The following is a 120,259-nucleotide window of genomic DNA, read 5'->3' as shown; positions in this document are numbered from 1 at the left end:
GGTAAATGGTACATCTGTCTGTTTAATATCCGGATCCGAGAAGTACATCTATTTATCCCGAATATCTGCATCTGTATCCGTATATCGGAATTCGATATCCGGATTCGTTTAATTATTTTTTAAAGTAATTTTTAATATTTATTATTAATAATACTATCAAACGAGTGAAATACCGAATAAATGCTCAAATATAATTATATTTACCTTTTTGATATGGCTGGTTGATAAAAAAATAGTAATCACAGACAAATTCGGTTACTGGATTTGAATTCGAATATGAATTCGGACATTCATATATGAATTCGAATATTCAAATTTACCGAATAATATCTGAATTTGAACAATATCCGCCGGAATCGAATTCGGTAATAGATATTAAATATCCGTCGAATTTGAATCTGAATTCAAATAGTTTATATTGTGATCGAATTTGAATTTGAATATAGCCATATCCGTTTCGAATTCGATCCGTTTACACCCTGTTTGTGACATAATGGTTGTTGTTGGCTGTCGTGGTAGAGGGATTAGTTATTCTAGTATGTAACATGAAATTGGATTTGAAATCGTAGACTTGTGACATATAATACCATCCGATTGGGTATCGCATTTATACTCGATGAGTGAATTAAATATGTTTTGGGTTTAGGATTTAGGGTTTAGAGTTCAGAGGTCAGGGTTTATTAAACGAGAAAACGGTTTCTACACATAAGTGTAGATAACTTATCTACACACTAGCTTAAAATACAATGGAGGCCCATATTGTTTGGGTGATCCAAACCATTCATTTGATTGGCCCTCACATAGATAGGGTGTTCTACAAAAAAACAGCTCCATAGGATCATCCCAACCCTTCGAAGCGTGGAGGCAAATAATTGACAGATTTGTGAAGGTTTATACACGTCCATCTTACCTCCACAAATCGTGAGGTTGGGATGATCCTATGCAGCTGATTTTTTGTGGACACCCTGTCTATGAGAGGGCCAATCAAATGAATTGTTTGGATCACCCAAACAATATGCCCTCTACTATATTTTAAGCAATTGTGTAGATAACTTATGTACACTTGTGTGTAGAAACCGTTTTCTCAAACGAGACTTTAGTAATTTAAATTCAAAATCTTCAATTAGGGGACTTATCTTTGAAGGGAGATTTTTCGCCATAATAGATTTATCGACCCGTGTGATTGTTTAATGACAAAACAACGCCTTTCTCACACGCATTGACGAGCATAATCAAAGTACCAAATGGATCCATCGATCGTTTGACGGCACAAAACCTAATGTAGAAGAATATGCGCACACATCAATGTCAATTTCCGTAAATTAATACCGTGTCTTAGATCCTTTACATGGATTAATTGAACTTCTTGAATTATAAATCAACACTCATATTTATTTTCAAGAAAATTTAATTTACTCTTCAACCTTTTTAACTATAAATAAAACCACGTTGGTAAAGGGTATACTAGGAAAGAAAAAGTACTTATATGGAAAACATATTCCTTTTTTAACTTCTTTTCAGCATACCATGTTTAGATCATGGACTTCGCCACAGATTCAAAGGACCCTAGATATGCTCTTAGCCACTCCACCAGAAAATCTCTCCATATTACCATTTTTATCTCACTCGTTATCCCGAGGAATCTGAGACTAATATCATGGAGATACGGTGCGTGCACTTTAGAAATGACAGATGTCCATGTAACGCATGCTAATAACAAACGCTTCAAGGGCCACACACACCTGTAAAATAGGTTATGACCCTCGTCATCATTTACGAAGGTGGTTAGACCCAATGGTATTTGGAGAACTGTAGGGGATTTGAGGAGTGACCCCTCAGTCTTACTCGACTTTTGTCTTCCAATCTTAAAATCATAGTCTATAGTTTCAGGATTGCCACAGAGACTTCCCACGAAATCTCATTTTCTAGTTAAAACTTAAAACCCCCACATTGAACACTAAACCTAGGGTCATCTGCTCAATGATCAGAACCATTTATGTCATGGGCGTTGCCATGAATGAGCCATGCATCAAAATTCACTCTCATTGGGCGCTTCTAACGCTTCAATTTGTTGTTGTAAAATGGCCATGTAACAGTCTAAATTCATGGCCACAAATTGGAGGGTTAGAATCTTCCGATGACGTTGATTTTGTCGCATGGCCCATCGATTAGCAAGGACTAACAGATATTTTGTCTTCTAAAGTCTAACATATACTTTGACCTGCTCATTGTTTTCAATAGAACCAAATAAATGTGCTTGCATCATATAAGCACCTGTTACTAGAAAAAAAAAAGGTGATGTTATATGATTGATGCAAAGATTATCAGTACGTAGAAGTACTGATGGAGCCCACTTGTTCTATGATCCAAACCATTCATTTGTTATGCATGAAATCTACTCCCATCAAACGATCTCAACTCTCCAATTTGTGGCCACCAATATAGACCACCGCTTATTTGTCGACCCACCGTCCATCCAGTGGATATAATTGGAGGGTTAGAATCATCCAGTGAGAAGGTGGATTTTGATGCACGGCCCATCCATAGCAATGCCTATCACATTATGGCTTGTTTTTATCATGGAACAAGTGAGCCCCACTTGGATTTCTAGCCACTCGTATTTCTCAATCCACACCTCTCAAAAAGGGGAAAAACACTCTTAGGTCTTACCACAGGGGTGAAACTTGGGTCCAACCCAACCTGAAACCGACTGGTTCAACCCAATTTCATCTCGGGTTGGGTTGGCCTTTCGCTAAGGTTGACAAAAGCCAACCCGTATTTTATTCCCGGTTAGGTTAGGGTTAAGGTCTCGGACAACATGATATGACCCATGACACATCCCCTTATATTAACAAGGCTGATATTGGCACTGCCATGTTTTAATAATTGCACAAACTCAACTTGTCTTTTCTTTAATAATTTGATTGCGAGCTTTTTGGGTACAATTATAGCGTTTTGACAGTTCTTTAAATAATAAAAGACAAGATGAGTTAGTGCAATTATCAAAGCATGGTTTTGCTGTTATCATTTCTCTAAATGTTTCTTGAATTTATACTCGACCCGATTATCCAATCATTTTTTTTCTTTCAGGCCAACCCAAATCCCCACTCGACATGGTTTGGAAAATCCGGTCAGACCGATTGGGTTAGAGTTGAGAACTTTAAGGCGGATTGGATCAGGTTAGGGCTTAATGCTACGCCAGCTTGGATCAGGCTTTGCCCAACTCGTCCCAACTCGGTCCGAGTTGCACCCTAACCGAAGAGGCAAGCCACGTGTTTTGTCTCTCTCCTCATCTCTTCATAATATCCGCCTCACCACTCCCTCCTCGCACTCTTCACCTCTAACCCTACTTCCAAAATCCACGTCAGCAGACGGAATCCGTCTCCCATGGACGGCGCGGAGGAAACCCTAAGGCGAGATTTAGCCAACAAGCAGGCTGCCGTCGACGCCCAGGCAGTCGCCGTCAGGGATCTGAAAACCGGCGGGGCGCCGAAGCCGGACATCGAAGCCGCCGTGGAGGCACTCAAGGTTTTGAAGATCGAGACGGAGTCGATCGCCGGGAAACTTCAGGCCGTCATCGCCGGCACAAGCTCCGGCAGCCGGGAGGCTTTCCGGCAGGCGGTGGTGAACACGCTCGAGAGGCGACTGTTCTACATACCGTCGTTCAGGATCTACGGCGGTGTCGCCGGGCTCTACGATTATGGCCCGCCGGGCACCGATGTAAAGATGAACGTCCTCGCTTTCTGGCGCCAGGTAAGCTATTGTGCGCTGCTTAAGTGTAACTGTTAAGTGGAGAATCTGTAGTAGTTCATTATTATTTCCTTTTTCTGTTACAATCTAGTACTAGACTGGTTTGGTGTGCTCGTCTTTTGGGGTCTGTCGTCCCATGTATGTAATGGAGTTGGTTTTGATTTAGTGTTTGTAGGGGCGGATCCAGGAATTTACCCTTGGGGGAGACTAATTTACACTTGGTCTGCATTGGTCATTTGGGGTGGCGTGGGCATATAAAAGGGATTTTGCTAGTACTATAAATGGGATTTTTTTTGAATGGTTACTATAAATGGGATTTTGCCGTACTATAGAAGGGATTTTGGAAGTCAGTCATTGGGGGGCTGTGGCCACCCCTAACTTATATATGTCCCTTTGCTCCTGAGTGTTTGTGTCTGTCACGGAGTCCAGTTAGTATAATGCGGAGTCAGTTGTGGAGTTGTGGTAAGAATATTCAGTTGGAGAATTGTATTCTACTTAGACTCTTTCCTCATAAATGAAAGACAAACAGTTCTTGAGTTTAGATTTGGCCCGATGGAGTATGAAGATCCGACTCATAGCCTGTTGGGCCTGGGTGGCTAGCATTTGACGGGAGCCAACCCCCCAAAGGATTGGTCCAACCAGCCCTCTTAGGCAAGAGTGCCCACCAAACATCTTCTACTATCGTACTTTTGAAGACGCAACGGGACGAGTGCACTTCCTGGTCATAATTCCAACCATGTCCCCATGCCACAAGGCACATTCAACTTAAAGAACATGACGGTGTTTACGTTCAACAACACCGTTTTGTTGTGGTGTGGCCACGCAACATGTTGGTGGTAAATTCCATTATGTTTAAAAAATGATGGCATGGAAAGAAATTCAGCACCATTATTAGATCTCATAGAACAAACTTTACGATTAAATTGGGTTTAAAGCAGAGAAAAAAGGATTTTAGAAGAGATTATGTCTCATATTTGAATTAGGTAAACCTGCATACATCACGTAAAATATCTACGATTGTTAAAAAATAATGAGCATCAGAATGAGAAGGTGCGAAGTATCCACCTCAAATATCACAATTAACTAAACAAAATGGTTTGGATGAAAGAGTGCTCCCCGTAAAAGGTAAACATGTTTGTTTTACCAAAGGACAAATTTCACAAGTACATGAATCATGAAAAGAGATATCATAAACAAATTTCGATAACTTATGAAGAGTAGTAGTTGAAGGCAGGCAAGTCCCTGGTGCCAAAGCTCTGGACGAGTGGGAATGGGATGCCGTGAGTGTAGTGGGTTTGGTAGAGAGGTGGTAGAGGCCACCGTCTTCTTTAACCACTCCAATCGTCGTCTTCATTGCCAGGTCCTGAAAAATGCAGAAGACAGGAAAAAAGGTCACCTAGTCAATTGAAAGAATGAATTGACATGCTAACAGAGAGGGGGTTAAAGTTAAACAAGGGAACACATAAAACATATTCTAGATGCATAATAGGATTGAGATCAGTTGATCCCATGTGATATTGATGCAAAAATGCCATTATGTAATTTAACGGGTTGTGAAGAGTTGGTTATGGAAGAAGAATGCAGTAAATGAAGGGAAGAGACCATGTGGTCACTGACACCTGAGTTGATAATTCGGGAATGTGGATTTGAAGAAGTAGAACAACAAATGGATGTGCCTGCAACATGTGTCATAGGCTGTGCATTACCACCATTAAGCATCTAGAGGATCTGACTATATTGCTCAAGCGTTAAAGGAGGTACGACGGGCTGTTTGTAGTTTGATGACTGCTTATCACGTTGGGATGCACGGTTGGAATCAATGAGAGTGGCTGAATTGACTGAATCCGAAGCTAACCAAGTAATGATGATTGCTACAATGACCAATAGTCGAATAAGATTCAGGGACAGTGCATTTGAAATGACGAGAAAGCGTGACGGAAATGTGTCGGGAATGCGTTTGAATCTTTACCCAAGGAGTTGGTGCTCGGATACCATGTGAAACTTTTTAGGTGAATCGTGTTTCATTTATTCTAACATAGAGTACAATGAAATATGCATACAAGGATGGGTTTCCCATTTCAATGGGATTGTCAAATATAAATCCCCTTTATCGTGGGATTTGTATCTCTCTCTCTCTCTCTCTATGTACAAGAGTAACATTGCCTCATTGACTGACGTGTCTTTCTCATAAAGACACAACCTTACTAATAATATCTATCTATATTTGTATACAACAATTACATTGCTTATTTCTTACTAAAAGACACACCCTTCCTAATACTCACCTCAATACCCAACTTGCGATTAAGATTTTGAAATTGCGCTTTTCCCAGGGGTTTAGTAAATAGATCAGCTACTTGCTGGGCATTCAGATGATAACACCTCATGAATTTGTTCGTGTTAAAACATCTTATGAGTTTGTTCTAGTTTATGGCTTTGACTCTTTTAGACTGTACTCTGACCATTTGGGGTTTTCGGGCCTCTCTAGATGCCACCCAATTTGGTCTATAGTTATGAATAATTTAATCTTTTTTGTGAATGCCCCTATCTGCTTGGAAGCCATTAACTAAACCTTATAGCTATTTCTTGTAAATAATTGTATTTAACTTCAAATCCATTTGCATATAAGATTATATGCGAATAATTTAGAGATATCTAAAAGGGCCTTTGTCTTTGAGTTGCTTATAACACGTAATTAATAATATTTTATGTTGGTATTGCATTTTAGAGTGTAATTATGTTATAACCCTTCTAAATTGGTAGTCATCAAACATATTGTTCCATGGATATCTATATTTAAGTTATGTGGGAAATGTCTTGTCAATTCATTCCTTAACCCACATAAATATAATTACCAAGGAAATTTCACAGCTAGCAATTTCAGTGTGGATGCAGTTGCGTAACCTTGCATCTTCTCTGAAAATTGCTACCTCTGTAAATACTAGCTGACCATATGCAGGTTTGATGATGAAATTGGCCCTTTATCATAATGTACAAAAGTGCATGCAAATACATAGCAGTTTAACTGTAATTGTGAAATCACACTATGCAACATATCATCTGTTGCACTTATCCATGCTTGTTTTGGTGCCATCTTGAGGATGTGTTGGCATGGGGTGTATTGGTGTACCCATTGTTAAAGAAGCTCATGAATGTGGGAGGCTGCTAAACTGTTCCTGAAACTGGACACTAAAAACAGAAAAAAGGTATACAATTATGCTGTTAGTCTAGAGTCTAGACGCTAGAAAGACATTGCGTTTAGGCAAACAAGAACAGTAATAAAATACCTATGGTGGTTTGTGATGATCTCAAGCATCTATGTGCGTCAAGATTAGGGTTATTATGATCTCCAGTTAATGGGCATCTAACTCTCAAATTCTGTTATATCTTTTTTTTGAGAGATGAAGGAAAAATTCATTACGAAAGGAAGAAAAATAGAAAGAGAGATGGCTGAGGTAGCCTTAGAACAAAACTGCAAAAGCAAAGGAAAAAAGAGAACTAGACAATCAGGGAGGTAAAGTACCCAACACAAAGCGATCCTATACACTTCCTCCCTGGAGTGTTCATCTGTCGTCTCGCTGTCACACTTTCAATTGTGCTTGGACTAGGGATTAATTTCTTTAATCAAATCTCTAATTGCTATAGTATTCACCTACCCCTAAGGTCCCGGCTTTATCGTTGCTGCTCAAGAAATGGCATTAAAGGAGTCACCTTCAACAAAGAGAGCCAAAGTGCTCCAATTTGAAAATTTGAAGCCCATAAAGAAGAGTAGAAGCTTCCACCTCATTAGAATCCTCGATACGAATAGGCCAAGGGAAAGCTTTTACAACTATGCCGCGGTTACTTGTAAATCACTTCCAATTCTGCTGGTCCTGGATTGCCTTTAGAGCTTCCATCGAAATTAAATTTGATGCAAATAGGAGGATAAGTCCATTTTTTGCTACCACCTTGTCTTTTCTATCATGACTCTCAATCAATGTTCATTCAGTTCACCTCTCTGACCAAAAGCCTCAAATTTCTTCGTTCGAGTGCTCATTTGTTTTTGCTTGTGCAAATTTTTCTGGCATTACTGGAGCAGTAGAGCAGGCGTATGTTTAAGAGGATCCTTTTGGGGGGCCAGATCTGACAATATTGCGTAGTGGTTGGGCTATGCTAGCAAACCTCATTGACTAGGATATTGAGCAGCATTACCTTCAAATAGTGTAAATAAATTAAGATGTGGATATGTCTGCATAGTTGAGTAGAATTACATTCAAATAGTGTAAATAATACCAAAAATATGAAAATAATAACTGGATATCTTTCCAATAGCCATGTTGACGAGTGTTCGGCGCGGCACATTTTTAGAAAATGGAATGTTCCCGACTCCTCGTTACATAGATTTAGGAAGTCACGACTCAAGACAACATTTGTTGAAATCTATTGCATTTATTGTATCTCAATATTCTCTACATGTTGGAAAACTCTATGTTGCTATGCATTTTTATCATGATTCAAACTTCTAGAAGGACTGTACGGTTGTTGCTAATTTTTGCCATTGCTTTTAACTTTCATGACCTTACTGAAAGAGAAGAAACATTTTTCCCACCAGCTTAGAGTTCCCACAACTTATACTTCAGAAAATCTACGCTGTTTAGTATGTTCTCATGGTCACTGTTGATGGTGAATTTTTATCTTTTCTGCCATTTTCATTTTCAGCATTTTGTCATCGAGGAGAATATGTTGGCAGTGGATTGTCCTTGTGTCACGCCGGAAGTTGTCTTGAAGGCCTCAGGTCATGTTGACAAATTTACGGATCTTATGGTTAAGGATGAGAAAACAGGAACATGTTATCGGGCTGACCACTTGCTCAAGGATTTCTGCAAGGAGAAACTTGAGAAGGACCTTACATTGTCAGCTGAGAAAGCATCAGAGATGAAACACGTTCTTGCAGTTTTGGATGATCTTTCTGCAGAAGAACTAGGCGCGAAGCTCAAGGAGTATGGTATAACTTCTCCGGACACAAAGAACCCTCTCTCCGAACCTTACCCTTTCAACCTAATGTTTCAAACTTCAATAGGTCCATCTGGCTTGAGCCCTGGGTGAGAATTTGAATCATATATCTGTATAGTGATAACTTTTCTGCAAGAGGCTTCTTTGTTGGGCATTGAGATGTTCCTCACATTTTGTGATTTGACGATGGTTTTGTGTGTTGTAGGTATATGCGTCCAGAGACGGCACAAGGCATATTTGTGAACTTCAAGGACTTGTATTATTACAATGGGAACAAGCTTCCCTTTGCTGCCGCCCAGATTGGCCAGGCTTTCAGGAATGAGGTTTCTTATCCGTTCTTGACTCTTGTTTCTGGTACGACTACAACTGTATGCATGTATACATACATAGGTATGTATGTATGTGTATATGTAGTTAATATGGAAGTGGATATTCTTGCCTAATTAGGTAGGTATCTCAACCTGCTAACGAGCCATTATGAGTCCACTGCCTCAAATTCCTCTTATTGAGCAGTCATTTTTATAATAATTGAAAACCTTTCTCATTTGGGTGAATTGTGATTGAGAAGAAATCGGAGGATAAGGAAGTTTGCTTCTTCTAGTAACTGGAAAGCAATCTTTATAAGTAAAATCGAATCTGAATTTAATCTTCTGATTTTTTATTAAAAAAACAATGAAAAATTAAACAACGTGAGAAAAAGAGAAAATGATAATGGAAAAAATAAGGGCTACTAAGAACCTAACTCAAGGACTAATCCAGTTCAGGAAAAGTTTCACTTTCCTTCTTTTTTATTTATTGGACAAATTATAAGATCATGAAATACTGAAGTAGGTCTTGTTGTCATTGACGGTGACTTTGTTGCTTAATCGTGGATTTCCCTGTTCAATGTTTTTACTCGTTTTGGGACCCCACTTGATTATTTTATTCTTTCTGAATATTCAGCATTTTCCAGTGAATGTTTGGAATCAAGCTTTCGGCAGCCAAAATGGCAGATTGGCCTTCATGTTCACAAGAACAAAGTTCTTTTGTTTGTGAAGTCCCTTAATGTCTTGGAAATCACGCACCCATGTTTTCCAGCAATGATAACTTGTTTTCTTTTTACTGATCAAAATTCTTTAATTTTCTAAAATGTTGAAATATCTGTGATATTTAAGAAAGAAAAGAGTCTAACAAGTTCATGCTATGTACATGTATGCATGCTCAAGAGATGCACGCTAGGCACATAAAACTGCGGATGCCTAACTATCAATTGATGTCGCTGAGCTCCTAATTCTACCTCTAGTCTCATGGAGTTGACTTTCGCTGGTGCCCAGATATCTCCTCGCCAAGGTCTGCTAAGAGTTCGTGAGTTCACTCTAGCGGAGATTGAGCATTTTGTGGATCCTGACGACAAATGCCATCCGAAATATGGTGATGTTGCTAATTTAGAGTTCTTGATGTTCCCAAGAGAAGAGCAACTGGCAGGGAAACAAGCAAATAAACTTTGCCTTGGTGAAGCAGTTTCAAAGGTGGATTTCACTTTGGTTTTGTAAATATTCGTGAACCAATTATTTCCCTTAGCTGTTGTGATACGGATTGTAGGCCCACATGGAAATAAATCCCTAAGAGTCCTAATGGCAAATATTACTCTTATTGGGCCTACAATCCACATCATGTTGTCTCTGTTGTTGAATATTTGGTGTTCTTTAGCTTATATATCATCACTCACATCATATGACCTCGTGTCCTGCAGTGTTCCTGAACAACTATTTTATCTATTTCCTTGGTTAGGGGACTGTAAACAATCAAACACTCGCATACTTCATTGGGAGGGTATACCTTTTTCTGACGCATCTTGGAATTGACAAAGAACGGTTGCGTTTCCGGCAACATCTGCCAAATGAGATGGCTCACTATGCTGCTGATTGTTGGGATGCTGAGATAGAGTGCTCCTATGGCTGGATTGAGTGTGTTGGTATTGCAGATAGGTCTGCATATGATCTGCGTGCTCACACGGTAAGGTTTGAATGAACTATTAATTCGGTAATACAATAGTTACAATCATGGATTTAAATTTCGGTTCCAGTTTAAATTTCGGCCTTGGCCGAAACTGAAATTTCGGGCGAAATCCTAATATTTCGTCCGAAATCCGGTACAAAAAAGGAATTAATTAATTTTTATGAAAATTTGTAAAAATATTGAATTTATTTCCAAAATTTGGGAAGTCCGAGCAAAAATTTCGGTTTTGGTCTCAGCCGAAATCCGAAATTTCAGATTTTGGTCGAAATTTAAAACCATGGTTACAATCAGTGGCGGAGCCAGGATTTATACATAAGGGGGGCAGGTTATACATACATTATACATAGGGGGGGCAGCTTATACATAAGACTGGGCCCAATTGAGTTGGGCCTATTAAGGAGTTTGGCCCAACTCAACAGGGGCAGCTGCCCCCCTTATGCTACATGTAGCTCCGCCCCTGGTTACAATCATGTTTGACTAACAGTAGTCATCATTACCTCTCCTTTAAAGACCCGCCTTGTATTTGCCTTTTATTTCCAAAAGAACCAATCGTAGGTCTTAGTGAACTTACGTTTCACTGTCGTGTTCCATCCTTCCTGAAACTCTTTTTTGTTAGCTATTTCATACAATCCACTAATTTAATTTGAGTATAATACTCATGGGAATCTGTAATGCTGTATAACAGGAGAAGAGTGGTATCCCTCTCATTGCTCACGAAAAATTTTCAGAGCCTAGGGAGGTGGAGGTATTGTTCTCTCATTAGATTTATTGCTCACTATACACTCTTCTTAGAATACGTTAATATCATGGTTGGTTCTATTAATGTGGTTGTGTGAATGACTCGTGATGTTTACAATTCAGAAACTAGTCATAACCCCAGTAAAGAAGGAGCTGGGTCTTACCTTTAAGGGTAAACAAAAAATGGTGGTTGAAGCTTTGGAGGTAAACTATGGAGCACTATCTTACTCTCTGTTTTGAGTTATAATTTTAAATATTCCCAAACTGAACTTTTTTACACTACATTTCTTATTAGTTCTGTTTATGTGCAGGCCATGAATGAAGTGGAAGCTATGGAAATGAAAGCCGCTTTAGAATCTAAAGGGGAAGTGGAATTCCAAGTTTGCACTCTTGGGAAATCAGTCACGATCACAAAAAGTATGGTATCTATTTCTAAAGAGAAGAAGAAGGAATACCAGAGGGTCTTTACACCTTCTGTGATCGAACCATCTTTTGGTATTGGACGGATAATCTACTGCCTTTTTGAGCATTGTTTCTACACAAGGGCTAGCAAAGATGGGGATGAACAATTGAATGTATTCCAGTTCCCCCCTCTTGTGGCCCCCATCAAGTGCTCTGTCTTCCCATTGGTTCAAAATCACGAGTATGAGCAAGTGGCCAAACAGATTTCCAAATCACTGGCTGCCATTGGGATCTCTCATAAGATAGACATCACAGGTATGCTAGTAAAATTAAACAAGGTAAACATATGAATTGCTCACTTGCCAAAACAATAAACCATATAACTAGCTACTGCTGAGAGGGATAGAGATATTTTTGCATTGGTCAGAAACCTTGAATTGGACTGTTAATTGCATGAACTTGAGCCTCCATGACAGCTCATGTTTGTTTCCTATCTTTAGGAGCATGGAAGTAAACTCCCTTGATATGTACTCTCTGCCAGAGCCCTGAGACGAAATTCCTCAACCTCTTGATATTGAGATCGTACTGATTTTCCACATGAGCTTTAAAGATTACTTAGGATGATGCTCATACTTTAGAATCTTGTGATCTTTGGGCACTTTGGGCCAATAACTAGAATTTTTGAACTCTCCATTTCTTTGACGAGATTTCTGATTTGGTGCACGGATCGTCTATTATCTTCAATCACATTTTAAGATCTGCGAACAATGTGGCAGATAGGTTTGCAAGGAATGGGGTGGGGAGGTCCGAGCTGGAGATGTTTGACTTTCTTCCCCCTTGAGCTTAATTCTCTATCTTTTCTATTTTCTCTTTTTTTGTACCTCTTTGTTTGCTCTTGCTGTATTTCTCGGAGGATCATCTCGGTCTTCCTTATATATATATATATATATATATATATATATATATATATATATAGAGAGAGAGAGAGAGAGAGAGAGAGAGAGAGAGAGAGAGAGAGAGAGAGAGAGAGAGAGCGAGAGAACGGTTCCTCCACACATGTGTAGATAAGTTATCTACACACTAGCTTAAAATACAGTGGAGGGCATATTGTTTGGGTGATCCAAACCATCCATTTGATTGGCCCTCACATAGATAGGGCGTCCACAAAAAATCAGCTCCATAGGAGCATCCCAACCCTATGATTTGTGGAGGTAAAATGGACGTGTATAAACCTTCACAAATCTGTCCATTTTTTGCCTCCACGGTTCGAAGGGTTAGGATGATACTATGGAGCTGATTTTTTGTGGACACCCTATCTATGTGAGGGCCAATCAAATGAATGGTTTGGATCACCAAAACAATGTGGGCCTCCACTGTATTTTAAGCTAGTGTGTAGATAAATTATCTACACATGTGTGTAGAAACCATTCTCTCATATATATATATTGAATCTCAAGCTGATGCTTCAGATCATAGCCAAGGTGTGGGAAGGCCAAGATTCGATAATTGGAACACGCAATATGATACACTCTCAAGGCCCTAGTTTTCTAGAGAATTTTTGAGGCAAACACCATCCAATTTTGAAATCGCTTCATTCTAAGAAGCTTTTGGTAAGGATTCTGAGCAAATGGATGACTTTTCATAGAAAGCGTCAACGGAAGGATGCAGACGATCTTCGAGGTGGTATTCTCAGATGGAGAGTGGGGGACTAGAGGTTTAAGTGATGTGGATTCATAAACACCAGTTTCAGAATGGCATGCAAGAGTTGCTCCTTGGTTTACCCGCAAAGAAGGAAGGATTGAATGGAATCTATTATTGAAGTAATCTTACCATGGAAAAACATTTGTCCTAATCAGGGGAGACAGTTTCCTATCTACATGCACCCATTTTTTTGGATCCAGACGATCCTACAGAGATGCTGCTTTAATGGAAGCCACTTGATCGAAAAGCATGGAAGAAAATGGAGGTAAACAGAGTCAAGGTGGAAGTTGAGGAGAAGGGATCGGAAAGGAGAAGGTGCTATCTTCAAGCATGTGCAGTGCGTAGGTATCATCAAACCCGAGTGGTCAAAGGATGAAGCAAAATGGTGGATGCAAAGTGATTTTTGGGGATGATGCTAAAATTCCTACAGATCATTGGGAGATGTTTTTTCAATGACAAGGAATTTTATGAAAAAGAAAAGACATGAAAACCCACGACCGAGATGGTCAATACAAGATAGATAATAAAAGGTAAGAACCTAAAAAGGGAGCAGACACATCTTATCCCGGGAGGTAATCCAATAATTCAAGACTATTCTTATGAGCCCCCTCCCTGGGCATCGTATCTACATCACTAGTTGCTAATCTCTTCACATGGCAGAAGGGTATAGCGAGTCCTCCACTCGGTCCTGAATCTCTTCAAACCAATGAGCGAATCTCTAGGGTCTCGGTTTACTTCCCTTTAGCCACCTGATAACATTAGGAGTCTCCATCCACTATAGTTTGGTCCGTAAGGCTGAGATCTAGGAACCTTAACCCCTAAAACACTGCTCTAACATCCGCTTCGTTAGAGTCTGTGACTCTGATAAGACCTGAAAAACCCCACTACTAAGACTCGTGTTCATCCCTTAGCACGCCTCCTACTCAAATTGGTTCCTGGTTTCCCAAACTAGAGCCGTCAAAGTTTTAGGAAAACCGGGATCCGGTGGTTCCCAATCTTGAGGTTGCATCGATAAGTGATCTGAATAGGCACATAACTCCATCCACCCGTATCATAGGTCGTGAACTTAAACAAATCTCAAAGACAGAAGAATCCTTACACAGGAGCTAATTAGCGCTATTATTTTCCAATAAATGTACCAAGGGCTTTTTACTAAGCCTCTAAAAGACCTTTGGACGGGTGGTAAATTCTAGTCATCTGCTCGGAGTTAAAGGTTGTTTCCTTCGCCTCTTTACCCCTTTTGCGGTTGTATGAGTTATATGGAAAGAGAGAAATTGAACGGCCTTTGGTAACAAGTGGTCTTCTTGTGGCCATTTATTTGGGGTGATTTTAGTCTTCTTCTTGTGGTTGTTTGTTTAGGGAGATTAAATGCACTCTTTGCTCGTGGGTCATCTTGAGCAAGGGGTTCAATGTTTGGCTAGAAATTGTTGGGGATAGTGGGAGCATTATGAAGAAGGAAGCTAAGTGGATTTCTGACCGCATCTTCATTCCTTGCCAAGTGGTGACTGGTAAGGAGTGTGGTATCAGGTTTTCGATTTCTTTGGTATCCATTAGGTACTTCCTCAATTGTTCAAGGATCTTTTGCAAGGATGGTGGATTCGAGTAATCTGCTCGGAGTTAAACGATTGTTTCCTTCAATTCTTCACCCCTTTTGCGGTTATATGAGTTATATGGAAATAGAGAAATCGGAGGATCTTTGGTAACAAGAGGTCTTCTGGCCGTTTCTTTGGGGGGAGATTAAATGCATTCTTTGCTCATGGGTCATCATGAGCAAAAAGTTCTATGTTTGGCTGGAAATTGTTGGGGATGGAGGGGGCATGATGACGAAGAAAGCTAAATGGGGTCCCCCAGTCCCCCCACCCCCAACTTTGGCAGGGGAGTAAGCAGGGAGACTTTGTATGTGGGCCAATCTCTTCCGACTTTGTAAATTTGTATTTGCTCTATGCTTTTAAATGATAAGAAAATGTTCACCGATTCAAAAAAAAATTGCCGATGACTTGAGACCCAAGGTACTCTTTTGCAAGGTTGCCAGATCGGGAATCGAAAGCGGGAATCAAAACGGGAATCGAAAGCGGGAATCAAAGGCTCCCAGGAAAAAATCCTACTCAAGGTTGCCAGAGCGGGAATCGAAGGCTCCCAGGGAAGAATCCTGCTTCCATGAGTCTTTTGTACCATTCACACACTCCAGTGTATGCAACTATGCATACAGAAGCAGATGTGTAGGGAGAGAAAGACTGTTACATGTGCAGTCATCTACCACTGGCATGATGTGAATAGTAGTTATGGTACATAGCAAAACCATCACCCATGTGGAAAAGACAAATAATGCCTCTGGTTTTCATTATGATTTGCTATATGCCGTTTTCAAGTAAAGGTCATGGGGCAGTAAAAGGACAAGAACACCCACCTATTGTATTGATAATAATGGATGTATGGATGTGTGATGAATGCTTTTAATGTTGATTGTAAAACCCGCTGGTGTCTAGGTTGCTTCTCGATGGATGGTATTCCTCCATGAATACTGATTCTCCTTCCATCTCTACATCCAAATGGTGAATGGACGGTTGCTTATATGTTTATGTTGGTACCTCATACATATGCATCATCATTGTATGCATTGATCAATGGATACATGCAACTGACCATACATGCACTAACGTGGTTATGATTTTGCATGCCTGTTTTGTGGATTTATGTGATTGGACTCCATGAATGAGTGGACTGATGATATGAAAATAAACATGCATGTTTGGATCTGACCATGGTTCCATACAGGGGTATGCATGCAAGTTTGAATTTTATTTGATGCATAATATGTAGGTTTTTTCTCCATGCATAGAGGAAATTGAAAGAGTATGATGCTACAGGTACATCGATAGGTAAAAGATATGCGAGGACGGATGAGCTTGGTGTTCCCTTTGCCATCACCGTGGATTCTACAACATCAGTTACCATTCGAGAGAGGGATAGCAAAGATCAAATCCGTGTCAGCATTGACGAAGTAGCATCGGTGGTGAAGGAGGTGACGGACGGACAAAGCACATGGGGCGACGTGAAATGGAGGTACCCAACTCATTCATCCACATCTATAGTTGAATCAATTTGATTTAGTCTAATTGATGGTAATAAGTTAATTTTTCTTTCGAGACTTAAAATTTTGAGTTCTATTTACGAAATTTGCTGTGTATCAGAATCAACTGGTATATAGTCAGAAAATATGCAAACAAATGAGGGGAAAAAGAATTTTGCTCTTGGTTATAGCAAAAATGTATGGAAACAAATGTATTCTTTCCTTGTGTTTTATTGTTATAAGCTTATCCTGGTCTACATTTCCTTCATGCTGGTGCTGCTGTTTCTTATAAAGTAGAAAATGCTGACCCATATACCTTAAACAGCTTACCTTCACGCATGTTCGGCCATGGTTGTGCATAACGGGGCTGTTTGGTTTGCGGATAGTGAAGCCAAATATTTTCGGCCATAGTTATCACAAAAATATAAGCTAATTCTTTGGTTGTTGTTCCTTTGAACAGGATATGCCTTGTCTAGGCTAATTTTGGTTTTTGTTCCTTTTATTTCAGGAACACAAGTATGATGTTCCTTTCTTTTCTTTGTAAGCTTAAGCCGATTCTTGTGAGGGCGACTTGTTCTGTTGGGCAGTTAGGGCAAGCTGTTTGGTTGCCATTAGATCGGAATGGTGATCTTCTGGATCCCTTTTTTCTACTTTTTTATTCCCAAGTAGACAGAGCTGGAGTTGCAATTAGGGGTGTCAATGGACTCAGACGGTATGGACTATCCGAATCCAAACTCAAACGGACAAGATCTAGACACATTACCAGGTTCCATGGACACATTTTAGGACACTATCATAGGATCCAAAAGTATTACCGATCGGATCTAGACAGTTAACAAAAGCCCGTGGGACAATCCTAAATCTGACTTTATTATCCTATTTTACGAAAATAGTATTATTTCATGGGTATTTTAGTAAAAATAAGCCATATGCATTTTTTTTTAATAATTCCTATTTTTACTATTTTTCATTCATCTCTTAAGTCTCGATTCACCTACTTCTCTTCGTTCTCTATCCATTGACCCTAAGTCCATAGCCCACTGCTTCGCTGCTGTTGTGGCTCACCTTCACAACTATCGCTCACGCTTGCCCTCTTTTGAGAATTTTAACTGGGTAAAATGTAAGTAGGACCTACTAGGATATTCTGATGGACAGTTCGAACTGATCCGACCGATAAGAGGTTTGAATAGATTGTGACTAAGACATAGGTAGATCAGATCCGAAGTAGATCGGTTGACATCCATTATCCCGAGAAATTGGATCTAGACACATTACCAGGATCCATGAACACATTTTAGGACCCTATCATAGGATCCAAAATTATTACCGATTGAATCTAGACAATTAACAATGGGACAGTCCTAAATCTGACTTTATTATACTATTTTATGAAAATATCCTCTAATTTTTAAGTATTATTTGAACGGTATTATAGTAAAAATAAGCCGTTGCAACTCACCCTACAACTACGGGTCACTCTCACACTCGCCCTTCTCTTATGAGAATTTTAACTGTGCAAAATGTAACTAGGACCTACTAGGACCACCCCGATGGACGGTCTGATTTGAAATGGATCGTGACCAAGGCACATGAAGTAGAATCGGAAGAACACTCCGAATCCGATCCGACCGATAAGAGATTTGAATAGATCGTGACTAAGACAGGTGGATACAATCCGAAGTGGATCCGTTGACACCCCTTGGTGCAGCAACACTTGTATTCTTGTATTCAGAGTAAGAAACTTTTAGCTCTGTTTGGTTGTCTCCCCTGCATGGAGAATGTAATGTTCCTTTCTAGGAACATTGATGGAGTATTATGGATCGGATGGATGTGTAAGGATTGGGCCGTGTGGGGCCACTTTTTGTGTGTTTGGACATAGTCCATCGGGCCGGATCATGTGGAGGTGGTCCACTTATGCGGCCTATGGAATGGGAGTTCCTTTCCAGGGCATGGGACCAATGGGTTATCTTGCATTAAAAGGAGCCAGGAGATGGGCATCTATTGGGGCTGTCTATACGTTCAGGCAGAAATGATATCAATACCCTCTCTCCTTTGGTATATGCTAATACTGGTGAAATGGGAAGACCACTATCATGGTTTTATTTCTGCCTTGGTGCTAAAATGATAGGGGCACCCATTTGTGAGTGTGGCCATCGTTGGGCAAAACCCACTCTCTTTTGGTCAAGTTCACTATGGCATTCAAATGATATTGGCACCCCATGTGTTGGGGAGTTGAATGATTTTTGTTGCTATGTGCATTATTTCCGAGTCTTCATCAAGAAGTCCAGGGTCATGCAAGGGCCTTTGGCCATTCTCATCACAAGTGTTGAAATGATAATGGCACCCACATAGGCCTTGCAAGGGATGCTCTGTTTTTGGTGTTATTTCATCTCCAATTAACAAACAGACGGTGGATTATTTGGCTATAGTGGACCTTCCCCTTTGGTATTGAATGCAATGAGCATTCTTCCTCTCCTCTAATCTTCCTCCTTGAACAGTGAGTAGTGTGGATCACATTTCAACAACAGCCCAAGTATCCATCTCAGTTTGGGGTGCGATTAACGGTCCATTTTTTTTTGTAAATCTCGTGAATATCAACTCCCAATACTATTATAATTAGAATGATACTTGACCATGTGATTTCCTTGCAACACCGTGATTGTATGGATGGTTGTGCATGAGAGTAATGAACTTTATACGAATGTTCAGCTCTGCGCATATCGTGTGGTTGTGTCGTTTAATATGTTGAAGAGCTCTGTAGTTGGGCGTGCATAAATTTAGAAGGAGATCAGCAAGGCCTCTCACAGAGAAGACATGGATGTGGCCTGGCATAGCGAAGTGGAGTGGGGAGTGAAAGTAGTGTAGTGTGTTGTTTTTAAAAGTGTAGGGGAAGGGTTTCCAATTAATTACCATCAAATCTTCATCTTGAGTTTTCAGTTTTTTTATTGGAAACTGACTCTATTGCCAACTCTACAGAACTCAGTCCGACCAGAAGAATTAACGTTGAGAGAAAAATGCAACCAGATGCAATAATACAAGCTATTTATGGCCTAAAAATGTGATAATCCAGCAAGAATTAACTCTCACCTTCTCAAGTCTTTCACTTTGTGCCCATCACTCACAACTGGCCCCACTAATATTCAAAGGAATATTTATTCATTGGTTTCCAAACATGGCCTAAAAATCATGTAGAGGTTTATTTTCACCTGTTTAAGTTTTAGTACTCAATTGAACCACTATGTTTGGTATTTAAAACATTGAGAAGAATGCATTTAAACAACCTTCTGTATTTCCAAAAGTGTTTGGGAAGAAGAGGCTTACAAATGGAAATTGGTATACAAACGGTAATCTCCCTTTTCTCATGAAGGGTTGTCTTATTTGACGAACAGATGCAAACTGTATGTTTTATCTAATGGAGAAACTATCAAAAAATTATTATTATCGCTTCTAAGGTCCTTTCTGGATTGCAGGAAAAACTCTTCTTCCATTTTTTTTTCCCATAATATTTTTTCTTTTACCAATTTAGAAGAATATGCTCTATATATATATATGAGGAAAGTGAAGCTACACCGCCGGTGTAGCTAACTTAGCTACACAGCCGGCTTAAAATACAATGGGCCCACATTGTTTTGGTGATCCAAATCATTCATTTGATTGGCCCTCACATAGATAGGGTGTCCACAAAAAATCAGCTCCAAAGGATCATCCCAACCCTACGATTTGTGGAGGCAAAAATTAACGTGTAAAAACCTTCACAAATTTGTCCATTTTTGCCTCCATAGTTTGAAGGGTTGGGATGATCCTATGGGGCTGATTTTTGGTGGACACCCTATCTATGTGAAGGCCAATCAAATGAATGGTTTGGATCACCAAAACAATGTGGGCCCATTGTATTTTAAGCCGGCGGTGTAGCTAAGTTAGCTACACCGGCGGTGTAGCTTCACTTTCCTCTATATATATATATATATATATATATATATATATATATATATATATATATATATGAAAGGGTTCCTGCTAATATTAGCAGGTAAGCTTACCTGCTAACGTTAGCATAAAACAAGGTGGGCCCACATTGTTGCGGGGATCCAAAGCATTCATTTGGAATGCCCTTTCTTGGATAGGGTGTCCACAAAAAATCAGTTTCATTGGATAATCTTAGGGTGTCCATTTGTGGGGTGAAAAAATGGGCAGATTAGTGGACAAACAGTATCTGTCCATTTTCACCCACACATGTCTCCTATGACGATCCAATGAAGCTAATTTTTTGCACACACTCCATCCATGATGGGGCCTTTCAAATGAATGCTTAGGATCAACCCAACAATGTGGCCCGCCCTTGTTTTACGCTAACGTTAGCAGGACCCCTTTCCTTATATATATATATATATAGAGAGAGAGAGAGAGAGAGAGAGAGAGAGAGAGAGAGAGAGAGAGAAAAGTGTCTCTAGTCGGCCGACCGAAAACACAGTGGGCCCACAATGTTTGGATGATCCAAGGCATTTATTTGATAGGCCCTGACATAGATAGGGTGTGCCCAAAAAATCAGTTCAATAGGATCATCTTAACCCTTCGATTTGTGGAACTAAAAATTGGACAAATTAGTGAAGTTTTATACCCATCCATTTAAACCTCTACAAATCGTAGGGTTGGGATGATCCTATGGAGCTGATTTTTTGGGCACATCCTATCCATGTCAGGGCCTATTAAATGAATCCTTCGGATCACACAAAAACTGTGGGCCCGCACTGATTTTTTGGCGGACGGACTAGAAAACTTTTCTAGTCGGCCGACTAGAAACATCAACCCCCCCCCCCCCCCCACACACACACACACATATATATATATATAGAGAAAACGGTTCCTACACATATGTGTAGATAAGTTATCTACACACTAGCTTAAAATACAGTGGGGGCCACATTATTTGGGTGATCCAAACCATTCATTTTTAAGGCCCTCACATAGATAGGGTGTCCACAAAAAATCAGATCCGTAGGATCATCCTAACCATTCGAACTGTGGATGCAAAAAATGGACTAATTTGTGAAGGTTTAAAGACATCCATTTTACCTCCACAAATCGTAGGGTTGGGATGATCCTATGGATCTGATTTTTTGTAGACACCCTATCTATGTGAGGGCCTTTAAAATGGATGGCTTGGATCACCCAAACAATGTGGACCCCCATTGTATTTTAAGCTAGTGTGTAGAGAACTCTCTACACATATGTGTAGGAACCGTTTTCTCATATATATATATATATATATATATATATATATATATATATATATATATATATGAGGAAAGTGAAGCTACACCGCCGGCTTAAAATACAATGGGCCCACATTGTTTTGGTGATCTAAAGAATTCATTTGATTGGCCCTCACATAGATAGGGTGTCCACCAAAAATCAGCTTCATAGGATCATCCCAACCCTTCAAACTGTGGAGGCAAAAATGGACAAATTTGTGAAAGTTTTTACACGTTGGATGGGGCATTGCAAATGAATGGTTTGGATCATCCAAACAAAGTGGGTGCCTTATGTTTTGTGAGCACCACCTCATATAAGCTCATATCAGGCTAACCTCAGGAACACACTCTCTCTCTCTCTCTCTCTCTCTCTCTCTCTCTCTCTCTCTCTCTCTCTCTCTATATATATATATATATATATATATATATATATATAATTGGGATTTGCTAGGAACGATGCCGAAGGCATTTTGTGCGGGCTGGCTGTTGCATGACAGAGCAGCCACCTCAGATGAATTAAATGAATAAGACAAAATCTGTTGAAAAGTGAGCATTTGTGGCTGCTCTTTCATGCAACAGCCGGCCCACGAAATGCCCTGTACGATGGTCCCTAGCAATTCCATATTATTTAGAGGGACTCCACGTCATTAATTAAGGTCCTCTGAATAAAACTTGAATAGTAGTTGTTTGAGTTATTTTCTGTCGTGAGTAATTAAATAACGAAAAACTAGAAATTTTTGGAGACAAGGCACCGTTCCTAAGAAACTTCAAGCTAAAATCCACAATTTTTGTGGATTTTGGCCTTGATGTTATAAAGAGGGGACAATAATGCAGCCTCATTAGAAATGCAATAATTGCCCACGAGACACGCCATCGACTCTCCAATGCGTGTTAGCAACCAAACGTGGGAATTTTGCTAATGTGATACCCAATTGCCTGAGCCACCTTGGCTCTTTGCAACCAACCAACCACCCGATTCCGATATGTGATTCCGGCTGTCCAAATCAGGTGGCAGGCAGTCGTTGAGACTGGTTTATTCATTTTTTTCCTACTGTATCTAAATTTTCTCTGATCGGACAATGGTAACCGTCCAGTCTTTCTCCTGGAAATGAACGGCCCACAGTCAACAAAAACAGAAATTGTGTCAATCCAACGGTCACTACCATCCAAAGGATTGTTTAGGAATATCACGCTGTTTCTCTTCATTTTAGTACCGATACCAGTATGGAAATTCTCCTTTTGTCTGTTTCGCTATCACAGCTCATACGTAGATCTCATAAAGACACAAATACCCTTTAAAATATTAAAATAGACAAAAAGAAGGTACTAGGTAGGACGTCCTAGTTCTGAAAAGGGCATTTTTTTTTACAACTGATTGGACTTGACGAACTTGGCTTTTCTGTTACCCTAGCTTGTAGGAACAACAAAGGCTACGCCTAGCTTACATCGTTGGGATAGGTGATAACTGGTTTTTTAATGACACGTGGAAAGCTGCGACTGGCAGAGAAAGAGAGAACGAAGTGACGTGTACAAGACACTCGCGAGCCAGACAGCCCCCAGTTGCAGACATTGCGCCGAGCCGCGTGCGCTGAGCGCGGCTCGGCTGCCGAGGAAAGAACAAAATCTCGCACAGCAATCCCTGTACCTTTCAACGTGGAAAGAGAAACTCGGGCACGGAGATTCCCTCGTATCATCATGCCTCTTCATTCCATAATTTTGATAAGAGCACCTCATAATTTTGTCACTCCCCCAATTCCGTGGAAGGAACTTTTGCATGGGTGAACAGCCACATAGGCCTAATTTTTTAGCAGATTTTGTGTTATTCATTTGATCTGTTTGGTTACTCGGGGCGGCTCAGAAAGCAGTGGAATATGAAGTCAAAAGAAGTCCGAGGCGGTTGTTCCCTCCTCCAGACCAAGCTGTCAAATGGCTAAATTGCTTCAGTGACACTGTTTTGTTTTAGGGGCAACCATTGTATTTGCTTGGAAATACTTACCTATTAGAATAGTGGTAAGTAGTATCTGGTTGCCAACCATATAGAGTAGTTGTAAGGGTTGTCATTACCAATATAGATAAAGGCAAAAAAGGGGGAAGAGAGAGCATCATTCTCAAGAAATGCAAGCAAAATTCCACTTCTTTTGTGGTTCTCGGCTTCGATGTTATAGGAGCGGGACAAGGCTCACACATTAGCAGACATGCAATGTAGAAGACATCGCTGGTATTATCCACGGATTTCAATAGTATATTGGGAAATAAAAAAGGAGTTTCACATCCAATATTTTAAAGAACAAAAAGTAAAACAACAAAAATAGGTAAGATGACAATCTACGGGGGCAATGACACTGTTAGTTTAGGTTTGTTAAAAACTTCTGTATGAAGTGAAGTAGAAGATGGAGCCTAAGAAAACACTGCGACACATCACTTTTATTGGAACCCAAATTGAATTCAAATTTGGAGCTTAGCATGGAAAATGAAGTGTTTTCCGTTTCCTTCCCACCATAAGTAAACTCAACTGAACCGAGCCTAGGGAATATTGACAGCCTCATTAATAACTTGAGAAAAAAGAAGAAAAAGACAAAGAAATTAGAAATAAGATGAAAAAAAGAAAAAGAAATTCTAACGAGTCATGGAAAGTACAATTTCTTAGCAGCTGTTTTCTTCATAAACTGAGCAACTGCACTTTCCTGCATTTACAGGACTGAGAAATATAAATAACATTGAAGAAGAAACAAAATTGTAAAATCACAAGATTAGCCCTGCTCCATTCTATTTGCCTTTAGTACTCCTGCCACCTTAATGCAAGGGAATATGAAATTTGTCTCTTGTTTTTCCTGGAGGGCTCGTTTTGCCAACCCAAAAATGTAGGCATTTCCACCTATCCCAAAATGCCATTTTCCCTATTTTCCATTTAGGAGGTAAATAGAAGACTCGTTTCAAGTGGTAAAAAAATTGGTTGTGGATTTAACGGTAAAACAGAGTTTAAGCAATGCCATTGGGCATTTGGAGATTCAAAGCGAGGCTCATTAGACTGTTAGACTAGGGTCGGGTTTTCCATAACCCTACCCTACCTGAGAAATTATCTCGGATCGGGTGAGGTCGTGTTTAGTTTTCTTTGAAAAAAAACACTAGATCCATACACTCAACCCTACCCAAGATAGTTTCTTAGGTTGGTTCGGTCGGGTTTTTATTATTTAGTGTAGGATAATGACTAATTTCAAAGACTGTAGAAAGCGACAAATTTCATGCTTAAAATCTCTGAATTTATATCATCAAGTGTATAAATTTAAGAAAGAAACTATTTTTTTTTCACATCACAACATGATTAGCCCATTGAAAATAATTATGTCAATGAGAAAAGTGTTCCTACAGGATCGTGTAGATAAGTTATCTACTGCGTCGGCTTAAAATACAGTGGTCCCACATTGTTTGGGTGATCCAAACCATTCATTTGATAGGTCTTCACATAGATAGGGATTGCCCAAAAAATCAGCTCCATAGGATCATCATAACCCTCGTGTACTGTGGAGGTAAAAAAAATGGACAGATTTGTGAAGGTTTATACCCGTTCATTTAAACCTCCACAAATCGAAAGGTTAAGAGGATCCTATGGAGCTGATTTTTTTGTCACACCCTATCTATGTGAACACTCATCAAATGAATGATTTGCATCACCCAAAAAATGTGGACCCTCACTGTGTTTTAAGCCGACGGAGTAGATAACTTATCTACTCGATCATGTAGGAACACTCTTCTCAATATATTAGAAAATAATTTGCATGTTATTCAAGACATATTTAAGAAAGTCAGAGCCGGGCCGAGTTTTGGGGTTTTTTCTTTAAATCCAACCCATGATTTCTAAACCCAACCTGGGCTGTTTTTGGGCGGGTCGATGTGGTCGGGTTTTGCCACCCTATGTTAAACATATGCTTTGGATAACTTGGGTCCGCCTTGTTTCACATTATAAGAATTGATTTCAAGTGCAAAGCTGACTATTGGAGTCAAAATTATGGGCCTATTCGTTTGAGATTGTGACAACCGATTGGAGTCCAAAACCACTAGATCTCGTTTTGCAGGCAACTCTAATTTCTCTAGGAGCTAAACCATTTCCCGCTTCAAAGGGTGTTTTAGTAATTTGGGAAAATAAAAGCCGGTTATGAAAATGATTTCTGCGCTCTAATGTTTTGAACATGCGCTTCAACTTTTGTCGTGTAGTATTTAAATGGTTGTCAGAGGAATATTACGGATCTCAGAAAGCTCTTGAAGCCCTTAAATACTACACGACAAACTTGTGGAGCTCATGTTTATCAAAACATTGGAGCGCTGAAATCATTTTCCCTGTCGACAACGGTTACGAAGTATATTCGTCGTTGAAGAAAACTGAAGGGTATTTTAGTAAACTCATCACCCTGTCTGCTCACACGAAGCAGAGTAGCAATGATCGCGACACTGAAGATAAGAGAGAGAGAGAGAGAGAGAGAGAGAGAGAGAGAGAGAGAGAGAGAGAGAGAGAGAGAGAGAGAGAGAGAGAGAGAGGTGGAATTATTCCTTGGGTAATGATATATTCGCCCGCCTCTTCTTCCCAGGGTAGAATAAAAAAGAAAAAAATTGTGAGAATACGTTTCCCACCCGATAAGTGGTATCCTAATTCTGCCCCACGAGGAATGAAATTTTTATTAGAATTTTTTAATTTTTCCGATTATTAAATAGAGAAGTAGAATAGGATGCCGAATTTGATTTAAGATTCCGGCAATCCAAACATATTAACATAGGTAAAGAATTGCCTATTGATGTAATGGAAGATTAACAGTCTAGATTATACATAAATGTCCACATGTGGGACCTAAAATGATCCCAAAGTGACTCTAAAAGGGGTGTATCTACCACGATGACATTTTATATGGTGTAACCCTACATAGTCTAGTATTTTTCAAAAAGCACAAACCATAGGATGATCCAAACCGTCCATTTTATGGGCCACAACGTAAATAAGTTGTGTGCCACAATCATTTCCATATGATGATCACAGCCCTCCGATCTATATAGGTTTCTATAAAATGCAGTTCCTCTATAGATCGGAGGGCTAGGATCAATCTATGGTAATGATTTTTTGGGCACAGCTTATTTACATTGTGGCACATCAAATGGACGGTTTAGATCATCCATAGTTTGGGCCATACAATACTTTTAAAAGTACTGTACTATAAGGGCTTACACCAATTGAAAACTCGTAACCTAAGTACCTAACTAGTGTGTTAAATATAAATTCAGTTTTTTTTTTTTTTTTAAGTGACTTATCAGATATTTAACATAAATTTAGTGCAATTTTATATGGTGTAAGCCTGTAAAGTCCAATATTTCTCAAAAAGAATTGTACAGCTTACCCCTTTGGATAATCCAAACCGTCCATTTAATGAGCCCATAACGTAAATACGTTGGGCCTCGAAAATCATTACCATTTCCATAGGTGACCCAAACCCTTAGATCTATTGAGGTTTCCTTAATATGCAGTTCTTCAGTAGATCGTAAGGCTAGGTTCATCATATGGAAATGAATTTTTTGGGCACAACCTATTTACATTGTGGGCCATCAAATTGACAGTTTGGATCATCCTATGGTGTAAGCCGTACAGTACTTTTTGAAAATTAAAGGACCATAGAAGCTTACACCATATAAAAAGTGAAATGTTATCAGCACTACGGTATTTTGAAGGGGTCGCTCCTCACTTTATTAAAAGTACGGTATCGCCTGCACCATAGGATGATCCAAAACTTACATTTAGATGGGCCACAGCCTAAATAGGTTGTGCACAAAAAATCATTTCCATAGATTGATCCTAACCTTCAGATTTGAACATTAGAGGGTTAGGATCAACCTATGGAAATGGTTTGTGGGGCACATCTAATGGACGGTTTGGATCATTCTACGGTGCGGGCCATACTGTATTTTTAATAAAGTGAGGAGTGCCCTCATCAAAAAGCAGTAGTGCTGTCTCGCTGATAACATTTCCTCTGTTCACTTCTTTTCCCTGGTGCTGTTTTTCCTGAAAAACAGTCTCTTTTTTCCCTGACAAGGCCTTGATAAGACAGAATTTCTGTGTTCACTTCTTTTTCAGGGAAAATGATTATCAGATGTGGACTTTCTTATTTAAAGGCTAAAAATGACGTGGAAATTGACTTTTTTCACTTGAGATTTGCTTTCCGATTAAATATATCAGAAAGATGCTTTCCATGGAATACGAAGCCTTTTCCTCTTCATTTCTTTCCCTTCTGCCATGTCACCCGAAAAGAAAAGGAAAGGATTATAGTGAACAGAGGCTGTAAAAAAAACTCAATTATTAGTAATCTGGAATCTGTCGGTTTAAAAGCAGCAGTACTAACCGGCAACCAGAGAGAGGGTATTGTTATCATACGACAGACCAAGGGCAAATCAGTAAATATCCAAACGAGTCGGCTTAAAAGAACTTGAACCAGCAGAAGATTTCTTAAAACGCGAGAGCATCCGATCACAGAGACAGAGAGAGAGAGACTCAGACTCCATGGATCCGGACCCATTCTCCGTGAGCCTCCTCAAGTGGGACCCACGCGGGCCTGCCCCACCTCCGGTTCCAGCTCGGATGGTGGGCCCGGTGGTCCCACCACAAGCACTTTGCCGGCCGAGAGAGCTCGGAGGTCTAGAGGATTTTTTCCAGCCGTACGGGATTCGCTACTTCACGGTGGCAAAAATGGCGGAGCTAGGGTTTACTGTGAGCACTCTATTAGACATGAAGGACGAAGAAATAGATGAAATGATGACAACCCTCTCCCATATTTTCCGGTGGGACCTACTCGTCGGAGAAAGGTACGGCATCAAAGCCGCCGTCCGTGCTGAACGCCGGCGACTTGACGAGAGAGACGCCGTCCGGCGACACCATATTATATCCTCCGACGGCAACGATGCCCTCTCACAAGAAGGTAGGACCCACGGCGCACGTTATAGTTTTGTATTAGTATATGCTAACATGATCCACGAGCGCACAAGTTTTGCATGAGCCTGGTAGGAAGAAGAGTTTGTCACTATGTATCTTCTCCGATATAGGTTAGCCTCGTACGCTTTTCTTTTGCTAAACTGCGCTCTGTGCTACGATTGTTCAACCGAGCTAGCCTGCTATTGTCGTGCCAGGTATCAGGCACTCTTCTTCTGTCTATTCGAATCTACAGAAAGAAAGAGAGAAAATCCAACACTTTTGTCTTTTCTATGTTTTCCTTTTATTTTGTTATTTTTTTATTTTTTGCATTTGAGAGTTGTACAAAACTTGGCTGCGGCTGCGGCTGGGCAACGGTGCGCTGGAGGAACAGGTTCCTGCGCAACGGCCTAAAATAATTAAAGAGGAAACAGCGGGTGTGGAAATATCAAACATCAGACTGTGGAATTGATATTGCCACACCCCCTGCTTTTATAGTATTTTAATGCGTTGCGCAGGAACCTGATGAGCAACGTTGCGTAGCCAAGTTTTGTGAACGGGGGACACCAGAATACGAGAATTGTCAACGGACCTGCTCTTAAAAAATTATGAAGGAGGTGGGACCAAAATACAGGTAGGGTTATCAAAGTCTAAATAGGAGCCATCAAGTCTAGAAGGGGTTATCACGTACGTGAAAAGGGATTATCAAGTTCATAGTCTTGATAACACCTTGAGGCTCAATAACCCTATATTGAGAACTTGATACCCCGGGGCGAGATATGATAACCCTCTTTAGGTTAGGGTTTTAAATCATGTTTAGAACTGTTAACCGGTTCATAACCCCTTTTTAGACTTGATAACACCTAGGCACATTTTCGTCAGGTTTTTCCACAAATTCCGTTTTCGACCCCTCTAATAATTTTCCAAAAGAGTGTCCCCCGTTGGCAATTCTTGTATTTTGGTGTCCCCCATTCGCAATTTTTCCTTTGCTTTTTTAATATTTCAGTGGCTTTTTATTTTTTTAGGGAAATGATATCAGCACAACCACAGTTTGTCACTTGCACGGTTCTAGCTTGTCATTTCGTCTTTTAATCGGCTTGTGAGAGCTTTTTGGTAACTGTAATAACGTTTTGACAGTGGTTGTGCTGATATCATTTCTCATTTTTTATTTTCTGTTTTTTTCTGAATGATATTTACATCCCTCTCAAATTTAGGATCTGATATTAGCACTACCATGTTTTCTTAGTTGCACAGAGTCTCCTTTTCTTTTCTTATTTGACTGGCTTTTGAGAGCTCTTGGGAATTGTAACAACTTTTGACAGCTGGTTATATAATAAAAGACAAGGTCAGTATGTGCGATTATCAAAATGTGGTAGTGCCAATATCAGTAGTGCAAATTTGTTCTCCCTCACCATCTTGTACAATTCAGTGGGAATTGTACGTTGTTGTTCTTGTTGTTGCTGTTGTAAGATATTAGTTGCAATTTGTACAGATTAATAAGGGAAATGTTATCAGCACTACTGTATTTTGATGAGGGCACTCCTCACTTTATTAAAAGTACGGTATGGACCGCACCATAGGATGATCTAAACCGTCCATTAGATGGACCACAACCTAAGTAGTTTGTGCCCCAAAATTCATTTCCATAGGTTAATCCTAACCCTCCGATCTGAATGTTATAGGGTTGATCCGAACCCTCTATAGATCGGAGGGTTAGGATGAACCTGTGGAAATAATTTTTGGGGCACAACCTATTTAGGCTGTGGCCCATCTAATGGACGGTTTGGATCATCCTATGGTGCGAGCCATACCGTACTTTTAACAAAGTGAGGAGTGCCCTCATGAAAATACAGCAGTGCGGATAACATTTCCCATTAATAATATCAACACCTTTTATTTGCAGCTTTGCACATGCAAAAAACTGCATTTTCTCATAGTTTCAAATCTCCACCCCGCCATCTTGGTCTCCCCTTGTGTCGATTCCCTTTTAGATTGATCGCGTGATTCCCTTTTAGATTGATCGCGTCCTTGTCTGAGTCCACATTTTGTCCTGCCGAGTACTCATCCACTTCGACCGGGTAATCACGAGTCTACTAGGGTTTGCTTTGGCTTGCATCTACGCTTTGAAACAATTCATTAATTTTCTTGTCCCATAATGCGAAACAACCAATTACTCCAAAAGTTTAATCTGTTGGAGTTGGTGTTATTTAATGATTTATACTTTAACACTCTCCCTCACGCGGCTCCCCTCTGTTTTTGGGTTGGCCCTACACGTGGACTTATAATATGCAGAAGAGTTCTGAGTTTTCAACCCGGAATTGTTGCTCTGATATCATGTGAAACAACCAATTACTCTAAAAGCTTGGTTGTTTTACGTGCAACAAAACTCCGACTTCTTCTGAAAGGGATGCATTTATTAGATAAGAGATATGAGAGCTTTTGCCCGTTGCTCTAATACCATGTGAAACAACCAATTACACCAAAAGCTTAAGCTGTTGGTGTTATTTAATCATTTATACTTAGACACATAATTAATGTCTTCGTGATCATTAATTTTTTTAGGGTTATCTGAGGAGCCGGTGCAACAAGAGAAGGAGGCGGCAGGGAGTGGTGGGGGAGTAGTGTGGGAGGCGGTGGGGGAGAGGAAGAAGCCTCAGCAGCGGCGGAGGAAGGCGGCCATGATGGGAGAAGATGATGAAGATGACGAAGCTGAGGAGGGAGGATGTGAGAGGCAGCGGGAGCATCCGTTTATCGTAACTGAGCCAGGGGAGGTGGCACGTGGCAAAAAGAACGGCCTTGATTACCTCTTCCATCTCTACGAGCAGTGCCGAGATTTTTTGATTCAGGTCCAGAACCTTGCTAAGGAGAGGGGTGAGAAATGCCCCACCAAGGTACAAATCATTCACTCAGTTAAAACCATGTCCTTGGATTTCCCCCCCCCATTTGATAGAATTTTTCCCCTGGAATATTTTTTCCATAATTTTAAAGCTACTGCTCGAAAATGAAAGGTATATAAAGAAATATATTTCTCTAAGGTATTTAATGCTTGTTATGTATATTGGTAAATATTCCTTCCAATGTTTTAGAAATGTAAATTTCTTAATAGTTATTAAATATCTTATACATTTAAATTCCTCTTTAGGTATATAAAATACCTTATAAAATAAGGGCGATGATAAATTCACACCCCCTGTAGGATAATTCGCTCCCCTTTAACGGGAATTATGTGGCAAACTTTTACGCTTTGGGGGTGCGAATTTAGCATTGCTCTAAAATAAAGTGTATAGATTAAATACCTTACATTTCTTTGTATATATATTAAATATCATACATTTCTGTATATCTATTGAGGGGGCTGATAAAGTTGCCCCCCCTTTACAGTGTGCAGCCACAACCGGTACAACCTCACTACAGCTAGGAACCTTCCATGGGGCCCAACGATAAATGGCTTAGATCTTTGAAGAAGGTGGACACCTTAAAAAGTGTTTTTTTTTTATAAAAAAAAATCACTTGGGCCCACTTATTTCAAAGATCTACACCGTTCATTTGTTGGGCCCCACCGTCAATAGGGCTAGCTAATAAAATCATTTTCCTAGGATGATCCAAACCCACCAATCAGCCTCTACAGACTGGAGAGTTATGATCATACTATGGAATTGATTTTTGAGAAAAGGCCTATTTACTTTAGGGCCCTACTAATGAACGATCTGGATATTGGAATAAGGTAGGCCCCAGTGAATTTTCTATTAAATATATGTTATGTCGATTTGTACGTAGGTCACATATTTTATGTAAATAGACTGGGCCCTCTAGTTCAATGATCTAAACTTTTCAGTTATTAGGACCTGAACACAATGTACCGTGAAAATCAACTCCATTGGATAATCCTACTTGCTCGATCTGTACATATTTATATATGGTGTAGTTTATCTACTTATTAGAGGTTAGGATTAGGATCATCCAATGCGCTTGAGTTCTGAGGCGCAGTCCGGTAACATTGGGCCCCAACAACTGAATGGGTTGGATCTTGGAAAAAGGTGGGCATCATTGTATTTTTTGAAATATATGCTAACCTACGTAGGAACGAAACCATGTGAAACTATCAGTTACTCCAAAAGCTTAAGCTGTTGGAGTTGGTGTTCTTTAATCATTTATACTTCAACAAATGTTACTTTTGGTATTGTTGTACAAATTCGAAATTTTACTATGAAGACCTAATTTATAAGTGTAATTGGTTTATTTTTGTGCACTTACAGGTGACTAATCAGGTATTCAGGTATGCCAAGAAAGCCGGTGCAACCTACATTAACAAGCCAAAGATGAGGCACTACGTCCACTGCTACGCCCTGCACTGTCTCGATGAGGAGGCTTCGAACGCATTGCGGAGAGCGTTTAAAGAGAGGGGAGAGAATGTTGGGGCATGGAGACAGGCCTGTTACAAGCCTCTTGTATCCATGGCGGCACGACAAGGATGGGACATTGATGCCATCTTTAACGCCCATCCCCGCCTCGCCATTTGGTATGTCCCCACCAAGCTCCGTCAGCTCTGCCACATGGAACGCGGCAATGCTTCCGGCTCCACTGTCGGATCCATCGGCACCCCCTTCTAGCACCATCCTAACAGAGAGAGAGAGAGAGAGAGAGAGAGAGAGAGAGAGAGAGAGAGAGAGAGAGAGAGAGAGAGAGAGGTAGAGGTAAATCCATGACCCAATATTTGCTAACTTAATGTTTTTGAGTATTATGGCAGGGTAGTGATGAATGCGACTCAAGATGGTATAAATAGGATTCATTATAAAGTATGGGTATTTTTGTAACCTTAAAAAACCCTATCGAAAGTGACAAACAATACTCCTCCGCTTTTCATTCCATGCATATTCTCTATCTTATACTCAATGTGGCTCTGCATCAATTAATTTGAAAATCTCATTAATTTCTTTATCTCAATAAGAAAGTTCAGAAGATCTTTTAGGCCATGTTTTGCAGCCATGAAAATTTTTCCATGGAATATTGGTTTATCTAGTGGTAGGAAAGCGGCAAGGAGGGTGGGAGGGGGAGAGAATTGAGAGAGCATGAGCGAGGAGAGGGTGAGAATTAGGAAGTGGCTGAAAAACAGGGAAATGAAAAACTTCAAATAGATATTTATGTTTCCTATTTTTCAGCCACTTAGCATATTCTCCTCACTCCTACCCTCTCAAATTCTCTCCCTCTCCTACTCTTTCTACCCCTCACCACTTGGCAAATTAATATTCCATGAACAAAAATCATGGTTGACAAAAATGGCCTTAGTGTACAATTCATGCGGCAAATAAGGTATATGGCTAGAAGTTGTAGAAAGAGTAGTATAAATACACTAGAGTGGGGTGGCCCGGTGAAGAAAAGGGGACGAATATTTCACTTCTTTTGAAGAAATTCTATTAAAAAAGCTTATAACAGCCACTGATATACAGTATCAATAATCAAAATCTCAACCCTTTTCTTCATTGGTCTACCACCCTTGTAGTGTAAAACGAGTAGCATAAATACACTAGTATAGGTGGTCTGAGGAAGAAAAGGGGGTGAGTACATATTTTCTTCTGAAGAAAACCATTAAAAGGCATTAAAAAGACAATAGATATGCTGCATTAATAATCAAAATCTCAAGTAACAAAATGATATACTATATCACTTCTTTTCACGAAATTCCATTAAAAAACAATAATAACCATTGATATACTGCATTTAATAATGAATTAAATTGGATGCTAAGTAAGACAGAGAAAGAAGAGCAAAGAAGAAAACCAATAGAGCAACTTCTTCTATTGCTACCGCCAGACGTTACTACCATTAGATGCGGCTACGTAAGAGAGTAAGAACGACTGTTCCAAACAAAAACATGAAGTAAGAGGCAGAAAGGGAGGAGGCTAAAGATGGAATATTAGAGCCTGAGTCTGAAGTAGTAGGAGAAGGTGGAGGAAGACGATCCGGCGGTATCTCTCCTCCGTAGCCCGGTCCTCCTCCACCACCCGGTCCATCCCCGCCACAACCCGGTACTTGTCCTCCATTGCCCGGTACTTGTCCACCGCCAAAACCCGGCCCTTGTCCTCCATCGCCTGGAAATTGTCCTCCGTTGCCCGGTCCTTGCCCTCCGTCGCCAGGTCTTTGTCCTCCGCCACCCGGTACTTGTCCTCCATTTCCCGGTACTTGCCCTCCATCACCCGGCCCTTGTCCTCCGTTGCCCGGTTCTTGTCCTCCGCCACCAGGCACTTGTCCTCCATCGCCTGGGACTTGTCCTCCATCGCTTGGCCCTTGTCTTCCGTCGCCAGGTCCTTGTCTTCCATTGCCCGGTGATTGTCCTCCGTCACCAGGTCCTTGCTGTCCTCCGCCGCTTGGTCCTTGTCCTCCTTCGCCCGGTAATTGTCCTCCGTCACCAGGTCCTCCTACTAAATTGAGCAGTCCCATGGACTGGACATTCGCCCGCGCCATCGCATGCTTCGCCGGAATTGAATCTCCATTCATCGCACTTCCGACTTGCCAGACCTGTAATAGAACACAATTCTATCAAAACAGAAAATAAAGAAGCTGGGGTCCCCCAGCTTACCTACCAAAACAAAGAAAAGAAAAGAAAAGAATGAAGAAGAATGATAGAATAGGGAGAAAAAAAGAAGAAAACGATGAGTTAATTCGAAGAAACTCGACCTCCAAAGCCTAATGTTGGACTTCACGCATATTTGATCCAACGGCAGCCCACTTTTTAAGAGGTTGGGCTGTCTTTGGATCAAATATCAAGGGCATTACTTTTGTAGGGGCACCAAATAATTAATTTATTTATGGGAACCCATGGAAATATGAAAATCTAGTTGTAAGGGAAATCATCTAAATAAGGAAAACACAATTGTAACAACCTCATTGACTGTCGTCATGCCCTTCGGCAATGTAAGCGTCGCGAAGATTCTCATCATCATGCCGTCGAACTCCGCTTCTTTGTTAGAGACAGCAAAATCGATGTCGGATGGAATAACCTCCTGGTAAGAATTTATTTTGAAGGTATCAACCTTCATCTCTCCATTGGGATTATGGAATGCGATCAGGGCTTGGGTTCCAACCATGCCTGTTTGTGAAGGGTTTATGCCCCATGCAATCCAGCCATTTGGATCGGCGGGAGGGGCGACAAAGGCAAGATTCAGGGAAGAAGTGGCAGGAATATAATTCCAATGGATTGAAGCTCCGAAGGTCGGTAGGTCATTACAGGATTTGAAAACTCTGTCGTTTGAAAATGTGAGGGAAGAACATGCCGGTTGAGAATTGGCGGGAACTAGTGTAAGAATCAGTAAGGAGAAAATCCATCCTAAAATTATAACCCTGATAGAAGAAAACACAGCCATGAGAATGATTTCTTTCTCTTCCTCAGTAAAATCAGAAAACCATAGAGCAAGAAAGGAGAATAGAGAAATTCTAGAGTTTGAAGGGTTTTATAAGCTGTGAGAAGCACCCATGTTTCCTATATTGTGGGAGCCTTGACTTTCTTTATGGACTATTAGCTAAAAATAAAGAAGAGAAAATTTTTTACTAAAAAGAAAGCCAAAAAAATAGAAAGTATTTTGCTAACGTATGAACAGTCTACTTGTTCAATTCCACTACTGTTACCATTTATATAAAGATCAGTTTGGGAAACATTTATATGACAGCAGTGAATTCCCAAATTGCAGTTGGATCCGAATCGTGTCCATTGGACCCATATCCTAAGATCCACAGTTATTTTAGATCATGAGTCAGACGTAGTCACAACTCACAAGATCCAATGTAGCATCCGAATGGAGGATGGCAAATATAGGAACGTGCCCTTCATATTTTTTGGAGGAATGCTAAAGTGAAGGGTGCCCTTGCCAAAAAAAAAAAAAAAACAGCTACAAGGGCGCCCCCCTTAGACCATCTCAGCAAAGTGCATTTCTATTGACACCGAAAAGTATAAAATTAAAGGAATAATAAATTCTCTATGATGGGATGGTCCAATAGGGGCGCCCTTCAGTTTAGCGTTCCTCTTTTATTTTTTTTTGTAATTATTTAGAAAGTTATTTTTGTAACATTTAAAAATCATACTGAAATTGAACTTTCGTAATGTAATTAACAGTTTTAGAATTTAGATTATCTTTCTAGACACACCACGCTAAGTTTCACCTTGGATTTCATCTTTGAAAAAAAATTCTGGAAATTACATATAGACCTGGTTTGATAATGGCAAGTCCCTCTTTATTTTCACTTTTATAAATAGCAGTTATAGGCTGTTGTATCTCTCCAAAAGCTAACAACAGCGGATTTGTGGTGTAAACGGATCCACTTCGGATTGAATCCTCCACATGATCCCATGCCAAATGGACATTCCATCCATATGACTAAGGGCTTCAAAATAAATGGTTTAGATTTTCCGGCAAAGACCCTAACAAGGCATGATGGATTAGAATTATCCTAGGATTAGGATCATCCTAACAAGTCTTAATAGATCAAATCCATCAAGCTTGATGGCCAATGGCTAATGGGCCGGAGTTGTGCTCGTAATCGGATCAAAACAGTCGATCATGTCCGCATGGCAAATACGGGCCCAGAGTGGCTGTTAGGAAAGAGCCTAACAGCCACCTACGCTTCTAGCAAATTTTCCAGATACATCCACACAGCTCCAAAATTACTTGATGCCAGAGCAAAATATGGAATTTTTCTATGTAGACATCCGTCTCTACTGATATTGCAGTTCCCCTTCTATGCTAGTTATTATATGTATAAATTTACCTCAGTCCACAAAAAAAAAATGTAAATGGCTAGAAATTGTACTTGTGTTCAGTGATCAGCAAACAATGCAGCCTGTGAGCACGAAATAATAAGGGACAATTTCTTCATCTCAAGAAGAAAATTCAGAAGATCTTTTAGGCCATGTCTGGAAGCCATGAAAATATTTTCCATGGAATATAGTTTACCTAGTGGTGGGAGAGAGCAAAGGAGGATGGGAATTGCGAGGGCATGAGTGAAGAGAGGGTGAGAACTGAGAAGTGGCTGAAAACAGGGAAATGAAAAACTTAAGTCAAAGAGAGATTTATGTTTCCCATATTTCTTAGCACCATCTCCTCACTCCTATCCTGTCAAATTCTCTCCCTTTCCCACTCTTTCTACCCCTCTGTCTCCATTTGGCAAACTAAAACTCCCTGGGCAAAAAATTTCATGGTTGCCAAACATGGCCCTAGTGTACAAATCATGCAGCAAACTAACCGATACAATTCCGATGCCTAAGTTATCCTAGATCAAAATGGAACTCATTGACGAGCATATATAATGTACTGGATCTACAAAATAACACAACCCATTCTTTTGATTGTGACAATTTGCATCAAAGCTCTTACCACCAAATTTCCGATGAAGGTTTATCACATCCCTTTCCATTGGCTTGTGAGGCACCCTGAATGCCATTCACTCCACATATCTTAACAGTGATTTGCAACTTAGTCCCTTGAAGAATTCGGAAAGAACTTCTGGGCATCAAAAGGCTGAATCCTGGAACCAGAATCACGGACGTTGAAACCAGTTCCCATGTTCATGGGAGCAAATGCTGCAGCATGGTTCACAGAAGGTGTCAGACCAATACCCATGTGTATGTATATGGTACTTGAGAGGAGAAGTGTGCATGGGTTCTTATGAGTTAGCTTGTTTAAAAATTAATACTACATGATTATGCATTATAGGAACAATAAAAAGTGGTACTACAGGCAATTCAGTAAACATTTGCACAGATAACTGTCATCAGTTATGTACTTGGAACTAAATAGTGGCTAAATTGAAAGCAAAATGCATTTGTAATGCAAGGAAGTGTGCAGTAGTATTACAAGTGCTCTCATTTAGAGTGCTCAATAGTAATTTCCTTTACATTTATCACACGATAAGTTAAAGGGAACTCTTCTAGTTTTCTTATTAAACTGCTTTTTAGAAAACAACAGAATCACATAAAAAAGAGAAGTACATAAAGGGCAGAGATTGGCTAGATCTAGGTATCGCTTTATATAACTCAGGTAGGTAAAAAATTTGCCCCGTGTTCTTCACTGGGCCAGCCCCCTATGGTGTATTTGTGAGTTATGACTACCCTTTCACACTACAAGGGGGTGGCCCAAGGAAGAAAAGTGGGTGAATATATCATTTCCCCTAACTTATTGTCTACATCATTAGCCTTTTTAATAGTCATTGGAGTCTGACTAATATAGAGATCTGTGTTTCTTTTAGATTGGTAATGGTTCTAAAAGTCATGGGAGTTGACTGAAGGATAGTAACAATTCACAAATTCTCATCTCCTTTCTTATAGTCTCTGTACCTATTCTTACTTCATACCAGAGCGAGATTGAATGTTTCTCATTGTAGATCTCGATCAAAGACCTCAATCAAGGATCCATGCACAATTATTTTGAAAGATCTTTCTAAAGGGGCATAATGATGATGGAGTTTTGTAGATGGGATCCACAACTGTACAGCTGGACTAATCGAGGGAAGCAGTTAATTATTAAACACCTTCTCCTCACGGTACTATTTCCAGAATTCATTAGCCTTGCAAGGTCCTTGGTGACTAAAAAAGGATATCAGGTGTTCCATGCTACTCGAGTTAAGGTAGTGGTATTTTCGGCTACTGTGACTCCAACTATCAAGGATGCAAAACACTGGCCAAGAGCCTCTATCAGCAAGGATCAATTGTCAGAATCGAAACTTATTGCAACGAACGCGTAGAAGATGAAGAGTTCATGGAACTGGTGATACCAAAGGGATTTTTATTGAACATTGAAGAGAAGAGGAAATATCATTTGGTTAACTTGAATGTTTCCAAGCTGAAAAGGGCAGAGGTTTTGGAATTAGGAAGATGAAGGAAATCCTCGCATTGTGTGGGAAGTTGCAATGTAGATACAGTGATGATACAAATGGCTTGTGGAAGTTACTAATCAGAAGAAAATATGGGTTAGCCTCAGGGAATTGAGAGTCTAAATGTGTTTCTAGGTTGTTAGGTTCAGTTGCAAGGGCAACTTGTGGTGTGTATTAGTCTTTCAACTGTCATTAAGTATCGGGAATGGGTTGGGACTAGAATCCATTTCTGGTAGGACCCTTTGTGTAGTGCTAGTCCTCAAAAAGTCTCCTTAATGCCACTATTCGTATCGTTAGATCCATACTGGCTCGTCCAATGCAATATTGATATGAGGTAATAGGTTAATCTAATCCTCGTTCTTTTGAAATACAAAAAAAAAAAGGTGGAGATTAAAGCTTAGGTTGTTGTATATTTGTTGGGAGGTTAAGGATTGTCAGGTGTAGGAAGCTAGTCCAGAGGGGGTTTTCTTCTAATAGGTCTATAGGATTCTTGGAATAATGGATTGGTTGGTGTGAGGGATGAATCTGCACCCGCCAGTAGGTTGTAGTCTACCCTAGGTCCTCCTAGAGTTTTTTTTTTTGCTGGGTCACATGTCCAAACAACATTTTAAAGCTGGATCATCTAATAAATCGAGGATAGAACATCCTCAATAGATGTATTATGTGTGAAACACGTTGAGACTACATCTCGTCTTCTTCTATTATTCTCTTTCACTTACAAGCTTTGGTGTACATACGTCCATGGTTTTAAATTTCAACCGAAATTTTGGATTTCGGGTAAGACCGAGACCGAAATTTCGGCCAGTGTCCCAAATTTCGGCCGAAATTTCGGAAATAATCACCCAGAAAGGAAACATACTATAAATTAAGATGAAGAGAGTGGAAAAACACAACCCTAAATTAGGGAAGCGAGAAGGATTTAGCTTTTGAAGTGAGCTTCCCACTCAAACAAGAAGCTTTCGGTAACTATGGGAGGAACTACATTTAAGATTCCGTAGTGTCTGGGTGTCAATATCATGTTAAGGTGTCATTATAACTTTTATCAATTATGACTATAATATCGCTGGGATTGCAAATACCAATATTGATTGGGATCCTTTAGACACATGATATGTGGTGATGTCATGTCAATTAAGTGACAAAAGGGGCACACTTCCAATTTTCATGGGTTTGGAGTGAGTGGAGTTTCCATCTTTAAGTTTCCATCGTAGTATGATTTGAGAGTTAAGTTTCCTAATTGGGAGTTTATTGGCAATAAGGTTCGGCGTACTTAGGCTAATTACGTAATACCAATTAAGAGTCTTTAGAAAGAACAAGACTTTGCAAAATTGTAAAAGGGTCATAACTAAGTTTCTAAAGAGGTTTTGTCTTTTGGAATGTACCAGAAGGTTTGGTAGCTTTTAGTAAGTTTGAATTTAGCAATTTGTAGGAGACGAGTGTTATTTTTGTGGGGTTTTTCTTCCCATATAAAGTAAAGCCTATGGCTGGATTTCATAGGATTGAATGAATATTGATATTGAATCCCTCAAAGCCGGTGTGATGCCTCTTTCCCCTAAGGTGTGATGCCCTTAAGTCCCGGTGTGACTCCAGGATAGCCGACCCCAACTAGTTTGGGACAAAGGCATTGTTGAGTTGAGTTGAGTTTGAATGATTCCACTATGCAACCTGTTACAACCCTATTCTTCCATTTTCTGAAGCTAGAACATCCGTCCTTAGTTCATTATTAGCCATACCTCATCTGAAATTATTACCCAGACCTACCCGTAATATATACAAGTGTTACAGATCTGTCCAGACCTATTATCTGTGACAAAAAAGTCATAACAGTCCCTAAATTATCATACCACAGTTTACCCAATATCCCTAGTTACTTTCATAACCTACTTAACCCAGATCTGAATGTCAATCCTAAAGAAATTGTTATCAGTTGGTTGTTCAACATCAACAGGTATCAGAGTGAAGTATTAGTCCTTCATTAGTCCTGTATCAAATTCTCAAAAAGGCAAGCTTCCATGCAAATATACATTTGAAAAAAAATAAAGATAAATCATTCTTTTGTAACTGCACTCCCAAAGTAGGAACTAAACTGATAGACTAAAAAAACATTGATTGATAAAAACATAGCGAAAGAGGGGCATCGGAACGAACAAACCTTTCTCTCTCATTCTTTTCTCTCTATCATATTCAAACTTATCCCTAATTTGTCCAGTCTTTTCCCAAGCATCACCTTGTCTATTTTGTCCAAAACCAGGTTGATCCTGCAACCATGAAGAATAAATCTATGATCAATAAAGATACTACTTACTGAAAGTTCTAATGTGATGTAGACAGAAAGTTCCATTCTTATGATGGATCTTAAAATTTTGAGAACTATATAATGACAGTGATAGTTCGAGTCCCCACGGAGTTACCCGATGCACGTGGTTTACGGGTGATTGCGTGCATCCATAGGGATTAGTCCCACTCTAAAATTGGGTGGGGATACCCTATGTCAAAAAAAGAGTAGATGCCAAGTTTAATGCAAACTGTCATCCCAGTAGGATCTGAAATTGGCTTCACAGGGGTACCAAGTGTGTGGCCCGATTTCCATTGCATGTAATGTTGCTTTTCAGAGTTGAGGGCCAGAGCTAGGGTCAGGATGCCTTCCTAGTTGAAAATTTTATCCACCCTTCATTGGCATATTTCTTCTATACCGACACAAAAATCTAAACTTGTTTAGTAATGTAAGCATACTAGTGAAATTTCATAGTCATCTCATTCATATTTGTTAGATACAATAAGCTCTATAACTATTAAAATGCTTAAATAAAGAAAAAATAACAACAACATTTCTATACTATTGCAACACCTCCAATGTAACATTGTTATCGCAAAGGTGCATTAATCATTAAACTCGAAGAAGTAAAAGGAGAATAAAGAAAAGGGGGGAGAATTTTCTAATAAGTATCATAAGCGACCTAAGTGGGGCCACTCCACATCTATTTTGGCTAAAATTTTGCAGTCACTATTATTTTAGAGGATTTTTAATGATTTTAATTGAAGTTTAGGTTATGATTAAGCAGTTTTATGTGGGTTCTATCACCTTGTGTGGTGTGAAGCTCTCATGTCAGTACGTTAATGATATTCAATCAGATGAAAGATATGGCAAGATTTTATTTTATTTTTACTTATAATTTGAATTTCAAATTCAATGGTGCTGTTAGTTTGTTTCTACTTTTTATTTCCTGCACTAGTTATGCCGATTAAGAGCATGGAATTCCACATCCAATAAATTACATTCCAGTACAAACTGTAGAAAAACTGTAAAAGGTAATGCTCAAAACAGCATCAATATTTTTTCCCAGAAATAGAACTCCCATTTGGAAAATAAAAAACCCAGTAGAACGAAAATACATAAATAATAAGTGAAGAGAGTTTTACATATGTAAACTATTGTGGAGGTACCTTAATTTGCTCAGTATGGGATCGCCTTCTGCAGCAGAAAGATGAGAGATATAAGCACTCGTTGTATTTGAATAATTAGCTACTTGACATTTTTATCAAGAAAGAATGCAGAGCCCTAACTCTCTCTTTTTTTCTTTTTCTTTTTCTCGAATAATAATGTAAAGCCCTAACTACTTAACATTTCTATCAAGAAAGAAAGTAAAACCGAAAGAAAATGGTAAAAAATTATGAAATTAGAACTAACATGACAACATCAGTATAAAAGAAATTATCAAATGTGAGGATTGACCTGTAAGGTGAAAAATCTAGATCATCATCTTCGGCAGATTCGTAATTTGCATGATCTTGAGCAATTTTCTTGGAATAGCCTTCATCCCAATATAACCTTTCCCAGTTCTCCCTGAGTTCTTGATACAGTTCCATATATCTTTTGCACCAAGGCTCATGCTCCTTTCAGTTCAATAAATGAAGCACAGTCAGGGTCCAATTAAATACTAGAGACTGCATTTTCCAACAACCGCATGCAATAGACAATATTTTCATGAGGATCATACACATATGTCAACCATGCAATTCATGCAAGGAAAAAATGGAACATGAGATATGTCTCAAAAAGGTGATGAAAGGGAAACAAACAAGTTAAGATAGATAAATGCAAAGCAGGAAAAAAAATTCAGAATTTTTTTTTTCAAGAAAGTACTTGTATGAGTGCCATAGAATACAGTCAATACAATATAAATCATTATCATTTCAATAAAAAAAAAAAAAACAAAGAATGAGCATTCACAAAATTCAAAATTCAAAATTCAAAAAAAAAAAAAAAAACAGGAGAAGAATGAGTATTCAAAGAATATATTAACTACACGTAGATTCTAGTAACATCCAATTCAAATTGTAACAGTTAGTTCCACTTAATTGTGGATCGCATTGTCCATTCCAAAGGTCAGAATGGAATCATTCCCAAAGTAAGTGAATTCTGAATGGTTCAAGCAATGTAATCATCACGCATGGAAATCAAATTCAACCACAGGCTTGGATGCTTGTCATCTTAATTGAATCCAAGACTGCCATAGCTTTGTTAAGTTTAGTCACCAAAAGCATACGGATTCTACCTTGATCTAATCTAAAATAATTGTTCACCTTGTAGTCCACTAACCTTCCATGTTATTTTTATGCAATCTGAAACGAACGAAATATAGGGTTCCTGCCTGGATGATCATAAAGATTTGGGAGAGGGTAATTGAGCATAGACTAAGAAAAGAAACTAAGGTGTCAAAGAATTAGTTTGGCTTCATGCCCGGACGATCGACTATGGAAGCTATCTTCTTGATTAGGCGGTAAATGGAGAGATTTAGAGAAAATAAAAATGACCTTCATATTGTTTTCATTGATTTGGAGAAAGCGTATGATAGGGTTCTCAGGAGTGTTATGTGGTGGGTTCTTGAAAGGAAAAAAGTGCTTACTAAATATGTTGATGTGATTAAGGATATATATTATGGAGCAGTGACTCGTGTCAGAACCACGGATGGCACGTCTAGTGAGTTTTCAATTACAATAGGATTGCACCAAGGATCAGCTCTAAGCCCTTATCTTTTTACGCTAGTTATGGATGAGCTTACGGAGGGTATCCAGGATGAGATGCCGTGGTGTATGTTATTTGCAGATGACATAGTATTAATCAACGAAACCAAAGCAGGAGTAAATGCTAAATTAAAGTTATGGAGAATTACTTTGGAATCTAAAGGCTTTAGACTGTGTAGGATTAAGACAGAATATATGGAATGCAACTTTAGTAATGTAAGGAGGTGGGACGAGGATGTAGTAAATATTACTAGACAGGAGGTACCTAAGAGGGATATCTTTCGCTATCTTGGTTCAATTCTACATAAGGAAGGAGAGATTGAAGAGGATGTTAATCATAGAATAAGAGCATGTTAGTTAAAGTGGAAGCTTGCCTCGGGAGTTCTATGTTGTGCGGCGGTAAAATCTCTACCAAGTTGAAGGGAAAGTTTTATAAGACAGTTGTGATGTCAGCCATGCTGTACGGCTCAGAATGTTGGGCCACCAAAAAGCAGATGTGCATAAGATGAGTGTAGTGGAGATGCGAATGCTTAGATGAATGTGCGGCCACACAAGGCTAGATAGAATAAAAAAAAATGAAGACATTCGTAAAAAGGTGGGGGTGGCTCCAATTGAGGAGAAGATGAGAGAGCACCGCTTAAGATGGTTTGGACATATCTAGCGCAGGCCTTTGGATGCTCCGGTGAGAAGAGGCGACTTGTGCCAAATTAATGGAGTAAAAAGAGGTAGGGGCAGACCGAAAACAACTTGGATAGAAACATTGAGGAAAGACTTGATAGTTAGGAAAATAACAGAGAACATGACCTTGGATAGGATAGAATGGAAGAAAATGATCCACGTAGAAGAACCCAAGTAGAACCAGGATTAGAGCAGGGTAGATTCCTTTTACCATTTTCATGATATTTTTTTTCTAAAGGATTCATTTAGCTGACCCCAACTAGTTTGGGACAAAGGCTTTGTTGAGTTAAAACGAATGAAATATCAAATCCCTTTCATTAAGGATTTTGGGTCTTCTAGGTGATTTAATTAGGTATGCATGAACTTGTAGATTTTAACAACTTCTAAGAGTGAAAAAGAGGGGAACGACTAGAGCTCATGACCATGGGGTAAATGGGTTGATGAGGTGACACTCTCTTGAAAGTTGAAGAAGAAGCGAACAAGCAAAATCAAAAGGGTTTCTGGAATATTAAAAAAAAAAATGTAAAGAAAAGGGCAAATTGAAAGTTGAATAGACCATTTTATGAGTTGAAGCAAATTTGAAATGAAAGGTTAAAACATTGAATTGGGGGAATTAGGAAGGGACTGACTGACTCTTTGAGGACGAGGCGGGTTCGCCTCATAAACTGTTCGCGCATCTGCTTGCGACGTTTGTTGGGGAGATTATCCCTAGGGATTACGAATCTCTCCCTGGGAGGAACATTGTCTCCGATCTCGTGCATCTCACCGTCGATGGCCCACCACTCTGATTTGCCCTCCACTTTCTTTAGAGCTGCTCTGCCCCTTCTGGACCCCCCACCCATCCTGGCCCACCTCAGCTGCTGGGAGTTGAGGAGGAAGAAAGGCTGATTCTGCACCCGCCTTGTAAGCGACAGCATGATCGATAGAAAGGCGTGGCGATGGAGTTGTGGCGGTGTCAAATGGTCGAGGGAGAGATACAATAGCGAAGAAATGGCAATTAATATTGGCACTACTACCATTATTAAATAATTTCACAGACTCAGTTTGTCTTTTCTTTTTTAATGGGCTTTTGACAGTATTACTAGCCTACTAGGGGTGCAACTTGGGTCGGGCTCAACCCTAATCCACTTGGGTCGGGCTCAACCTGAACCCAACAGGTTCAACCCCATTTTGGATCGGGTTGGATTAGCCTTGAGGCCTTGCCAACCCGATCCTAACCTTCCGATCTGAATGTTAGAGGGTTGATCCTAACCCTCTATAGATCGGAGGGTTAGGATCAACCTATGGAAATGATTTTTGGGGCACAACCTATTTAGGATGTGGCCCATCTAATGGACAATTTGGATCATTCTTATATGGTATGAGCCATACCTTACTTTTAATAAAGTCAGGAGTGCCCTCATCAAATTGCAGGACTGCTGATAACATTTCCCAATCTTTTTATATGTGAAAAGATGGAAAATTACCTTGTAAAAATGCCAAAATACCCATGAGGCTCAAATGCTCAATGATATGCCTTGAATCAAGTGTGGACCCTACCCGTAAAAACATGAGTTGTAAAATTGTGGGCCCCACTCTGGGCTCAGATGGAGGTCGTGGGACCTACCCCATTAAAACATGAGGTAAAATGGTGGGCTCCACCCAATGCATGGTTGGAGTCATGATTTGAAATTTCGGTTTCGGGATAAATTTCGGACCTAGCTGAAATCCCGAAATTTGGTAAAGACACATGAGATGTCAATTTTTTTGGCCAAAATTTCAGCTGAAATTTGGGAAAGGAATAAAAAATTTATATTTTTTTTCAAATTTTGCTGAGATTGACTAAATTTCCAAATTTTCGGCCGAAATTTGGTACGTTTCGCCAATTTCGGTTTTAGAACGTTTCGGTTTCGGTCTTGACCGAAATCCAAAATTTTGGATTTTGACCGAAATTTAAAACCATGGTTGGAGTTGAGTTGTTGCAACCCACCCAACTTCTTATATTGGACACTTTCCGAATCAAGATGTAGGCCTTACAGCATCAGAATGCCACCACCAGTGCAAATCCGCAATCATAAGTTCAGAACCTTCAAATCCCTTTGATGGTTAAAATGTTGGAAAATTTTCCATTATTAAGTGGCCCAATTGCCAACTTAAACTAATTAGGTTCAGCGTAGTGTGTAGATAACTTATCTACACAAGCGTGTAGGAGCCATTTTCTCTTTCTAATTAAGGTTTAAGGTAATTAAGGTTAATCTCTCGTAAGGGCCCTAAATTAATAAGAGCATGGTGCATGAGAAACATAACCCTAATCCCTTTTTTTTAATGGTTACATAACCCTAATCCCTAATCATATGTAAAGAGTGGTTGCTTAATGGGAGCAACACATATTGAGAGTAGTAACAATGATTTAGGGTTCTTCTCGAGGTAGTCACTGATCTATCAAGGCGAAGCCCAAGATTCCATTGAAAAAAAAGCCCAAGATTCAATCGATCTAAGCATTCAAAGTTGGTTAGATTGGAAGATCCCTCCATCAGCAACAGACAATATTCACCGAGAGTGTCTTCAACGGTTGGATTGCACAGATCGCATAGAATTGCCATCTGATCATCATGGCCAGAGGTATAATCGATTTCCCCATATAAGTTTGATTCAAGATGGAACATAACCAAAAGTTCACATTCAATACCATCATAAGATGAATAGGCTTTACCCTTTCAAATCAGTTGTCAAATGCCATGCCTCAATCTGCAACATACAGTGAAATGGGAACATATTAAAGCCCAAGATTAGTGCCCAAGGATTATCCAATCTGCATTTTTTCTGCTATGGCCATTAATGTGGGGCCTACATTTGACCAATCCAGTCCAGACCACTGTAAACAATCTCGATCAGCACGTGAGCGAAATCGTATAATTCCTTACAACATAATTCAAAATTTTAATCTTACTCTCAGCTGGCTGGTCAACAATCCGCCAAAGTAAAACAAAAAAAATTACACTTGTATTGATAAAAGATACTGGTTTTTAATGGATGAGATCTTCCATCTGAATGGATCCTAATGTTGACATTATAAGCTTCCATCACCTCATCACTAGATGCATAGTAGCCAAGCAATGTAATTTACTAATTTACCCTTCACCAATGCTCATGGCAGGAATCTGGAATTATTGCTTTTGGCCCTGAAGAACTTGGACTATATCTTCTGTTCTTGATTGTATACCTTTTAGATATTCAGTCAAGACGCGCTGCTGGTAAGAACCTCCCTCCTGCAGAAAAAATGGATTGGAATGACAGTAGGAAGAGAATTATTTCTGAAAAGTATTTCAGGGTGATTCTTACTGTTCGAATCAAAGTCCGCTCAATGCGTTTCTTAATAACAGCATAGAATTCGTCGGGTGAAATATCTCCTTTTCCCAGTGTCAATCCATTGATCAACAGCATATTCCAGTCTTCCTCGGACGCTGCTTCAGATCAAGGGTGGTCATTTAGTGAGAGAATAGGGGAGTTTTGCCCAAGGAAAACCATGTCTATTGGAAATGTTTAAAGACAAAGGAAGAGGGTGGTCGTAGATCAGCACCTACTACAACAAATACACGAAGAGGGGATTCTATCCATCAAAAGAAAAGACAAACTCCGCCAACAAACTACATGATCTACACGAAAGATCCGACGAACTACGTGGGAAAATGGACCTTCTTTCTTTGATTTTCAGCAAGCATTTTTTTGAAGTCACAATTCAGTCCGGTTTCGGAAAAACTTGTAAGGGAAAGTTTCAGAATGTGTTGCTACACAAAAACTCCACATCAATCCCTACAGTCTGCTTAAGAATATCAGGATGTAGTGTTTCTCCACATTGTATAGAAACGAAAAAGACAACAATATGTAGGTTCAGCAACAATTCAACTACAGAAGGCTGCACACTAGCCAGAATTTAATATCAAGAATAATTGTAAGGTCTTTGGAGAGAATATCATGTAACTAGTTTTATTTAACCATGTCACTTATGCCCTGTTTGTTTTGGATTTTAAGAACCGATTTTGAGACTGAAACTTATAATCGGACTCAAAATTAAACGTGAATTTGAGTCCAATAATCAGATTCGGACTCACACTTGTCTCCGCTCTATCTTCTGCCACAATTGTCATTGTATTTTACATAAGCTTCGTTTCTTGGACCATTTTGTACCATATTGGGGTTTGAATTGAAGCCAAATTCTAGGCTTGCGTCTATATTTGAATTTTGAACTCGTCAAATTTCTAAATTCTTAAAAGTATACAATTGTATTCATGAATAAACCTAAGAGGAATACTAGAAAAATCACACTATCATAAAATTTATGTAGAGCGTTTATAAGTTGGCAACTGTAAACTTTTCATAGGTACTATGCTTAAAGGCGGAAGCTGAAACATAACTTCTTTGAGAATAACAATACCTTGGATTACAGACTCAAGGAATTTCTCAGTCCTTAAAACTTCACCCCCTGGACCAGATGCATAAAACAAGATTAATTTCACAAGAAAATTATAACCAATCAATGACTTATAAAGACTGGAGAGAGCAACCAACACAAACATAAATGACAAGAGTTAAAATGTGGGAAGTAAAAAAATCTGCAAAAAGAAAAAGAGAAAATGTGTTGGAAGCGTCATTGAAAGTCAACATGAAACATGTAACAAGCCTCGTTGGAAGCGAGCAAGAAGTACATAGAAAGAGTAGAATTGCAGTAGGCTATGAAAGGTTAATATAAGCAATAATTTCAAGTACAAAATAAGACTTCGTGGCTGATTAGAATTACAAGTTTTAGGAATTTACAGTTTCACATGTTTTATTCATGTATATTTAAAGTTGAGTTTTTGGAAAACAATCCATATAATTTTCATTCAAAACTTAAAATAAGTTTTCAAGTTTTAAATGTATTTAAAAAAAAAAAATGCTCCTTTAACATTATCAAAAGGAGAAAATATACTTTTAGGAAGACATAATCACCTAAATAGGAAGCATACTCTTGAGTAAGAAGAACCGCGTAGGAATTGTTCGGGAAGCTTTGCGAAGGGAGAAGAACTTGGCTTCCGAAGCAAGTTTCCGAGGAAGCGAGCTTCCCATCCAACTAGGAAGTTTCTGGTAACTATATTGAAAACTACATCATTCTTTCTTCTTGAAATCTGGAAAATCCCATGAGGTGCTCTGCATTGGTTGTGCCTTAGTTCACTTTTTACTCAATCTAATCCTCTTTACATGCTAATTGAAAGAGGATGTATGGAGACTAGACTATGGGGTTGTTGCGCATAAAATGTGGAGTGGTCTTTATGTGAATTTATGTGTCTAATTGTTGGCTCTTGTGACTAAGGGTGGGTTTATATGCATGTAAATGAAGGAATCACATGAACTACTATCTCTTCTTGTGGAACCATGTGCCTAAATGTCGATTGGTGTATCCAAGGTTTTAAATTTCAATTTCGGTTGGAAATTTTGATGGATATCTTGTAAACTCATGGAAACGTATGGAAAAATATGCAAGTGATAGAATTTTAAGATGAAACTTCAGAAAATGCTAGAATCAGCACAAATACAGACTTAGAAACCATCACAAACAAGATAGCCATACATGCGGTGAACCAACATCGAACACTTAGTGATATGTATTGTTGTGCATGTCTTATAAATTAGTCCAAACCACATTTCACATGTAATTCAAATAAATATTTACACATAATACGTATAATACATTTCACATGCAATTTATATAAATATGTTTATGTTACATGACTGTCATAGTATACGACTATTACACTTACGGTTTTGGTTTCAATATGCATTTCGGGTTCGGTATGTGTTTCGGTGGGGATAGAACAGTCGTTTTTTGTTGATCTCGATGGTAATTTAAAACCATGGCCATGGTTTTAAATTTCAGTCACAATTTTGATGCTGGTCGCTACAGAAATGGAAATATTTTGGTTTCGGTTGGAAATTTGGGTGAAAATCCTGTCAAAACATAAAAAATTATGAAAAAAATATGCAAATAATAGAATTTTAAGATGAAACTATAGGAAATGTAAGTACAAATACACACTTAGAAACCATCACATAATATTCAAGACACTCATCCATAATGGTTTAACAACAACAAACACCTAGTGACATGCACACAGTACATACCATATTTGGAGTGTAATTCATATAAATATGTATACATAATACATACACCACATTTAACATACAAGTCATATAAATATAATTATGTAACATACTGTTATTGTATATCACTTATACACTTATGCGTTTTGGCTTCGGTATGCATTTCAGTGGGATGGAAATAGAAACATTTCGATCGTTTCGTGTTGCTTTCAATGGAAATTTAAAATCATGATAAAAACTCCCAAAACATAATAAATACTTCCACTTCTAAAACCTTAGTTTGTGGGCCCTTAAAATATAACTAAAGTAACTTAATTAAAATAATGACTTAGTGAGTAAAAAATAAATAAACATCTAGAGTGGGGCAACTTATTGAAATTGATAGATTATCCGTTATCCAACACACCCCGAACACTTCAATTGAGTCACCCTATGATTCAAGAAAATTTATCATTCAAAACCACTTGGAAAATAATCCGTGAGAACAATCCCATTGTACTGTGGCACAAAGCAATATGGTTCAATGGAAACCTTCATCGTCACTACACCAAAGGCTTGGAAAATCCATTGTCGGTAGGTTCTTAACAGGAAGAAAACTGAAAACCACATTCATCTTTGTCAAACATAGTCCAGCAAACTATAATCATGCTACTAGAAATTGGCAGCAATCAAATCTCTCACGCTCTGTTTGGTTGCCGGGTTTTTTTTGTTCCCGGGAGTTATGTGGGAGAAAAAAATACCCTGGGAGATAGGTAGGAAAAAAAAAGTCCTGGAAGTATCCTGGTAAAATAAAAATCCCATGTTTGGTTATGTGGGAGAAAAAAATACCCTGGGAGATATGGTGGGAGAAAAAAAAACCTTTGTTTGGTTGCTTGAACTGTTGGGTAGAAAAAATTCTTCTCAAGCTTATTTTTTATTCCTGAGTTTATTTTTGTTCTTGGGGTTATCTTGGGATGGGATGAAAAGGCAATCATTACAAAAGTGGGATTAAAAAATTTACCCCACAAGTAATCATTACAAGAGTGGGATTAAAATAAACCTAGTGCTAAAAGGCAACCAAACATGGGATGGAACCAAAATTTAACTTACTCTCCCACAAAACTCCCAGGCACAAAAAAAACCCGGCAACCAAACAGAGCATCAAGCTTGCATTTTTTGCCACAATTTATCTTATTTTCGGTGAGAGAAGTTTTCAACTTATTTAGAGAATGAAAAAGGCATAAAGGAATTATTTTCATTCAAATCCTAGATAATATCAAGAAGATAGTTTCTTTCCTAACCATTAAAAATGGTGAGATTGCAAGAATCATTAAAATTATGCAAAACATTGATTGCATTGCCAGTCAAAATTAGTCTATTACAAGCTACTGCAGATAAGAAAAGCTAAGGTTGGACTAAATACAGGTTAATAAGGATGAGAACAACTATCCTTTTGTCCATTTAATGGTCTGAGAAAACATGGGCCATGATATATGGATCCAATCTGATTGACTGATTCTTTGTTAGTTGTAAAATGTATTTCTGACGAATTCACAGGCCCATGGAGAGCCTCCATTGTGTCAAATGAAATTCACATTCTATTAAGCACCATAACCCAAAAGTTACTAATGTATGGAAAGAAGATACTGCTTCTGCTGATCCTCTCTATAGGGTCGACTTACCCATCAATTCTAAGGAGATAATGCCTAGTTAGTTTCCCCAATCATTAAGTTGTATTATTTCAATTGATTGTAGGGTTAAGTTTATGCAAGAATATAACTGACTATCTCTTGTTTCTTAATAAATCCAGTATGGTCTTGCCAACTCCTATCTTATAAGGAAAAAAAAATCAGTGATTGAACATGTCAAGAAAGGCATGACCATGAAATTTTAAAATACTACCATAATCATAACTATGTCTTTATTAATGAGTAATCTATGGTTATGCCCCAAAATTAGAGTTCGTCTACTATACTTGAAACTTAGTAACCATATCTTTATATTGATTAAGGGACAAATGATTGCGATATGCAAAATGAGTAAATGGTATTGAACTCGAAGTACCTTTGTATGCATAGCTACGTTTTGAGAGAGCTTTGGAAGCATAGAGTTGCAAGACTTTTTGCAACATAGCCTCCAGCCCTGGTTTATCGCCGTCTTCCTTTGCCTACAAGGGACTAAGAACAAAATTAGAATTGTAAGCAAAAGATGAAGTCGGCAATAAGATTAGTTGTTGAGATTAGATTAAATTTTAGTGGTCTCATTTATTAATGGAATGAATTATAATTTCTACTTTCAAGCACCATATATATGAAGGCTTAGAATTTGTGGGGTTCGACTTCCAAACCCTGCAACTTCTTTCTCATTTCCACTTATCTTCATTCTTTAATTCTTCTCACTGTAATAATTTCTTATTCCGCTTATCCTCATTCTTTACTTTCCATTGTGCATCTTGGTAGATTACCTCCAAGATTTATTTTTCTGTTTTATAGTAACATGTTATTAGAGCAGGCTCAAAATCACAAGTCCCTTGGTCCGATCCTTTGTTTTCTTAAAAACAATAGATCTGAACTATCATTTACTTCCATGTTCCTTGGATTAGCCTTGTACTGAGCAAGACTTTGGGTTTCTTTTTCATGCACAAAATATCCATGAGGTTTCATGTGTTTTGTATCATAGTGAGCGCTATCGAAGGTGTCCTTTTTTGGTGATAAGAAGACGACTATGTGGTGATTCTATGCATTAAATGTGAGATTTACTATGCAATTTGTGTGGCATATTTCAATTTGTGTGTATGGAGCTCTTTGAAGGTTATGCTGCCCTATTTGTGGATTGGCTAGGCTCTGTCCTAATTGGTGATTGTACTTCCTTTGTGTGGATAGGCCAGTGTACTCTCTCGCTGCACTGTGTGGTGGTTGTGCTGCCTTTGTGTGGACTGGGTTGTCGTGCTTTCCTATTTGGTGATTGTGCTGCCTTAGTGTGGACTCTGCTGCTATGATACCAAAGTCCTTCGAAAACCTAGAGTATCAATGTATCAGATAAGGATATACTTGGACAAGGGTAAGGGATATGCCTTGGATTGTTGCATGGGTACAGATACGAGTGTCGGAATATGACACAGGTATCAAGTGTTGGATATTGCTAACCTCAGAAAAAAAGAAGGATTCGGGGATTCGTCTAATTTTAATTCTTTTACATGATAACTTGGTAATATGTTGAGAATTTTGGTAGATTAAGTAAATATAAATTTTATTTTCAAATACTTTTGTTGAACAACGCACCTCCATGGAACTCACGCATTTCTAAAAGAAAGCTATTATGTCATCATTGACGAAAACCACGCATTTCTAAAAGAAAGCTAAGCAGAAGCCATCACGCCCATGTTCCCTGTCCCATTTCATGGCAAAAACAACAATTCCCACCTCCGCAAAGGAAAATTGCACCTAAAAATGGCACAGGTTTCCACATCTAGGAATCGACCTCAACTCAAGACCATCTTTAAGTGGTTGCTTAACTTGTAGATCATCATCTGATCACAAACTTGGTTCCTCACTTCTATACAGGATAGTAATCTTTTAAAGGATCTCTCTGCTTCTACCCTTTTACAACCCTTCGCTCCTATCCATTCTTTGATTTTGCATAAATATATGATAGTCTAGGGACAATGCGTGTCAAAAACATCCACCATATTAGGTGTGGGCATTCATCAAGCTTTCAGCTTATCAATCATCATTGGTTCCTTGAGCTACTCCAAATCAAAACAAAGAGGCATAGCACCCCCACCAGCCCATCGTCAACTCAAGAACAAAGTCAGAGCTGGGTTTGGGAAGAGTAGTCTATAAGGAATTGGGATAACTCACTATGTAGTGATCAAAAACTAAGAATCTTCCTAGACCGTAAAGAATAGGAACAGGTTGATGGTTAGGCTAGGTAAACTAAGCTCTAGTTAAGGAGAGATCCACCAAAGAATGACAATTCACAAAGTCAGGTCAGACAAATCAACCATGCTAGGTGTAATCCCCACCACCACATTTGTCTCATGCACAAACTTAATAACGCTATAATCTTAACCTAGACACCAAGGCACTTAATCTTGCCCGAATATAGCTCATCTCCCCAAAACTCTCTAAGTCCTCCATTGGGGCCATAGACTGCAATGAAACCCACTTGAAATTCTAGGTCATCTGCCTGAACAGATTGGAAACTGAGAATTCATCAATAAACTCCTTCATAATCAGCACAAACTAGTTCCAATCAACAAGAATCCCACCTGAAGAATCCACAAAGTTCAGGTAGGACCAAGAAAATCTCGATCCACCTCCTAAAGCATGCACTAAAATGGAGTCACCACTTCCATTATGGATTCCTAAAGAGCAAAAGCAATCAGCTTCTATGAAGGGAATGTTTCTTTGATTCCTTCCCTCTTATTGAGTTTGCCTAGAAGCCTATTTTCCAAACAATTATCTTTATGGAGATATTACAATATGCTTTCCCCCCTACCCTGTGTCCACAATCTTACCTCTTCACCAGATCTTCCAACATCACCTCCCATCTTATGATAGTTTACCGAAGAAACAAAGTTGGCAATCTCCCTCTTCCTCCTCGCAACCGAATGATTTCTGGAGGAGGGATGCCTTTGTCCACCTTACCTTTCTCTCCTTCCAAAATGGCAAACAATTCGCTCACCTCCTCTCTCCCTTTTAGCAAGATGCCAAAGAATTGGCTATCCTGCATGACAATAGACTCCACCCAGTGGGCCCTTCTAGATCAATAGCCTCCACCACTAACAATAGCCTCCACCACTGAACATGTTTCCTCACATGGTACTTTTGTAGAGTGAGGAGAATCAGAACAAAGATTCTCACTAACTCAAAGATTGAGTGCATAAGCTAAGGCTTGGACCTGGTTTCGTGGGCTAAGAAGGCTTTTCCTATTTCTCTCTCAATCAAGTTTGGAGTCTTCACCTATTCTTGTAACGCCGATTTCAATTGGCAATGATTGTGGTACTCTATAAGGTTACATAGAGGAGTTCCATCTGCTGAACGATGTTGATCTAGAAGGGCCCCATTGCATGGATGCTACCACAATGCAGTTTAGCCAATTCCTTGGCTTCTCGCTGGAATGGAGAGAGAATGAGGAGAGAGAATTGGTCACCCTTTTGGAAGGAGAAAAAGGTAAGGTTGACAAAGGTCTGCCTCCTCAAGAAATCGTTTGGGTGCGACAAGGAAGAGGGATATTGTTGATCTGGTATTGTCGGTTAACTATCATGAGATGGGAGGTGATGTTGGAAAATATCTTGCTCAAGTAACAAGGATAGAACATAAAGCGGACGATCAGAAAGAAATAGATGTGTCCTCCCCTTAATTCGTTGCCTTGATCACACCAGTGGGAGGTATATTATCCACTTCCAACAAATCTTCTACAAGGCCCAATGGGAGATAAACCATCCACCAACACTGAGCTTTCCCCTCAAACCCTAGTTTGTTTTGATCTCTCACACTCTCACTTCCCACTTTGCTAAAACATCAAAAGACTAACCCATTCTCACACCTTGTTCAAGGCTTTAATTTATCCCACATAGTTCTCGTTGGGGATGATGACAAAGTACTCACTCAACATAATCAAGGAACAGATCCATCATTTGCTAGAGAGCTTAAGATGTAGTAAAGAACGCCATTACACAGAGGTAAATATCTATCCCATCGTGGGGTCTTGCTCAAATCCAGCTAATGGCCACCCTACTTCAACTAAAGCTCATACTAAACCAGCAAAGATCGAAATCAAAATAATAAAATAAAGAGAAAACAGAGTACACAAACAGAGAGATGGAGAGAGAGAGGAAAATTTTAACTCAAACAAGGTGGCAGGGAAAAAGACAAATGCATAACCTAACACATCTAAATAAAGCAACTGACCAAGCCGCATGGGACAGATGTTCATTTTGCAGGTATCATGAGACTAACAACCAATGCTTATAGTAATTTCAGATCTGCCATTCAAAAAAAAAAAGAGGTAATTCTCAGATATGGCCCCGTTGGGTGGCAAAGGTGAGTCGACTAAACTAAGTCAAACAAACTCATCATTGTTTAACAGAGTTTTTTGAGTTTCGATTGACTCGGGCCAAAACAAAGTCGACACAGTTGATTCAATGATTGGCAATGTATGTTTTTTAATATTGCCAATGATGCTGGCGGGAGAAGTATGAATGCTACATAAGCTCTATATTCCCTGACGGATTCCCATGTATCCTATGAGACAAAAAATGTTAAATTTTTAAAATGGTTTACTACCAGAAGGCTGAAATTCCAAAACGAAAGGCAGAAACTTTATCCCTCAACAATTTGTCATTCAATTAGACCATATGCTGCATCAATAGTTTTATACACTCAAGTTCCCCTTTCTAGAAGCTTCAATCTCGAATACCTACTGTCTTTAAGTGCTTTTCATTTGAAGGGGCATTGTAGTACTTTCAAAATAAACTGAATAAACACAAAAAGGCAGTATCAGGTAATCTTTATTTTCGTATGCAGCATCAGAAATATAAAAGAAACAATTAATACAGAAAAGAGGTGGAGGATGGAGGCCTTTATGCCGATCTGAATCGTGCACTAGCCCTGTTTAATTGAAAATGACTTTTTCAGAGAATGGAATAGTTCCGTTAAGCTGCCAACGAAGAAAAAAACAGAAAAGTAAGACAGATATGAAAGAAAGCAATATTAGAACATGAAGAAAAAAGGTCGAAAGACTCACTTGTCGTAATTGCGCATTAACTTCTGACAGAAACCCTTCGTCTAGTTGCCCTTCTTTTTCTCTTTGTTCTAATTCCTGGTTGACCACGAAATCCATTGACAAAAACCAGCCTACTAATGTTAAATGAGTTGGTGACACAAACAATAATCTTTAATTTAACATTTCACAGTTGAAAGAGACAATAATTGGAACAGTTGACTTCTCTCAAAGCTCCATCCAAGGGATTCTTAATTATTTGCATCTGTTCTTTTTAAGATAGCATAAGATGGCATTGGAGATCCAGATTCCATAGAGGTCAGTACATCTACATATACAGGTCAGTAGATCTGCATATATGACTACCAAATATTAATCATAATATGTTGGTTATAGAGTGGAAACAGTGTGACTAATTAATCCCAAATAAAGGAGGACACTCTTCAATTTTAGTGTTGAAAGTAAGAGAATACGAAACAACACTAGTAAAAGTGGTAACAGTGTGTCTAAACAATCCAAATTAAAGGACGATGCTTTCATTTCTAGTATGGAAAATAAGATAATATGAAACAATAATAGTAAAACACGAATAAATTTAAGACTTTTAGAAGCATTGGTCCACTAATATTTAAACATTAATATTTAACTTGGTTCAACTAAGATTCAAATCACCACATACTGTTTCCATTAGAGTGAGAGACTTGGGATCTCTTGGAGGCCATGAGATCTCTTCTGCTTCATCCATTACAGGTTTTAAAATTTCCTTAAGAATATCGGTCGAAGATTCTATTTTCTCCTGCAGAAAATATCAAGAATAAAACATAAAAATATATCAATAATAGACCATCTAATATGCACATGCAGTGTAAAAACTACTTCTTTTTCATTAGTGTGTATACAAATGCAGATAGTCCTTGGCATTAGTGTAACAAAAATATAAATCTTAGAAAGATTTTCTTCACCAAAAAAGGGAAGTTTTAAAATTTTAAAGTAAAGCAACTCACCGAACTTTTCAAGCTTGGAGGAAATTAAAACTAACATTCGATATCATTTTATCAACAAAGCGGCAAGAAATAAATTAACCATGAGATGATCATCACAAATAATCATCAAATTCTAATTGTTCTAAGGGTGAACAAAAATGATATTAATTTCTTTTCCTTCGGGCATATTTTTTCTTGTAGGGTTATCCATGTCCTTTTGCAATTTTAACTCAAGTGACAAATAATAAAATAGTGGGAATAAACAGTATTTTTTATTCTTTCTCTGTTCTTTTTCAAGTCAAAACTAGATCTTGGACTCATCATCTTCTGCAAATAATTTTTTCTTCTTCCTTTTTTCATTATTCATTTTTTATATTCTCTCATTCGCCTCGTATGACTCTTTTTTCCATCTGGCCAAGCAACATTTACTTGTGGTTTCCCTATGGGCAGTTGCAATCCTCCCTTCCTAGCTACTATATGGGTTTTTTGGAAAGAAAGGAATGCCAGAGTTTTTAACGATCGAGCCAAGAGTTCATCTTATCTTTACTTGTGGTTTCCCTAACTATTTCTTGGGCCAAGTGCCTTTCTTGATTAAAGATCATTCGGCTTATGACCTTTGGTGCGGTTGGAAGGAAATTTGTTCTAGTCTTGAGCACAAGCAGAAGCCGGTGCAGAGTTGGGATCTTCCTCCATATGGTTTCCTAAAGCTCAATTTTGATGCCTTTTGCCCAAAACAAATTCTTCCCATCCAAACTCATGCTTTTTATCAACATTTAACTTCCTGTCCCCACACCCCACCGCGAAATTATAGAATGTTGGTTCCTTAGTCAGTCAAAATGCCGTGAATGGTTTTGCCCAAAACAATTTCAGGGGCAGGGAACGGTCACTAATCATTAGAGAAATAGTTTGATTTTCCAGTTCTATTAGGCAAGGGGGGTCATATGTTGCTTATTTAAGTTAATTACAAAATTCAAGGCCCATTTTCCTTGACTTTGGTGCTTCAGGTTGGATGTTTACAACTTTTTAGGATATCTTTACGATATTATTCAACAAGAATAAAGAATTAAGGATCTTGGGAGATGGATCAGTGATGGGGTCATACAAGAAAGCTATAAATATGAAGGTTTCCAAGAAACTATGACACATTCCTTAACCAGATTAAGCCATTAAGGTCATTGAATGTATTCCTTCTAGGAAAAAAATAGCTTTGAATATCAGAATGATCCAGCAGTTGTTCCTTGGAAGGAAAGAGATCGTCCTAAGGCCTAGTCCACTCTACGGTTCTGACCACTCAATAGTGAACCTATAGAACTGGGGCCCTGATTTGGTTCTGTTATGTCTCTTTAAAAAGTGAACTGAGAAAAAGAGACCATAATTAAATTATGCAGTGAACTTGTAAACAGGCGTATAGGCATGTCTCACTTGGCACATTTTAAGGGTGGTAAAAAAAACATCCATACATAAATTGTACAAGTACAAGACAAATACTTGAACAGTTCAAAGCGAGAGAGAACCTTACTTTTGTCTTGTTGACAAGGCGATCAACTATGCTCATTACTGATAAAGCCAACTCCTCATAATCCTTCTGTGAGCACAGACACATCAAACATTAACTTTTTCATCCAAAAATGATTAATGCAAGACTAGACTTGGAAATAGTTTTGAAAAGTGACAAAATCAACCAAGTCAAAAACCATGCTTTATCATCATCAGATTTGCATGTCTCAGTTCTAGCCGCAAGCCGAATCCAGAAACCCTCATTGAACGCCAGCACATTTTCAACAACAAGCTTTTGAAGCTGTTTTCAGAGCAAAAGATTCAACAAACAGTTTAGATTTTCATTATTATATTCAAGATGGCAAAATCCACATGAAATATCAAATGTAAACGACATGAACCAACTTCAAGCTATTGAATCTGTTAGCTTAGAGATGAGAATCAGAGAGAGGGAGAGAGTGTGACTCTCCTTGGAGAGCTCCCATGTCATATGAACTATCTATATATGTGAAATAGGGTTACATGTACAACGTCCAAAATAACCTTATAACACTCCCCCACAAGCTGGAGTATATGTGTCATACAACCCCAGCTTGTTACAAATATCAGACAAATTTGCCTTTCCGAGAGATTTAGTAAATCAGAGAGAGAGAAGAAGAGGGGGGGAGAGGGGCGTGGGGAGAGTGTCCTTGGAGAGCTCCCATGTAATATGAATTATCTATATATGTGAAATAGGGTTACATGTACAATGTCCAAAATATCCTTCTAACAGAATCCATGGTTTCTCAAATAGATTAAACACTGTTCTAGGAAAAGCCTGGCAGATTAAATTAGAAGACACACCATACTTATTTTGTTACCAAACAAGAGCGACAGAATATTAACAAAAAAATTATGTCAAATGATAGGGAAACCAAATTTGTGAAGTAAAATTTTGGAAAACTTAAAAATTCTTTGAAGCAAAGTGCCCCACATCAACAACTTACTTCATTTGCATTCGCATCTCTCAGTGTATCGATCAGCCTATCCACTTCTACAGTCTTTTTAAATGATTCCTCGGCATCTTGATTGACTGCATAGATTAAAGTTCTCCTGTTTATTAAATCCAAACATATCATTTTACAATCAATAGTTGAGCCATAAGGTACCAAACTAGTTTAATTTCTCATCTGAAAGATCTGTCTTTCAGATAAGGACGGACAGCATAAACCACATATGAAACTAATTATCAAAAGTAAAAAAAAAAATGGAAAGAAACTGGAGTTAATATGCTGTCGGGACACTCACACGACACTACCTTCAATAGCATTCAACATGCAGTAAATAAAAATCCAAAACCAAGTCCAAATGCTCAAATAATGTCAAACTAATCCACATAGAGCATATTAACAAGAACCATGGTCAGAAGAAATTTGGCAACATTGACGGCTGGCAAACTCATTTCTAAGTAATGTAGCATGTTTGAATTTGTTTTTGAAATGTAAAAGCCATGGCAGCATAGATCCAATATTAATTGTGTAGGTTCTTTTAACTGCATTTCCCAATATTTCAAAACATTAACCCGTGTTTCCAGCAGTCTTTCCCTATGTTCAGTTTACTTTTTGACAAAGTTTTAGAAATGGAAGTGCTATTACACCAGAAAATATTCTAAGAAAAAATTCAAAACAAATTGCAGACTATAGAAAAGTTCTAATCGTTTTTTTCATGGGAAACTTGATTTGGACTCAAACACTGACTGAACCAAGTCAACTAGATGAATCCCATAAGATGCAAGAAAAAGTTACAACAAATTATAAATAAAAGTTACTTACAGGGAAAATTTGAACTTAAATATGTTTTTATTTGTTCAACAATTTGATAAGGGCTCTGTTCAGTAGATACTATATTTTACATGCAGTTCATATAAATATTTTTTCATAATACATGCACAGTATTTCACATGCACATCATATAAATATAATTATTTAACACATACCGATATAGCATACCACTAATACACATAGTTTTGGTTTTGATATGTATTTCGGTTTTGGTGTGTGTTTCGGTGGGGATGGAAACGGAAACTAAAGTGTTCCCATCTTCACCTTTCAGCACACCTCCAACACCTGCTGGCCCTGGGTTTCCCATGCTATAGCCATCAAAGTTGAGCTTAAGGAATCCAGGAGGAGGAGGTGGTGCCCGGGCTTGAGTTTCTGGGTGGGCCTTTCCCGAACTCATACATATCTCCCACCACCCATACCACAAGTAATGGGCGAAAACAAACCTGAAAGAGGGAAGGGTTCTTGCCCAAGAAATGGTTGGTGCAATTACCTTGCCGAATAGAAATTGGGTTCTTTTTACTAATCCATCAAAGACTAGCATTTCTTTCCTTCCAAAGAACCCATAGGATTGCTAGAAAAACCAACTTCCATAGGATCTTTCCTTTTTTTGCGCCAAGGGACCGAGAACCATTCCTTTAGGAGATCTATGAGGCTAGAAGGCATTACCCATGCAATACAAAATCTCAATAATACTTTACTCTATACCTCTCGCCAAGTTGCAATGGAGAAACATGTGATTGACCGTCTCACCTGACTTTATGCATAGAGCACAATGATCAATCATCCACATATTGTGTTTTCTGAGATGATACACCGTAAGTATCTTATCTAGGAGAGTTGTCCATCCAAAAGCACCAACCTGGGGAGGAGCTGGAATATCCCATACCCTGGCTATGGGAGAGTATATAGGACCAGAGGCAATTTGGTGATAAAAAGATTTGACGCAGAATACCCCAGAAGAGTTCCAAATCCAAACCCTCTTGTCTTCTCCCGACCTTCTGATGTATTAAGATTCTAGCTGCTGAATAAGGTTTGCTACTCGCTCTAGTTCCCAGTCAAAGAAATTTCTTCTAAGCTCAATTTGCCAAGATATTGTATTCTCCCTCCAAGCAAAACAATCCTTGACTCAAGCTTCCTTGTTCACCACTAGAGCAAAAAAGTCAAGAAACACTTCCTTCAGAGGTGCCACACCACACCATAAATTATGCCAGAAGCGAATTCTCTCTCCTGAGTAGAGTCTAAACCTGATCCATTAGATGAATTTCACTTTTTGACAAAGAATTTTATGCCACACCATCAAGCCCCATGTCTTAATTTATCATATGATATTCATTGTCTTGGGGGTGAGCCATACTTCCCCTGAATGACTTGAACCCAAAGATGGTGCCCCTCTTCACAATATCTCCACAACCACTTCCCCATAAGAGCAATGCTCACTGCTTTTAATTTTCTAATGCCTAGACCACCTGCTTTTATTGGCTTGCAAAGCTTCTCCCATTTTTCTAATGCAGATTCTTCTTCCCATTCGACCCCCCCCCAAAAAAAAAAAAAAAAAACACCCAAACAATAAGAACCTTCTTTGTATTTGCTCAATATGATTGATTACACTCGTAGGACATTTGAAGACGGAAAGGAAGTAAATGGGTATGTTTGCCGGATAGGCCTTGATGAGCATTATTCTCCCTCCCAGATAAACCAAGTTTTGCTTCCACGTATCTAGTCTCTTTTCCACCCTTTATACTACATGTTCCCACTCCCTTTTCTTTGGCCTCCCAATCCCCAAAGGTAGGCCGAGGTAAGATGTAGGAAAACTCTCAATCTTGCATCCTAGTAATCCAGCAACAACCTCCAGCTCCTCTAGTCCACGTGGATCCCCAATAATCTTGATTTACTAAAGTTTGACCTCTGGCCAGTTATGGCATCATAGCATCTCAGAATGGCTTTTAGGTTGAGCACCTTATCTAAAAGCTGCATGTTTCGCATATTCCAACCGAAACATTAACGAAATCTTGAAATTTCGGGCGACATCTGGTATTTTTTCAAATCCAAGTGGATTCCGTTTCGGTAGCATCCGAAATCGAAAAATTTCTGCCGCCGAAATTTAAAACCATGAACCTAACTACGTATGATAGCATTCATTGATAGATGAATTAAAGGATAATATATCTCTAAAACAATCAAATATCAGCTTTCTTTTCTCAAACACATGTCAAACTCATCTATATCAAGCAACATTTTTCTGATATATTAAAACTATTTGATGATGGGAAATATCTAAAACAATCTGAAATAAGCTTTCTTCTAACCATATAAAACCCAACTGCATCCAAAATAGAGCAAACTAAAGAAAGCACAACATACCTCCTTTCCCATTTCGATGAACTAATAAAAGAAAATACTCTCAGCTTCTCAGTCCCCCCAATTCCGAATTTCGATCTTTGGAACCATGAATTCTGAAACATGACAGCAAGAAAAGGATTTAAGAAACCAAAACCTTAGATAAGTATACATGAATGTAAGTGTCAATTAACTTTCCTTGATAAGAGTATTGAGAGAGAGAGAGAGAGAGAGAGAGAGAGAGAGAGGGTAAAAAAAGGGTTAAGAAGAATATCAAACCCGAATGGAAGGATAACAGTGGAAGTTGGCGATGGTGGAAGCTGTAGCGAGGGCTCTGGCCATGTCTCTGCTTGTAAGCGGGAGAGAAAATACAAACCATTCATTCACTACTATATAGATGTAACGATTGGGAATAAACTAATCTCTTTGCAAACCCTTATTTGATATCCGCACCCTTTCTTTGTTTGAGGGCCTGTTTGGAGTTTGAATGCTCTACTAAAATTGGTACTTTGCTTAGCATTCTGGGCTTATGCTAGGGTTTAATGGTAGCCCCACATAATCAAAATATGAGGGGTAAAATTATGGGCCCTTCCTAATGCATAGGTAGGTTTGGGTGGAGATGGTGGACCCTACCTCGTCAATAATATTAGGGTAAAATGGTAGACTACAGACGATGTGCATAGGTTTGGGTAGAGGCGGTGAGCCCAGGCCTTATAAAAACTCGTAAAAACTTGGGGGCTGATAAATTCATCCCTGTCATGGATAAATTCTCTCTCTCTCTCTCTCTCTAACGGACAATCAATCTCTCTCGTTCTCTCCATGAACCTTTGGTGGGCCTAACAAGTGAATTGTTTAGATTTCTTTGAACAAGGAACTCCCCACCTGTACTTATTCTCACATTCAGTGCTCTCTCCTCTCTTTGCGTACAAACCCTAGGTGGGGCCAGCAATGAGTGGTTTAGATCTTTGAGAAGGAAGATGGACACCATAAAAAGTGAATTAAAAAAAAAACACTTGAGCCCACAAAGATCTAAGCCAGTTTTTTGTTGGGCCACAATGTAAACAGGCTTTGCCCTTAAAATCATCTACATAGCGTGATCGGAGAGTTAGGATCATCATATGGAGATGAATTTTGGGGAAAGGTCTCACTACATTGAGGCCCATCAAATGAACGGTTTGGAATAACTTGAGTTGCAACAACTTTTCTAATAAATATGCATTATATGGTGTGTGTACATAGGTGCACCTATTTTTCTTTAAAAAAAATAGAGTGTGGCCCACCTTGTTCAAAGATTTAAACCATTCAGTTATCAGGCATCGGCGCAAATATGTTGTACCATGAAAACCATCTCCATTGGATGAGCTTGACTCTTCGATCTATAGAGATTTCTAAATGGTGCAGTTCATCTACAGTTTAGAGGGTTAGGATCATTCGACGAAGGTGATTTTGGGTCAAAGTCTAGTAACATTGGGACCCAACAACTGAATGGTTTGGATCTTCAAACAAGGTGGGCTTCATTGTATTTTTCAAAATATATGCTCACCTAGAAACGGACGCTATATACAATGGGGACCTCCTAGTATAATATAAGTATACAACTACATGCCTAACAAGTATATTTTAGAAAATTCATAGGGCCGCTTCGTTTGAAGATCTAAAGCGTTCAGTTCTTGAACCTCAACATAAATAGGTTGTGCCCCAAAAATCATCTCCATCTGATGGTTACCATCTAACCATCCTATCTAATATGACGATACCATATGTAAATATCTACGGATCGAAGAGCTGGTAACCATTCATTGTTCGCTCCACCAAGGGTTTGTGGAGAGAGAGAGAGAGAGGGAGAAAGGGTGTTGTAACCTGTTGTAAGTTGTGAAGGTAACAAGGGGTGAGTTTATCCTAGAAGGGGCAAATTTATCAGCCACCAAAACATAAGTTGTAAAAATGGTGGGGCCACCCTATGCATGGGTTTGAGGGGAGATAGTCTGGCCCCCACATAAAAGCATGTTGGGTAAATGGTGGGCCCACCTCCCTTGCTAGGCGTGCTTATAAAATGTTGGGACCCACCATAGCATGCAGTGTAAAATATTGGGGCCTGCCATATGCTATGCTGTTTGGCCCAACCCAACCCTATCAAAATTCGAAAGTTCAAAACAAAACATAAGATATAGAGAAAAGGTTTTCTGATTAAAATCTTTCTTGGAAAGAAAACTATGACAACGGAAAAAACATGGTTAGCGTGATAGTTAGAAAAGACTCGAAACATATTTCCTCTTTGCTAGAACTCCTCATTATAAATAGAGGAAAAGGGTTGTGAGCTTGAAGCTCGTATAGCTTATATGAGCTTGAGGGCCCAAACACATGTGGGCCCACATTGTAAGGATGATCCAAAGCATTCATTTGAAAGGCCCTTACAAAGATAGGGTGTGTACAAAAAATCAGATCCATAGGATCATCCTAACCCATCCAAAAGTGGAGGGCAAAATGGACAGACACTGTTTGTCACAAATCTGCCCATTTTTGCCCTCCGCTTTTGGAGGGGTTAGGATGATCCAATGGAGCTGATTTTTGGTACACACCCTATCTATGATGGGGCCTTGCAAATGAATTGTTTGGATCATCACAAAAAATGTGGGACCCATGTGTTTGGGCCCTCAAGCTCACAATCCTTTTCCTCTTATAAATAATGGCGTTTTTGGAAGTTATCATTTCCAAAACTAGAGGCCCTCACTGTTACGTGCGTAACAGATAAGTCTGGCAGTTTCGGTATTTCATTTAGTTTTTAATTAGAGTCCATCTTTATTTTCCCTAGTTTGTAGGGATTTAAGCTACGTGTGGTGAGTGGATAGAGTCAAGGTCTATTTTGTTGGCTAAAAAGCAGAGCAGAATTTCCCCGTAATATTTTAGTTTTCCACGTCAGTATCTCTAGTTTCCCGGGAAACGAAGAGAACAAAGCTATTTGTGCTTTCTCCAAAAAAAAAATGAGTGATTTTCCTTTCCTTTCTAGCGTCGGGAAGACAAGTGAACAGAGCTTTTGTGTTTTAGAGGCAAGGTTTCATCCAATAAACCTATCTCAACTTTTCTGTTTTTTTATCAGTCTGTTTGATTCACTAAAAGTACGTCAAAAAAGCAGAGGAATCTTCCTCAGTACGTACCACTCACCACTCTTCTACGAGATAACTACACGGCGTGTCTCCTCCTGTTGACTACTTAAACCACTGCTCTCTGGGGTAACAACCTGCAACCAAACTGACAAGAATCTGACAAGGAAAAACTTTTCCAAAATTTCCTAACTTTCCATTCTTTGATTACACACACAAAAAGTTATTTGGTTCAAGCTCTATTGAAAAGGAACTTCATTTTATGAATACATCCCTCTAAATAAACCTTGATTATACCATCTATCTCTAAATTATTAAAAGGGAAAAAATTATAAGAAATTTGTTCTCAACAGTTCTGCTCTTCCTTCAGAATGCCCTTGAGAACAAGTTGGTGGGGTGACCCTTGGCCGTTCATCCATTAAGATCCAATTAGGGTTCCACCAAGAAAATCAAAACTGTTGATTTTTGCAGTCTTTTTATCTTAAGCATGGGATATCTGTTCAGGATGGAACCAAGCCCTCATGATGCTCTACAAGATCAACAGTCTTATTCTAACAAATATATTTTGGATTCATACATAAGAACCCTTTTTCCACAAGCAATTTATAAAAAATCCAAACAGGATAAAAAGCGACAAGAACTTCCACTTATCTAAACAGAATTATAAATATTGGAGTCTTAATAGAGCTTTATTCTGGTATTGATCTCGCTCCGGCAGATGGGGCATAACTGAAGGGTCTGTCCACATTCACAGCATGTCTGCAAAACCAATTTCTAGTTTGTCAATCTCCATTTCCTTGTTAACTTAATAAACCCGACAAGAAATTGAGAAAAGTAGAGCATAAATGGTTTTGACTTTGAGACTGGCCATAATGCAAAAAGCTGTGTTGTATGTAAAGCCCTAGTCTTTTGTTGAACAAGTGTGCTCATAGCAGCCACACCATACAATTCATTTATGTGACATGGATACCTTGAATGGGAGAAGTAGCCGTGGTAGATGTTGTATTTCAACACTACATGGATTCGGTGTGACACTTCTTGATCTCTTTACCTACTTTTTTTTACTGAAACTATGAATCTTACCAAAACGTCGGCGGAAAGAAAATCATATGAGAACCAGTTGTTGTCCAAACCGACAATCAATCTCTCACAACAGAAGCCGAAACACCAAGAAACCCAATTATATAAAAGAAAAAACTCACATCCCAAATGCCAGTCAAAAAAAAAAAAAAAAAAAACACCCTCACATCCCAAAGAACCTAACACACACCAAAAAAAACAAGATGACCAAAGCACAAAGCATGGAACTAACTACCTTAGCCCCTGTTCACTTTTCATTCTAAAATGAGATAGGAATGCCACACATAACAAAATCCCAAAGCCAATTATTCTGAAAGAGAGGAGGAAAAAGAAGACTTTGAAAAAGATAAATGGAGACAAAGCTAGAGAGCACTTATGAAGAATTAAAGGAGAAAGCATCACTCTTATCCTTGTTACAGTCCAGCAATAGCAGTCATCTATTCCCATTTCTCTGAAAAGTGAAAGTCGAGCCTTCATTGCCTCTAATTCTATATCAAAACTCAAAATTCCAAATCGGTGAACCCTAAAGCTGGTACATATTTCCAAGAAAAATCACAGTTACATTTCATTTCTATTTTGTACTTGAACCTCTGAATTAGTTTTTCTTTTTCTTTTCTTTTTTTCATTTCTTTGTTTCCTTCAAATCCTGAGGTAGAAGTCACACTTGGGCATTACTTTTTGCATGTTTTGCCGTGTCCAAGTGTCATAATAAAAATAATAACGGGGCTGTGTCGAACAGATGAGTATTGGACTTTTTCTATGTTTTTCCATGAACGAGTGTCAATAAAATTAATAGCAGCGCTGTGTCAAATACTACAGAAAAGTACTGGATGCGAAGCTCATGTTTCCGTAAAGGTAATACTGTCCATAAGAATATAAAGAGAAGATAAAATGGAAACGGGGAATCAGGGTGCAAAGCTCCAAATTTTACCTGATGCCCGCAACCAAAAACCATGTCTTTGGAGTTAGCAAGGCAAATCGGGCAAACCTGTTCAAAGTCAAAAACAATAAATCAGTTTGCATCATTTCAGGACATAGACCCTACTAATTAAACTGGCTGATACAAATGTATATATAGCCCAAGAAAACTAGACATGATGGTTAGACCCAGCTTATGGTTTCTGGGCAGTGGTATTTTTTTTTTTGAAATGATTCTGTGCAATGGTTTATTTCTTTTTTGTTTTATATAGTTTGATAGCATAGCAATGCATTTTTCAATATATAAATAAGGATAAAGGCATAACAAAGCTCAAAACATTTCACGAACTAGCTGAAAGACCTGGTCATGCCCCGCCGCACTTGCAGGTGGAGTGGTCCCTCCATATGCAGAGGTCATGGAGGGAGCCGAGCTAACAGATGAATTTTGTCCACGATAAGGAGGTGAACTCTTCGGGAAACCGGTATGTTGAGAAGTACTGCTATATTGAGAAGTCTTTGATTTGAAATAAGGCACGCCATAATTTCCAAGAGGAGGGGGAAGAGGGACCCTGTTTGGAGATTTCGTAGTCCGGCGACTGCTTGAGCACAAGGACAGAAGAATGAATTGCAGTCAGTTAGGCCCCATAATAAACACTCGTGCCAAGAATTAAAGAGTGCTGCTAAGGAGACCGGCTGCCTAACCGAGAGTGGAACCAAGCAAATCCCTACATGCCACATGGCACAGGGAGGGGTAGTTTTGCCATTTTAAGAAAAAAGGGGCAAACAAACAGGAGGAAGTTGCCACCATTCAAATTAAAAAAAAAGGCAGGAGGAAGTTGTTGTTAACATGTGAAGAGGCAATTTGTTCGTCTCCATTCTCGGTTCCCAACTCATAACCATATCAATATCATTATTCAAAATTAAAACCAGAAAGGAGAGATGAACCCAAGAATGGTTAGTACCCCAAGATGTTAAGCTCTAGTGTTGCTTTATACTGTGAAGGTATTTCCATCAGTGCTCCAAGTGCAAACTCCATCTCTTTTTTTGCCACAGGCTCATTTTTGGACATAATCTCTGTAAAATTTACAAACTGAAAATACATGGCAATATTTCAGAATCAAGCTTTTTACTGAAAACATTACCCCATATAACAAACAACCAAGCAACACCATACAACAAATTTAGATGAACCTTCCATTATACCTGAAAATTGTCAAAAGCCCGAGCAGGGATGTTATCATCAAATTCCCTCATCATGTCCCAAGGCCCATCACCAACTCCAACTAAAACAATTGACAATGGATACTCGCTGCACGGAAACAACAATTTAAGGATGTTTCGTCAAACAAATGGTTCACCATACCCCAAAAAGAATGGGCCCACAGAAAAAGTAACCAAAACTTACCTTGCTCTTACAATAGCGTCTACTGTGTTCTGCTCTTGTGGACTCAACTGGCCACTCGTGGTATCTACACTTCTTGTAACCTGTGCCAAGCATAATTTTGTGCATCAGCTTTGGCATAGTGTGTAATAAGGATTGGTCCAGATGTAGGTAATTTATCAGCCCTAAAGTTACAAGTTTGCACATGAAAGGAATTGTAGAATATTATAATGATTTAATTAGATAAGCAATCCCAAGGGTCCTTTTATTACCAGAAAAAAACTTTGGGAGTAGGGAGTATTCTGAAATTCTGCATTATGAGCATTATTTCATATTGTTTCAAAATTCAAATTAATATAGCCCAATTAGTTTTATATTTTCCACCTTCAATTAACATTTCCAACCAGCCTCACCATCTCATGTCCCTCTCACATTTCAATTAACAGGAATCTAAGTAGGCCAATGATATTTTTTAATAGAGAACCCACAAATGAGAAAGATTGGAGGCAGACAGGTTTATAACGATGGATGGGCATTTCCACGGTTGACTTGTGCTACAAATCAGATATATAAAAATAGAAGAAGAGGAAGACGAGAAAAAAGAAGAGAAATATTAGGGGAAAAAGAAAATTCATACTAACAAAATTATACTACTACTAGGGAAATGATTTCAGCGCTCCCATGTTAGATAAAGATGCGCGAGGTATCTTGCCATGTAGTATTTAAAGGGTTGTCAGTAGAGTATTACGGTTCTCAAAAAGTTCTTTTAAGCTCTTTAAATACCACCCGACAAGATGCCTCGCGCATCTTTATCAAAACGTTGGAGTGCTGAAATCATTTCCATATTATTATTATGTACAAATATGAGTTTTTACACGGTGCTCGTGCGTTCATGCACGTAATTGGGATGCCACCCTTAATAGTTGATCCAGCAATAGCTGACCTTTTTAGAGGCTATTGTTGGATCAAATATCAAGGGTGGCCGCTATGACATAACCCCATTAAGCATATGAATGCAGGAACACCATATGATTTCACATGTGCACACACACAAACTAGCATTATTGGTCCATACTCTGCATGGCAGTAAATTACTGGGCCTCAACCCATAAAAACATGAGGTGTAAAATAGTGGACCCCACCACATTAAAAAATGAGGTGTAAATGGTGGGCCCACTCTATTCATGGAATTGGTAGAGATGGTGAGCCCCACCTCCATCAAAACATGAGGTGTAAAATAGTGGGGCCCATCCTATGCATGGGCTTGGCTGGAAATCGTGGGACCCACACCATCAAAACATGAGGCAAGATGTTGGGTACCACCCGATGCATGGGTTTGAGTGGAGTTGGTGGGACCCACGCTATCAAAAGTCAAAACATGGTGTAAAATTGTGGGCCCCACGCTATGCATGGTTTTCGTGGAGATGGTGTGCCCACTCATGGGTGTAAAATGGTGAAACCCACCATATGTTGATATGCATGGGTTTGGGTAGAACCCGTGGGCACTACCATATCAAAACATGAGGTGTAAAATGGTGGGCTCCACCGATACTATGAGGTGTATTCATGGATAAAGTTTTCATAGAAATAAAACAAACGACAAACAAAGGAAAGAAACACGATTATATATATATATATATATATATATATATATATATATATATATATATATATATATATATATATATATTAGGAAAAGGTTTCTGAGCTCGAGCTGCTCGCTTATCTGAGCAGAGCTCACAAACATAGGAGGGCCCACATTATTAGGATGATCCAAAGCATTCATTTGATGGGCCCTCATATAGATAGGGTGTGCCTAAAAAATCAGCTCCATGGGATCATCCTAACCCTTCAAACTGTGGAGGCAAAATATGGACAAATTTGTGAAGGTTTATACACATCCATTTTTAACTCCACAAATCGTAGGGTTGGGATGATCTTATGGAGTTGGTTTTTTGGGCACACCCTATCTATATGAGGGCCTATCAAATGAATGTTGTGGATCATCCAAACAATGTGCCCCCCTATGTTTGTGAGCTCTGCTCAGATAGGCTTATCTAAGCAACTGCTCACAAACCATTTCCTCATATATATATATATATATATATATATATATATATATATATATATATATATATATATATAGAGAGAGAGAGAGAGAGAGAGAGCAAAGTGTTCCTGCGCAGCTGCTCAGTTAGCTTAACTGAGCAGCTGCCCCAAAAAACTCATGTGGCCCCATATTTTTTGGGTGATTCAAAGCATTCATTTGATGGGCCCTTCCATGGATTAAGTGTGTACCAAAAATCAGCTCCATTGGATCACCAATGGGTGTCCATTTGTGGGGCCAAAAATGGACAGATACTGTTTCTCCACAAATCTGTCCATTTTTTGCCCCACAAATGGACACCCTAAGGTGATCCAATGGAGCTGATTTTTGGTGGACACCCTACCCATGAAAGGGCCCATCAAATGAATGCTTTGGATCCCACCCAAAATGTGGCCACATGAGTTTTTGGGGCAGCTGCTCAGTTAAGCTAACTGAGCAGCTGCGCAGGAACACTGCCCTCATATATATATATATATATATATATATATATACTAGTTAAAAACCCCGTGCGATGCACGGGCCGACAAAGAACTGTACGGACCACATCATAGGTTGATCCAAACCGTCCATGTGATGGAACACAACATCAATAGGCTTGTGCCCGTAAAATCATTTCCATAGGCTGATCCTAGCCCTCCAATCTATAGAGGTTTCCATAATTAAAAAAGCATAAAGGAGGGGGGGTAGGATTGAAATTTGTGGCTTTAATGGGTGCCTTTGTTAAAAGCATAAAGGAGGGGGTCGGATTGAAAATATGTGGGTTGAATGGGTGCCTTTGTTAAAAAAAGTCAAAAATAGTGATGTGTGATTCTCAAAGAATTTTGGGAAAATTCAAATAATTCTCTCATTTTCTCTTATATATATATATATATATATAGGAAAATGATTGTGAGCTTGAAGCTCATATAGCTTATATGAGCTTGAGGGCCGAAACACATGTGGGCCCACATTGTTAGGATGATCCGAAGCATTCATTTGAAAGGCCCTTACATAGATAGGGTGTATACAAAAAATCAGCTCCATAGGATCATCCTAACCCATCCAAAAGTGGAGGGCAAAATGGACAGACACCGTTTGCCACAAATCTGCCCATTTTTGCACTCCGCTTTTTGAGGGGTTAGGATGATCCAATGAAGCTGATTTTTGGTACACACCCTATCTATGATGGGGCCTTGTAAATGAATGGTTTGGATCACCACAAAAAATGTGAGACCCATGTGTTTGGGCCCTCAAGCTCATATAAGCTATATGAGCTTCAAGCTCACAATCATTTTCCTCATATATATATATATATATATATATATATATATATATATATATATATATATATATATATAGAGAGAGAGAGAGAGAGAGAGAGAGAGAGAGGAAAGTGTTCCTAAGCTATAGCTCGGATAAGCTTATCTAAGCTATAGCTCAAAAACACATGGCCCCCCCAATTTTTGGGGGGATCCAAAGCATTCATTTGGAAGGTACTTCCATGGATAGGGTGTGTACCAAAAATCAGCCCTATAGGATCATCCTAACCCAATCAAAGGTGGAGGGGAAATGGACAAACAATGTGTATCCATGTTTCTGCCCATTTTTCCCCTCAACAAATGGTTGGGTTAGGATGATCCTATAGGGCTGATTTTTGGTACACACCCTATCCATGGAAGGGCCTTCCAAATGAATGCTTTGGATCCCCCAAAAAATGTGGGGCCACATGTGTTTTTGAGCTATAGCTTAGGAACACTTTCCTTATATATATATATATGAGAAAATAAAGTATGTGCAGCAGCACAGATAAGCTATCTGTTCATGGCTCACAAACCATAGGAGGGGCCACATTTTTTGGGGCATCCAAAGCATTCATTTGGAAGGCCCTTCCATGGATAGGGAGTGTACCAAAAATCAGCCCTATAGGATTATCCTATCCCTGCCATTTGTGGAGGGGGAAATGGGCAGAAACATGGACACACGGTGTCTGTCCATTTTCCCCTCCAACTTTGATTGGGTTATGATGATCCTATAGAGCTGATTTTTGGTACACACCCTATCCATGGAAGGGCCTTCCAAATGAATGCTTTGGATCCCCCCAAAAATATGGCCCCCTCTATGGTTTGTGAGCCATGCACAAATAGCTTATCTATGTAGCTGCACATACTTTATTCTCTCTCTCTCTCTCTCTCTCTCTATATATATATATATATATATATATATGAGAAAAGTGTTATAACGCTTAAGTGGTTATAACGCCTCCCATTGGTTCGCTTAAGCGGGACCCAAACATTTAAACGAATGGGAGGCGTTATAACCACTTAAGCGTACCAAAAAAATGGTGCGCTTATATATAGGAAAAGGTTTCTAAGCTCGAGCTCAGAAACCACCACTCCCATAGTTGTTTGACTCATCCAACACATTCATTTTATAGGTTATGGTTAGGGTTATGATTTGTGGAGGTTTAGAATGGATGGCTAGAAAATGGGCTTCTATAGATTGAATGGTTAGGATTATGGTATGGAGATGGTTTGTTAGGAACACCTTATCTATGTGAGGTCCTATAGAATGAATGGGTTGGATGATTGAAACAACATGGAGATGGTGTATTTATAGAGCTCTAGCTCAGGCTGAGCTAGAGCTCAGAAACCTCGCCCTTATATATATATATATATATATATATATATATATATATATATATAGAGAGAGAGAGAGAGAGAGAGAGAGAGAGAGAGAGAGAAGTGCTGGTGCGCTTAAGTGGTTATAACGCCTCCCATTGGTTCCTGTATGTGGGACCCAAACATTTAAAAGAATGGGAGGCGTTATAACCACTTAAGCGCACCGCACCAACGTTTTCCTCATATATATATATGGGAAAAGTGAGTATGAGCGGCCCCTCATATAAGCTTATATGAGGTGACGGCTAGAAACACGGTGGACCCACATTTTTGGGGTGATCGAAACCATTCATTTGATAGGCCTCGACATAGATAGGGTGAGCCCAAAAAATTGGCTCCATAGGATCATCCCAACCCTTCGAACTGTGGAGGTGAAAATGGGGGGGTATAAATTTGCCCAAATTTGTCCATTTTCACCTCCACAATTCGAAGGGTTGGGATGATCCTATGGAGCTGATTTTTTGGGCAGACCCTATCTATGTCATGGCCTATCAAATGAATGGTTTCGATCACCCCAAAAATGTGGGCCCACCGTGTTTCTAGCCGTCACCTCAGAGGGGCCCCTCATACTCACTTTTCCCTATATATATATATATATGGGGGCGAGGTTATCTTGGCCCCATCCTATATAGTATAAACAACACTTGAACACATGTGATGGGCCTTATCACAATATTATCCATTACCATATCACAATCTAGATTATTTTTCTCTTAATTGTCTATGTTCTGTTACGGTTCGTAACACAGCTCTCATATCCCACCAAGTTACTGCCTCTCTAATAGTATATGCCCCACCTTTCTTCTGCTCCCCAAATTCTAGTGATTTCCCAAAATTGACATTAAACTACCATCCTCCAGTGGCAAAGTTGCTTACAAAACTACAATAAAAGATGCATCAAAAAGGAAATACCTGCCCATCAGCAATTATCAATAACACATGATACTGCCCACCACTTTGTTCCACAATAGTCATAGCCATTTCAATGACAGGAGCAAAAGATGTTGGCCCTGCCAGGGGGAAATAGAAAAAGGCATACGTTACAATAACAAACTAGCTAAACTTTGTGAAGTTCCGAAAATGAGAATAAATCAACAGAATTAGTAAGGACACCAGCTAGTCGCAGATGTGGGACTATTTCTTTGTACCGCTCCAGCGCTTCCTCAAAACCATTACAGAGCTGCTCATCAGGATAGAAACTGAAGACATCTTGATCGTGGGTTGATGCTGCCAAAATACAAAACATATATTCGTCATATCCATACCCAGATCATTATCCTCTAAGTTGATTCACTAGAGAAGTGAGACAGAAATTCACAATAAACTACCATCTCCAAACCCAAAACAGGGGATCAAGTTATCCTCATCAAATGCAGATAATGTTCTTCCAATAATAGAGATTGCTTGTTCATAGGGATTTTGACGGTCTCCAATGAGATGCAAGCTCCGGCCAGAAAATGATCTTTTACCTGAATTTTAGAGGAAGTTAAGCACGCAGTATTAATCACAGTATAGATTTTGGCATATAGGTGAGCGCAGACCTGTCCATTCGTTGCTCTTAGTGAAATCAATGCCAACAATGAGATTGGAAGACTCAAGGCCAGCATGAGCAAGAGCCTCCGTCACCTGTGGATGTGAAGAATTATTCATTTCTGTGATTTAGTAATCGAATTCTCAAATTGATATGCTGAATACAATCACTTCGATTCCAGCTAATAAAGTGACCGTGATGCATTCTATTAGTTGGTAATGCATAATCAGACTAACAATGAACTATGGATTCCTTACAGTATTACCTGGAAAGATCAACAAGGCATGCATTGTTAATTAGGAGTTAATAGAAGATTAAGATCGACATTTTTGTACCTACTCAGCCACTGGAACAAATTACATTATAGGCATCTGCTCTTTAAAATGTTCGGAACTTTTCACAATCTAATTTGAACAGACTAGTATGATCAACCATGAAATTTATATAGACTTATAGGATTATAGGTGCTACATTGATATGACTACATGCAATCTCCAAGCTCCATGTTTCTGTAAGTAGTATAGGTGTTTCAAGAACAGAACTAGTACCAAAACAAACTGGAAGAAATAAGACTGCAGAAGAAATGCTGAGGCATATCATTGTGAGATTCACCCAAAGTCGAAGCCCCTTCAAATCACTTATAAGAAAATGTAAAAGGATATCAGAAAATCCAAGTGAGAGATTCTTCAACTACAAACGACGAGATAATGGAAGCCACTTTTTTTTTTTTTTTTTTATCAATGACAAGATTTCATTGAAAATATGGAATGCACCAACTGCACAAGCAAGCAGATTACTTCCCTCATTCTATTATTGTGCCATGCAGGCCACGGCAAGCACAAGTCAACATCACAAGCCAACAAGCCACTAAATCATAGAACAGAAAATACTACAACTCAACTCAACTAAGCCTTTGTCCCTATGATTTGTGGACACGGACACGAGTGTCGCGTGTCGACACGGACACAGAGTGTCGGACATGGCAAACCCCCAAAATTTAGAAACGGGGACACGGCTAAAATAGAAAGTATATGTAATTATGATTTGTGGATATAGATTCGTGTGTTCAGTTTCGATATGGATACGAGTTGTCTAAATGAGGTAAACACAATATTCAATAAAAAACAGAATGTCACACATGACATGGTACAAAAACAAGTCTACACACACCACATTAAGTTTAACACTTCCAGCAATACAAGTAAAAGTGTCCAAAGGAGTGTCGACACGTGTGGACACGGGTGTCGTGGCGGACACGGTAGGACACGTGAGTCAGCAATAAATTCGAAGTGTCGGCCAAATCATAGCAGTTTCTCCCAAACTAGTAGAACGGAAAGTGAAAAAAAAAAAGAAAAAAAAAAAGACTAGCGCTGCCCCTGACATTCCCTTCTCTAGCAAGGCAATCTATAAGTTCACTCTCCAACAACCATGAGAAAAGGACACATATAACTATTTAGACCAATTTTACCTGAAAATCGGGTTGTTACTGCATGGATGTGAGAATGAATGCATGGTATGCTGCTTCCCAGGGTATCCAGAGGGTAGGGTTTTCCAGGTCACTCCTTCGGTAGGTGATACATTGGAGGAGGTTCGTTTGGGTTACTCTAACATATATAATACACTTCCAAAAATGTGGAAAGGGATTCACTATTGTGGGTCAAGCATTGCCATTTTTCAAAAGTGAGGAGAGGGATTTCCTATTAAGCCAGAGCCATGTCATTCCCTGCTGTACAGAGTTGTGGATACTTTCTTTATCAATATATTTAATCACTATATTTCAAAAGTATAAAAAAAAATTCTGCTGATCCAGCAATCTAATAATGTTCTTCTCAACTGAATTAGGCATACCTTGTCTTGTTTCAAGATGCCCAAGAAGTGATCAGTTTAACTTGCTTAAGATTCAATCTCACCTTACGCAACCATTTTCACATATCATCCCCGCTCCTCCCTTATTAGTTATAAACTGTCCATGAGGTTACAAAAGGGCAATATTGGACAACATTTCACCAAAAGTAACAAAAAATAAAACAGTGCGCTAAGGACCCGTTGAAGGCAGGTGAATTCTCAAAACAGTAACAACAGTTCCACGAATAACTGACTCTTTAGGAAACTCAGGCTTTTCCAAGAAAGTCTCGCAAAAGGTTGCACGAGTGAATTCTCAAAACAGAAACAACAGTGCCATGAATAAGGCTCTTTAGGAAACTCAGGCTTTTCCGAGAAAGTCTCGCAAAAGGTTGCATGAGGCTCTTCTCGCACCCAATGCACCACTATAATATTATTATCTCATGCTTCTAGAGTCAAGCTCCTAGAGAAATTTTGAAGAGTGGCTAACAAGAACTATGCCAAAAATCACAAGGGCTATAATAGACAATGCAAACTCTGAAAGATTTTCTTTTGATCAGTAATAACATATTTTATTCAAAACCCAGCAACTTCTGATGATTACAAACAGCTAAAAGTAACTTCTTTTACCCCCAAAGTTGGTTTTTTAACCCTCGAATCGAAGAAAAAAAATAGCTTGTAGTATTTGATTCTCTACAGACATTAATAACCCTTCTACATATCAAATCAAGGCATCAGTATTTTACTTTCGAATCTGAAATGTTAAATAAAAAACCCAAAAAAATGAACAGAGTATCAGAGAGCACTCATCAAAGATTTCAAAAGAAAGCATCACAAAGAGCAATAGAGACAATTATTATTGATGAGTACCTGCTCCAAGGAATTGTAGTTATCAGCTATCCTTGAATACCTCCCCATGGAATTCTGAGAAGCATAATTTTTAGTCCGGGGAGCATAATTTTGAGGGTGAGGATCATAACTTTGGGATGGAGGTACATATTCTCGAGAAGAGTATGATGCTCCCTGATTATTATCACCCCACGGTGGACGCGAACCAGAACAGTACCGTGAAGAATGTGTGCACTCCGGCGACTTTCTCTTGGAACTGCTACCCCCCATTTCAAACTCTACAATCTACAGAGACTCCACGAAATTTGACAAATTCAACATTTTTCCTTCACAGAGAACCACACATAAGCCACCACCTACAATCAAAACATCAACAAAAAGAAAAATGAGAGAAAACACAGAATACAAATGCAAATGCCCACAGAAATTTACTGGATCTGATAAAATTCGACAAATTCAACGTTTCTACTTCACAGAAAACCACACAAAAGCCACCACCTACCATATAATCAGAAAAAAAAACACCATAAAAACATCAACAGAAAAAAAAAGGAAAGAAAACAATGAATACCGGATCTGATTACCTGTTTAAAGATTCAAAAAGTTCAAAAACAAAAATCCAGCCTTGAACATGTATATAGAGAAAACCTAAGAAAATCAACGAGAGGGTCTTAAAATCGTAAACAAAGACTCAAAATTTTCAAGTAATTTAAGATCACCGACTTGTAGTCTTCTTCCTTGCCACACAAAAAGAGAAAAAAAAAAAAGAAGGAAGAAAATGCCGACAAATGTCTTAAAAAAACGCCAAAAACACGCACACGCTAAAGAAAGATGAATCTACACGCAAGCAAATACTTCCAAAGAATGAGTAGATATATATTAGCAGTAAAAAAGAAAATGAATGGTTGACTCTTCTCTGTTTTGGACTCAATATCAAATCAATTTGAGTAGTAAAGAGTAGCTCTTCTCTGTTTTGGACTCCATATAGAATCAATATATGTAAGAAAAACCTAATTTCGGAACTTATTCATCTACCTAGGGTTTGGATTTTACAGAATTCTCTAGTAGAGTGTACATACCTGGAGAGAAATCGCTTTTCAGCGCCCTTCTCTCCTCCATTGCTTTTGATTCTCTTTGCTGTTGCGATCTGATTTGAAAGATTTCTCTCTCTTTGGAAAGTGAGGAAAATGAGGGAGATGCAATGGAAGGTAGTGGGGGATCAACAAACAAACACTATTTTTAAGTGGTTGTTTTTTAAAAGAATCAAAGCTTTTTATTTTTGGGTGATATAAATTCGCACCCCCTGTAGAATGATTCACACCGCTTGAACGTAAATTGACGTCAAAAAGCGTTAAAGTTTGACGATTTTTGACGTCAATTAACCTACAAGGGATGCGAATCATTCTACACAGGGTGCGAATTTTTCGGTTCCCTTTTTAAATTTTTGGGATAAACGATGGCTCGATGAAGCTTCCAATCATTGGAACTTATCGTGTGACTTTTTTTTTTTTTTAAGAAGGTATTAGGAGAAAATAAGAAAAATGCTAAACTGAGGGCGCCCTTTCACCCCTTGTTTTTAGCAGGGGCGGCCTTCAGTTTAGAATTCGTCGGAAAATAATTAAAAAAACGGAAAAAAATTAAAAATTCCAGTCTAGATGGTTTGCAATTAGAGTCGGCGCTCTAATAATTGAGTTTTTTTTAGATTATATGTGTAAGCATCTAGGATCCATTGGTTCAATATTTTTCAAAAAGTATTGTACCGCATATATTATATGATGATCCAAACCGTCCATTTGATGGGCCGCAACATAAATAGGATGTGCCCAAATAAATTCATTCCCATAAGATGATCATAGCCCTTCAATCTAGAGGAACTGCATATTACGGAAACCTCTATGGATCGGATGGTTGGGATCATCCTATAGAAATGATTTTTAGGGCGCAACTTATTTATGTTTTGGCCCATCAAATGGATGGTTTAGATCATCCTATGGTGTAAGCTGTTAGTGCTCCATAAATTTAGCCAAGTGATAAGGGCAGTGATACCACCTCTAGTCCACAGAGGGTACAACACTCCTCCACCGGTTTCTCTCTCTCTCTCTCTCTCTCTCTCTCTCTCTCTCTCCAACACTAACTGTTGGTGTGTCCTTTGCTGAAATCTTTGAACAACATAGGCCCCACTCATATTTTTCAAAACAATATGTACGGCGCACACCATAGGATGGTCCAAACCGTCTATTTGATGGGCCACAACGTAAATAGGTTGCGCCACAAAATATCATTTTCATAGGTATATTCTAGCCCTCCGATCTAAAGAGAAATTGCATATTGTGGAAACCTCTATAGATTGGAGGGTTGCGATCATCCTATGGAAATTATTTTGGGGGCACAATCTATTTACATTATAACCCATTAGATGGACGGCTTGGATCATCCTATGGCAACCAGACATTAGATGGTGCTGGCGTGGCATCCCTAAAAGAGTAAATAAGCCCTAGTATTCCTTGGCTCTTGCCACATGCAAGAGATCCTCAAGTAATTCCTAAGTAAAAAAATTGCAGTTTTTGAATTACTTGGTGTGTTTGGTTGCCAAAATAACATCCAAACCTTTAGAGATTACCAGACAAGAAAGATGTATAATAATTGCATATCTGGTGACTTGGTGTCATTCTTTTCATATGAAATATCTCAAAAAAGACAATATTTCTTAGGTAATCCTCTCTCTCTCTCTCTCTCTCCCTCCTTGTTAACTTGTATCCAAATGGAATAAAGCTCGTGGTTTTCCCAAGATTTACATGACATCCAAAATCTGAAAATCCTACCCTCTTTCTTAAGTATCTTCATATTGTTTCGAAACATATGCACAAGCAGAAGATAACATACACGGGAGGCAACTTCAAAATTGATTTGATTCTTTCCGTAGAGGTTGCACCCTCGAGCCAACCCAGCCTACCTTACCTGGCATACTTCTCGGCAGGTCGGTTGAAGGAAAACAACTAAAACGTTAGAGCATTAAGATGGATATTTGATGAGGAATACCATTGTTAAGGCCCTATTTGTTTTGGATTTTGAGAACCAATTTATGAGTCTAAAACTGATTACTAGAACAAAATTAAACGTAAATTTGAGCCCAATAATCTTTTTGGGTAGTCAAAATCCAAAACAAGGGCCTAAATAACACCAAGTAGGGGGTTCTCTGTGCACTTCCACTTTACTCTCTTCAACATATGCTGGGGAAATGGACCTAATACCCTCTCCACCATGGGCAAATGCTCCAAGTTTGCAGGAGTTTGAAACAATGCTCCCCCTAAACATAGAAAATAAATTAACTTGATTACAATGATAAACACAGCAAACAATGCTCCCCCTCCTCCTTAAAACTCCTCCAAATTATATGTATGTACTTAAACATATGAATCAGTCTTCCAAAACGTGAATGGATTTGTGTCCCTTCTTAAATCCCTTAAAAACTCTAGCATTTCGTTCCTTCCAAAGTACCCAAACTGTAGCTAAAAATGACACTTGTAAAATCTCCGTGGATGTAGGCATCTTGGCCGAACCATGTAAAATATCCATGTTCATCTTGTGGCTTGTTTTTAGTTTTACTTTTCCGTTTATTTGTGTGCAATTGGATCGGATCTACCCGGCAGATTTTTCTCAACAATTACATTAAGTGTCATTATTATTCATAGCATCTTTACTTTTTTAGCATATTACTGCAATCATGATTAATCACTTTATTTCTTCTGATTGACAGAATTTTGCTGCGTCCATGGAGGCTGGCTCCTCTAACAAAGGAGAAACAAATGCCCCTTTAGTGGTAAGGACTAGTATGATGAAATATCTATATGGTTATAATAGATTTTTGTTTTTGCTTGTTTCGAGTAATTGACCTTCACTGCTTTCATGAATTTTGTGTATTTCGTACGAGTTATTATAATGTCTCAAAAGATATGCAAGAAGACATGATTGATTTTATAAGTAAATATCACATTCCATTTTATAATTATTCCCAATATACACTTTGCCTTTTTCTTTTTCTTTTTCAAATTTCATTCGGTAATAAAAACTGTTTGAGAAAAAAAAAACAATTTCTAGAGTGGCAGAGCTTGCTCAGCTGCCAAAACTGGCCTATTAAGAGTATCAAGGTTCGTTGCCATCCATTGGGGCCTCTTAAAAACATTTTCGAATCAGATCCTTGATTTGAGTAGTGTTATTTATGCTTGCTTTCCTGCATATTTTGGCAGATCAATGGGATGCCAACTAACCTTGCTAGTTAGTATATGTGAAGAATCTCATAGGTACCAACCAAAAAAAAAAAAAAAAAGAATCTCACTAGTGTATACAGCAGAGAGAAAGAAGAAGATTTTGTAGGGAATAGCAAGAGGAGAGCTCACTTTGTGGGACCGGAATTTTATTCATTTGATGTATATTACATCCCTAATGACTTGTATATATAAGCACTTGCGTTAGTGTGTAAAAACTCCTTGACTCGACAAAGAACTCGCCCGAGTCGACTCCTTTTTACCTTGGCCGCGTTTCGCGTTGCACCACATCTGCATTCCGCGTTTTGCCCTATAGAGTCAATAAATTCCTTTGACTCTCCCAAGTTATGAACGCGCCAACCGCGTCAACCACGTTCTTGGCCGCGTCCGCGCCGAGTCGACAAGGATTTTTCTTGGCCGCGTTCCGCGTCACATCCGCGTTTTTAAACATTGACTTGCGTTACATAATTACAAATCTTCCATTAATTGACCCAACATAAAAACCTTTGTGTGTGCACCATATTGGCAATGTATTATTTCTGAAACTCAATCGCAAGTTGTACACTGTCCTTGAACTCAAGAAAGCAAGCTTCAGTTTCGGTCGAGATTTTGGTCCAGGCGGAAGTGGAAGTACTTTGTGGAAGTTTTTAGAAGTCTATGGAAATCTTGTAAAAATAATGAAAGTTTATGGAAGTCCATGGAAATTTAAGAGAAACTTCACACAAATACGCACCTAGAAACCAGAAACTCCTTCTCAAGTTGTACAATTTTCTTGAGCACAAGAAATCAAACTTTGGTTTCGGTCAAGATTTTTATACACGCGGAAGTGGAAGTACTTCATGGAAGTTTTTAGAAGTCTATGGAAATCTTGTTAAAATAATGAAAGTTTATGGAAGTCCATGGCAACATTGGAAATTCAACATAAGCTTCACACAAATACGTACCTAGAAACCATTGCATAAAGAAACCATGTATACAAACATCTACTATTTAAAATAAATAAGATCAAACATCTAGTGAAATGCATTGTTGTGCACGTTTGGAACAGTAAGGTTCAATCTAAACACATGTATTTTACATGTTTCAAGACCTGATGGTCTTTCCATTGCTGTTACATTTCATCTAACTCATCTTATTAATGGAATAGGCATTAATGTTTCTGAATTCATGGAGTTTTTTTGTTATGTGGGTGCATACGAAGGAATCATATTTCAGACTTTGGTCCCCACCGAAACCTACACATGTTGGCCGTAACTGACAGTTCTTGACCGAAGTTTAAAACCATGCACACTCAGGTTGCCATATAGACAAATTTGATGATCCCTTGCGAGTCCTTTTGTGACGATGTTTGCAATCTGTTTTTGCTTGGAACAAAAACTAGAGCTATCTCACCACTTCTAGTCTTTATTTGACAAAGTGAAAATCCTTTTCTATGTGTTGTTTTCTTCATGAAATGCTGAATTTTGTAATAGTTGACCGCACTTTGGTTGTCAAAATACAGTTTCGCATATCCTCTTGTGAGCAGCATATGTAGTTGCGAACCATCCGACAATCTCTATGGCTTGTAGAAAGGAGAAGAAAATAGAGAATAGATTCGTGGGTATGCTCTCTCACACGACCCTAGTATGCTTTTATTAATGATTACCCAATAGAGACAAGAATGGCGTTATAACTTGCGGGTTTATTTATATCATATCTCAACACTCCCCCTCAAGTTGGTGAGTAGATATCATCCATATCTAACTTGCTTATTATTTCCTCGTGTCTACTCTTGCGAACCCCCTTAGTTAAGATATTTGCCACTTATTGATGTGTAGTAACGTAGGGAGAACAAATCGCTTTGGAGGTTAGCTTCTCACTTATGAATTGTCAATCCACTTCAATATTTGTGGTCATGACATATTGAATTGTGTCACGGGCAATGCTAATAGCAGCTTTGTTGTTAAACCATATATAGCTTTCTTGAGTCTGCACACGTGATCCTGTCTGCTTCCTCAAAGCCGTCCGGTTGTTCCATGTAGACTTCCTTCTTAACTTTGCTATATAGGATTACATTTTTCATGCCCATCTGATTGAGTTTCCACATAATGTTGTTAGCTAAGGCCATGATGATCATATTGTGGTTGCTTTGACTAAAACACCGAAAGTTTCTTCATAATCAAGACCAAGTTGTTTGTTGTATCCTTTTGCGACGAGTTTAGCTTTGTATGTATCCACTGTTCCATCTGACTTCTGTTTTATCTGATACCGTGTGAAGAGTCTCATAAGTATATAGGAGAAGAGATATAGAGTATAAGAAGATTTAATAGGAAAGAAGAAGAGAAGAATCCACACAATTCGTGGGGCTGGAATTCTATTCACTTGATGTATATTACAACCCTAATTACTTGAATATATAAACACTTATGTTGCATAATTACAAATTTACCATTAATGAAGTGACACACCATATAACTTTTGTGTATGCACCATATTGGCTAATGTGTTATTTCTAATAGTATATACGTATTTAGGTTTCTCCTTGGGTTAAAATCAAAGTTCTTTTTTTTTTGAAATAGTAGAATGATTTCATTAGATAAGGGAGCGGGCCGAGGAGGGCCACTCCCGAAAGTACACGAGAAACAATAAAAATAAAGATACAAAAAAACTCTCAAGGAGGGAGGAAGTCAAACCACTCCAATGTCATACGACTAACCCCACCCCTAGCCAAAGAATCCGCCTCCCCATTGGCAGATCTCCGCACATGATTGAAAACAATAGCAGAGCCCGAGATTAGATCATCTATTTCATCAAAGATAGACGAAAATCTCCAAGGAGGCAACACCGCCCCCTTCAACCATCGAATTACATTGAGTGAATCACCCTCCACAATAATGTGATCCATGCTCTCTCTATCAAGTCCTTTAATACCATGATATACCGCCTTTACCTCGGCCTCCGAGGCATCACATACCCCAAGAGGGCCAGAATAAGCCCACACAACTTCGCTGCAATCATCACGACATAACCCACCTACCCCGGCTGGGCCCTATGGGTTGATGGACTAATTGAGATACATATGCTCCTTTGTGTCTAAACCTTATCCTCAATCTGATGTTTATCCTTATGGTCTCTCATCTGGATTGAGGCAAATTCATGGGAGATAGGCTGAAACCTATGGGTTGATATACACACAAGCACACGGGCTCGCGTGCGCACACACATGCTCTTAGATGTAAACCCATATTTGAGCCTATTGGCAAATGGATCTTGGTCTCCACATCAGCTTTTTGCTCCCAATACATTTTGTTTTTGCAAACAAGTCGTATTTATTTGTATGCATAAATTTCTTGAACCTCTGGCTAATTGTTTTTCAAACAATTTCCTACTTCTAATGATTGTTCTTTTCTCAGGACTCCAATGATGGTTTGAAAATTGAGGGGCTCATCCCTCAGATTTTTACATCTGTTGCGGCTCTCAATGAAGCTGCTTCTTATCTGACACAAACTACTTCATATTTAACTCAATGCTTCTCTAATTTTGTTGGTGAGCTTCTTTTCTAGAATTCCTATATTGGTTCTGTCATCCTTCTTCACTGCACTATTTTGTATGATATTGTTTTGATTCTAAATGAATGTATTATGATATCTCTGGGACCTAAATTTTCTCTTATTATTCTTTTCTTTGTATCCTAGCTATGATTCCGCTACCTTCTATTTCAATATAAAATTCTCCATTATTTCTGTGTTTAGAAATTTATGCATTAATCAGAACAACATGCTATACTCATTTTCTCTAAATTTGTCGAATGGTGGGGAAATTCAGGCCCATCTTGTTTATGAATCTGAAATTAGAACCAAGAGTTTCCTTGAGCTTATTGCTGAACAGTTTCAGAGTTTGGTGACTGGTTCTCTTTTTTGGCCTGGCACACATCCATTCAGCATTGGTCAATATTTTCACCATTTGGATTTATATCCTTGATCAACACCTGCCTAAGAGTTTATCTCCCACCTGAGTTCTTCACCATCTAGGCTATGTGAAAAATGATAACCATAGTTTCCTGGACATATTATGCTTTCTGAAATCCATAGGATAAAAGTTACATCCTGAGCAGCAAACACAGGTGGAATTTTGGTGGTATGCCAATGCTTTTCCCCTCTAATTATTTGGTTTGGGCAGAGGACTGATATTCTTTATCATTGTTTTCATTCATAATCCATGGCTTCATGATTAATTTTTTTTTTATCATATTTAACACTATTTTATTTTGGGAGTTGTAGATGGAAATATAATGTTTGAAATTCAAATAATATTTTATTGGATTCATGGTGTTATTATAGATGAACCTGTGCCTGAAGATACTGTTGGAAAATTTGTCGAGGGTACTGTTGATGATAGAAAACAGAAACTTGTTGCTTCAAGGCGTGATATCACTTTCCTTAAGACAAGATTCGCCCCCACTAGTAGTGTGCAAAGGGGATCCGCGAATTGCCTCCAAGATACAATGAAGCCTAATAGGGAAGCCCTACTAATGTTTGATGACGCGTAGCACTAGCGGAATCAAACCCGAAATGCCCTTCCGAAATTTCAAGCCTTAGAGAAATCTCTAGATTCTGTTTCTGCAGAAAAACAGTATCTAGAACAGTAAACAAAAGAAAAAACAGTATGTAGAAATACTTGGGGATTTTTGTAGGAGTGTAGAAGAGAGTGTAAAATCAGTCAGAATTGCCAATTCGATTTCTATATTAAATGACTGAAGTTTGCACATTTTTATAGACCATCTGGTGTCTTTTCAGTGTGAAAAACACCTCTACAGGGCACCTTTCCAGAATGTTTGAAATCTGACCGTTAGATCGCACCCATTGATATTGAACGGTCCTGATCGATCCTAGATGTGACTGTTGGCTTGAGTAAAACCTCTCTCCAACCCAGTCATCGTTAGATCAACCATCTATGGTGTGGATCGCACCCCCTTGGCACATGACCGTTGGGGGAAGGGACACAACCCATTTGATCACACCCTTTGACCGTTGGAGTCATGGGCCCGTTGGGCCGACCGTTAGGCCCGAACCGAAGCCCAACCCAACTGAACCATTCGGCTTGATGGGCCTGCGAAGTGCAAAGTGCGCCTAAAAAAGCGCCAATAAAGCGCCACTATGCGCCCTATAGCCCATTGCCCACGCCGCGCGCGCGCGTGCGCGTGCACGTGTGCGTGTGCGAACGGTGCGTTGCACCGTCCCGCGGGTCCAACCATGGGTTCAACCCAATGTGCAATCAACAAGAGTTAGAAAAGGTAGTGCTTTATAAGCCCTTCTCTTTCTTTTCTCTCATCCGATGTGGAACTATCTTTTTCAACTACACTTCTACATCCTTTTGTAAAAGCAAATATTTCCAAGAAAACATTTTCTTTTTCCCAAACGCTTTTGATAAAACATTTTCCAAAACACTAAAACATGTAATATACATGATTTTGAAAATGCAAAATCACTAACAGATACTAGCATGGGTGGACGTGAATCAGCTTGCGAATGGTTATCAGTCTTCACATGGAACTTGTTCCACATCCTTTGAACCTTGTAATGTGTCCACTGCTCCCCCATCTATGCGTGATGCAAGACTGAGGAGGAGCTCAACAGGAAATCAATCCCAAGATAGCACCGAGCGAGTCGAATCAAGTGATAAAGTCCAAAATGCATCTTCAATTTTTGAACTTTATTTTTAGTTAGATTTCAAAATCTACATTTTTGAGGTCTTCTTCTTGTAAGTTAATGAGTGCATTCGAACAAAGTTTTTAGAGCATAATCTTAAGACGCTCCACTATGTTTCATTATTAATTCTCTACTTTGTTTTTTTATGTTTAATTAAACGATGTACAGATCTTATGCGAAACAATTGTGGTTTCTCACATGTTTGCTTTCAGACTTATTGCTCGGGCTAGGAAGACTATACGTGGATCAGCAGACGATATAGGATGGCTACAGCGTGCTTCAGGAATGCCACCTGTTGAGGATGGAACTAAACGATTCATGGAAGTTCCTGACAGCATTAGGTATAACTGTAAATTTCACCAATTTCGTGTGAAGTTTTATTGCCCACCTGATCTACCTAGCAGTGTCACACAATACATTCTTCTAACAAGTAATCGCCAGAAGGCTTTCTTCTTCTTCTCCCGTGAACCGAGACGAAGAGTGTTCGGACAAGATGATGATCGCCGAAACCCTAGAGACAGATATAGGTCTAGGGTTTCTTCTTCTTTAAATATCACGGACAGGATCTTCCTTGGATTTCTTTGCTTCATTATCCTCGTTGGCCTTCTCAGTCCTATTCCCACCATCTGGAATCACCTTGTATGCTCTTCTTTCTCTTTCTTTTTTCATTTTATTTCGAATTTATGTGTATGTTTTCATATTTGATTTTATTTTTCTCTTGATCTTTATGAAATTTAAAGAAAATCTATGATAAAATTGAGAAGATTTTACTAATCTTGCTTGAATTACAAAGAGAATAGAGAATGTTTATATTAGAACACTTAAGAGATAAATATAGAAAGATCATCTTCTTTTCCATTTTATTTCTCATGTATTGATTTTTGAGAATGACATAAGCACGACCATGTTTTAATATTTGCACTAACTCTACTTGTCTTCTTTTTTATTTTCTAATTGGCTTGTAAGAGCTATTTGGGAACTGTAATAATCTTTGATGGCTCTTTAAATAATAAAAGACAAGATAGCTCAATGCAATTAATAAAACATGGTTGTGCTGATATCATTTCCCTTGATTTAATTGATTATTCTCTGTTGATCTTTATGAAAATTAAACAGAATCTCATGTTATTTATATATTTTTTTTCTTTTTTGTTTTATGGGGACGTATCTTTCTTTTCTTTCATTTGCTTCTGGTTCATTTTTCTGTTTCTTTTCCTCAAATTTGCAAATTAATGTTTGTCTTGGTAAATGTCTAGATCTTATTTCTTTTTGCGATTATGTTAAAGCAATTTTGTTCTTCAGTTTCTTGGGTTCTTGAATATGCCATTTCTTGGAATGCTTTCCTTTCAGTAAGTATTTTGTTGGATCTCTATATGCAGCTGACATTGATGGCATTTTGGTGGTAAATTTCTAGATCTTAAATTTGCTCAATGGCAATTCAAAGATAGCTTTAGGATCACATTTTGCACATGGGTTTTAGATAGCTTTAGGACCACGTTTAGCACATGGGTTTCCTGTTATATAAGGCAAGACTTTGATCAGTCTGTCAGAGAGGGAGATTTGCGACATTACTAACATTGATCCTTACTTAGAAGCATGCGCCCTGTGATCTATCTCACTTTTGGTAACTATAACATTAGTAACATGGATCTTTAGTTCGAAGCATGCGCCCTGTGATCTGTCTCACTGTTGGTAACTACTAACTAGTATAGATCTCAGTTTCTTGGGATTGATATGTGTTCCTAACTATAGAATATTATGCAAGCCACATTGTCCTATGGTTGAACCTCCACATCCTTCCTATGGTTGAACCTCCACATCCTACCAAGGCTTCTAATGGAAGAGAGAGAACACATTGAAATAAACCTGTGATAGATCTAATGTGCTCATTCCCAAGTCGTATCCCCATTCCCACATCAGTGTCTGTATCCATATCCGTATTTGGGTATCATATGGTGAGGATAGTGCAGTCATAGGCAGGGGGTGATGGGAGAGCACAACTATTTCTCCCATCTTTGAGGGCAACTTTTGGAGTATGAATGGTAAAAACTACAGCAGGACACATTTTCCCCCTTGCAGCTGTGTAAAAAAAAAAACATTTTCCTCCTTGCAATGAATTATGAGGTAATAGAAATCGATCATAGTATTCTCTAATCCTAATGAAGCTCTCTCACAGTGTAGAGATGTGTTGGAGAATGGGGTGATGGATGTTGAAGTTGGCGAGAGAAAGGGTATAAATCTCTCTTTTCAGTTGCAAAGAAGGGATGGACGGAGAATAGGTCTAGGAGGGGCACCTCTTGATTGAGAGATGTAGAGAGTGGAAAGGACTCAATTTTTGGTAAAATTAAGGACATTCTTGGTTTATAGGACTTCTGAGAAGTGTATTTTTAGGGTGATATGTTCAACTTATCACATATGAGATGGGTTCCATAATGGTTAAGAGCCTTTTCTTTTGATAGGTTGTTTTACAATGTTTCTTTCAAAGCAATGTAGTCAATGCCGTCTGACTTCCTATTTTTCTTAGTTTCATCTTTATCAAGGGTTTCTTTTATTTTCTTAAAGGTGGAAGACAATTGTTGTGTTCCATCATCATAACTGATAGAGGCATGTTCAATCCTGTACATTGGAAATCCTTTTTTTTTAATAGAAAGCATTAGATTGTTTCCTTCAAAAGATTGTGTAGCATTGGTTTGATAACCAACAAACCTTATAAACTTGCTTTGGGGGAAAGGGAGGAATTTAAACCTTATAAACTTGTTTTCCTCACAAAAAAGACAAGTTGCTTCCGCCGCATTTTTATTTCACTATTTTTTTAATCTTATCACCAAGAAAAATCTTATAGCTCAAAGTCAAGCCTAATTGTGTTTTCAATTCCAATTATTTCTATAGGACTTGAATTGGGATTCCTTAACCATATAATAAACCAACTTCATAGAGAGGATGTTGCTAGGATTTTGACACTCTGTTACTTAGGTCATAAGAGGTTTCTGTTCACCCAATCTTTTGAGCCTCTCTCATCCCAAATGTCTCCTTTCCAAAAAAATGTTCACTCAATTTTCTAATCTCGAATTAGAAGTCCACCACAATTTGTCCAAAAGAAAACTTTTGGAATTCCTCTAAACTTCGAATTCTAAGCTTCCTTAGTTAATAATCAGGTCCAAAAACCCACGTAAGAAATTTAATATTCAAGATTTCAATTGTGGACATTCCTTTCTTTCTCATTGCAATTTCTATCATCCCTATAAGATATTGAAATTACCAATTTCGTAATTGATCTATTCATTTAATATTTTCCCTTTTCAAGGACAACTTATCACAATAAGTCATCAGTGAGCCCACTTGTGTCACTTCTTTCAAATGAGGTACAAAGTCTATAATAATACTTGCTTGCTTCTTATGTGAACTTCTCTCAACTTCTAGTCTATTTGTGGTTTCCAACTTTCCATGCAGTTCAAATCCCTACAGCAACTTTCCATACAACTCCAACAGCTTAAGCTTTTGTAGTAATTGGTTGTTTCACAAGGGTGATCATAGTCATCATTCAGCTGTTACCATTGCTAAAAAAATTGCCTTCCTTTTTTAACAGGGCACTTCATTTGAGGTTTGAAAAGGGAATGGTGGGTCTTTCATTGTGCGATTTTGTTGGGACGAGAGAGGAGAAAGCAATGATGGCAGCATATCGGCAACAGGAATGGCCTGACCAATACACGGTAACTCAAAATCTGTGTCTTATGGAGAACACCAAGTCAATGATAAATTTCCTTGGTCTGATATTAGCTTTGCATGCAGAATGAATCCAAAAGTGAGTCCAAAAGTGATTTTGAGGTCATGTTCGTTTTGGATTTTGAGTCCAAAAGTGATTATTGGACGCAAAATTGTGTAATTTTGAGTTCAATAATCACTTTTGGACTCAATCAGTTCTAAATATCCAAAAAGAACTGGGTCCAAGGGTTGTTTGGATTTAGGGAAAATGTTCTTGGAAAATTTGTTGATGGAAAAATGAGTTTTCAAGCATTTGGTAAGGCTACTGATATTCGCGCTACCATGTTTTGATAATGGGGCAGACTCACCTTCTCTTTGCTTTTTTAATTGGCTGTTGAGAGCTTTTATGGAATTGTATGCCTCTGACAGCTGGTTAAATAACAAAAGACAAGGTGAGTTCAATCCATTATCAAAATATGAAATTGCGAATATCAGTAGCTCAGGTAAACTCATTTTCCATAGATTTTATTTTCAAAATCAAAATCTTTCCATGTTTTTCAAGGAAAATTTATTTTCCATAATTTTCTCTTCCTTAGATCCAAACAACCCCCCAAGAGTGCGGTTCTTTTAAGCATGAGAAAGAAGTTAGTTGACCAACAACTGCAGGGCTGAGTTATTCTAGTTCTCTTTGTGATCTTAAGCTGCAGTTGATATAACCATAGTTTTAACTCCCCCGTGTCCGCGTTGACCCCCTGAGTCGACTCCCTTTTACCTTGGCCGCGTTCCGTGTTGTGCCACATCAGCATTCCTCGTTTTGCCCTACAAAGTTAATAAAAACACCTCTGACTCTCCTGAATTATGACTGCATCACCCGAGTACTCAGCTGTGTTAATTACTTAACTGCATACTCTACCATGTCGTGCCGAGTCGACTAGGATTTTCTTCGGCCATGTTCCGCACCACATCCATGTTTTAAAACACTGGGTGAAACTGAATGAATGCTTGCTTGCACATACGTCTTTCATCTCAATTTACAAATTTTAATAGATATGCTCCTTTGTACTATTCCGGCGTAACTAGACATAACTAAACTAACCTTGTACGGGTGTTGTTAATTTTCTCAGTGGCTGCTCAAACACCTCTATTTTCTTGAGATATCAGTCATGGATGTCAAAACAACAAGTTGAGAAATCAGCAATTAGACTTTAGATACTGTGAAGTCCTTGTTCAGTCGGAACAATTACTTACCCATGTCCTTAAACCCGATTTTATTTTCGCCATTCCGAAAATTTTACTAAGATCAATACCCAAATGCCTTTTTAAGCCAACCATTACAGCCATACTTGCAAATTTTGCTTTTGGATTGTTTAACCTTTATGCTGCTTGCTGCTAGCTGCTAGCTAATCTTCGTCTGCTGCCATGCCACTCTCTATCCTCTATGATATTTATGGTTTGTCTGTATAGTCTAGACAACTTTGATTCTTTTTCAATTCTGTGGTGGTGAAATTCAATTTTTTCTTGGTCAATGTGCTGTTCATAATCTGTTCATATTGGTTGAGTCTCTAGATCAATTGGTAAATACTATGTTATTCCACCCTGAGGTCGGAGGTGTGATCCCAGCTTACAAACCCAAAAAAAAATGTGTTGTTCATAATCTGTTTTTTCTTCTATTATTGGCTTTACAGGTGAACAAGAAAGAGTTGGCGAGCAAAGAGGAGCTGGACAGGCTCAATAAGCACGTAACTAGCATGGCAGCCCTCGACTTCTTGGTGTGCTTGAAATCAGACGTATTTGTGATGACCCATGGTGGTAACTTTGCGAAGCTGGTAATGGGGGCTCGTCGGTACATGGGTCACCTGCAGAAATCTATAAAGCCAGACAAGGGAGTGATGTCCAAGTCCTTTGGGGACCCCTACATGGGTTGGTCTACATTTAAGGAGGGCATCATTGTGACCCACCAGACACGCACTCGCTTGCCTATAGAAACCTTCCCTTCCTACGATATTTGGGAGAATCCTCTCACCCCATGCATGTGTAGAACTTGATGGTACTGACTATTTCTCCTCCATTTTTTTGTCATAATCAACAAATTCACTTGTAACGGGGGGGGGGGGGGGGGTGGGGGGGCATTGAAATCTCGGCTGATACCTTTGATAACTGTAAATAGTTATTAATATGATTAAAATAAAATGAATGACTTTTGTCTTCATTTATCAGGAAGGTGATTCAGCAAAAGGAGCAGGCATTGGATCTTGTAGAAAACGTATGCTCGTCTATTTTATAATAAATCATTAATTCAGAACTACTTGGCATAGGAAAGCATACAGACTCAGATAGGTTTTTCCATAAAATTTTGTTGTAGCTAGCATAGGGAAGCCTAAAGACAGATTGGTTCAGGCTTTTCCGGAAAAAATAAAAAATAAAAAAAAATCATCAAGGAGATGGCCTGTTGCATCTCACAGCAGCTCACTTTTCAGCAGATTTCGTCTTCATTTGTGATGTGGCTGCAGTGAGATGCAACAGGCCTTCTGCGATGGATGCTAGCAAATCCCTTTTTTTCAAAGATTATATATGAAGGTGGCTAGGCGTGTCAATGGAACTAGACAGTCCGATGGATATGAATGTTAATAGACATGGTTTGGGCACAGTAATTGGATCCAAATAGGGCCCATTGAATCGAAATTATTCGGATCATGACGTACTAGATCCGAATGGGGGGCACCAATATGCCAAAATACCCTTCATTTATTCATTCAATTATGTCAATTAGGAGGGGTATTTTCATAACATTTAAAAAGCCAGGTTGAGTGGCACAACATTTCATCTTAACTCTTTTTGGTTTCAAGTATGATTGTGCTCTCTATATGTATAGTAGTTTTCCTCAACTCCCCCAATCGCAAGCACTAACTAGATATACAACATAAGTAGGGCCTAGGGCAATCCAAATAGACCTTCCGAGTACGGGGTATTTTGGTAATTTTTGATGACAGAGGAGAGAAGCCTTCGGACCGATGTACTCCCTCCCCCCCCCTAAATACAGGCTTTAGAAATCCCACGACGGGAGAATGAATTCTAAAACCTAAATTTCTTACTTAAAATTCAGGCTAGTGGCCTATAAAATCTAAGATTTTAACTATTCCAACACTACTTTCAAGCTAAAACCCGGATTTCACAATCTTGGATCATAAATTCCACATATCCAGATGGCCCCCCAAGTCAGTTTGGTAGTTGTCGAGCTAATTCCAATCACTAAGGGGCCGTTTGGATATGCATATTTTAGAATCCAGGATGTTTTTTCAAAATTGTAGCTGAGAGACGAGAGAAGAAGCGGACTAGCCATTGTTTTTTGATTTCTCGCCCTTCTTTCCGTCAGCAAGAAAGTAGCAGATCATCCCATGTTTCTAGGTTTTAGAAATGCATCCTGAGAAAGTAGCATATCATCCCATGTTTCTAGGTTTTAGAAATCCCAAGGATGACGGAGAGATTTCTAAAACCTGGTTTTGTTACTTAAAATCCAAGAAACACTGTCCGGACAGTAGACAGCAGCTTGATCATGAACCCTCTTTTACACCGTTTTCAAACTAAAACCTGGATTCTAAAATCTGCATATCCAACCAGCCCCTATGCTTCCTGAATGAAACATTAAGAAGTCAATTTGGTGTAAAATCTTAAATTTGATTGGTGATTGGAAGTACAAATACAAATACGACGACCAAAGCTAATTCTAGGCCTATTCTTATCCGCAGTTTCACCATTAACATCTGCTTTTCCATATGGTGGCGTCTTCCATGCTCTGAGCGTCAATAATATGACACTAACAAATACCGAAAAGAAAGATTTGTAAATTCGTCAAAATATTTTAACTATTTCTTAACTTTTAGTTATTTACATAATAGTACGATTATAACAAGTCATATATTTAAAATATTAATCAGTAAATAATTTAATTTATTTTTATATAAAAAAATTAATTAGTATAATAGAACTAAGGAAGAACTAATTGATTTGTCGTAGTTGAAAATTTGAGGTAGTAGTATTAAGAAAAAAAATAGAAAAAAGAAATCAAACTTGCTATAATTGTAAAATTATGGTAGCACAGGTGGGGCTCTCATAATTAATGCTCCATAAATTTATATATACCATATTGTTAAACCAGGAACCGACATTGTTCTTATGTTGGTGGTGATTTATAATCTCTTATTTCTAATACTTAATAAAAAAAGGGCAGTGATAAATCGACTCCCCCAATGGATAAATCGACTCCCCCATGTGTCTATCTCTCTCCTCTTTCTCTCTCTAACCTAGAGGAGAGAGAAAGACACATGGGGAGTCGATTTAGCAATTTGAGGAGTCGATTTATCACTCCCCTAAAGAAAAATAAGAACATTTAAGTGATATAAGATATAGGAGAATACCTTCCTAGAAAATGTTGTTGAGGGCGAAGGAAGAGACAAGGCCGGTGAAAGGGCATTAATAGTACACTCGTCTCCCTTTTAAGTGTAAGAGCATCGACAACCACCAATCCTCTCTTTTTGAAATGACTAGTGTAAGCCTCATCTCTCTCTCTCTCTCCCCGGACACTCTCTATCAGTATTAAATGTTAAAAACAAAATAAATGTAAAGTGTGGTGAATCCGGTGATAATGGACATGGTGAAACTTTGAGAAAATACATAATTTTGTGTAATACTTTATAGGTTTTAATACTGGGGACTGATAAATCGACTCCGCATGTGTCTTTCTCTCTCCACTTTCTCTCTCTAACCCAGAGGAGAGAGAAAGAGACATGGGGAGTCGATTTATCACTGCCCTTAATATTTTATATAAAAAATAAGCCACCGAAAATATTAATTATAAGAGCCCTGACTGTAGTACTAAAAAAATAGATAATAGAAATGTAGAAGTGTCACTTTGAACTACTGAAATCTGACACATGTCTTACACGTTACTTCGCCTATTAAGGAAAAAAAAACAAAAAACAGATTAAAGAGAACTAGAAGGGTCCCTTGATCAATTGAAATCCGACACGTGTGACGGGGTAGTTCGCCCATTCAGAAGAATACATGTAACATGAGTCAAAAGACTCAAAACAATTGACATGGAAAAAATTGCAATTTTACACCGTATCAAGGTAGCAGCAATAAATTAAGTGGCGTTTTCCGGTAACCAAGATCTTTCTCGCCACTTGTTCAAGTGCAAAACCAAAATGGAGGAGAAGAAAATAATAAAACTGTAAGCATTATTCTATTTTGGTGTCAAAAAACCAATGAATCCTCACCAATAATAGCTTCACCATCTTTCCCTGGACTTAGGCCTGCAAAATCAACAAAATCACAAGGATTTCAGGACAATTTTCAGGTTAATGTAAACAAACTCAAAAAAAAAAAAAAAAAAAAAAAAATGTAAGAAATCAACACATGTTCCAATTTCCCCATTTTGTGAAGGCAAACAAACTGACCCAGACCCATGATTACAGTATACAGTCCCATATACACAGCCCTCAACTCTGTATAATGCACAAGAACACAAGAATACTAATGGCTTCCAGTAGGAAAATGATACCTGCATTCCCTTGTTTTAATAATGAGAGCTCACTTTTACTCCTCTAGTTAGCTGTTAAAGGCTGTTAGAATTCCCAAAAATAAAACTGTCAACAACCAATCAAAAGTGTTTGATAAAGTGGGGAGTGATATCAAGGAAAACAAGGGAGTGCAGATATCATTTCCATTCCAACATCAATCTTAATACATCCACCACATGCATCCATAACTGATCTCTCTCTGCCCTCTCTAGTTCTATACTTTGTTAAGATGGGTATGTTTTCTACTTGAGAAACATAGAAGTTGTTCTAAGAAAGGCATAAGTAATAGCACACACCTGTCTAGGTCCCTGTTGCCGAAAAATCCTCTTTCCCTTCCACCTTGAAAAACTCCTTTGTCCTCTCCAGATCTGGTCCAAACATCTCCTGCTCCATGGGATCGTGGCCTATCCATGAACTCCATCCTTCTAGACTCCTCTGACAACCCGGACTGAGAGGGCGGCCTCTCAAGAAGGCCCACAACTCTACGTGCCCCAGAACTGGGACTACCAATGGCTCGCTGGCCAAACCGAATTTTGTCATCCAACTCGCGTACCAGCAGCTCTAGGTCCCTTTCTTTGTGAAGTATTTGCTCACGTAAACTAAGGTTCTCTCCAGAAGGTCCTGTTGTAGATTCCTCATTCACGTTCACCTCGGCTTCATTCATGAATTCCTTCTTTAGAAGTTCTATCTCTTCTTTTAGCGTCTTTTCCTCCTCTGTCTCAGGTCTGAAGAATTCGAGATCCAGAAAGAAAGTCCATAATTCAGACTAATGACAAAACAACTTCCACCAAAAATATGTGTATATGATTTGCAGGCTTGTAAATAAATAACACACTATTCCAAGTCAGTCATCCGAAAAAGAAACGCAAATAATAGGCAAGAAAATATACCATATCCAGGATGTGATAAGTTCTTTTTATTAGTAAGCTTCGATAACTTGTTTTATGCTAAACATGATTTTTTCGTAACAGATATACATGGAGTAACAATCGTTTAACAATTCATGTAAAACCAGTGTCACATATATTACGTGCACAGAGACATATCTGTAGTTCATGTAAAGCCCTTGAGATTACAAAGACCTCGATACAAATTCACTGAACCCTTCCAAGATAAATCTTGTAAAATTATATGAGGGCTGCTAGATCCAATTTCTTCCAATCACAATCCTAACTTTTCGCCTTGTATATGTGGCATGCAAAGGATAAAATTTTAAGATAAAACTTTAAAAAATGGTAGATTAAGTACAAATATACAGTTAGAAACCATCACATAAGCAAGACATTCATCAATAATTATTTAATAACATCAAGCACCTAGTGATATCTGTTGTAGCGGATATCTGATAATTTGGTACCTATCACATTTCACATATAATTCACATAAATATTTATGCATAATACATACATCATATTTTACATGCAATTTATATAAATATAATTATGTAAAGCATAGAGTATGCCACTAATGCACTTACGATATTGGTTTCGATATGCATTTAGGTTTTGGTATCGTTTCGGTGGGGATGGAAACAGAAACATTTCAGTCATTTCATGTCTGTTTTGGTGAAAATTCAAAACATGCCTGGAAACAGATACGGCTACCCGATGGAGCAAGGATAGGGTAAATGGACGGCACTGATCAAATATGCTTTTGTCGGATACGGATCCTTAAAATCTAGAATAAGGGATATGTTTCTGTTTCTAATACTAGATTAACAGAAACTGTCACTGATCTGATTTTCATAGCCTAATACATTAAAAAATAGCAAAAAATGATGAACTAACAAAAACCAAAAAAACAAATAAATCTAATCAGGCAGGAGTAATAGTGCTATAACAATCTATAACCTTTTTTTAATAGCAACAATCTATAACCTAAATAAAAGGAAGGAAAAAAAATCAATATGTAATTCGCATTACAAGGTTTTACGTAGTCTTTATAAATATAATGGCCTCTAATTTAACTACAATTGAGGTTGTAGCATAGTTTAAATTTTCAAAAACCAGCACAAAACAAACGAAAAGTTTCTGTTTCCAGCCTTCCTGAAACATATATCGAAACCAAAAAAAAAAAAACGTGTATTACTAGTATATTATATCAGTATGTATTACATAATTATATTTATAACAATTGCATATGGTCTTGGTTTCACTACGTGTATCCAATAAACTAGTATTACAGTTAAGGAGTATCCAACGCCTCATCATATACTCTGATGCTCAAGGTTTAATGGATCTGAGAATCATAGACTAAGACACCTAATCCATGTTTTTTTTTTGGGAAATAGCCATCTTGAAACTGTAAAATTATCTGCACATAGGCGTCACAGACTTAGCTCATCTTTGTAAGGCTATAAGAGGATATATCCTTACTAGTAAACTAAGGTCATCTTAAACATCACTTCATCCCATTCACTTATACCATTTCGTAGATACGCACATTTCAAGTCTCAAAGCACCATTTTTTTATTATCTTCCTCATTGTCTACTCATCACAACATTACTTCTATAAAAACAATCTCAGGCCTTTGCTCCTCCAACAAGTTCTAAGTGTAGGTGTACCACTTACGAGAAAGAACCCAAAGCCCAAGCCCAAGTTAGTCAAGTGGCAAGTAGTTAACCAAACCAGTTCGGAGGTCTTCGTCAGCATGTTACAAGGCTCTGGTCTTCCGCGGGTCACCATTACTTGACTTAGAAAGGTGAAAATCTGGGCAAGGGAAAGTGAGATCCTTCTGAATCAACGTTACGTCTAGGCGCATTTCTCCTCTATGAATAGAGGATATAGCCAATTACTTAGTTTTTTGTTTTAATGGTAGAAGATATCATTAAAAGGCAAAGGGAAGACTGAGGTAGTCAACCCAAAACAACAAGGAGTTTTGGGTTGCCTTATTAGAGGATCTTCTAACATGAATGAAAACGATTGACGATCCTTCCACTATATCTTGGATTTCATCAAACTAGGGTGCAAATCTCCGAGGAGGGACAACGGAAATTTTAAGCCATCGGATAACATTGAGGGAGTAACCCTCCACAAAACCCTATCCAATAAATCCAAGTTCAAATTTTTGATGCCATGATAAACCGCCCTTGCCTCCGCCTCGCTTACGTCTGCAATCCCCACAAGCCCTGAAAAGGCCGAAATGACTTCACCCCTACACTCTCTAAGAATCCCACTGTTAACTTACCAACTTCTCCAAAAGCTTAGGATGTTGGAGAAGTTGATTGCCTAAACTTGATTCAACAAAATTACTTAGTTATGGTGTTCATTCCACTTACTTAGTTATCAATTCCATTATGGTGTTTGTTCCGTTTCTCTCCTAGATTGGAATGTTTCGGTGTTCCGGTCATTCTGGAAAAATGCTACGACATGTGGATTTTTTTTTTTTTGCAGTAATAAATGAAATTAAGGGATTATGATGTGTTTTAACCCTCCCAAGAGGCTAATCTCTTTTGTTTGGGCCGGTAGCTAAAAGAAAGTCCTCGCTTTCTCTTGAACAAGGGAAGGGCAACATAGCATTAGCTTCAATTGAACAAGCTCCACCTTGAAGCTGATCATCCAAAAAGACCGGCTAAGCATCATTGGCTTGGTCAGCCTTTACCTGACCAACTACCTAATACTACGCAGGCTCATCAAACAACGCTTTTTAGCTTTCTTCAGGATTTGGCCCTAGACTGCGAAAGAGACTGCACTTCTGGGTTGAGGGAGGTAAGTAAATCAACCCCCCACAGGCTAGAACCAGGGATTTTCCACTCAATGAAAGCCACAAGTGAAACAAAAAGTCTCCAGAAAAAAGCAGAGGATGAACCAAGAAGGAGAAAAGACTCCATTCATTTGGAAGTTTAAAAAGACATCATTGCCCATCAAATGGCTAGAAAACAATCACACACAAGATGTGTTTTAACCCTCCCATTCTTCTAGTTTTGTACCCTTTTTGTACAAAAATTAAATGTTCTGAGAATTCTGACCCCAGATACTAATAATGTATTAATGCAGCACCATCAAACCAGTTTAACTTTAGAAGCACCCTAAAAAACTTCAAGATTAATCCAGTTAATCATTTTACTAATCAAATCAGATCTACCTTTAAAAATCCACTCAGTTCTATCCTTCCACATGATCCAAGAAGAGATAAAAAATTTCCATAAACATTCAACTCTCTTATTGGCCATCAATTTACACCGCTAAGCCCAAAGATAGCTGACTCACAAATGGACAATCAAATCAAGGCATTGAACAAACCAAAAAAGTAACTCTTGATCTGTTGGGTTCTAGGGCATTGAATAAACATATGTGTGAGGAATTCCATTGGGAAGCCACAATACACGCAGTTGCAGGTCTCACATATATACATGTTGACTAACGGTCTCGGTAAGGCTTTTACACAAATAACACACCATAAAGAGGTTGGGGTTTTGGTAGAAGCAAAGGGATTCCCCATATTGGGAAAATCAGACCAGGAGGGGGAGCATTGGTAAGCGAATAATATGACTTACAGAGAATACGACTTATGCTCTGAGATCCAGAGCAGCCCATCAATATGATCAACAAGATAGACATAGTGGTCACAAACATATGTAGAACAATACAAGAACTCGTTGGATTTTCTAAGTGAAAGTGTAAAACTCCCTTCCCGCAGCAGTGGAGTCATATCTCTCCAAGGGCCCTCACGCTCACCATCAAGAGATAGTCAGAACTCGAAGCCCTAGGGTTGACGGCAGGATCAAAGACGTTAGGGAAGGCTGTGACCATGGTTTTAAATTTCGGCTGAAATCCGAAATATCGGATTTCGGTGGGGACCGAAACCGAAATTTGGCTAAATTTTGGATTTCGCCCTTTACCAAATTTCAGTCCGAAATCCCGAAATTTCGATTTAATGTCATTTTATTTTTAAAAAAAATTTGTTACAAAATTTCGGAAATTCGGTCTGAAATACCAAATTTCGGATTTCGGTGGGGTCCGAAAGTGGTACCGAAACTGAATTTAAAACCTTGGCTGTGACATAGTTTCTCCGCATCAATTATACAACCAAAAGAAAGTATTGGCACCACTGCCAACCCAAAAGGATATGTAAGAGGAGAAAGTTCGAAACTCCAGCTACCAAGTCTTCTACATGGGAGACCAATCAGCCATCTGCTCACCAAGCCAAAGGTTTCTTTCTTTTTCTTTTTTTTTTTGGAACCAAACCAAGCCAAAGGCGTTGCATATATGATCAATTGTATGTCTTCACGTGCTTGTTGCTTTTCTTATATTTTCTTTCAAAAGTGATTTGGATGTCTTCACATGTTCTTGATGGGAAATGTCATCTTCCAATTCTCAATCCCAACAAGTCTTTATTATATATTTATAACAGAAGTGTTGTGCCAAACAGAAGTGTTGTGCATTAGTTTGGTTTGTGTACAAGGAGAATGATGGATAAACATGGTGGGTAGTCAATAAAATGCATTTTTGGGGTATCCAAATTATCATAAAGGCAATCAGTGTTACTGTCCAAAAAAGGGAAACTGTGTCTCAATGGACGTAATATTTCATGAGCATGTTGCTTTCTTCTCTCTTCTTGAAATACTTTTCTGTAGGACAACAAATATGACAGTCCCTCATATCATGATTCACGACTCACTATTCTTCCACTCAGCAAATTTCGAAATTGGCCATTCAGATAGTCCGGAGCAACCCCTAATATGAATTAGGATGTGCAACTCCTAATCCCATCATGAATTTGAGCCAATCACTTCCTCGAGCCTATGGATAAAAAAGAAAACAAAGTCGCAAGCTCAGGACTCCAGAGCAATACCTTCTATGGATATCATATAAAGTGTCCGAAGCAGCTATCCACCTTCTTTATTACATATTCTCTTTTACCTTGTCTAGGATGGTCTCCTACTCAGAAGGGCAAGTATGAAGATAGTAGTAAGAACTAGTAATTTTGGGTTTGGGTGTCAAGAATCCAGGCAAACTAGGTATAGCCACATTGTGATGGCTAAGAACAACTTTCATAATTAAGCGAATAAGCGGCATTACCCCATTTGATTGCAAATCCAAAGTCTATACAACTTCAGTTGAAATTTTTTGGAACAAAAAAATGCAGTAAGGATTGAAAACCAATTCAGACATCAAACTAACTAAAAGAGAAGGTGCATTACCCCATTTGATTGCAAATGCAAAGCCTATAGAACTTCAGTTGAAATTTTTTGGAACAAAAAAATGCAGTAAGGACAGTATAGTTGAAACCCAATTCAGACATCAAACTAACTAAAAGAGAAGGTAATCTGAACTCTGAACCCACATTGTGATGGTTAAGCATAGCTTTCCTAGTGAAGCAAATAAGCAGCATTACCCCATTTGATTGCAGATCCAAAGCCTATGCAACTTTAGTAAAAAAAAATTGGAATAGAAATGCAATAAGGAAAGTATAATTGAAACCCAATTCAGACATCAAATCAAACTAAATAAAAGGTAATCTCAACCTGTCAACGCTGCGATGCTCCAACTCCAAATCGATCTTCCGCCAATCCTTTCCCTGCTCTTGCAGCAAAACTTCCCTAGGCTTCGCATCCCCAAACGGATTCAATTTCGGCTGTGGTTTTGCCACCCCATCCATTACCAGAGGGCTCTCAGGCCGGCTCGACTGTGCACTCGAAGGAATACTAGGCTGTGTGCTCATTGGCCTACTTGTCTTCCTAATATCAATCTCTGAATCCAATTTCCTCCAATCCAATCCCTTCTCTGCCAAAACATCCTCCCTAGGGCGAGCCACGCCAAACGGGCTCGGCCTAGTCCTCGCAACCTCATTCAAAATGCCATCACTCCGTGGCGGATCCAAAACAATCCGTGGCCTCCCGTGATTGGAATCTGGAGCTGAATCCCTAAACCCAGATCCAAATCCGGTAGATCTCGCTGGAATAGGCTTCTTTCCGGCAACCCAATTATCCGCCACATCAGCCCTAGAATTGCTTCCAATACCACCCCCAAGAGAAGCATACCGATTAGAATGCAGAGAAGGACCAGGAACAGGAACAGATTTCTTATCGGACGCCCAATTATCCGCCACGTCAGCCCTAGAATTGATCCCAGTACCACCACCAAGAGAACTATACCGATCATGCCGAGTAAAATCCACAACAGGAACAGATTTCTTAACTGATGCCCAATTATCTGCCACGTCAGCCCTAGAAGGCTGATCAAATTCAGAAACCCTAGGCGGGCGTTCCTCATCAAAACCCCCATACCCTCTCCGACCACTGTCATCGGACCTCATGGGGCCGGGCCGGCCATAAGAACGGAACCCGCCACCAAGACGGGTTCCAGACTCGATCTCGTCAGGGGATCGTTCTTTGGGTCCGGTGGGCAATCGGAGCATCTCGTTGGGCGTCAAACCCTTAGATTCGGAGGAAAAATCGCGCCTTGAGCCACCACCGGGGCCCACGTAAAATCCGGTAGTGAGTTCGGAGAGGGTCACGGCTTTTTTCTTCTTTGGCTTTGTTGTGGCAGCTTCTTTGAGGCTTGGAAAGCTCTGAGACTCGCCGCCGGTGAGCTGAGATGCGGCGGCGGCGGCTAATTGGTGTTCTCGCTCTTCGGCTTCGGCTCGTTCGGCGTCGGCTGCCCATGCTCCGACTCCCCAGGTTTTCGACATTTTCTCTGCTCGAAGATGGAAATGTGAGAGAGAGAAAGAGAGAGCTAGGGCTCCTTATGGGAGCCGGAGCTCCAAAACCATACGCTGTAAAGAGGATTTTTGATGCAGCTGTGCTGTGGCTCTGAGAGAGAGATGCTTAGTGGAAATGGAGATGGAGACTCAGTATGATGTGTAGCTGTATTAACCCGTATTTTTCAAAACTTGCGGTACGACCCGCTTCCTTCCAGTTTCTGAGGGTTAATATAATATCACCCTCTTGAAATGATTTTTGAGGCACAACCGCACAACTAGGTCTGCACAATATAATGTCACGGTTAAGACTTTTACCGAACGACTCCGGTTGGTGGTTTTAATCCGAAAATGAATCCAACTGAATCAATGGGAAACTGTAGACACCCCAATTTGGCCAACCCTGTAAATGCGCACTTTTGGCTGCCACCTCTTAACTCAAAATTGCACCTCGCATTTTTGCTATTTTTGGTAGTCTAGGGGTAATTTTGTCATTGTAGTCACCCTAAGGATATCAACCTCAGATATAAATGCAACATAAAAGCCTCATTTGAACCAAAAACCGGATAAACCGAACCAAATTGAACTAGTCAAAATCGGTTCGTTTTGGTTCAGTTACACTCCACATCAGTTCGGCTAAAAAAACCTCTCTAAACCGAACCGGACCGGACCCTAGGCACAGCCTTTTATCGTTGTGGCCCAATAAATGGACGTTTGGACCATCCTATGGAGTGGACCCTACTGTATTTTTTTAAAAATACTGATTTATACGGCCACATATCGTATAAAATATTGAGGAAATGGAGTTTTATATGGGGTGGTGATAAATTCATCCTCTTTCTGGGATGAGTTCACCATGTATTTTTCAAATTGGACTGTACAGTCCACACCATAGGATGATCCAAACGAACGATTTAATGGGCCACAATGTAAATAGGTTGTGCTCTAAAATTCATTTCTATAGGGTTATTCCAACCGTCTGATCTATAGAAGTTTCCATAATGTGAGTCACTCTTTTGTTCAGAGGGTTAGAATCATCTTATGAAAATGATTTTTGGGGCAGAACATATTTACGTTGTGACCCATCAAATGAGCGGTTAGGATCATCCTATGGTTTGAAAAATACGGGATGAATTCATCCTAGAATGGGGCGAATTTATCACTGCCGCTTATATGGTATAAGGTAGAGGTACCACCCTTGATATTTGATCCAACAGCAAATCAATTTTTGAGAAGCTGCTGCTGGATCAGATATCAAGGGTGTTACCTCCACCGTACGAAGGCCTTCTTGTTGGAACTCGTAAGGCCTTACACTATATAATTTCTCGATGAAATGATATCTACACCCGTTTCTAAAAACACAACTTTCAATTCGCGTCAGAGTTCGAGATAGGATTTCGGGAACTGTGACAACCTGAGAACCTGAACCGTCCATTTTACAAACGTTGCTGAAGATATCTATGGTCCAAAATTCATACTAGACTTCTAATAGTTTATGTTCCTCATCGTTGATTGTGAAACGTTTCATTGACGTATCCGTACCTGACCACAAGAAAGTTGATATTAATGGATGCCAGAGTTGATTTTTTGAGTATATGCCTTAAATAAAGTGAATAGTGTCATTATCAAAACAAGGGGCATGGATTCTTTTCTCTTTTGGTAACTCATTGACAAACTTTGCTTTGTAACCTCGTCTCATGGTCTCAACTATCCATAAGATCTTATAGGAAATCTTTCTCTATCTCATGATCTTAACCGTCCACTAGGTGGACTCTCTGTAATAGGTACCTTTTACTAGTGTGTTCTTATTAACCCATACAATTCAACGGTCAACAACGGATGGTGGACATTGTTAGTGATGGAGCCCACCAAATGAAGAGTGGAACTGTGGAAAGAGTGATGCAATGGGTCCCACTTTGTAGTATGTTTGGCTAAATTTAGTGCTCTCTCATGCAATTCAACTAGCTATAATTGTGAATGAAAAGGCAGGTAGCCCTTGGAATCTATGAGGAAAAGGGATGGACCCCACTAAAGGCTATGTGAGCTTAAAATCTACAAGGTGGATGGCCTACTTTCAATTTGGGGAGGTTAAGGCAATGGGGGTGTCATTGCTTCAATCTGGAACAGGGGGAAGAAATGCATCAATACTGTATCAATTTGGTATTACACATCCAATGCAGGATTGCACCAAACATAAGAATTTAAAACTCTAAAAAATTGATGGATGGGAACCAAATCGAAGGAAAAGAAAATCTGGAAAATAAAAAGCCATAAAAAGATTTAGAAGAATATAATTTGGGAAATGATTTTAGGGCTCCAATGTTTTGATAAACATGCGCTCCCATGTTTGCCGTGTAGTATTTAAAAGGCTGTCAGAGGAATATTACGGTTCTCAAAAAGCCCTTTAAACACTACACGACAAACATGAGAGCGCATGTTTATCAAAACATTGGAGCGCTGAAATCATTCCCCTATAATTTTCCATAACAGGTCCCTCATCAAGTCCCAATTTACATGCCTCTTATTACTGTCCACAACTGGTACTCCCTCCCTCCCCTCTTATTGCTCCACGACTGGTATACTATCTTATTACTCTGCAACTGGTGCTCTCTCTCTCTCTCTCTCTCTCTCTCAACATTAACACTTGGCCGAATCAGTTTAGAGCTTCACTGTACTTCTAAAACAACAGTTGCACGGATGTGTGGACACCCTCCAATCTATAGACCAACGACACTATATATAAACCTCTAAGATACCTCTACAGATCAGAGAGATAAATCATCCTATGGAGATGATTTTTGGGAAAGACTTCCTTACATTGGGTCCAACAAGATCTTAACCGTCCACTAGGTGGACTTTTTTAATACGTAACTTTACTTGTGTGCTCTTATTAAACCATACAATTCAATGGTCAACGATGGATGGTGGGCATTGTTAGTGATCTGATGGAGCCCACCACATGAAGAGTGGAAAGAGAGATGATCTCTTTCTTCCCCAAACCTCCAAAGCCACTTACCAAGAAGAGCCGTGTTGACCATTCTCAAATTTCTTATGCCAAGACCACCCGCTTTAAGAGGTCTGGAAACATCTGAAAATTACCCTGTTACTTAAACTTCTAGTCACGATCGGATGTCTTTCAACAAACTTTGTTTATCAAATTAAGGGAACTATTGTAGGTTTTCTCCAAATTGTGGTCTATTCCAATATTTATAGGGCACTGATGGCTAGTTTCCGTTAACTTTTTTATGAAGGGGTGGAGGAGCAACCGTTAACTGCATAAAAGTTAACCATTTCTGTTAGGGGGGGGGGGGATATCACTGCCTTATTTATAAAGACGAGCTACATTGGGGGTTTTACAACTAAAATGACACTTTCACAATCAATGATAAAATGCAACTTTTGGGGTCTGGGCCCTCGAATTGTGCATCAGCATTTATGTAGAATCAAGACAATCGTTGATCTTGTAATAAATCATGAGGCGACCTACATGGTCGTGGTCCCATCATGAATGGACATCTCACGTGTACAAGAAACAACTACAAAAATCATTGATTTAGCTTGATCTTTTCTTTTTTTGAAATGGCTAGATAGATTCATTCGAAAGAGTAGTGGCTGTAAAGAGAATATGAGAGAGCAAGGGAAAAAAATATAACCGGAAAAACAGAGCTGAAGGAGGAAGATAATAAAATATCTCTAAATCTGGTCTAGACACATCTGTCCGGGCAAGCCGATCCGCCTCTCCATATCTCATTCAAACGATCACTGCCCAAAAAAGGAGCAATCTAAGGAACCAAAGATCCACCAAGAATGGAGACCCATTGCAAACGACAAGAAGACGAACCCTGAAATGATGAAGGACCAAGGAGAAGAGAATTAGACAGAAATCACACTAGTCGAACTACAAGCTCTGACGAAAAAAACAGAGGCCGAAAAACAACTTTCCCGAAGAACACCTTTTCCATTCTTGTTGACAATCAAGAGGAATACTCTGAAATAAAGGACATGAATCAAAGTGGAACAGACGATTCCTCTAATTCTGAAGCAGAAACTTCTAAAATTGAAAACTCGAATTTGGAGGAAGGAAATGTAGGCAACCTCCACGAAGCAAATTCTCTGGCACCCAACCATGATGAGAAGAGACTAGAGAAACAAAAAGCCAGTTCAAAAAATGACAACCCTAATCCCACTGACGGCAAATCTCCAAAAAACAGAGTACAAAATGCGAAAACATATCACCAGAAATTAAGAAAGAGCCAGAGAACCAGGAAATTAAATCAGAAGATGATAGGCCTCCGGGAACATAAGGGGCTTCAAGGTCTTCTTACAGAGTCTTTCTTGAATCATTTGAGTCCTTTTGTTTTCCTTATCCAGTGTCTCAAGTATGGGGATGATGTTTTCCATTCTTAAATATATCATCTTTCTTTTTATTTAGGGAATTGCTAGGGTCCATTGCTAAAGGCATTTTGGGGGTGGTCTGTCGTATGTCAGACCACACACCTCGTAAATGGAGACAAAAGCTGTTGACTTTATTCACGAGGTGGCTGGTCTGCCATGCAACAGCATGTCAAACCAGCTGCGAAATGCCTTTTGCGATGGACCATAGCAAATCCCTTTTATTTAATAAACCGGTAGTGGTCCCTGCCAAAGCCCATCTTACTTACCCCCCTCAAAAAAAGAAAAGGTCTCTACTAATGCTCGGACCAAAAATTCAACATAACCTATAAAAAATAAGTGTTTTTTATTGATTCAGTTTAAAATTTACAATTGATACAAGAGATTACAACAGCTAAACTAAAAATTTTCACTTGCATATGGATGCAAGTTGTAGTTTAATTGACAAGGTTTGGGGTGTCTTTATCGAATTTTCAATGGTTTGCAATTGATTTTCAAATTTTTGGCACAATCCGGGTACAACCCTCCATGGTTTAGCTGTAAATGAGCGGGAATGGTCTACACCAAGACATGAAAATTGGGAGGGCAAACTTTGAAATTTCAAGTGTCCTATTCTAATTAGCCCAAACAAAGGCAAAATGGTCATTTATCAAGGTTAAACCATGCTCATTGATCAAAGATTCATCAATGACTGTAGTCCAACTCTTAAACCAACTCTACTTGGTTTGAAAACTCTTAAACCAACTCTACTTGGTTTGAAAACACTATCAACTGTTGCAACCACATCATTACATTTTCCTGTCTCGAAAACCATACAAAATTGTGGCAACTTTGAGATTTGATAGCGTTTTGGTCATTTGGCTGCAAGCAACTAGGACCATTCATTATAAGTTGATCTAGGGTGAGGATTAGACCTGGCGGATGAGGGCTGCTGTCCACTAATGCCATCTTAACTGAATAAAAATTGAGTCTTTTCTATTTAAATTTATGGCCATTTTGAAAATTCCTGTGTTTGTTCTTATTGAAGCCATTGGATGAGGGGTAATCTAGGCCACTTTTATAGACTATGATATGACTTTAAGTTGTAGATTAGAATTATTTTCAGATATTGTGAAAGAAATGTCTTTTGTCTTTTAAATCAAGGATCAAGCCTTCGAACGGCTGGGATGCTTTTGCATCATAAGACCCTTTTTTGGAGTGCAGACGATGAGTTAGAATCATTCTAAGGTTTGATTTTTCCGAATTGGAAAGGATGTGTAATTGGTTGTTTCACATGGTATCAAAGCAATTGCCCTGGGTTCAAAACTCCTTGATATTAAAAATCTACATCTAATGCAAAACCCAAAAGAGGGGCCACATATGCCGCATGTAGGCCAACCCTAAAAAGAGGGGCCACATGTGTGAGGGGGAGCCTTGGAGGATAAAAGATTAAATAACGCATTTTCCAACTGCTCAAGCTTTTGGAGTAATTGGTTGTTTCACAAGACCATTTCTATCTTTACCCACGATTCTTTATCAATGTGGCCCTATCAATCTCCCTTTTGCTATGTTTTGGCAACCATAAATTTTTTTCATGGAATATTAGCTAACCATGTGCTGAGAAAGGGGTATGGAAAGTGGGAGAGAGAGTGAATTGAGAGGGCATGAATGAGGAGATGGTGCAAAGTGGCTGAAAATTAAGGAAAACAAAAACTCTATTTTGAGTGGAGTTTTCCCTTTTCCTATTTTCTGCCACTTCTCACCCGCTCGTCACTCATAACCTCTCAGTTGTCTCCCTCTTCCAGCCTTCTTGTCCCTCTCCCATAACTTGATAAACTAATATTCCATGGACAAAACTTTCATCGCATGCCAAACATGGCATAAGGGTTATAATCAAATTGTTCTCAATTCATCTTCTAGACTGGATTTTCGGTTTCCTATGGGATCAAGACTTCTCATTCTCACCCGAATAAACGGGTGGAAACAAATTAATGAGAATCTTCAGAAACAACTCTGCTTCACTTCACACAATCTCATCTTTTGCATGCGTAAAAACAGAGAAAATGAGAAATGGGCTTAGTTGGTAGGTTGCCGAACATGATTTTTGAGATTTTTGGCTTTTTTTTCATTCTCCACACCTAAGGGGGCGTTTGGATACATCGATTTTATATCCTGTATTTTTCCGACCAAAACCTTGATTTTACAAGTTAAAACCATGGTTTAAAATTTCGACCGAAATCCGAATTTCGGTGGGGACCGGAACCGAAATTTTCCGAAATTCAATTTGTCGCCATTTACCAAATTTCGGAGATTTAATGACATTATTTATTAAAAAAGAAAAGTGTTATTATTTATTTAATGACATTATTGATTGCAATTGTTATTTTTTAATCTAATTATTATTTTTGATTGTCAAATTTTCAGCCTTTGATTTGTTTCATCTTGCATGCTGATTATGGTGGCTTTATTATTTGATTATTTATTTATTGATTTAAGGTAATTTGTATCACCCCCACCGCTCACTCTCTCCCCCATCTTAATTTTTCATGTATTATAATATCGTATCTCTTATTATGTTTTCAACAACATCTTTGCTCTCTGTTTTTTATTTCTATTTTATATGAGAGTCTTCAAAATGATTATCTACAAAACAATTGATTGATTCAAGGATCTTTTTTGCATTCTTGAACAATTTAATTGAATGCTTTTTTTTCCTCTTTTGACATACTGTTTAATTTGAAAATCAATTTAAAAGCATATTTTTTCCTTGCTCCGTGCATCGCACGGGCAAGCAACTAGTTATTATAATGGTTGCCAAACATGCCCTATGCCATCGAAAGAGAATTAGAGTCCTTGATTAAATTCTTGGAACCTGATTACGAGTAATCTGAGATGCTATTGAGTGGTTTTAGCGTTGTGAGCCATTTTTTGTGGTTGGATCAATGAAAATCCCAGAATTTTCGTATTTTTATATTTCCTTCATAGAATCAGACGAGTGGGCTCATCAGAACCCTGATTTCTTTGTGGGTATGGCTCTAATCGATAACTAAGATCCTAGCAGTCCAATCAGCAATTATTTGTTATTTAGTGGACCGTCCACGGTGGGCCCCAACTAATGATGTGGGTCCCACATGACAAACATATGCCACACATAATATGGTAGTTCTAGGCCCACTTCAACCAAAATCACAAGTACATCTTTGGCATGAAAACAAGTAGCTTATATTGTAATAGCATCGTGGAGGAATGTAAGGCTGGACGTCAACGTCATACAGGCCAAAAGAATAAATAAAATTTGATGGCTAAGATCATCCGATCAAGATCTGATCCGAGGTTGTACCATGCGGACGGTTTTGATCAATCAAAGGTGGGGCCTACAATGTAATAAAAGTAGACGTGCCTCATTATATTATAGCGAGGTCTCTCAGAACAGTTATGATTCCGCATTTGTCGTGAATCACTCGTGCTCCTTAACTAGAATTTAGGGACCTTTCGTTCTTTCTTAACAACCCCACAGAACCACCAAAACCAATAATAATAACAAGAAAAAAATCACAATAATATTAACAAAAGACAGGCCCATGTAAGCAAGGACCTCGTGCAACTACTGTCATGTCTCCTCCATGCAAATCAAGCCTCTTCTAGAGTTAAATCAAAGAGGACACACTCTTCTCAAAATCCTATATAAGAAAGGGCTCTCAATTCTACTTAGACAGAACAAAAGAGCAAGCTATTTGTTTGCACATAATCCCCTGGAGTCCAACCGGCCAAGTACACAGAGAAAGATCAGTTCAAAAATGAAGGGTGCAGTAATATCTAACAAGGTGGTGGTGGCCGTCCTGGCTGGAGTTCTTCTTCTATGGGGTTTTTCCAGCCCAGTTTCCGGCGCTGTGTGCGCCAACATAACCAATAACATTCAGCCATGTATCCCATTCCTTAATGGGCTCCTGCCGGCCCCACCGACCATGTGCTGCAGTGGGTTGAACGCCATTGTAGGGGTTGAGGTGAATCTAGGAATCACTCAAGCATGTAATTGTACAATGGAAATCCTCTTGGGTATCCCAGGCTTGGTTCTCGATGTTCAAGTCACGGGTACTATGCAAAATCAGTGCCGTGTTGATCTCGGGTTTAGCATTGGAACCAACATCGGTTGCTAGGCACCGCACCATATCTTGTTCGGCCGCACCATATCTCGCTCGTATGCATGCTTTTCTTCTTTAGTTTCTCATGTCTTGTCTTGTCTCATGTGTTCCCCTCACACAGCTACGTGGGCATATGTGTTGTTAAGTTGAAGTACTTTTATTGTAGTATATATGTTACCATATCGTATGGGCTTATGCTCGCGTAAGTGGTGATTTTTTAAGTATAATGTTGTTTTACTTGTCAATTTGTGGCAATAAAAAAGGGGTTCTTTATCTATATTTTTGCACTTGTAAAATTATCTTGCTAATATTTTTTGTGGTTATTTCACCTTGCCCAAAAATCAGCCTTGTGAAAAACTGAGATGAGATGTCTTTTATGCCATGTTGGGAACCATGAAAGTTTTTTCCATGGAATATTAGTTAGTCAATTGGTGGGAGAGGGGCAAGGAGGGTGCGAGGGGGAGAGATTTTCTCTCCCCTCCCACACTGTTTGCCCCTTTCTCAATATGGCGCATAAAAGAACTTGTTAGGGGTCATGGTTGGTGAATCCAAACGCTTGCGAGAAACGTCTGTTCATCTAATCTCAATTGTTCACAGAAAAGTAGAAAGCTGATTTTTTGGCGGTGTCTGTCAAACTACCAATTACTCCAAAAGCTTAAGCTGAAGGAAAAGGCGTTATTTAATCTTTTATACTTTAATACTTCCCCTCACGTGTGGCCCCTCTTTTTAGGGTTTGCCTACACGTGGTACATGTGGCCCTTCTTTTTTGGTTGGCCATTCCATGCAGATTTTTAATATGGAGGAGGTTTGAACTTAGGACCTTTGCTAGGATACCATGTCAAACTACCAATTACTCCAAAAACTTAAGCTGTTGAAGAAGGCACTATTTAATCTTTCATACTTTAAAAGTGTCCTATGTCACAATGTAGGAGAGACAGCCTCTCTCTCTCTCTCTCTCTCTCTCTCTCTCTCTCTCTTACAAAATGATGAATATTGTGCAATTTTTTTTTGCAAATTGACCGTCGTACCCTTCAAAATGCTTGTGCTTTTTTGCAATCCAATTTTTTTGGGAGATTACAGATTTAATCTCTTTCTTAAGGGCATAATTAGAATTAAGTAAAAGGTGAGGGCTTAGTTATAATTTATAATTTAAGGGGATGTCATATCATTGAAGGTTCATTGGGACCTCCATATAAGAAGAGAAGCACAACAATTAAGTGGCCGTTTTGATACATGGGTTTTAAAATCCAAGATTGTAAACTCATGGATTTTACAAGCTAAAATCTGGATTTTGTAAGCTAAAACCTGGATTTTACAATGCTGAAAAATGTACAATTTGGGTTTTAGCTTACAAAATCCAGGTTTTAGCATATATGTATATAAAATCCAAGTTATAGCTTGTAAAATCCAGGATTATAAATCCTTGTATCCAACAGTCCCCAAGTATTTAAGTAGTTGATTATATGCGCAGCAAAATATTATTTTGTTATGATATATTTTGGGAAATGATTTCAGCGCTCCAATGTTTTGATAAACATGTGCTCACTTATTTGTCGTGTAGCAAGAGAAAACATTTTTTTAGGTAAATGGACTAGTAAAGTTCATTTGTTGGGAGTCATTTTTCATTCCAAACCATTCATTAATTTGTTGGTTTCCATAATATACTACTCATGACTAAAGAAATCTTTTCCATTGGACTATACAGCCATTCATATTGTTTGATTTAAAATAGATTGTTCACTAAGTTAAAACAGAAAGCCAAAAAATTTCTAGAGTATAAAGAGATAGGGTTTGGACCTTGAACGCCTCTAGGTCCTTCATTGTAAAGTCATTCTACCTCTATCTCGTTTCTTCTTCCCCTTCCTCGAAGCTTTTCAAAGTTTGGGGCATTCCAGCCCGACTTAGAGTATGTACATTTGGTTGGATGGCATGCCAGTATACGATACATACTATTGATCTCCTTCGACGGTGCCATATTCTTATTGTTGATCATTGCGCCCTCTTTGTGGGTGCAGGCGAGACAATGGATCATATGCTTATTCATTGAGGGAACACTAGAGAGGTTTATGCCAAATTATTAGATTCGTTAGGAATATCATGGGTCTTTCCTGCTCACATTACCGAACTCCAAAACAGTTGGTCAGTGGCCCAACATGGGAAGGATTTTATGAAAGTTCACAATGTTGGCCTCTATTTTGGGATCCTTTGGAATGAGTGAAATGATCTCACTTTTAAAAATGAAACTAAAAGTGTTCTATTTTCTTACTCACGGATCACACCTTTAGTCATCTCCGAGCTAAAGTCCTTCCCACATTCATGTTGTGCTCAGCCACAGACATCAGACGTTGTTGGAAGGAGATTTACCTAAGCATGGAATGTGAGGAGATAATGCCCCGAGATGGAATCCCTACTAACCATGGCTGGATTGGACATATGACTCATTTGTGCATCTTCTACCTTGAGTTGCAGCCTTACAAGGGCATTTGTTTTCTTCTTTCTTGTATTCAATCCTTGTAATTGGCAAGTGTTTTGGATACGTGAAGCCATCTCCAAGAGCGAGTGTTGGGAGATGCAGCAGCTTTTTCCGATGGCAACTGGTGAGGCATGGAGCTATCCTTGAATGTGAAAGGTTTAATCTTCACCACAAGAAGTTTAGGTTTAGTGAAGGCATCAAGGAGACAAACTTGGTAGAGTGGAGTAGGCCTTTTGGTGGAGGACCGAGCCACTATAAATCTCGATGTCCTCTTTCTACTTTATCTTTCTATCTTTTATTTGTGCATGAGATTTATCTTCTTTGTGCATTTATTGTTTAATTTATCCATTCTTTTTCCTAGTTGTGTTTTATATTCTTTTTTTGGGAAAAATACACTTAGACCCCCTGTGGTTTCCGACACATTCAACTTAACCCCTAATGTTTAAAAAGTTACAAGTAGACCCCTATGGTTTCAATTTGTGTAAGGTAGACCCCCTCAGTTGACAGTTCGTCCACAGATTGAAGAGTTAGGATGATCCTATGGAGCTGATGTTTTGGGCACACCCTATCTATGTCAGGGCCCATCAAATGAACGCTTTGGATCATCCAAACAATGTGGACCCATTGTGTTTTTGGTAGTGGGCCCAAACCCCATACCTGAATCCAAACACTACCAAAAACACAGTGTGCTCACATTGTTTGGATGATCCAAAGCGTTCATTTAATGGGCCCTGACATAGATAGGGTGTGCCCAAAAAATCAGCTCCATAGGATCATCCTAACACTTCAATCTGTGGACGAACCGTCAACTGAGGGGGTTTACTTTACACAAATTGAAACCACATGGGGTCTACTTGTAACTTTCTAAACATTAGGTGTTAAGTTGAATGTGTCAGAAACCACAGGGGATCTAAGTGTATTTCCCCCCCTTTTTTTAGGTTGGTTATCTTTAAGGGCCTAGGAAAATAATTGAGCAAGTACCTATGAGAAAACTTATAGCAGTACAATTAGCCTCAATGCTTGTGCCATCAGCATACATGGTTTTGAAATTTTCCATCACCATAAATTCTCTAAAATAACAAAGCAGATAGCGTAAATTCGCCTCAATGCTTGTGCCTGTGACAATGGGGAAGGCTTGACTTGAAAAGAAGATCATCCATACTCAAACCAGACTCGGATATAAGATAATGATGAGCAAAATTGAAACAATTTCTACTTTTCTAGCAGTTCAAACCCATTAATAAGGCCAATAAATCACCTTCAACGAGATGAATGCCAACTTTTGGTAAATGAATGCTGGGTTCCACTGATGAAAATGAACTGTTCCAGTCCATGATAAAAGATCAATTCAAAAACTATGTTGTAGAGAAGGGGGCTAATATATCACTTCCCTTCCAAAAAAGCTCTCACCAGCAAATTAACAAAGAAAGGACAAGGTGTGTTCGCTCCATTATCAAAACATGGTAGTGCAAATATCAATTAGCCTAGATCTACTACACACACATGAGTTTTTCTTTCTCAAAATCTGTGCAAGTTTTGGTCGTATGTAAAAAAGAAACTGATTGAGGATTCATAGGGAGGGTGGCATCCTTGGGAATATCACTCCATGCCTGAGCCATAATTAATCCTTCATTGTCTGGCACTCTGGTTCACATGCAGGTCATGTATGGAGTGGCCCATGCCCAATAGATTTAAATCACATGAGCAAGATAAAAGGATTTTGATCAAAGATTTCTTTCTCTGATTTTTAGCCCCATCTCATTCTCTTCACTCATCCATATTTTAAAACATGTGAAAGTAACTTCTTTTAGAGGGCAAGCTTTGGCGCAATGGTAAGGTCGCTCCATTGTGAGTTTGTGACCTGGTGGGATCACGGGTTCTAGCCACGGAAATAACCTCTCTGTTTGCAGGGATAAGGCTGCGTACATCTAGCCCTCCCCAGACCCCGCAATGGCGGGAGCCTCATGCACTGGGTGCCCTTTTTTTAAAAGTAACTCCTTTTATTGGTATTTATGGAGAACATACAAAGGGAGAACCACGATACAAGGGATAAAAAGAGAGATGACA

General features: G+C 38.8%; 8 protein-coding genes across 13 annotated transcripts; 3 read left to right on the top strand and 5 right to left on the bottom strand.

Moving 5' to 3' along the window:
* The first annotated feature begins 3,149 nt into the window (after positions 1 to 3,149).
* On the top strand, positions 3,150 to 16,908 carry LOC143847238 (glycine--tRNA ligase, mitochondrial 1-like). The gene is made up of 9 exons (XM_077355994.1): positions 3,150 to 3,753; positions 8,449 to 8,831; positions 8,948 to 9,065; positions 10,056 to 10,250; positions 10,513 to 10,737; positions 11,426 to 11,485; positions 11,602 to 11,682; positions 11,790 to 12,195; positions 16,449 to 16,908. The coding sequence occupies exons 1-9, from the start codon at positions 3,388 to 3,390 to the stop codon at positions 16,685 to 16,687; spliced, it is 2,073 nt and encodes a 690-aa protein (XP_077212109.1). The 5' UTR covers positions 3,150 to 3,387; the 3' UTR covers positions 16,688 to 16,908.
* Positions 16,909 to 28,408: 11,500 nt separating this feature from the next.
* LFY (floral meristem identity control protein LEAFY (LFY)) lies at positions 28,409 to 33,489 on the top strand. The gene is made up of 3 exons (XM_077354860.1): positions 28,409 to 28,853; positions 31,406 to 31,734; positions 33,100 to 33,489. The coding sequence occupies exons 1-3, from the start codon at positions 28,439 to 28,441 to the stop codon at positions 33,451 to 33,453; spliced, it is 1,098 nt and encodes a 365-aa protein (XP_077210975.1). The 5' UTR covers positions 28,409 to 28,438; the 3' UTR covers positions 33,454 to 33,489.
* A 990-nt stretch (positions 33,490 to 34,479) lies between these two features.
* On the bottom strand, positions 34,480 to 36,057 carry LOC143846757 (uncharacterized). The gene is made up of 2 exons (XM_077355310.1): positions 35,725 to 36,057; positions 34,480 to 35,359 (listed from the first exon to the last, which is right to left on the bottom strand). Exons 1-2 carry the CDS (start codon positions 35,926 to 35,928, stop codon positions 34,667 to 34,669), a joined length of 897 nt encoding a protein of 298 aa, XP_077211425.1. The 5' UTR covers positions 35,929 to 36,057; the 3' UTR covers positions 34,480 to 34,666.
* A 2,050-nt stretch (positions 36,058 to 38,107) lies between these two features.
* LOC143847236 (uncharacterized) lies at positions 38,108 to 46,383 on the bottom strand. 2 transcript variants are annotated; one of them, XM_077355993.1, is made up of 5 exons: positions 46,036 to 46,383; positions 43,437 to 43,597; positions 43,148 to 43,172; positions 41,856 to 41,961; positions 38,108 to 38,414 (listed from the first exon to the last, which is right to left on the bottom strand). In XM_077355993.1, exons 1-5 carry the CDS (start codon positions 46,321 to 46,323, stop codon positions 38,308 to 38,310), a joined length of 687 nt encoding a protein of 228 aa, XP_077212108.1. In that variant the 5' UTR covers positions 46,324 to 46,383; the 3' UTR covers positions 38,108 to 38,307. The 2 variants fall into 2 exon arrangements, with proteins under 2 accessions (XP_077212108.1, XP_077212107.1); XM_077355992.1 differs by having other exon boundaries at positions 43,148 to 43,175; positions 46,036 to 46,379.
* Positions 46,384 to 48,174: 1,791 nt separating this feature from the next.
* LOC143847235 (uncharacterized) lies at positions 48,175 to 65,301 on the bottom strand. Of its 4 annotated transcripts, none has more exons than XM_077355988.1 (11): positions 65,145 to 65,301; positions 64,890 to 64,981; positions 61,695 to 61,800; positions 60,911 to 61,009; positions 60,731 to 60,796; positions 58,908 to 59,024; positions 58,253 to 58,327; positions 53,567 to 53,669; positions 49,821 to 49,868; positions 48,728 to 48,852; positions 48,175 to 48,654 (listed from the first exon to the last, which is right to left on the bottom strand). In XM_077355988.1, exons 1-11 carry the CDS (start codon positions 65,205 to 65,207, stop codon positions 48,553 to 48,555), a joined length of 996 nt encoding a protein of 331 aa, XP_077212103.1. In that variant the 5' UTR covers positions 65,208 to 65,301; the 3' UTR covers positions 48,175 to 48,552. The 4 variants fall into 4 exon arrangements, with proteins under 4 accessions (XP_077212103.1, XP_077212104.1, XP_077212106.1 ...); XM_077355989.1 differs by having other exon boundaries at positions 48,728 to 48,849; XM_077355991.1 differs by lacking the exon at positions 48,728 to 48,852.
* Positions 65,302 to 68,491: 3,190 nt separating this feature from the next.
* On the bottom strand, positions 68,492 to 81,567 carry LOC143847234 (E3 ubiquitin-protein ligase RGLG2-like). 2 transcript variants are annotated; one of them, XM_077355986.1, is made up of 12 exons: positions 81,411 to 81,567; positions 80,353 to 80,687; positions 77,651 to 77,735; positions 77,438 to 77,578; positions 77,223 to 77,336; positions 77,022 to 77,119; positions 71,370 to 71,449; positions 71,168 to 71,273; positions 70,927 to 71,054; positions 70,326 to 70,560; positions 69,978 to 70,034; positions 68,492 to 68,725 (listed from the first exon to the last, which is right to left on the bottom strand). In XM_077355986.1, exons 2-12 carry the CDS (start codon positions 80,599 to 80,601, stop codon positions 68,645 to 68,647), a joined length of 1,374 nt encoding a protein of 457 aa, XP_077212101.1. In that variant the 5' UTR covers positions 80,602 to 80,687; positions 81,411 to 81,567; the 3' UTR covers positions 68,492 to 68,644. The 2 variants fall into 2 exon arrangements, with proteins under 2 accessions (XP_077212101.1, XP_077212102.1); XM_077355987.1 differs by lacking the exon at positions 81,411 to 81,567 and adding an exon at positions 80,916 to 81,094.
* A 9,174-nt stretch (positions 81,568 to 90,741) lies between these two features.
* LOC143893053 (protein PECTIC ARABINOGALACTAN SYNTHESIS-RELATED-like) lies at positions 90,742 to 96,084 on the top strand. The gene is made up of 3 exons (XM_077398006.1): positions 90,742 to 90,922; positions 93,870 to 93,993; positions 95,671 to 96,084. Exons 2-3 carry the CDS (start codon positions 93,898 to 93,900, stop codon positions 96,028 to 96,030), a joined length of 456 nt encoding a protein of 151 aa, XP_077254121.1. The 5' UTR covers positions 90,742 to 90,922; positions 93,870 to 93,897; the 3' UTR covers positions 96,031 to 96,084.
* Positions 96,085 to 98,966: 2,882 nt separating this feature from the next.
* On the bottom strand, positions 98,967 to 107,485 carry LOC143847231 (eukaryotic translation initiation factor 4B2-like). Its single transcript, XM_077355985.1, has 3 exons — positions 106,032 to 107,485; positions 99,861 to 100,289; positions 98,967 to 99,297 (listed from the first exon to the last, which is right to left on the bottom strand). The coding sequence occupies exons 1-3, from the start codon at positions 107,195 to 107,197 to the stop codon at positions 99,273 to 99,275; spliced, it is 1,620 nt and encodes a 539-aa protein (XP_077212100.1). The 5' UTR covers positions 107,198 to 107,485; the 3' UTR covers positions 98,967 to 99,272.
* Positions 107,486 to 120,259: the final 12,774 nt, after the last annotated feature.

Source organism: Tasmannia lanceolata, unplaced genomic scaffold (genome assembly GCF_043159265.1).
Source record: "Tasmannia lanceolata isolate RefF3 unplaced genomic scaffold, GAP_Taslan_0.1 ptg000015l, whole genome shotgun sequence".
Lineage (NCBI taxonomy): Eukaryota > Viridiplantae > Streptophyta > Magnoliopsida > Canellales > Winteraceae > Tasmannia > Tasmannia lanceolata.
The sequence above is the reverse complement of the archived record's forward strand: the minus strand, read 5'-3'. Positions and strand labels throughout refer to the sequence as shown.

What these genes read in the sequence shown, in the direction of transcription:
- LOC143847234 (XM_077355986.1), bottom strand. Translation starts at nt 80,601, where the DNA reads ATGGGGGGTAGCAGTTCCAAGAGAAAGTCGCCGGAGTGCACACATTCT. An exon ending in CTAGAGCTTAACATCTTGGG is followed by an intron (nt 70,561 to 70,926) that starts GTACTAACCATT and finishes GTGCTCAAGCAG; the next exon opens with TCGCCGGACTACGAAATCTC. An exon ending in TTTTTGGTTGCGGGCATCAG is followed by an intron (nt 68,726 to 69,977) that starts GTAAAATTTGGA and finishes TTGGTTTTGCAG; the next exon opens with ACATGCTGTGAATGTGGACA.
- LOC143847235 (XM_077355988.1), bottom strand. Translation starts at nt 65,207, where the DNA reads ATGGCCAGAGCCCTCGCTACAGCTTCCACCATCGCCAACTTCCACTGT. An exon ending in GCCTTGTCAACAAGACAAAA is followed by an intron (nt 59,025 to 60,730) that starts GTAAGGTTCTCT and finishes TATTTTCTGCAG; the next exon opens with GAGAAAATAGAATCTTCGAC. An exon ending in CCTTGAGTCTGTAATCCAAG is followed by an intron (nt 48,853 to 49,820) that starts GTATTGTTATTC and finishes CTTGATCTGAAG; the next exon opens with CAGCGTCCGAGGAAGACTGG.
- LOC143847231 (XM_077355985.1), bottom strand. Translation starts at nt 107,197, where the DNA reads ATGTCGAAAACCTGGGGAGTCGGAGCATGGGCAGCCGACGCCGAACGA. An exon ending in GAGCATCGCAGCGTTGACAG is followed by an intron (nt 100,290 to 106,031) that starts GTTGAGATTACC and finishes CGAATTCTTCAG; the next exon opens with ACCTGAGACAGAGGAGGAAA. An exon ending in GGCAACAGGGACCTAGACAG is followed by an intron (nt 99,298 to 99,860) that starts GTGTGTGCTATT and finishes TTGATTTTGCAG; the next exon opens with GCCTAAGTCCAGGGAAAGAT.
- LOC143847236 (XM_077355992.1), bottom strand. Translation starts at nt 46,323, where the DNA reads ATGCTGTCGCTTACAAGGCGGGTGCAGAATCAGCCTTTCTTCCTCCTC. An exon ending in GCCTCGTCCTCAAAGAGTCA is followed by an intron (nt 43,598 to 46,035) that starts GTCAGTCCCTTC and finishes TTGAACTGAAAG; the next exon opens with GAGCATGAGCCTTGGTGCAA. An exon ending in CTAGATTTTTCACCTTACAG is followed by an intron (nt 43,176 to 43,436) that starts GTCAATCCTCAC and finishes TTTCTGCTGCAG; the next exon opens with AAGGCGATCCCATACTGAGC.
- LOC143846757 (XM_077355310.1), bottom strand. Translation starts at nt 35,928, where the DNA reads ATGGTTGGAACCCAAGCCCTGATCGCATTCCATAATCCCAATGGAGAG. An exon ending in GCATGACGACAGTCAATGAG is followed by an intron (nt 35,360 to 35,724) that starts GTTGTTACAATT and finishes GTTCTATTACAG; the next exon opens with GTCTGGCAAGTCGGAAGTGC.
- LFY (XM_077354860.1), top strand. Translation starts at nt 28,439, where the DNA reads ATGGATCCGGACCCATTCTCCGTGAGCCTCCTCAAGTGGGACCCACGC. An exon ending in CGATGCCCTCTCACAAGAAG is followed by an intron (nt 28,854 to 31,405) that starts GTAGGACCCACG and finishes TAATTTTTTTAG; the next exon opens with GGTTATCTGAGGAGCCGGTG. An exon ending in GTGAGAAATGCCCCACCAAG is followed by an intron (nt 31,735 to 33,099) that starts GTACAAATCATT and finishes GTGCACTTACAG; the next exon opens with GTGACTAATCAGGTATTCAG.
- LOC143893053 (XM_077398006.1), top strand. Translation starts at nt 93,898, where the DNA reads ATGGTGGGTCTTTCATTGTGCGATTTTGTTGGGACGAGAGAGGAGAAA. An exon ending in AATGGCCTGACCAATACACG is followed by an intron (nt 93,994 to 95,670) that starts GTAACTCAAAAT and finishes TTGGCTTTACAG; the next exon opens with GTGAACAAGAAAGAGTTGGC.
- LOC143847238 (XM_077355994.1), top strand. Translation starts at nt 3,388, where the DNA reads ATGGACGGCGCGGAGGAAACCCTAAGGCGAGATTTAGCCAACAAGCAG. An exon ending in TTGGTGAAGCAGTTTCAAAG is followed by an intron (nt 10,251 to 10,512) that starts GTGGATTTCACT and finishes TTCCTTGGTTAG; the next exon opens with GGGACTGTAAACAATCAAAC. An exon ending in CAGAGCCTAGGGAGGTGGAG is followed by an intron (nt 11,486 to 11,601) that starts GTATTGTTCTCT and finishes TTTACAATTCAG; the next exon opens with AAACTAGTCATAACCCCAGT.